General features: G+C 35.9%; 4 protein-coding genes and 1 non-coding gene across 11 annotated transcripts; 4 read left to right on the top strand and 1 right to left on the bottom strand.

The window, feature by feature from the left end:
* Positions 1 to 325: 325 nt before the first annotated feature.
* On the top strand, positions 326 to 44,436 carry KEA2 (K+ efflux antiporter 2). Of its 2 annotated transcripts, XR_015176945.1 has the most exons (22): positions 326 to 1,902; positions 2,552 to 3,060; positions 4,134 to 4,305; positions 5,515 to 5,609; positions 9,685 to 9,817; positions 9,949 to 10,008; positions 10,113 to 10,232; positions 11,489 to 11,557; positions 12,923 to 12,988; positions 16,039 to 16,128; positions 22,248 to 22,352; positions 22,426 to 22,554; positions 22,965 to 23,174; positions 32,008 to 32,157; positions 40,309 to 40,362; positions 40,492 to 40,550; positions 41,838 to 41,904; positions 41,992 to 42,168; positions 42,416 to 42,472; positions 43,395 to 43,469; positions 43,849 to 43,952; positions 44,123 to 44,436. XR_015176945.1 is itself a non-coding variant. In XM_086436884.1 (21 exons), the coding sequence occupies exons 1-21, from the start codon at positions 739 to 741 to the stop codon at positions 44,243 to 44,245; spliced, it is 3,684 nt and encodes a 1,227-aa protein (XP_086293010.1). In that variant the 5' UTR covers positions 327 to 738; the 3' UTR covers positions 44,246 to 44,436. The 2 variants fall into 2 exon arrangements, 1 of the variants encoding a protein (XP_086293010.1); XM_086436884.1 differs by lacking the exon at positions 43,849 to 43,952 and having other exon boundaries at positions 327 to 1,902.
* A 1,076-nt stretch (positions 44,437 to 45,512) lies between these two features.
* On the bottom strand, positions 45,513 to 45,673 carry LOC147408042 (U1 spliceosomal RNA). Its single transcript, XR_015177149.1, has one exon. It is a non-coding gene; the product is annotated as a U1 spliceosomal RNA (small nuclear RNA).
* A 4,823-nt stretch (positions 45,674 to 50,496) lies between these two features.
* LOC147408041 (Nucleic acid-binding, OB-fold-like protein) lies at positions 50,497 to 61,461 on the top strand. Of its 4 annotated transcripts, none has more exons than XM_086436882.1 (14): positions 50,498 to 50,857; positions 51,827 to 52,471; positions 52,570 to 52,697; positions 52,782 to 52,896; positions 53,050 to 53,148; positions 53,577 to 53,876; positions 53,960 to 54,067; positions 57,240 to 57,311; positions 57,393 to 57,479; positions 58,156 to 58,227; positions 58,332 to 58,421; positions 58,995 to 59,102; positions 60,536 to 60,604; positions 61,079 to 61,461. In XM_086436882.1, exons 1-14 carry the CDS (start codon positions 50,648 to 50,650, stop codon positions 61,151 to 61,153), a joined length of 2,178 nt encoding a protein of 725 aa, XP_086293008.1. In that variant the 5' UTR covers positions 50,498 to 50,647; the 3' UTR covers positions 61,154 to 61,461. The 4 variants fall into 4 exon arrangements, 3 of the variants coding, with proteins under 3 accessions (XP_086293008.1, XP_086293009.1, XP_086293007.1); XM_086436883.1 differs by having other exon boundaries at positions 51,827 to 52,484; positions 52,643 to 52,697; XM_086436881.1 differs by having other exon boundaries at positions 51,827 to 52,484; positions 52,562 to 52,697.
* Positions 61,462 to 62,563: 1,102 nt separating this feature from the next.
* On the top strand, positions 62,564 to 80,593 carry LOC147408040 (N-terminal nucleophile aminohydrolases (Ntn hydrolases) superfamily protein). The gene is made up of 11 exons (XM_086436880.1): positions 62,564 to 62,847; positions 62,959 to 63,009; positions 63,506 to 63,626; positions 63,761 to 63,845; positions 65,904 to 65,985; positions 67,182 to 67,320; positions 75,820 to 75,986; positions 77,455 to 77,618; positions 78,477 to 78,600; positions 78,679 to 78,783; positions 80,041 to 80,593. Exons 1-11 carry the CDS (start codon positions 62,704 to 62,706, stop codon positions 80,131 to 80,133), a joined length of 1,275 nt encoding a protein of 424 aa, XP_086293006.1. The 5' UTR covers positions 62,564 to 62,703; the 3' UTR covers positions 80,134 to 80,593.
* Positions 80,594 to 86,602: 6,009 nt separating this feature from the next.
* LOC147408039 (uncharacterized) lies at positions 86,603 to 108,925 on the top strand. 3 transcript variants are annotated; one of them, XM_086436879.1, is made up of 9 exons: positions 86,603 to 86,692; positions 94,959 to 95,010; positions 95,240 to 95,354; positions 95,581 to 95,790; positions 99,661 to 100,256; positions 103,905 to 104,097; positions 105,916 to 105,980; positions 107,461 to 107,671; positions 108,385 to 108,925. In XM_086436879.1, exons 4-9 carry the CDS (start codon positions 95,626 to 95,628, stop codon positions 108,745 to 108,747), a joined length of 1,593 nt encoding a protein of 530 aa, XP_086293005.1. In that variant the 5' UTR covers positions 86,603 to 86,692; positions 94,959 to 95,010; positions 95,240 to 95,354; positions 95,581 to 95,625; the 3' UTR covers positions 108,748 to 108,925. The 3 variants fall into 3 exon arrangements, with proteins under 3 accessions (XP_086293005.1, XP_086293004.1, XP_086293003.1); XM_086436878.1 differs by lacking the exon at positions 86,603 to 86,692 and having other exon boundaries at positions 94,861 to 95,010; positions 95,586 to 95,790; XM_086436877.1 differs by lacking the exon at positions 86,603 to 86,692 and having other exon boundaries at positions 94,861 to 95,010.
* Positions 108,926 to 109,437: the final 512 nt, after the last annotated feature.

Below are 109,437 nucleotides of genomic sequence, written 5' to 3'. Positions count from 1 at the left end.
TCTTTCATGCAATCAAACAAACCCTTAGGCTTTTTCTATCCAAAATCTTGTCTTGCTCTTCAGGTTGAAGAAGAGGTTAAAATATTTGAATATTAGGTTGGAGATGAAAACAAATGTATCTAATGTGATGATGGAATCAAGTGGTAGAAGATGAGGAAATATAGGTCATTTTACGTTAGTTTCTCACAAAAGACCAAGGTCAAGGGATATTTCATCAGTTTCAAAACACGGGGTATCTCAGATATTTTCACCAAACCCGAAAGGTACGTGTCCAAACCTCCCCTCTTACTCTCGGACACGTGAGAGCAATTATAAAACTAGAAATCATTTCTGTTGATATTACTGGTTCGTATTTCCAGATTTCCTCCATTTTTTTTTAGCCCTAATTCTCTAAAACTCCGCCATGGATTTCTGCAACTCTGAGCTTCAAGTTCTCTTCGCTTGATATCTCAGTAGTACTCTTATCTCTACTCTCTGGCACAAATTTCATCCTCACTTTCTGTTATTGTTAACTCTACAGTAGCAATAACGAACTCAATTACTGCCAGAAGCACTCAGATTCGACTCAATCATCATCGATTTCTTTTTTCTTCACGTTCTTTGATTCAAGATTTCGAGTTGAATTCTTGTTTTAGAAATTTGGAATGTTTGAACCGTGAAATTTTTTATGGGAGTAGTAATTTTTCGTTTGATTTTGGTGATAAACAGATCATCACTTTGGATTGATTGAGTGGAAATATGGATTCTGCTTGCAGTTTACGACATCCGAATGTGTTTTATGGTGGTGACAGAAACAGTTCTAGGAGATTGGATTTTTTAAAATTGCAGCCAAGAATCAGATTTAGAGTCGTGGGTTATGGTTGTCTTGGTGATCGAAAGCTTTTCTCGAAATCATGTTTATCTAAAAGGAAGAAGAGCGGTCCTTCGGTTAGTGGTTTTGTTAATTTGAGTGGAGATTTTGATAGATTTTTATGGACAACAGCACCTCTGGGAAGACCTTTGAATGGAAATTTCGGTAATTCTGCCAATGTTCGGAGCAAATTATTGCGGATTCAGTGTCAAAGCAGTGATTCTTTAGCGTACATTGATGGTAACGGTCGAAATATCGAAATTATTGGAAGTCCCAATGGAGAGAATTCGTCCGCGGAAGGTCTAGAGGTTGAATCAATTTCTGATGCAGAGTCGAATACTTCGATAGAGGTTGAAGGCGTTAGCCCTAATGTGGAGGATTTAAGGGAATTGCTTCAGAAAGCTCAAAGGGAATTAGAAGTTGCTCAGCTCAACAGTACTATGTTTGAGGAGAAAGCTCAGAAGATATCAGAAGCTGCAATTGCTCTTAAAGACGAAGCAACGAATGCTTGGAACGATGTCAACACAACCCTCAGTACCGTACAAGAAATTATTAATGAAGAAACTATTGCAAAAGAAGCCGTTGGGAAGGCGACCATGGCCCTTTCGATGGCTGAAGCAAGGCTCCAGTTGGCCCTAGAATCTTTATCTCCAGGAGTTTCTACAGATAGCAACACAGAAAGTGAGGGATTGAATGATGAAGCGAGTTCATTGAGGGAAGAAGAGGAGGCCCTTTTAATGGCTCAGGATGAGATTAAGGACAGTAGACATAATTTGACGAATTGTGTGGTGGAGTTGACACGATTACAGGGCAAAAAAGAGGAGATGCAGAAGGAAGTAGATAGGTTGTGTGAGGTTGCAGAGAAAGCACAAATGAATGCCTTGAAAGCGGAAGAAGATGTTGCAAATATAATGCTTCTTGCAGAGCAAGCTGTTGCTTTTGAACTCGAAGCTATGCAACGTGTCAACGATGCAGAAATTGCTTTACAAAGAGCCGATAAATTTCTCTCCAATTCCAATGTTGATATGTTGGTTTCTGCAAAATACCCACAGGTACCTTCTTGAAGCAACTTTCTTTCAGGATTTTGTTTTTAGATGCCCATCCTTGATTAAAGCAATTCCAATGGAACCCTTAAAAAACAGCCACAAAAAGGTGCCAGATAATCATCTTTACTACCCACTAACAAAAAAATCCCCACTGAACTCCATTGTACATGTTAAATATTGGTTGAGTTGGAAAATAGATGTGGAGGAGAAGGTGAATTGTCAGTAACAATTAACAAGTTCTTTAAAGTTTGACAGACTAAAGGGTGGGTTTGGCGTAAAAAATGAATTAACGTTAGTGAGTCTGACACAAGTAGAACTCCAACATGACTAGCTAAATTGTCAGTAACAATTGACAAGTTCTTTAAAGTTTGACAGACTAAAGGGTGGGTTTGGCGTAAAAAATGAATTAACGTTAGTGAGTCTGACACAAGTAGAACCGCTAACTGCTCCATTGTAAATGCTCTTACATGAGGTAGTTTGTTGTACCATTTGTTGTTTCTGTACCGTTTTTGGGTTCGTATTTTTTCTTGTCGGTTCTGGTTGTACCTTGATAGGTCTCCTTGACCTCCATGAGAGTTTCAATTATCCTTATATCTTTCCTTTTCTTTATATGTATGTATTTTCGCTTATCCAAAAAAAAAAAAAAATCTCACAGGTAGTATCGTCCCAAGAACAGCTGGTGAGAGACGAGTCTCTTGGTATGGAGGAGAAGGTGAGTCAAGAAATTGCTGGTGATGTTTGTGTTGAAAGAGAAGGAGAAGGATCAACTGAGGATGCTTCATTTGGTACTGAGCTTTCATTGGATCACCAATCTGATGTAAGTGGACAGAGTTTTCATGAGTCAAATCTGTCTGTTGATTTGCTTGATAAAGAGAATGGGAAGTTGAGTGTCGATTCCGATAAAGAAACTGAAGCTGAAATGGAGAAGTCAAAGAACGCTTTTCAGTCGAAGAAGCAGGAAACCCATAAGGATTTTACTAAAGATAGTTCACCTCTCAGTGCTCCAAAACAATTGTTGAATAAATCTTCTCGATTTTTTTCTGCTTCATTCTTCACAGTAGATGGGACTGAGTTTACGCCGGCTTCAGTCTTTCAAAGAATCATTGTGAATGCAAGGAAACAATTGCCCAAGCTGGTTATTGGTGCACTACTATTAGGGACAGGGTATGCATTACCATCAACCTTGGCCTCTTCCAGCTCATTATTTCTTTCCTTTTTTATTCCCTTCTCTTTCTATCACAATCATGTAAGACTTCTGCAGTGTGGAGTTACTTTTATTTGTGTTCATAACTTTACACAAGAAACCTTCAATAACCTGTTTTCTTTTAGTCGTCAAACAAGGAAATCGTATGTTTTCCTACATGACACTTAACTGGCTTTATGTAAACAAGTTGTAATACTTGTGGACTATAAATCCCTCAAATATGACTAATTACCAAAGATGACAACAGTAATATAATGGACCAACTAACCTTCACAAACCCCCCTTCCAGTTGGAGCAATAATATCAATCATGCCTAAGTTGCGGAGAATCTCATATACTTGAGCTTTACTAACTCCTTTAGCTGAAATGTCAGCCAGTTGAAGCTTTTTGTAATCTCATATACTCGTGCTGAACAGTAAAACAATGGACAATACGATGGTGAACAATATTAATCTAATAACAAATTTAAATTTTTCTCTAACAAGATTTTGGGTTTATAGAAAGGATGGAGAAGAAGAAGAAGAATTTGCTACATGACCCCTAATTGTTTTTATTTAAATAAAATATATTACTTGTAGCCAATAATTTCCTTATAAATATAGCTAAATTGAAGACAATAGTAATTAAATGGACTAGACTGCCCTTCACTATATGAAGTTTTGTGTTGAAAATTATTCCTTTATGGTAGCTTGTTAAAAGAGTACATTTAGAAGGCCTAAGAAACACAGTTGTTTAGTTGTGCATGGGAAAGGCTTGTTCCGTAGTTAGTAAATGGTGTTTTCCTTTTGTTAAAAAGATCTCTTTTCTAGTCTAACTGTAATCAGCTGATGAAAAACCTTCATGCTATTTTATTTTCGATGTACAAAAGACTTTTTTTTTTCCGACATATGGCCTCTGCTTCTTTAGTTCTTTCATTGATTTTTTTTCTTAACTTTATTTTATTCATCCTTTTTATGTTTGTTTTAGAGCTATATTATTATGACTGGTGCAAATGTTACCTTTTTCTGAGCACAAAGGATGCAATTTATTGTAGGGTCAACTTTCTTATGAATAGAGCAGAAAGGACTAATCAGCTTCTACAACAGCCAGATGTAATTAGTACCAGTTTTGAAGAAGTATCCTCAACTGCAAGGCCTTTGGTCCAACAAATACGTAGATTCCCTAAGAGAGTGAAGAAACTAATTGAGATGCTACCTCATCAAGAGGTTCATGCCTATTTTGTTTTGGTTAACTCTGATTTTTGGTCTACATTTTTATCATTTTTTGTTAAACATTTTCTTTTTGTAGATTTTTTATTAGTACCTGCCTGTGTTTTTTCAATCGATATAAACTGATTATATATGAAGCCAAAAGAAAATGGAGAACACAAGCACCTTGGAGGTTGAGCGAACCTACCTAGGAAACCCAGTAAAAAACATTATATAAAACTGAAAATTAATCTAATCTACGTCTCTGAAATTTAAAATGAAACCTTAATCAAGCACCAATTTTTCGAAGAATATCCCGACATTCCTTGAATTTCTTGGACAAAAGGAACATCAAGGCTTTAATGTCGAGCAAAATCTTGTGGATGGCCTCTTCTTTCCTTTCGAACACCCTTGCATGTCTTTCCTTCCAAATATCCCCACAAATCACAAAAGGGAGCATTCTCCATAAGATATAGCCCCTCGAAGAGAATGTTGAATACAAGCTGTGAATACATCCATGTAGAATTGGGAAACACTCAAGCCATAAGGAATTCGAAAAAGAATGAGCACCACATGTCCTTGGCTATGGGACAATGAAGAAAAGATGGTTCACAGCTCCAGAACTCTCTTACATAGAAAGCAAAAATCATGAACTAGAAAATTCATTTTCTACAATTATCAATGGTTAAAATTTTATTTAGAGGCAGTCCATAGGAAAAACAAGACTTTAGCCCAGACCCTTGTTCTCCACGCTAAAAAAACAAATTCATGAAAACCACTGATACAGATGGGAGAAAGCTCTATAAATGATCTTAAAGAACATCTCGACATATTTGATAGAAGAGTAAAAACCACATCAACCTCCCAATCATTAATCCTTCTTATGAAATCAAAATGCCAGGAAGAATTGGCACACCATCAAATCTTGAACAAGATTTCCCATCTTGTCCAATAGGGCATAAGTTTGTAGAAAAATTGACATGAGGGCTCCCTCACCACACCATCTAACTTCCCCAAATCTCACCTGTCCCTTTTCCCAACCTTAGAATCAACCCCTTAACAAAATCTGAATGAAACTTCTATAATCCCTTCCCCAACAGCCCCTTCCCCTTTTAAACAACCTATCATTGATTCTTGGGACTGCCTGAATTTTCTTCTGCATTGTTTCTTGGAACTCTTGAGTAGTTTATTTTTTTTTATCCAACCACCATTCTACTTTCTTCTCAGATAAACGAAGAGGAGGCTTCCCTCTTTGACATGCTGTGGTTGCTGCTTGCAAGTGTCATATTTGTTCCTATATTTCAAAGAATTCCTGGAGGTAGGTCATCTTGTACATTTTAATCCGCCTTTAAACATGATGCCATTTAGTATTTTGTTCTATCTTATTTATTCTTCTTTAATGTTATAGGTGGTCAAGCAATGAATTGGATTGCATTATTCTATCTTCTCTTAGCAGCTGAATAATATTATTGTCTTTTAGATTTTATTACACTCATTTGCCATAGTCATGCCTGTTTGATTTTACCATGAATTATGCTGAAATGCTACATAGAGCTTGAAGGAGCTGCAACTGAGTTGACATGCTTCTTTCTGAATATTACTTCAGTGTTTATCTGTAGAGAACAGGAAATTTAATTTGTTTTTGTCACAAATGGCAGTCATTTTATCTGTCGTAGGTTAGACCCTATTTTTCTGGTGGGATGCTGAAATCATTAAAAAAAACACTACAGATAAGTTTGCATAATAAGCTGCAGCACAACATGTATATGCTTTCTCTCCAAATTTGCTGTTTTTTTCAACCAAAATTTTAAATTCTTTACTTTCTCTACTATTTATTCTTGTGACATGGGAGATGCTTTTAGTTATAGAGGCAGAGTCCTTTGGAATATGTTACCATTCACAGTTTGTTGCGGTGTTTAGAAAGAAAGGAACTACATAGCCTTCAATGGGAAGGAAGGTACAGTTGGTGATACAATTGTGAATGTCAAAGCATCCATGTTCCAATGGTTTAAGCTTTACAAGGTGTCAAGGGGATATTTTCGAGTACTTTTAGATGGGATTCCATGATATTTTGAGTTTGTGTTCCTAAGTTGTCTTTGGAAAGCCTATCGTCGGCTTACAAGGCAGTTGACATGTTTCTTGTGTTGTCTGCTGTATGGGTTGTTTCTCTTTTAAATAGTCTCCTTGACCATCAATAGAGTCTCCCTTCTTACTTGTATTTACCACCCTTTTTCTTTATGAAATCTTTCTATCTATGAAAAGAAAAAAATTGGGATAAGGCTTTGATGATGATCATGATTTGTCCTTATAAGACAAGTGTAATGATGTGACTTTATAAGCCAGTGCAGCTCCTTTTATAAATTATGGTTACCATACTTTAATGGATTCTACTATTGAATTTTGGAAAAATGAATCGACTCTTTATCTTCAAGACGTTCTTAACTGATTCTATTATATTAGAATATTAGTCATGTTGTAATTTATTAAGGTGTATCAAGATGCACCACATCATGTTGATGTAGTTGGGGTAGTTATTGGACCACCTGTACCCATCTTCTCCATTTAATAACAAACACATAGAAGAGATCGATTGATCTGGGTTATCTACTTCATTTCAAAGACTCCATTTCACTATATTATTCTGTTGAATTGATAGTCTCTCACATGGTATCAGAGCCATAGCCGGTTTCGATCTTGCAATCTGCCTGGCCATGATTCTCCCTTCTCCATTTATCTTTAAGCCTTACTCCCATCTCAATTTCCATTCTCAAACTCGTTCTATCATTTATTTTTATTTTGTTCTCAACCTTCCATTATTGTGACCCCCCATCCATAACTTTCTCATCTCCATTTTATCTACCTTTATTCTTCAAGAAAAAAATTCACAACCACAAGTTTTCTAAGTACAAGCAGTGTTACCAACAATAACACATAGTGATTCTTGTACCCTACCCAATGCATCTTGATCCTCTTCCTCTTATTGTTCTTGGTTGTGTCAACATGTGCACTAAATCGTCCCACCACCATCAGTTTTTTCATGTGGGCATTTCACCAAGCATGTCATATGCATGGTCGAATGACCCATCTCAAACACCTTTTTTTTTTTCATTCCCTTTGTTTCTCTACTGAGGTTCGAGTCCAGAACCATCTCCATGAAAAAGGGTGGAAAACTACCAGAAGAAAGACATAAAGATAACTGTATCCACTGAAGTTATTGTTATTATCACTTACCATTGTTGTTACCATTTCTCGTCGTTTTTACCACCAACTAGCATCCCCTGATCTGTTTTCGCACTTAGATATAAAGTTTCTGGTCATTCACCAATGTTTGTTGCTACTGTCATCATCCATCATGGTCATATCATCCATATCTTTCTCAAGCAACTATCAATCAAGGCACACAATTGGTAACCAGATTCATCAACAAATCAGTGGTGATCTCCAACGAGCACAATCGATGTTTTTGGGCAATAATCGAGTCAAGAAAACGAAGTAATTGATATTATGTCATCAACGTTCCTTCTTCAAAGGAACATGCAATTGCGGGAGGGGTTATAATTTTAGTTATGTTGCAATTTATTAAGGTGTATCAAAATGCACTGAATCATGTTAGGTAAGATTAGATTATGTAGTTAAGATGGTTAGGTTGCATTGTGAAGTGCCAATTTAGCTAAGTGGTGCGACGTGTGGAGTGTTGGTCCCACCTCTTAGGTTCAAACCCCCTTGAACTCAACTTCATTTGCTAAACCTACAAAAAAAAAAAAGTTAGGTTGTATTGTTTTTAGGTGTATCGAGATGCACCAAATCATGTTGATGTAGTTAGGGTAGTTATGTAACCATATATACCACCTCTATTTAATAAGAAACTAACACCTGAGATTGGGTTATCCATTGCGTTTCAAAAACTCCATTTCACTCTATTATTTCTGTTGAATATATAGTCTCTCACAATGTCATTCTCCCAAGCCAAGTTTTTTTCTTGAACATCCCTTCTTCTTGCGTCATCCTTGTTTAATGGCAGTGACTATTGAAAATCTTTTGTCATCAAATGATCTCTTGTCAAATATTATCGAAATTGGTTGTAGAGATTTAAATATCAAGTCTTCAGAGATTTTAACTTGGGGCCTCATGGTCCCTATCCACATGCAGAGTTACACAGCCTTATTGAAGGTCAAGGCCTTTGAAACCTCCAATGCTGGTTGCCAAGCCTTGGATAGAAACAATCTAGGATGGCAAAGCACACACATTTAGAGGCTACATGTGTCCTTAGTATGCAAGGTTATCCCATGCCTTAGCCAAATTCAAGGTATTTGGACCTATCTTAGTGTGCAGGTATGGAACCTTCTCTCCGGTTGCCAATCCGAATTCCATTGGAGTTGTAATATTTGTAGCCGGGGTGGTCCTTATTCAATTAGATGTGAAGAATGCATTTCTTTGCAATGATTTGGTAGAAATTTACATGGAGCAACCACCTGGGTTTGTTGCTTAGAGGGAGTCACAAAAAGTGTGTAAACTTCACAAGACAATCTATGGCTTGAAACAATTACCTAGGGCTTGGTTTGATAAATTTAGTCAATTTGATACTGCATATATGGCCTTTTTCAAAGGAAAACAGACTAATCATCAGAAATTAGTAGGTGTAGGTTGGTTTTGAACCCAGGCTGTGCTATCAGTAATTATAAACCTTACCAACTTAGCAAGTTGGCACCTTCATCTTAATATACAAATATCTACAACATTAGAAATTCCATCGCATTTGACTTGATCTAAATACCAGACACTTAGTTGTCAGGGAGAACTTAATCTTGGTATGGAACTATTAGATGGGATACTTGTATCCGTGTCCTAGATTTTTTGGAAATGAAGAGCCATATCTTACAATGTCTCTGGGCATCATAGCAAGTAAGCTGGAAACTAAGCCAATCTTCCAATCATTCAGATTCCTCCTAAAGCCAATATTCCATGTTCAGTCATTCCAAATCCATATCATGAACTCCTGAACTGGAAATTCCATGTACTTTTGTTCTGAGACAATAGATGGTTGTCATCATATCATAGTTCTTTTCAATCCTGTCTTAGTTTCTTTTATGATCATTAACATGGACTTAGTTAAATTAATGAGTTTCCTGAACTGCTTGATTCATCTAAAAGATTATCCCATCAACTGATTTTTGGGTAGGGATTTGTGTCATGCTTTGTTGATTTGTTACTAACATTGTTGTTTCTGGTTTTGCCAACAAAATGTTCATCGCTAGTTTCCTCCACGCTAGAGACATTATCTGCATGTGTTGGGTCCTTTATATCCCTTCTAAAGTTTTATATGCCCTGTTTTTGTTAAATTGTGTAAGTGTGAGTGTGTGACTGGTGTCTCTTCTAATTGCTGCAATGTTTAGGTAGTCCTGTACTAGGGTACTTGGCTGCTGGTATCTTGATTGGGCCCTACGGTCTCTCAATCATTCGTCACGTACATGGAACAAAGGCGATTGCTGAATTTGGAGTTGTTTTCTTGTTATTCAATATTGGTCTTGAGGTGGTTTCCTTGATATCTCTTAATCAGTTTCAGTTTGGTCTTTTTCCAGTTTACAATTGCTTAATAGCTTTTTGTTCCATTGCATTCTTTCATAAAGAGTTGAGAAGAAAATTTTGATCTGCATTTTGCAGCTCTCTGTGGAAAGGTTGAGCTCCATGAAGAAGTATGTTTTTGGATTGGGCTCCGCTCAGGTAATTAGCAGGCTTCGTATAAATGTGCTACGTCCTAATCTCCAAACTATTTTTGCATGTATTTGAATTATAGTTTATTAATTAAGTGTGCATGACTAATGCAGGTTTTAGTTACTGCAGTGGTGATTGGCTTAGTTGCTCATTTTGTCTCTGGACTACCTGGTCCTGCAGCAATAGTCGTTGGGAATGGCCTTGCATTATCTTCAACAGCTGTTGTCCTGCAGGCAAGAATCGTTTGGATTTTTTTAACTCTATTTTAAACAAATTGTGCCGTTGGCTATTTTATTATCATGGTGGTTCTTATTTTAATAGCTACAGTATTTTTTTAAAAAGGATTTCTCTATGTTGGTGAAGTACACATTGCGTAAGTGTCAAATTCGGTGGATTTCCTGTGGGCATTTTGACATTTTTTTATTCCAACATTTGCATGTGTCAATTCTGAGTGGACTGAGAGTCTTAATTTTTTTTAACCATGATATACATTCTTCCAATGTCTTTTTGGGAAATAACTATCTCCATCTTTTTTGAAGGAGACAGATAAAGTAAAGCTTAAATTTGATGGGGTGCCTTTGGTAATCCCTGATTAGATTGTGAGGGTATCGTCAGAAGAATTAAGATTCTTCCAATCCTTTTGGTTGGCACCTCCTTAGTTATGGGCGGATATTCAAGCGACCTTATTGCTTGGGTTTCGGGGTTACCAGAGAGGTCTTGGATATCGGCAAATATCATTAATTATATAGAAGATATTTTTGGACCTTTTATGCGTTTTTCTTAAGAGTTCAATATTGATGTTGAGCCGTTGCTCAAATATGGGTTTTCTAGGTAAATGCTATTATGAGCAGTAACATGAATGTTGGAAAGACAATATCCTAGAGAAGAAGTTCCACATACAGGGTTTTATACATTTTAGCCAGAGGAAGGACACTGTGTTGGAGGGTGGTAGGACAGACTGGGGGATATTCCCTTCTGGAGGTTGACTTTTGTACAACATAGTGCAGGGGGAACGAGATCTAAAGAAGTTGTGCATTTCAGTGTTGTTTCTCAAGTAGTAGCAGATGCGAAAATGGGGGTACTTTCAATGTACAACCATTTCAAATGGATCAAGTTTTGAACATAAATGCGGTGGTAGATGACACCAAATGGCTTGAGGAGTCTTAATGGGACTTGGGGGAAAAGGAAGTTTTGCGCTGCAGAATTTGCGGCATGAAATTTGACCTAGTGGCCTAGGGCACAACTTACGTTCAAAAACTCAATGGTTCACGGGATTCTGCAATTACACCAAGTATATGTTGAAATCTAATCCCTTTAGGAACAATTATACACCAACTTTCATATTGTCTTTAGAAAAAAAGACTCAACCTTGTGGAACAGTTTACTTGAAGTGGTTGTTTACTCAAGTATGTTCTATGCTTCTAGTTGAGTTTCAGTAATCAAGAATTCTAGGTGATGGTTAATTGATTTCCCTCTTCGTCTTATGCAGGTATTGCAGGAAAGAGGTGAGAGCACATCACGCCATGGGCGCGCTACTTTTTCTGTTTTACTTTTTCAGGTATATCCTTCTATTTTTGGATGAATATTAGTTTGATAGGTTTTCCAGTAAAGAAGATTACCACGAGGATTTTTGCGGTCAAGTTAAGACTTTGTGGTTCTTTATACATTCATCTAGTTGACTGAGCATCGCATGAAATTTGTACATGTATGCACCTGCTATATGATACAGTTACCATTATGTTACTTTATACATTTAACAAGCATGCCTTGTGTATTGGAAAATGATGTCATATTGATATGCATTTCTTGCTGCCCCTTTTTACAGATATAAGATTTGTTAAAATCAAATTCAAAGAAGAGAACGAGGTTGAGAGATCTACTCAATATGGGAACCAGTGAAAGAACAATAACACAGAAAGAACAAACAGGAAGAAAATTCCAAATAACTAACGTGCTTTCCACACTCACTAGGTGGCATCTGAACGTAAAACCTAAAAAAAATGAAGCCCTTGAAATCCTTAAAAAGTTTCACTAGAAGAAGATGAAGCATAAAATGTTGATAGTAATCTCATGGATCGAGTGCTCCTTCCGTCTAAAACATGACTAGTTCTCTCCTTCCAGATGCCCAAACAAACAACAAAATGGGTCAAACTCCATTTTGCTGGAAACAAAGCTAGAAAAAGACTTGATCTGAAGTAAGAATTCTATCTGTGGCAGATGCCCTGATGAAAAAGACTTTGGATGGTACTAGGGAGCTTCTGATAGCTAAAGCTAGAAAATCGATGGGTAGCACATAAGCTAGGGCTTGTTAAGATGATTTGATTAAGAAAGATCCAGCACAGCTCCTCTCCCAAACTTGATGATCTTCATCCAAAAAATAAAAGTGGGGATGCCATGTATTTAATAAACAAGACTTGCTAGCGAATCAACTTCCCAATTATTGAAGTTCTTCCAGAATCCAAATTCTCCTAGAACTGAATGTTCTTTTTACCTACTTTGATAGCTATCCTCTCGCAAAACTTAGGAAGACTTTGAGAGCACATTTCCACACATCACACCCACATGATGATCCCATTGTGCCACTTTCCCACCCCAAATTCCCAGGCCCATATTTAGTTAGGATAAGTATCTTCCAAAGACTTATGATCTACACTAAACCTCCACAACCAGGCAAAGCTTAGTTCATCATCTTGGTAATTCGACTACCTAATTCATCACCTTTTTATTTGTGTGCATCAAAATCATTTCCTTAATATTTATTATTTAAGCTTTTCTATTGCACTTTGTATCATTTGTGAAGGTAGTTATTAGGAACTATAATTCTATGAAATTTGTACAAGGGATGGTTCTTACTTTGTGTTGTTGTTTTCTTTTTACCCTTGAACCTAATGGGTATTTTTTATTCATCTTCTTTTCTTTCCAGGACTTGGCTGTTGTGGTTTTGCTAATATTGATTCCTCTGATTTCTCCAAATTCTTCCAAAGGAGGGGTAACTTTATTTTTCCCCTTAAATTACTTCTGTTATGCATTTTGTTGTCAATCAATTGATTACTCTCAATGTCATGTTTTGAGTACATGTTTTAATGCTTTCAGATATATTACAAAATCAAAACTATATGAATACTGAATGGTATGCAAGAGCTTAAACAGGTTGATAATTTTTTTACTGGTAGACATCTGTAGTGTGAGTCAATTGGTGAAAATTGATGGGAAATTTTCGTTCTGGCAACTTACATTATTATTATTTTGGCGATGTAAAGGCATCCATGTTACCTTATCTCCCATAGTTGGGCTAGTGTTCTTGGACTAGACCTTTTGCTTTTGCTAGCGATGTAGTGGAACACCATCAGTTCTGGGGTAGCAAAGGTTTAGGATAATATGCCATAGAGTGGGATATACTGATTCCTGACACTTCAAAGTGAATTCTTCATATATATATATATATATTTGATTGACTTCTAAATCTATTCTATTTATCAAAATAATCAATTCTAAATCTATTCCAGTTGTCATGCTGGAGATTCACAATCAGTTCAGCTCCAATTCTTCATTACAAATAGCAGTGGACATAAATCTTTTTGTTAATTCATTTGCTAAATGCTTTTGTAGAATGTCCACTATTTGTTTTATGTCTTCTATGTGATAATGTTCAATTATCGTAAGAGATTCTCAACTTTTATTGATGATGTTATGTTTTCTGAACCATTTGAGGGAATGATAGGTCGCAGGAAATTGCATTTCAATGCTATTTCTTTGTTCTTTTTCTTTAGTTTTGCTAATTTATCATGAAAAGTATAAATAAAAGGTACTGATGTACAGTAACCCTAGACCTGTTTTGATTTCCCGCAAAATTTAATATCCTTCTGCATGTGGAAAAGGAATTAAAAAAGAAAAGAAAAAAAAATAAAAATTTGTAGGTGCTTCTTTGGGAGTAAAACTTCCATTCATCCATATTTAAAGAAAAAATGTCTTGTTTTTCCATCCCATTTCCAAAATAATAAATCCTATATTAACATTTTGAACAAGCACGAATTCATTATCCTTAGGATAACTTTCTTCTTGAGCGTCATTGATGTTTTCATATGATATCCCCACTCCCTCTCAATTTGTAACCCAATGCTCAATTCAGTTGGTTCTGTTGGGCTGGCTATATGCATATGGTATTAACGATTTCCACAAAAGGTGGTGAGATGATGTCTTGTGTAGTTATGTATGCAAGACCCCCGACACAAAATAGATGCATCTCAAGTTCCCTATAAGATAGTTTCTCAATATCTTTCAAATTTCATTAAAATGTCATGTAATGATTCTTCAATACCTACTATGGTATCTTCTCAGATAATCAGATTGTAAATTTTTTATTTGGAACACTGAAGCTCATGATGTTTGCCCCAGTCCTAGTCAGAGAGAAAACATGCAGCTACACAAGGGATGAACTGTCAACATGCCAACAATCAATATAATTCTTTTCAAAATTAATTTTTCTGTTCATTCACTAGATAAAGCTCAATCATTTGATGCAGTTTTAATTACGGACTTCTCTGGACGGCGAACTTGTAACTGTACTAGAGAGAGATTGAAAGTGATATTAGACAATGAAATATCTCATGTGACATCTCTTTCAAGCCAAGATAGGTCTTTGAATCATGTTCAAGTATTGTGCAAGTTCAGCTGAAACATCTCGTTCTACAGATAGCATTTGCATGGTGTTGTGCAAGAATCCTAATTTAAGCATAAAAAATAGGTTTGAACCTTTTTATGGTATATGCTTTTTCATAGTACATAAAAGTTAACCAACAACTTATAGCTTAATTAAGCATTGAAATTATTTAAGCTTAATGGGACAGTGAAACAAAATGATATTTTGAACCTTGTTTAGAGAATTGGATGTTTTCCATGAGAAAAGGATACCAACTTGTTGACACCATGTGGTTGTGATATTTGCAACTTACTTTTGACCCTCCATTTTGTTGATTTGAGCTGGCCAAAAGCTTTTTTTTCCTTGATAGAGCAAAGAGCCTTGGGAATAGATCCTAAAGAGGGGATTCGTTGCACCAACTATATTCCCAAAAAAGCACTTTCGAACCATTTCCGACCTTAAAGTGGATGTGCTCCTAAACTCCTTGGTCAAGTTCTAGATCCCTTTCCAAAAACTACAACCATACGAAAACACTCCCAACCCATAGGATCCTCCTTGTATTTTTCTTTGATGACTCTCCACCAGAGACTGTCGCGATCTACCCCAAAACTCCAGAGCCATTTTCCCAATAAAGCTTGGTTGAACTACTTAAACTTCCTTAACCCCAACCCACATCCTTTTTTTGGACGTCAAACAAACTTCCAATTTACCATATGAAACTTGCGGTTGCCTAAACCGTCATTCCATAAAAGGTCTCTGATTAACTTCTCAAGCCGGAGTTCGACCTCCTTGGGTAAAGAGAATGAAGAGAGGAAATGAATGGGAATACTCGAGAGGGTACTCTTGATTAGCATCAATTTGCCTCCTTTTGGAAGATATCTTTACACGACCGCACCTACTCCTAACCCGATCTACCACCGGCTCCCAAATGCAAGAAACATATTTTCATTGCAATCATGGGTCTCTTCTATTTTTGGAGTAAAATATTTAAGGAGTTTTCAGTTTCTTTGAAGATTTTGTGGGGAGGTGGAAGTCCGTTTGCAGCATTTCCCAGAATAGTGCTTGTCGTGGTCTGGTCTTTCTTGGGTTGGTCATCTCAATTCTCAACCCTTTATTAGTGAAATATTACTTATCAAAAAATTACCTGCTTGGTTTTTTATGTAATGTAATTAGGTCTCGGGTGCAGCTTTTTTAGTTATTCATAAAGCAGGACATGTTTGTGGATGAACTTTAAAATCGTCAAATTCAAGTATGTTCTTGTAAATGATATTGATTAGAATAGTTCCTTTGTAGAAAGCATGAATCAGATATTTGTAGACACAGCATGGATTTAAGCATTACTGCTACTACCACCGTCATTGCTATTTATATTTCTCTGGTTAACTGTGTGCTGTGTCCAGATTGGTTTTCAAGCCATAGCTGAAGCTCTTGGACTGGCCGCTGTCAAGGCTATAGTTGCTATTGTTGCTATAATTGCTGGAGGGCGCCTGGTAATATCTTCATATTTATAAGATATAGTTTTATTGCATTAGAAGTGATAGAACCAATGTGTCGATGATTCTGGGCAATTGTTATTTATAAGTCACTTACATCATCTTACTTAGACCGGTGAGGAAGCTAACAGCTCTATCATGCATCTTAGGGTTTGTACTTGATTATACTATCTATAATAATTGATCTGTTGGAGTGTTAGTTGGTGTCCACTACGTGGAACTATCATTTTGCATCTTCTCTTAAATTATGTATTTTTAAATCAATATTTAGTTATTTTTAGACCCAGATGAATCATGATCTAATACATCTGGTAATTATTACAAACCTTAATTCCATAGTTAAATGGAAGTAAATTAAAAAAGAGAGAAACTTGATATCTGATTAATTAGCCCTAATTAGGCTTTAAAGGTTACATAATCTAAAATAGATGAAAAGACCAAAAAGGACACTACTACTTATTTTAACACTCCCCCTCAAGTTGGTGCGTGGATATCAACGACGCCCAACTTGGACAAGATACCTTCAAAGGTGATTTTACTAACACCTTTAGTAAGCACATCAGCAAGTTGTTGAGAGGTAGGAACAAAGGGAGTACAAATTTGTCCAGAAACAATCTTTTCTCTAATGAAATGACGATCAACTTCGATATGCTTAGTTCTGTCATGCTGAACCGGATTTGCCGCTATATTAATAGCTGATTTATTATCACAATATAGTAAAAAAGGGACTGGTACAGGAAGACACAGGTCATCTAATAAGATCTTGAGCCACAACAACTCACACACTCCAAGTGCCATAGCCCTGTATTCTGACTCAGCACTCGACCGAGAAACCACATCCTGCTTCTTACTGCGCCAAGTTACCAAGTTACCACCTACTTTGGTACAGTACCCAGAAGTAGAACGTCTATCAGTCATTGAACCAGCATAATCTGCATCTGTCCATGCCTCAACACGAAAATGACCATGATTACTGAATAAAATACCTCGACCAGGACATCCCTTAAGATATCTAAGGATACGATAGACTGCAGTAAGATGAGATGTCCGAGGCGAGTGCATAAACTGACTTACAACGCTAACAGCATACGCAATGTCTGGGCGAGTCATAGACAAATAGATCAATTTTCCCACAAGTCGTTGATACTGCCCAATATCCGACACACACTCCCCCTCAGAATCAGCCAACCTGTGATTCTGCTCAATAGGAGTATCAACGGGACGAGAACCAAGCTGCCCCGAGGCACTGAGTAAATCAAGGACATATTTTCGCTGAGAGATAAATATACCGGACTGAGACCGCGCAACCTCAATACCCAGAAAATAACGAAGATACCCAAGGTCCTTAATCTCAAATTGACGGCTTAAGTAAGTTTTTACCTCAGAAATGCCATGATCATCATCTCCAGTAATAACAATATCATCAACATAAACAATCAGAGCGACAGTTTTACCCTGAGAGTGACGTAAGAAAAGGGTGTGATCAGCAGAACTCTGATGGAAACCAAATTGATGCATTGCCTTAGTAAAGCGTTCAGACCATGCGCGGGGAGACTGCTTCAATCCATAAAGAGAACGACGAAGACGACAAACATGTGTAGGAGAAGCAGAGGTAAGAAACCCAGGAGGTTGGACCATATAAACCTCTTCCTGAAGATCACCATTGAGAAACGCATTCTTGACATCTAACTGGTAGAGAGGCCAGCCTCGTATAGCGGCAATAGAAAGAAGAACGCGAATGGTGGTCATTTTGGCAACCGGAGCAAAGGTCTCTTGATAATCAATCCCATAAGTTTGAGCATAACCTTTGGCCACCAAACGGGCCTTATACCGAGCAATAGTACCATCCGGATTATGCTTAAGGGTGAAAACCCAGCGACATCCTACAGCCTTCCTTCCAGGCGGGAGAGGAACAAGTTCCCAAGTCTGAGTCTTTTCAAGAGCATTCAACTCATCAATCATAGCAGTTCGCCACTCAGGATGGGCAATAGCATCTGCAACAGTTGTAGGAAGAGAAACAGCGGAAACAGAGGCAAGAAAACTCCGATAGGAGGGTGAGAGTGCAGAATCAGATATAAAATGAGAAATAGGATAAGTACAAGTACGCTTACCCTTACGAGTGGCAATAGGACGATCATCACCGGAAAGAGAAGGAAGCGGATCTGAAGGCAAGGAGGCGAGCTGGTCTGACATAGAAGTGATGGTAGTATCACGTGGACGCCGAGAGTAAACCTGCAGAGGAGGGGGTGACAAAAGGACAGGAGGTGAAGATGGAGGAACTGGTAAAGGAAGAGGAAAGGAACCAGGGAGGGGATCATCCGGGGAGTCTAAGGGAAACCACTCAGAGTGAGTGCTAACGGACCCATTATAATATGGGGTATGCTCGAAGAAGGAAACATCGCGAGAAATGAAACGCCGTCGAGAGGGAGGATGGTAACACCGGTAGCCTTTCTGGGTAGAGGAATAACCCAAAAAAATACATTTTACAGCCTTAGGGTCAAGTTTAGTACGAGATTGGTCAAGAATTTGAACAAAACATACGCACCCAAACACACGCGGAGAAAGAGGAAACAGGGGACGATCTTGACAAAGCTGAGAAAGGGGCGTGCAAACTGAAGAACCCGAGAGGGGGTTCGATTAATAAGATAAACAGCAGTAAGAACTGCATCGGCCCAATAAGACTGTGGCACGTTCATACCCATAGAGATGGCACGAGCTAACTCTAGAATATGACGATTTTTTCTCTCTGAACGACCATTCTGTTGAGGGGTCTTAACATTGGACATTTGATGCTCAATGCCAGAATCTAAGCAAAGTTTTAAGACTTCACTATAGGTGTACTCAGTACCATGATCAGAACGAAAGGTCTTGATGGTACGACCAAACTGGGTACGAATCATAGCAAGAAACTGTTTAAAAATCCCAAAAACCTCACTCTTGTGTTTCATAAGATAGACCCAAGTGGTACGACTATGGTCATCAATGAATAAGACAAAATAACGAAAACCTAGAGTGGATGGGACTGGGGAAGGACCCCACACATCAGAATGAATTAGGTCAAATATAGCAGGTGCAGTAGTATTCATACTAACAGGATAAGAAGAACGCACATGTTTAGCTAATTGACAAGTTTCACAAGAAAAATCAAGTAAATGGGTATTATTAAATAAAGTAGGGAACATGTGTTTCAAATATCCAAACGAAATGTGGCCTAAGCGTAAGTGCCAACGCATTACAAGAGCCTTATTAGATTGACTACTACTACTAATCTGGGAAACAGAATGAGTGCTAGGTAACTCGGGTACGTCCAACAAATATAGTCCATTCACTTCACGTCCAGTGCCAATCGTCCTGCTCGACCCCAGATCCTAAAGACACAATGAGAGGGATAAAAAATTACACTGCAATTCAAATTTTTTGTAATGCTACTAACAGATATAAGGTTAGTAGTGAGTTGAGGAACATGCAGTGTATTAGTCAAGGATAAAGAAGATGTAATAGGAACATGACCTTGACCAGCTATAGAAGACAATGAACCATCAGCAAGGCGAACCTTGCGATGACCAGAACAAATACTATAAGTATTAAATAGAGAGGACGTACCGGTCATGTTATCGGAGGCACCAGAATCAATGATCCATGGTGAGGAAATGGTGGAAACACTGTGTGCGGATGCAAAGTTACCTGAGTGAGCGAATGTAGAGACCGGCTGAGATGAGGTCTCCATCTGATTGAAGAATTTCCTGAACTTGTCAAGCTCAGCCTGGGAAAGAGATACCAAGTCTGATGAGGATGTACTAGCTGAGGGAGGTGCTGAATCAGTAGTCGACTGAGAAACTGCATGAGCTGAAGGTCGTTGAGACTGTTGACGTTGCTGATTTGGACGACCATGAAGTGCATAACATCGAGCCTTCACATGACCCAACTTACCACAATGATCACACTTATGTCGCTGACGGGTAGGCATAGACCCACTAGAGGATTGCGGTGAAGATAAACGAGTAAGCATAACAGAGTGATCTCCCGCAGAATGAGGTAAGACAGCAGCGCGACGACTCTCATCAGCCAAGACATACGAATATGCGGTCTGTAGGGATGGAAATGGGTCCATACCCAATAAATGAACTCTCGCATACTCAAACTCATCCCGGAGACCAGCTAGAAACTGAAAAACCCGATTCTTATCTAGAATCGACGAATATAATGTCTCATCAAGAGGGTCCTTCCAGGCATAGGACGAGGAATAGAAAGTCAACTCTTCCCACCGAGCACGTAGCTGTGATATATAGGTGGTAACTGAAGAGTCTCCTTGTGAAAGACGAGAAATCTCACGCTCCAAGTTGAAAATTCTGATGTTGTTCTGACGTTGCGAGTAAATGCTCTTTGCGGAATCCCATATCTGTTTTGCTGTCGGGAAAACATAAAACCAGCCGCAATGTGTGGTTGCATAGAAGTGACTAGCCAAGAACGGACCATAGAATCATTAGCAAACCAATGTGAGTAAGAACTATCTGTCTGTGCAGGTTGTTTGTCCGCTCCTGTAAGGTAGCCAATCTTCCCTTTTCCACCAATGAACATTTCAACTGACCGTGCCCAAAGAAGATAATTCGGACCATTTAATTTAACTGTAGTAATTTGTATACCGGGAAAGTCGGTCAGATGAGAAGGAGGACCACTCGATCCATTACTATTACCAGTGATCGAAGAAGAAGATATCTCAGAGGCCATCAAAGAATCCGAGTACTGTGGTTGGATGAGAGTTCAAGTAAGATAATGACGCGACTCCCTAGAATAAAGTGATCGCAGCACCCTAAAGGTGACAATACACGATCGAAAAAGAAGTGAAAGCTGATTAAACACTACTGTAGGTTATCCGAATAGTCATTCTCGCAAGTGTAGAAACTAAAGGAGTAATATTGCTGTTAGAACAGCCCCAAAATAACACTGTGTTGTACTCACAGACCTCCGTAGGTCTTTAAAAACAGCTGCTGCTGCCCTTATAAAACTCTTACTGTGATCGAAAACATAAATAACAGCCACCTGCTCTGGTCTCAAGGCTCATAACAGAGGTTATAGTTTCGTACCCAACAAAACACACACTTACTGGTAAAAAACAGCAGCCTGCTGTGATCGCAGGGTTTAACACACACTTACCAGCGTCGTACAAGAGTCGCCTGCTCAAAGGGTATCACCTACTGTGATCACAAGACCTGAACGAAGCTATCTTGGGTGTCGCAAGACTCACAAACATCTACTGTGGGTGTCGTAAGATCTGAACGAAGCTGTGTTGGGTGTCGCAAGACTCACAGACATCTACTGTGAGTGTCGTAAGGCCTAAACGAGGTTGTTTTGTGTGTCGCAAGACTCATATACATCTACTGCTGTGAGTACAGCATCACTGCTGTGAAGAAATCCAAATCGCAGGCTGTAAACAGTCTTAACTCCCTATCGCATGATGCGATTAGGGTGTGTATACACAGAGGACCCCCGTAGGGGTGATAAGAATTGAAAAACGAGAGAGAGAGTGCTGATTTTAGGGAAGAGTTTGTTGTCGGAGTTTGTCGCAGAAGAGGAAGAAGTGGAAGATCGATGGAGGCTCTGATACCAAATTAAAAAAGAGAGAAACTTGATATCTGATTAATTAGCCCTAATTAGGCTTTAAAGGTTACATAATCTAAAATAGATGAAAAGACCAAAAAGGACACTACTACTTATTTTAACAAAGTAGCAATCAACATACAATTAAAAATTGGTTTTGGTACTGCAAAAATAATTCTACTATTCGATATAACATTTTCGTTGTTGTACTGTTATTTTTATAAATAAATAAATAAATAAAACATGCAAAGACAAAAGAGTGAGACTCATGTTTGGGTTGTGTCCATAAGTTACAACCATGCACAGCTCAGTACTTTTAAGATTTCAAGGCTGGACCAAAATTCCTTTTGCTTCTGAACATAGATGAAACGTATATTTTCATGGGAAAGTATAGAAAAACGTACCATGTTTGGGGTGTTTTAACTTTATATATGGACTTAGATTTGCTAGTTTTAATGTTGTTCAATGAGTGTACAGTTTGTCTTTTCAATAACTTCTTCTGTCTTGCTAACTTTCAGTTGCTTCGGCCAATTTATAAGCAAATTGCGGAGAATCAAAATGCAGAGATATTTTCTGCAAATACGCTTCTTGTAATTCTGGGGACTAGTCTCCTTACAGCTAGGGTATGTGGATCTGTGCCATCAATCCTTCCTGTATTTTGTCTTATATGTAATTTGATGACTTTTTCTGGAACAGGCTGGCCTTTCTATGGCGCTGGGAGCATTTTTGGCCGGCTTGCTTCTAGCAGAAACGGAATTCTCCTTACAGGTTGAATCAGACATTGCTCCATATCGTGGTCTTCTCTTGGGTCTCTTTTTCATGACGGTATGCACTCTAGATTAGTATTTCTATAGGATTGTTTATCTGTTTATATGGTTTTGTGCACATGTTTTTAGATCGAAGACTTTCTGATTTATTGCGCATGGACAAAGATAATCCGCCTGCTACTCCATTCTGAATCTGGACATGGATTCCTGCCTCTCACTGTTTTTCATTCTCCAACTATTTAAGCAATATTTTCCTTACATTTGCTTCTTTCGCATTTCCTTTATGTATTTGCATTAATTTTAACTTTGTTAACCTATTTTTTCATTGCTTTTCTGAAGTTCATTCCATTGTAGATGGTTTTACCATCTTAATTATGAATTCTAATAACTGATATTTATATTATAATCATATGAGCGACAGCCCTCACTTGAATACTTAATTGATATTTTTTATGTCTGCTATTTCAGGTCGGAATGTCTATCGATCCAAAACTTCTTGTGTCAAACTTTCCAGTTATTCTGGGATCATTGGGACTCTTGATTGGTGGCAAGGTTTTATTAGTCGCTTTTGTTGGTAGACTTTTTGGTATTTCAATAATAGCTGCGATAAGAGTTGGCCTTCTTCTTGCACCTGGTGGAGAATTCGCATTCGTAGCTTTCGGAGAGGCTGTTAATCAGGTTTGCCCTCCTATGAAATAAATATTTTGTTTGAAAGCATTATTCATTATTTTTTCTTTTAAATTCTACTTAAACTAAGCATATTTTTGGATAATATCGTCGATGTAAGAAATAACCTGAATGCATAAATGCTTGCTAGTATTGGGAATATTAGAATTGTTAGTTCTAATTTTACTAATGTTAGGTTATTTCTTTTTATTTCTTTGTTTATTTCTTTGTAAGGGCATTTATGACTATTCCTTTATTATTGATTATAAATATATGCCAAGCTCTTATTATGAGTAAGGTTTTTCTCTTCTAAAATTCTTCTGCTAGCAACCCCCCCAAATACACACACACACACACACACACACACACACACACACACACACCTCTTTCCCTCTCTCTCTCATGTATTTCCAGCAACTTATTTAGTTACATGGTTAATGTTATGTACTTCTGTGAACCAAATTTACTTTTCACTAATACTGAGGCCCTTCTTGGTATGAAGCAAATCATTTGCAAATGATTTGTTGGAATCTAATTTACTGATGCTTGGTTACATTCTGAATTTTTTTGCATTGCAAACTATTTCCATGAACCTCTGAAGCCCTTCATAAATTTCAGCAAATAGTTTGCAGCCCAAAAAGTGCTGCAAATCATTTTCAGTGCAAATCTTTTGCATTTGCAAATGATTTGCATGGTACCAAGCAGGGCCTGAATTCATAAAACTACTAATACACGTATTCATGTTTTACTGCATGTTTCAATACCTGAGTACATCCATGCATGATATTATGTTGCATGCAGAAATATTACTGCATGTTTCAATACCTGAAAACATCCATGCATAGATATTATTTTTTATACAGAAATATATTAAAATCATTTACATCATTAGTACGTCTTCAAAATAATTAAGTGGGTACAAGTTCATGAAATATATTCAATCAAAAAAAGAATTCTATCCTGTCATCGAACATAATCAAAGATAGGTCTCTTGGGATAGAGGAATCATGCTGCTATATTGATTGCAAACTTGGAGAGAAAATCTGCTGCTGTATTGGTTTCTTTTTCCAATGGTGTTGGAAGCAACTATGGTTGAAAAGATGAACTTCAGACCAAACAGAGAAAATAACCCAAGTGAGCTTCCATGGAATTTCACTCTTTCTCAAACTTATGTTTATTGGCAGCATCTAATTAGAAGAGACTATCACATTACTAGTAGATTTGGTGATGGAAGATCGAAGAGTCATGAGGATTTCCTGCAATTGTAATTCATCTGTCCTGAAGATTGCAAATGTGGGATTCACAGAATAACTCCTTACCATGAGAATCTTGACTGACGAAACCCATGCCCCTTTTTTCATAATGAGTTTCTGAAGTTGCTTTGCAAGGGATGATAATGTTCCATTCATGAGCAATTTGGAGATTGATTGGAGATAGCTTTTCAGTTAATTTGGTGTTGGTAAAGCAGAAGGTGACGGTATGGATAACATCTTGGAAAATCAGGTTTCTGGGATGGTTAGTGCTCTAAAAAATTCTTGAATTTCTCACACCAGATTTAGTAGGATGAAGGCAACTTGATCATTGCACAAATAAAGCCTTTTGGAACGCTCAACAGGGATATGAAAATATGATCCATGTCTTCACTGTCTGACCAGCATAGAACGCATCTAGATGTTAGCTGGAATTTCTCTTGGTCAGGTTTCGCACCATGAGGAGCTTATCATTAAGAGCAAGCCAAGTATATATTGATTGACAATGCGCAGCGGAATAGTGCCATAAAATGTCAGACCATTTTCTTCTAGGCAGCTGATGATGGCAAGCATACTAAGCAGATTTCAGTGTGAATCCACCATTGGGTGTAAGAATCAGGGTGTGATTCTTGTCTGTATCCTTCTTTGAGGACTCCTTGTCCTCTTTCAATAAAATTTTACTTATATATATATATGATAAGAGTTGAGTTCGAATTCAATTCCTAGCCTCATTTGTTTGGGAGGTAGAAGGAGGATGTAAACACCATTGATTTGAGTGGACCATGTCCTTAACAAGTGAATTGCATTTCGACAGCTATTAAATTGACAAGGGAATTCAATTCCCAAATTGAGAGACAAGGCGGACCCCCGCCCCGGCCCCCCCCCCCCAAACCTCTTTTTCTAGCAATCTGAAAGAATGTTGCTGAAAAATCTCTAAGGCTTATTTTAGGAAAAAAGGATATTCTTGATTATTCTTTATCTCTCTTAACTTTCTAGAATATTCTTGTAATCTTCTACAATAGGATAGTCTTCTAGAATATTCTTGTAATCTTCTACAATAAGATAGTTTTCTAGAATATTCTTGTAATAGGATAGTTGGTCTATAAATACCCTATTAGGATATTTGTAATGAGTATGCAAGAATTGTCAATAAATTCAATTTTCTACATGGTTTCAGAGCCTTAGGCTCATATCCTGGGAATCGATTTTTTTCTTTTTTTTTTCTTTTTTTTTTCCGTCTTGTTCGTTGTTCATCTGTTTTTACCCTTCCTTTATTTTTCCCTTGTGATCTTTGCTGAATTCACGATGTCAGAAGAGTCAGGAGCCACCAATCAGTCTGAGATGGTGACGATCAATCAGGCTGTAGGGGAGTTGCAGAATATTCAGGCTGCTTACAGACTTAATGGTAAAAATTACCTAAAATGGTCAAAGCTGGTTCGAACTTTTCTCAAAGGCAAGGGAAAACTCAGTCATCTCCTTGGTACCGGACCCGATAAAAATGATCTTGTATTCGCTGCTTGGGATGAAGCGGACTCCATGGTCATGGCCTGGCTTTGGAATGCAATGGTGCCAGAAATCAGTGACACTTGTATGTTCCTCACCACAGCTAAGGACATATGGGAGACAGTTCGACAGACATACTCAAAAGTAAACGATTCAGCCCAGATTTATGATATTAAAACCAAACTTATTGATACAAAACAAGGTAATTGTTCAATTACAGAGTATTCTAATCTGTTGAAAAACATGTAGCAAGAGATGGATCATTATAGGTGTATTGTGATGAAAGATAGTGAAGATGCTGCCATTCTCAAAAAATTTATTGAGAATGATAGAACATATGACTTCTTGGCGGGTTTCAATCCCGAGTTTGATCAAGTGAGAGTGCAGATCTTTGGAAAGGAAGAATTACCATCTCTAAATGAGACAATTGCTATTGTTCGTGCTGAGGAAAGCCGAAGGGGAGTCATGCTTGTTCCACACGCATCGCTGGAAGCCTCGGCATTAACTACAATAAGTCCTAGAGAGCTAACTTCCTCAGAGAAGGCTCTTGTTGTAAACTCAGAAGGCAAACGGCAAGATCAAAGAAATGGTAATAAGGCCAATCTCATCTGCAACTATTGCAAGAAGACAGGATACTTGAAGGAGCAGTGTTGGAAACTTCATGGGAGACCACAAAACTTTTCTGGTCGAAATGGGGGAGGATCAAGAAACTAGCAGCAGAATTGGCAACAAAAGGGATATGCTAATCTGGCACAAACTGGCAGTGATGGCTCGGGTGCTCAAGAGAATTCTAATAGCAAGGAGATCAACAAAGAAGACATTGAACGGCTAAGATCACTTCTCAACTCCTTGGAGAAACCATCGGGTATGTGTTCATTTGCACATTCAGGTATGATTTCTTCTTCTCATGCCTTTAGTGTCTCGGATAGTAACCATTTCGACTCTTGGATCATTGATTCAGGAGCAACTGACCACATGACTCATTGCTCCTTTATATTCTCCACATATAGTCCATGTTCTAGTAACAGAAAAATTACATTAGCCGATGGGTCATTTGCTACTGTAGCAGGTCAAGGAAATATTCACATAAGTCCTTCATTAATTTTGAAAAATGTTTTGCATGTTCCAAAACTTACTATAAATCTAGTCTCTGTCCAAAATCTCAGAAAGGATTTGAATTGTAGCTCGACCTTTTCATCCACCTCTTGTATTTTTCAGGACCGAGTTACGGGGATGACGATTGGGCATGCTAAGGAAAGCAGTGGCCTCTATTATCTTGATGTGCAGAATAAAAATAAGAGTTATAGGATTGACAATCCATCTTCCTTATTGTCAGATACAAGATCTCCAATAAAAGACCAGATTTGGCTTTATCACCTTCAGTTTGGACATCCTTCCTTTAGGACTTTGAGTGTCATGTTTCCTTCCTTATTTAAGAATGTTGATATTCGTGAATTTCATTGTGACGTTTGTGAGTTTGCCAAACACAAACGAGTTTCTTTTCCTTTGAGTAATAAAAAATCCTCATTTCCTTTTCAAATAATCCATAGTGACATTTGGGGACCGTCAAGAATTTCAAATATTTCAGGGGCTAAATGGTTTGTCACGTTTATTGACGACTGTACTCGTGTCACATGGGTTTTTTTGCTAAAACAAAAATCTGATGTTTGCACGGTTCTCCCTATCTTTCATGACATGGTCAAAAATCAGTTTGGGGTTAAAATAAAAAAAATAAGATCTGACAATGCAAGAGAATATTTTAATCAAGTATTATCTCCATATTTTCAAAAAGAGGGGATAATACATGAATCCTCTTGCATAGATACACCCCAGCAGAATGGAGTGGCAGAAAGGAAAAATGGCCATCTCTTGTCAACAACTCGTGCACTGTTATTCCAACGGAATGTCCCCAAATACTTATGGGGTGAAGCAGTTCTCACATCAGCCCACTTAATAAACCGTACTCCATCTTGAGTTCTTGATTTTAAAAGTCCCTGGGAGGTTTTTTCCAAATTTTTTCTTGATTTTGCATCTCACAATCAATTGTCATCTCGAGTTTTTGGATGTGTCTCGTTTGTTCATATTCATTCTCATGGTCGTAGTAAACTTGATCCTCGAGCTCTTAGGTGTGTCTTCATGGGGTATTCCTCAACTCAAAAGGGTTATAAATGTTATCATCCACCATCTCGCAAAATCTTTGTGTCCGCCGATGTAACTTTTGTTGAAAGTGAAAGCTTTTTCCAACCTTCTCTTCAAGGGGAGACACTTAATAGTGAAGATAAGGATCAAGGGGATCATGGACTTTCTAATGGACTTTCCTGCTCAAGCTAGCCAACCACCAACCCAAAACACTCCATCATTTCCCTTGCCTGAAACTGAACCACCAAAACAACTTGAACAAGAAGAAGTTGAGCCATCAAAACAACCCGAAGCTGGACAGCTTGAACCTATAACCCCAGGACATACTTGCATTGAATCAGTTGTCACGAAACCATTGCAAGTTTACTCAAGGAAGAGAGGTTCCACTGCTAAGCCGAAGCTAACTCAAGCGTCTGAACCAGCTCTCGGAAATGAGGTAAATACTGATATCCCTGTCATCAACTTGTCTTATGAAGTTTTTGAAAAAAATGATCTTGACTTACCCATTGCAGTTAGAAAAGGTACCCGAAATTGTACAAAATATCCATTGTCTCATTTTGTATCATTTGAAAAAGTGTCACCATCACACAAAAGTTTTCTCACCCATCTAAACTTCACAACCATACCACAAACACTATTCGAGGCCCTAAGCAAAGAAGAATGGAGACATGCTATGAAAGTGGAAATGGATGCACTCACGAAGAACAAAACCTGGGAGTTGGTAGAGCTGCCCAAAGGAAAGAAACCTGTTAGATGCAAATGGGTATTTTCTCTAAAGTATAAAGCTGATGGATTACTTGAATGATACAAGGCCAGGTTAGTTGCAAAGGGTTATACACAGACCTATGGAGTGGACTATGAAGAAACATTTGCACCGGTGGCTAAGATGAACACAGTAAGGATTTTGTTGTCATTGGCAGCCAACTTAGATTGGAGTTTACACCAATTCGACGTGAAAAATGCCTTTCTTCACGGAGACCTAGAGGAAGAAATTTATATGGTGAGGCCTCCAGGATTTGATGACAATTCAGGAGATAAGAAGGTATGCAGGTTGAAGAAAGCATTGTATGGGTTGAAACAATCTCCACGAGCATGGTTTGGAAGGTTTGCAAAGACAATGTTAGGAATGTGCTACAAACAAAGTCAAGGTGATCACATTCTATTCGTAAAACACTCGGCCTTTGGGGGAGTAACTGCACTACTGGTATATGTGGACGATATTATTGTCACTGGTAATAATGCGAAGGAAGAAGGAGCACTCAAGAAACGTCTTGCAGAAGAGTTTGAAATAAAGGACCTAGGCAAGTTGAAGTATTTCCTAGGTATAGAGGTTGCTCGTTCAAAGGAATGAATATTTGTCTCACAACATAAGTATGTGCTAGATCTTCTCAAGGAAACTGGAAAAATAGGTTGCAGACCCATGGAGACACCGATAGAAGCAAATCATAGGCTAAGTGAAGCTCCAGAAGATGAGATTGTAGACAAAGGGATGTATCAACGATTGGTTGGAAGACTGATTTATCTCTCTCATACTAGGCCTGACATAGTATATTCTGTTAGTGTGGTTAGCCAATTTATGCACAATCCTAAGAGTATACACCTGCAAGCCGTATACCGCATCCTCCAATACTTAAAAGGTAGTCCAGGTAAGGGAATTTTATTTAAAAAGGGAGCAAACTTGCGTTTGGAAGCATACACAGACTCAGATTATGCAGGGTCCGTGATGGATAGAAGATCGACGTCCGGTTATTGTACATTTCTAGGAGGAAATCTAGTTACATGGAGAAGTAAAAAGCAACCGGTTATAGTAAGATCAAGTGCAGAGGCAGAGTTTTGGGCAATGGCACAAGGAATTTTTGAACTTCTGTGGATCAAAATAATTCTGGAAGATCTTAGAATCACCTGGGACAGTCCAATGAGGTTGTATTGTGATAACAAGTCAGCCATCAATATTGCTCATAATCCAATGCAACATGATCGTACAAAACATGTGGAAGTGGATCGACATTTCATAAAGGAAAAACTAGACAGTGGTTTAATTTGCACCCCATACGTTTCAACAGAAGGGCAACTTGCAGATGTTCTAACGAAAGGATTACCTGGAACCACATTTCAAAAGGTCATTGGCAAGCTAGGAATGGAAAGCATATATTCACCAACTTGATGAGGAGTGCTGAAAAATCTCCAAGGCTTATTTTAGGAAAATAGGATATTCTTGATCTCTCTTAACTTTCTAGAATATTCTTGTAATCTTCTACAATAGGATAATCTTCTAGAATATTCTTGTAATTTTCTACAATAAAATAGTTTTCTAGAATATTCTTGTAATAGGATAGTTGGTCTATAAATACCCTATTAGGGTATTTGTAATGAGTATCCAAGAATTGTCAATAAATTCAATTTTCTACAAATGTATGTAATCCATGATAAATCTTATATGCTTAGATGCCTGTTGACAGGCTTTGAGAATCCCTTTCCAAGCCCCATGAACAATCATTAGGAGACAAACAAGACTATATATTTCCATTACTGGTGTATCTTTTACGGATCTGTTTGCACCACTAGTCAGTATTAGAGGCCAGGTTCTAGAGTATTTTCGTTAGATCCGCTGTTTTCAACTCCTTTATCTTCTGCAAGCCAAGGGCTCATTCATCAAGAGGATGAAAAATTTTGGTCCAACTAACTAGGTGTAAAGAATGAGATAGGAAAAGACTTTCCCAAGTAAAACGAGCTAAATGGGATTCAATTTGCTAGATCATCATTTTGGGAAGAAAGAATGAAGGCACTCCAATAAATTTGGTTCAAAACAGATTTGATGAGTTCTAACTTACCAGCGTATGACAGAAAAATAGATCTCCAGGCTTTACGCTTTCTTTGGATGCAATCAAGGAGGGATTGACATAGGGAGAAGGTCATTTTGGTCAAGAACAAGGGGTAGGATGGGAAGAGTACCCACCGAGAATTAAGGTAAAAAAGGATGTTTAACTGAATTCCACGAGCATAGCTGAAGACAATAACACTTTCATTGGTTGGTTGAAGACCAAATATGACATAGATTTCATCAGAGTTCCCTCAGGTTGTGGGCAGATTCTATAATCTCTAGAAAAGAGAAGGAATCTTATGTCTCAAAAATGCATCTTGCTTAGTAAGGAGCAAATGCCAGTATTGTGGCTGTTCTTATGCTGTTATTAGGAGATCAAATGCTCCTGTTTTTTCTGATCTTTCGGGGTAGATTTTTCCTTAGTCGAGTCAGATCCACACCGCAGGCTAATCTCTCATTTTTTGGAGCTTGACTTCTGCTCACTGCCCCTATGTGCAAAATATCCACACGACAGATTCATAAGTCACATCCACTTTGTTACAGCAATATTTTGAGGCCAGAAGCCAAGTGTAATTTTCTGATTAACTCGTAGGCAAGCAGGATATTATCTGAAATCTTTCCCCTTCAAGAAGCATTGGTTGTGGCTGATGATGGATGGAAGGCATAAAGCTAATTGGTTCTTCATCATCTTTAATTAGCATTAGGAATTTTCGGCACCAAAGTGATATTGGTGGAATTTAGGGCCTGAAGCATTTTTCCTTTGAAATACAAAATCTGAATTGCTGTGGTTACCTCACCACTAATCAGCTCCCAAAAGGTCTTAAAAAAATTCAGCACTGATTAGAAGCAGGGGCCTTGCATTTTGGAGAAGAAAAAATTGCTTGTCTGATTTATTCACTTCTGAATGGGGACTGGAAGAATTATGATTCTATGGCCATATTTTATTCCTAGTTTTTTGTCATGACACATGTTGATTTTCCTGCATTATTAGGTACATTGTAAAAGAGAACACATTAACTATCAGTTCAGACTGATATCCTGATTATAGATCCATGTTCAATAACCTTACTTGTTATTTGAGTATCTTACGCTGAATGTACTGAGTAACTTCAATGCATCCCTTTGGCTGTAGGGAATAATGTCTCCTCAACTCTCATCATTGCTCTTTTTGTTGGTTGGGATATCTATGGCCCTTACACCATATTTAGCAGCTGGAGGTCAATTAATTGCATCACGGTTCGAGCAGAATGATATGCGAAGCTTATTGCCAGTTGAGAGTGAGGTACCTAGCTATAAATATTGTACTTTTTACTTGCAAAGGTTATCATTTCATTTTCTAGGAGCAAAGTTGCTTGTCACTCAGGCATTGGCACTGGTAGTTGTTCATGAAGTACCATTCATATTTGACTCACTTAAATTGATGATGAAATCTCACTACAAGTACAAGAAATATTTTTCAGTGTATAACTATGGATTATCAGCTGCAAGTCACAGCAAATCTACATAAGTCCAGCTAACTTATTCATATTCTTGGTTAGGAAGATGATTGTATATTTATTAGTTATGCTACTAAGTGACATATCAGGCCCTAAAGATGCAAAGGAAATTTGGATCATTTAGCTATTCCTCCTAATATCACGGAGGCTTTAACAAGGGAGATTAGGCTTGTTTATCTCTCTTTTTATATAAGTAAATGCAAATTATTTTAAGAGTAGTCGAGATGACCAACAACACTAAACAAGGAGACCCATACAAGAAACCCATTATACACTCACGTCAATCTACAAACACATTCCCCCTCCCCACAAAAAAAAAAAATTCTCAAAGAACACTCCTTTAAACTCATCAAAGACCTTACACCTACAAAACATAAAATCTTTTACAAAAAATTATTGATTCCACCGAAGACTCTTTTCCTTTGAACACGCAACGAGTTCTTTCTTTCCAAATGCCCTAGCACACGGCAAAAAGAAGACGTGACCATAGCATGAAGGAGGAGTCCGAAGATGTTATTTCAGATGTGGGCATCATGGGGTGTTGTCTTTCAGTCCTCCAAGAGACTGCTTTGCACCTTTTCCCTTTTGCCATTTGTTGGGGAATTTGGAAAGGAAATTGTCGGACAATTGATAGTATGATGAAGTCAGTTCAAGATTGAATTTTTTTTCTCGATATGTTAAGAATTTGATTATAACCAAAAGAAAAGTACGGTCAAGGGGACCAGCCCACAAACAAGCAATACCAAAGGGGTTACACCAGTGATAAACTACAAGCCTGGTCCCATCTCACCAGGAAATCTTCAAAAAGAACACCCCCCCCCTAATCCCCTTAAATTCTTTAAAGACTTTCCCCATACAAATAACAAGCTTAGAATAGAGCTAATTAGTTATTGGACCGACTGCTCCTTGTTTGCGAAGATTCGTCTATTTCTTTCTTTCAAAATGATCCAATAGTTGGGTGGTGCTCCATAAGAGTCGCTTGGCCTTTACAAACGATGAACCCCATTGGGGCGGCCAAAGAAGAAACAAAACCCTCACTGAGTCTGGCATGCACCCATTGATACCTAAATAGAAAGGATATGGGACTAGATACCCTGGCCAGGTTGCAGTGGATAAGGATATGATCCACTGATTCGGGAGTTTGTTCCTTTGGAATAAGGATTTTCGGGAGTTTAATAGTGTTTTCTTTGATGATTTTATAGATCGTTGGGAGTGGGTTTGTAGTCTAAATGTGGTATAGTTGTTTGTTCTATGGGTGTTTATAGGTGTTTCTATGTTCTCTTTAATTGTATTCCTTTTTAGTCATTTGGCTATTTTAGTGGAATCTTTTTATACTTATCCCAAAATAAAAATAAAAAAAGAAAGGGGCTCAAAGCACTTGTCCATGTGGATTAGTCAACTTCTCTTAATGTGACTTGCTCTTGGTCTTCTAATAACCCTCATCATTTCTTCTATTTCCCAATAATTGATATTTCTTTTCAAATCTAGATTCCAAGGACATTAACCCTCAAATGTAACTGTTATTGATATGTATAGGATGTGTGGTGGCAAACTAGTCTTTTCCAGTTCCACACGTCCTACTTAGTGTAGCTCTAATTCTCTAATATAAATATAAGAGAGGAGGCTCATAAAATATAATTTTTTCTATTAAGTCTCTCTCAATGCTTCTCCTCTAAATCTTTCTTTCTCTTCTAAACAATAACATGGTATCAGAGCAAGGTTTAGATCTTGAAGTTTGAGAACCTACAATTCTCTTCTTATTTCCCTTTCTTCTTCTTTGATCTACTTGGTATTAAAATCTTAGGCTTTTAATTACAACCTAGGGTTTTAATCTTCTAGTTGGTGAATACTCACAATATGTGAGTATGTTTGAAGTTAGTGTTTTGTTGTTTGGTGGTGTATTTTTTTCCTAGGAGGTTCAGATCTACTTTCCGAATATCCGCGGTTTATCAAAAAAAGGGGCCTTTAGTCATCTGTGATTTGATCTGTAAGTACATAAATCATATTCGATCAAATCTTGTTATTGTGATCTGGTTTGTGAATCAGATCTGTTATATATTTATATATAAAAAAAGATCTGATTGGTATTTCAGATCTGATTTAGTTGGTGCGATCTGTTTACTATGAAGTGATTTCTGATGGAGATGAAGTCCAATGTTCTATTTCCTCCTGAGTTAGTTAATCTTCAGATGACCTCGATTAAATTAAATGGAGATAATTTTATCCCTTGGTCGAAATCTGTTGAGGTGTTCCTTACTGCCAAGGAAAGTTGAAGTATCTGAAAGACGATCCTCTTAAGACTGACGATCCTCACTACTCTGAGTAGGTTTGGGAAAATGCTCAGATTATGACGTGGTTGTGGAATTATATGGATTCCACCATTGGTGTCAACTTGATGTTTCTATCTTCTGCCAAGGAGGTTTGGATTCAGGTTGGCAAGATGTATTCCGGAGCGAATAATATTTCTTGGATTTATCAGTTGGTTAAAGAATTTTTTTCCGTTCAGTAAGGTGACCAAAGTTTACCAACATATTACTCTCGCCTTCAAAATATACAGAACGTGATCAATGTATATCAACCCTTTACTACTGATTTGGCCGTACTACGTCGACAATGGTAAGAGATGGATGTTGGTCGTTTTTTTTCTGGTTTAAAATCGGAGTATAATTCTGTTAAGTCTCAGATTTTGACCAGTAAAGAATTCTCTTCACTTACTGAAGTTTTTTCGCCTTCAAAGAGCTTCTGTTGGTAGTTCTAGTGCTACATCATTGGTGTTTGAATTTGACCGATCCGCATTGATTGTTTTTGGAAGTACAGATCGTGGTCGTGGTCATAGTATTGGCCGTGGTGGTGGTGGTCGTGGTAACCGTGGTGGAGGCCGTGGAGGGAGTCGTGATTCTAGTGGGGGTCATGGTCGTGATGCACACAGGAAGCATACCCATTGTGGACTTGATGGTCACTCTGTAGATTTCTGTTGGGATTTACATGGTCACTCCACAAGCTGGGTCAATCAGGTTATTTCTAGTGACAGTAATGGTGGTGGTTCTGTTAATCCTTTTCATTAGGTGGCTTCCTATGCAGATATGGTTACTATCTCTCGTGATGAGTATTCCAAGTTACTTAATCCTCCTCAGCCTGGTGCCTCGTCTTCCAACACTGCGACTCTAGCTCACTCAGGTATATCCTGTCTTGCTTCATTTTCATTCCCTTAGGTCATTGATTCAGGGGCGTTAAATCACAAGACTAGGTCATCAGGTGTGTTTTCATCCATTTAACATTCTTCCTCTTTGTTTCAGTTTGTCACCCTTGCTGATGGTACTATTTTTAGGGTTTCTGGCATTGGACCTGTCGTTCCCTATTCTACTTTTTCTTTATCTTATGTACTATATGTCCCTAAATTTCCTTTCAATTTAATGTCCATCAGTAAGTTAACCTAGTCTCTTCATTGTTATGTGATGTTTTACCCCTCATATTGTGTTTTTCAAAATCTAAAAACGAAAAAGACGATTGGTGGGGGATATGAGTCTGGAGGTTTCTACTATTTGGATGGTAGAGGTTCACCTACTCTTCGTGCCACAATCACTCCACAACAATGGCATTGTCGACTTGGTCATCCTTCACTCCGTTCTTTAAAAAAAATGATTCCCACTTTGGGCCAATTTCTATTTTAAATTGTGAGTCATGTTAGTTAGCTAAACATCATTGTATTTCTTATCCGTCTAGGTCTGTTATTAGAGTATTGAGTCAGTTTAATCTAGTTCATTCTAATATTTGGGGTCCTTATAGGATTGTTTCCCGTTGTGAGTTTCATTATTTTGTTACTTTTGTAGATGATTTTTCAAGAATGACATGGCTTTATTTAATGAAAATTCGTTCTTAGTTATTTTCTATTGTTAAATTACTTCATATTGAAATTCAAACTCAGTTTGGTGTGCAAATCAAGTTGTTTTGTAGTGATAATGCTAAAGAATATGATTCTGGACCTTTGAATGACTATCTTTCATCCTTTGGTATTATTCATCAAATTTCTTGTACACTCACTCCTCAACAAAATGGTGTTGTTGAACGTAAAAATCAGCACCTTCTTGAAGTTGCACGTTCTCTGATGTTTCAGATGCAAGTTCCCAAACCTTACTGGGGGGATGCGATTCTTACAACATGTTATTTGATTAATCGTATGCCTATGTCTGTTCTTGATGGTTAGTCTCCTCATTCTATTATGTTTCTTTCGAGTCCTTTATTTTTCTTACCTCTATGGACCTTTGGTTGTGTCTTGTTTGTTCATCAATCGTCTCCTGATTTTGATAAGTTTGATCCACGTTCGGTGAAGTATGTATTTATGGGTTACTCTCATCGTTATTATGATCCTTCGGCCTGTCGTGTTTATGTCAGTGCAGATGTTAGATTTTTTTATTCTGTATCATATTTTACAGATCCAGTACAATATGATGATCTTTTGTTTGCTCTTCTTCTTCCTGTGGCTGATTTATCTCCCATTGTTCCATTTTCACTCGCTTATGTTCGCCGAAAGCAACTGACAACTTTAGATCCTCATCCTCTTCTAGATGCAGACACCTTACCATCATCCTCAAAGTCTGTAGATCAAGTATCTAGTACTTCTGATTTTGATCTTTTTATCGCACAAAGGAAAGGTACTTGTCATTGTACTAAGCACCCCATTTCTAAGTTTGTTTCTTTATCTCTTCTGTCTGCTTCGTATCGTGGTTTCGTTTCTGCTCTTTCTTCTGTGTCTATTCCTAGTAGTGTACATGATGCTTTGTCTCAGTCAGGTTGGAAATAAGCCATGGAGGTTGAGTTTTGGATGCTCTTCATCACAATGGTACTTGGGAGTTAGTGTCCTTAACTGCTGGTATACATACTGTTGGTTGTCGTTGGGTGTATGTGGTGAAGTATTTGTTGGATGGGTTTGTTGAACGATTGAAGGCCCGCCTCGTGATCAAAGGCTATACTCAGACTTATGATGTGGACTACTCAGAAACTTTTTCTCCTATGACAAAAATGACTTATGTTCATATTGTCATCTCCTTTGCTACCCACTTTCAGTGACCCTATGTCAGCTGGATGTTAAGAATGTATTTTTGAATGGTGATTTGGAGGAGGACGTGTACATGGAGCAACCTCCTGGTTTTGTTGCTCAGGAGGAGTCTAACATGGTGTGTAAGTTGAAAAAGACCATTTATGCCTAAAACAGTCTCCACAAGCTTGGTTTGGGAGATTCAGTGAGGTAGTAGTTCAATTTGGGTTGAAACAATGTCGGACAAATCGTTATGTGTTTGTTCGCTTCAGTTCTTCAGGGAATATCATTTTGGTAGTTTACGTTGATGATATAGTCATCACAGATGATGACACTAATGGAATAGAGGAGTTGAAAGCCTTCTTCCAGACACAGTTTCGGATAAAAGATCTTGGCAAATTGCGTTATTTCTTAAGGATAGAAGTTGTGAGATCCAAGAAAGGTATTAACCTGGTTCAAAAAAAGTATGTTCTTGATTTGCTTTATTAGACAGGTATGTTGGAAAGTAAACTTATGGACACTCCAATGGACCCTAATTCAAAGTTGATAGTAGATAGTGGAGAATTGTTTGATGATCCAGGAAAATATAGAAGACTAGTTGGTAAACTCAATTATTTGACTATCACTCGTCCATATATTTCTTTTGCAGTAAGTGTAGTGAGTCAGTTTAAAGAAACGCCAAGGGTTCCACATTGGGAAGCTATTGTTCGGATCCTTTGATTTCTTAAACAATTTCCAGGACGTGGTTTGTGGTATCTAAAGATCATTTGGACTTAGAGGGGTATTGTGATGTTGACTGGGCAGGTTCTCGATCTAATAGGAGGTCTACATCTGGGTATTGCAGTTTCTTGGGAGGAAACTTGGTTTTCTGGAGAAGTAAGAAGCAAAATGTTGTTGCAAGGTCTAGTGCAGAGGCAGAATATTAAGCAATGACTCTTATGACATGTGAACTGCATGAGTTAAGAATTTTCTCTGAGAATTGGGTGTTAAGATAGTTATTCCTATGCGTTTGTATTGTGATAATCAAGCTACAATTCATATTACTTCCAATCTAGTGTTTCATGAGTGAACAAAGCATATTGAGACAGGTTGTCACTTTATCAGAGACAAGGTTTTATGTGGGGAAATTAGTACACTGTTCATGAAGTATGAAGATCAGTTGGCAGATATGTTCACTAAGGCACTTAACTATCGTCGCCTCAATCTTATTTGTTCCAAGTTGGATTTACTTGATATTTATGCTCCAACTTGAGGGGGAGTGTTATTTTTTGTTTCTTTTATTTTCGTTTCTGTAGTTTCTTTAGTTTATTTCCTTTAGTTTTTTGTTCTAAGTTGGACTTTCCAACTTGAGGGGGACTGTTCTTGGTATGTATATGACGTGTAGGGGCAAATTGTTCTTTTCCAATTCCACTCGTTTCACTTAGTGTAGCCCTAATTCACTTACATACATATAAGAGAGGAGGCTCATAGAAAATGATTTTTTCTATGGAGTCTCTCTCAATGCTTCTCCCTAAATCTCTCTTTCTCTTCTAAACAATAACAGTAACCCTGCAACCCCCACACCAAATATCCTAATTAGACCTGCAAATAGTTTGAAAACCCCTCCACACACCAAGTTGCACAAAGCAGAAACTCCATATGACATTTGTGAGGAATTCCTTACTTGCATTATTTCATGTGTGAGAAGTGCTTCAAGCTGAAACTAGTCCTATCTCCATGCATACATACCTATGACCAATCTGCCATGTGATATTTGTGAATCTTGTCCATACCTTTCTGAAGAAAATTACCAGCTTCTCCAACCTTTTTTAGCCATACTAATCAGAATGGAAAATAAGGATAAACAGTAAATTCGAAGCAAGTATTCGAAACAAGCATAGTGTATTCTTAATCAGAATTAATTTCTCTCATTTTAACAAGTTCACTTTTTAACCCAAAAAAAGTTAAATATTTTTTTTCGATGGCATGAATCTCAAAGTGCTCCACAACAGGATCCCTGACATCTAATAAGGAAATGTTTTCAGGGGCGGGGGAGCATTGCTGATACTTTTGGATCTAAATTTGAAGCCCAAGGGGTAGGCCCAAATAGTAAAAAGGAAACTTCTCTGCTTTACATACCATAGAAGCCCAACAAATCCTTCAAATTTGGAACATCTCCCACTCCAAGTGCCTCACTTTAGCTAAGTTTACTTGAAACCATAAGATACACTCAGAGCACATAAAAATATTCCAAAATCTAAGTTGCCTCCTTTTGCCAACCCGCCACCTTCTGTCTTCCTCCGCAGTCTACTAAGAGGTCCTAAAATAGCTGGTTGGAATTGGATACTCATTAACAAAAATAGAGAAAGAAGCTTTGGGAACACAAATTTCTATTTACATATAAAAAAAAGGAGATGATGGATCCCCTTGTCTCTCACAAATTTCCATGCCCTCCACTCTTGACCAAATACCAATCTGTCCAATGTATAGTTTGGCAATTCGATAAAATTTGGTATTACTTATTGCCGCATATTACATGCTGCATAATCATCTCTTTATTATTTTCCATGAAGAAACTGGTAGGTATTCCCAAGTACTAGCACAATTATGTATCTCAAGTGACATATAATGTTGTGATCATATCCTACCAAGTCACAGTTAATATATTTTTCTTCTTCACTGTTACTTCCATTGATAATTTGCTTGAGCTTGACGCTGTTGTGCATATAGTTAGTTCTTCACGTTTTACAATTCTATTGTATTGTCATTTGATGATTGGGTTCTTCTTTCTCAACCATTGATAGTTATATTCTAATTCATACATTAAATTGTATGCCCTTTAGAAAAGTTGATATTGCTATTAACCTAAAGTATCTACTGATTATTTTAGTATTGATTAATGTTGGTATGATTCTATGTTTAGACAGATGACTTACAAGATCATATTATCATTTGCGGATTTGGACGTGTTGGCCAGGTATTCCAACAATCATTAGAACTCTTGCAACAAATTAGTCTAGAATCATTTCAAGGCTGTTAAGTCTTTTCATTTTGGGGATATATTTGTTTGTACTTGAGTGTGATACAAATATGTATGTTTTCCCAGATCATTGCACAACTTCTTTCTGAACGATTAATTCCATTTGTTGCACTTGATGTGAGGAGGTAAGTTTGTCTTCTGACTTGCTTTACAACTCGACAATTCTTTCAAGGATAAATTTGGAATTTGGGTCTTTTGAAATCCTTGCAGGATAGAAGTTAAATCAATGGATAGATTAATTAGAGTTATTTTAATATATTATATGTTTGCATCCTTCTCAATAATCAAAATAGACGTATGATTAGATTTTATTGATTGTCGTGCTTAATTTGTTATTACTTTATGATACATTTTATTACTTAATACTAAAAGTTTGATTATAATATGTGCCACATATGAATACCCACATTATTGATTTATTGTAAGATGAACTGCACAAAAATGAAATGCCATTGGGTGTGTCACTTTGTCCACGTGATCAAATTGATTAGGATTTCTTCAAGAGCACTTACACAGCTCAATCAATGTAGAAACTACTAAAGGACTTGAATGGTTCAAATGAAGTAACATCAACCATAGTCTGGTTATTGATCATTATAATAAGTAAATTGTACAATTCTATTGTGTGGTCAATTTTTCACTGATTGAATTTGAACAGGATTTTCTCAAGAACATATACTGAATACACAACATTGATGTTATTGTTATAAACAACAATTATACACTTCATTATTACCTAATTAAGATCTGTTTGATCCTGCGCCCATTATCAATAACAAGCTATTAAATTTCAATGTCTATGTTGATCATCTTGGAAATGGAAATATTTCCCAACCAATGTAGAAATTAATACAATTTTAAGGAAATGATGGAAATGTTATGAAAGAATGATGCTGAAGTGACCTCAGGCTGGAACCTCACATCGCACTTCGTTATGAAATGATAGAAAATGTAGGGAATGATAAAACATACATGAAAGCACACTTATAAGTCATCAAACTAAATAAACAGTTATATAAATTATAGAAATGAAAATTGGTAACATTTTGCTACATTGGCATGAGTACCTAAGAGTTTGACATCTCAAACAACTATATGCTTCTCGGAAATGAGATAATAATATCCCATAACTACAAATACTTTAACATGTACCACTTTTTAAAATGAACAAACTATTATGTACTACATCATCACATTATATAATCTATAAAAAAAAATAAGTCTTTTCTTGTCGATCGCTTCCAGTCTTAAGTAGATAAAAGTCCATCTGGTCGCTTAGTATATCACAATTTTATAATTTGGTTCCTCAGATGGCTCATCAAACACGAAGGAATTTGACATTTTTGTTGTTGTTGTAATAATTCGAAGTACATTGGCACTTATCCTGTAGCACTTTCTGTTTTATATTTCAGTGACAGAGTGGCAATTGGTCGTGCACTTGACCTTCCTGTATATTTTGGAGATGCAGGGAGTCGAGAGGTAAAGAAAAAAAAATGTACTTAAAACTTAAATATCTTTTCATCGAGATGCTTTTGCTGACAAGTTTCTTGTATACCTCATCCTTAGATCCTTCATAAAGTCGGTGCTGAAAGAGCTTGTGCTGCTGCAATAACTTTGGATACTCCAGGTGCAAATTATAGAACTGTTTGGGCTCTGAACAAGTATTTTCCCAATGTGAAGACATTTGTTCGTGCTCACGATGTTGATCATGGTCTCAATTTGGAGAAGGCGGGTGCAACAGCGGTATTTACTCTTATACACTTCAACCAAAAGACTGGAAATAATTAGTTCTAGGAGCACAGTTTTCTCGCTTCATTCTTCTATAATTTCATCATCATTGAAGCCTTATCCCCAAATTTTGGGGTTGGTTTTATTCACCTAGAATTTGGATCTGCAAAAATGAATACTTATTAGAAATGGTTAATATAAATTAATTTTACCTTCTCTTTGATAAATGTGATTTCTAATTGGTCTGTTTGAAAAACTTCAGGTTGTCCCAGAGACCTTGGAACCAAGTCTACAGTTAGCAGCAGCTGTTCTTGCACAGGTAAGCAAAATTATGGTCACTTTATCAATGCTTTTTATTTTGCTTCCACAGTTTTATGAAAGTGATAGAGAGGCTGGTTTTGGCCTACACTTATATAATTATTGTAGGAGAAAATGGCTAATGTCTAGGATTATTGATTCACAATTCATTAAGCGTAATCTCTTTTAGCTTTATTGGTTTGGCTATCTTAACTTTATAACTGAACAGTATCCATGCATCAGTTTATAGAAGGATAAATGAACTTGAGTGTCTTTCTTTCTTGTTTACGTGATGCCAAAACATGGGCCTTACTAGTGAAAGTGCGTAAGAGTTTCTGCTGCCTTTCATTCTTGGTTCACAGTAAAACTTCCCAGCATGAGGTTCGTATCTGAAAAGATGAATTTTTTTGATTAGTGGGTAAGCATGGTTACTGTCCTATAAACGTCCCACGCTGTATCGACTCACAAAATTTGGCAAAATTTTCAGAAAATTCGACAAAAAAAAAAAAAAAGAACTCCACATAAGAGACCAGCTGATCAAATCGGTGAATCCACGAACTAATCGAGGGAGGTTGAAGTTGATGTGGTTTTAGGGAGAAACCCAAAGTCATTTGTATAATTGCCCAAAATTTTCCCAGATTTATCCAAATTAAACCGAACTGATCCCCGACTGAATAACTGCTGAATCCAAACTTGGTTACTATGTTTGCATGGTTATGGAGATTTACATGCTTACAAGGTGAAAAAGAATGTGACCCACGCAAAATAAATTTGTGAATTGGTAATAATCTCAAACTTTTGGTTTTTATTCTGCCATCCCAGATAATGAAGGTGTTGTTATCCAACTCCTTAACTTGATACTTATACAGCAGCCTACCCATGACGTTGGGCAAGCATTGTTTTTCTTTCTTTCATGTTCATAGCTTTACTTGTTTCCCTTTCAGGCCAAGCTACCCACATCAGAAATCGCAGCAACAATCAATGAGTTCAGAAGTCGCCACCTATCTGAGCTTACTGAGGTATTCAGTAGTAAAATCGGGCAGTTTGTTTCCGTTAATATTTTTAATTAGAGAGTTTATAATTCCACAACAACTTTTATTATAATACATCAATGAGTTTCCAACAGATGAACCATTTTTTTCATTTTTCATCATCGCACTCCATTCTTTCTCAGTCAGGATAACTTCTAGAGAGTTGCTATTGCCACACCAATTTTTACTAATGCCTCACCAACTGTGTGCAATTCTTTGGTAATTTATATAGGAATTGGTATGACATTAGTAAAAGTTGGTGTGGCAATAGTAGCTCTCTTACTTTTATTATAACGCACCAATGAGTTTCAAATGAATGAACCATAATTATTTTTCCTCATCGCACCCCATTCTTTATCTTTCTCAGTCAGGATTTCACCTCAACTAGAACCAGATAGATGGGGGGATAGCAGAGGGAGAGGGGGGAGTTAAGAGGGAAAGACTTAATTGGTGCCTTATAATAAAAAGTTGGTATGGAATTATAAGCTCTCCTTATTTATTGGTCATATTTTCTCGTCTTTAGTAAGAAACAATGAACCAAATGCCTGCCTACCTGAGTTAAAGAGATTGATAATGGATGCTGAGTTGATACATGTTGACACAGATTCTATTGGCTCATCGGAATTGTTTATTCTGTGCAGCTTTGTGAAGCTACTGGAAGCTCTCTTGGTTATGGATTTTCGCGGGTGATGTCTAAGCCCAAGATCCCAACCTCAGATTCTTCAGATGAGAATGAAATCACTGAAGGAACACTGGCAATATGAACCAAAAATCGAAAACATGTTATGAATGCAGAATAGATTGAGAAAAAGAGAACAGAATTTGTATATCGGGTTATTTTTCCTTTTGTTACAAGTTGTATAGCAATATTTTTGGGGGAAAAAAACTGCAAAATCCATGCCTGCGTGGATTCTGGCCTTTTTTTTTTATAATAATAATAATAATAATTGATTAATTTTGATCCGACTTTTCCTAGAATTTGTTAGTTTCTATTCCATTTTTCTTATTTTTACCATCAGCAACCATTTTTACCAAACAAGTTGTCGTGCAGAAGAAAAGCATGGAAGACAGCTCGCATCTTACATACTTTGTCAGAAACATATTCAACAACCACAAAACCAGTAGAATTTTTTTTCAACTTTTGAAGCATTGATCATCATAGTATTTAACAAAACCTTATCCCAAAAATTTGGATCTCCCACTCTTCTTGTTCCTACATTTTCAGGGATTTGGCCATATTGCTTATTGAAATTGATTTCAAATTTCTGAATAGTATTTCGTTGGACTGGTCATGTTTGTTGTGTTAAGCATAAAAAATCACTTTAGCACCCAAAAAAAAATGCTTTTCAAAAAGTGCAACAAAAGTGGTCTATTTAGTTTGGATATTAGTCGATTTCTGCTTTTTCTTTAGGAGATTAACTTTTTATAATTGAAACCAAACATAAATCGGATTGTGGGGTTGGGGTTATCAGCAAGAATCGGATTCTAGAATGACATATAAAAACTTTCAATTTCATGTAACATTGGAATATTGGTTGCACCTTCGTGCAAATGGCTTTTAGATTATTAAACTAAATTAAAATTATGAAAATTTTGATCATTATTATAATATCTAAAAAATATTTTGGAAGGTATCTTGTCATCAAATTTAGAGGCATAATCATCCAAAAAACTATAATTTTTTTCCTAAACGCTGAAACTTGATCTCAATGGCTTTTCTTTCTTCGGTCCATTTTCAAGCCCTCATTATGAACCTATTGTTCAAGCCAACCAAAAGTGCAAAAATATTACAAAAAGCTTTACTATAGAAAATTTGCAGCACAGGATTAGCACTTTCAAAAGATAAAATAACATCGTAGACATTGTTACAATGTGCCAAGATTTTTCCTTCATCATATTTTTCTGCCTTCAATGACACTCACCCACTTATTTTGTTTATTTTTAATTGTGATATAATAAGTAAAAATTAGGGTGCAAATAGCAACCCTTATTAAACAAAAACAGCTTTTAAGCTTTAATATTAGAGAATTGTTAGGGGCCGCGCGAACGCGTACCCCAGCTGGCACAAATTATGACGTAGACTCCACCACTTGGGTAGATCTTAGGCGAGCACCCCTCCTGAGTGCAATGGAGGTTGCTAACCTAGGCCATGGACCTTTTTGATCATCCATTGACCCCGTCCAGGTAAGTATGTTTCAACGTAACCCATTCACCTCTTTATATACTTTATCATCAACTCTACTATTATCATTTGTGTCCGATGTGGGACTAAACACTTTTGGGTTCTTTCCAAACCTATCTTTATATACGTCCAAGACCAAACTAACAAGAACTTAGCAATACACGGACATTCATGTCTTTCTACCTATATATATATATATATAGGGAAATGTTCAGCACCCTAAGTTTTACCACACACTTTAACAAACGTTTTTTGTCCTACATGGGTTAGAAGTTTTGGAATGAGCTGATTTTTGGTGAGGATGATCTCTATGATTAGAAGATCATCCTCCCCAAAAATCAGCCCATTCCGAAATGTTTAGCCCCATGTTTACACGTTGAAAAATCGTGGACCGTCCATTTTTTGTAAATCAATTTTGATGGGGTTAGAAGTTTTGGAATGAGCTGATTTTTGGTGAGGATGATCTCCTCACCATAGAGATCATCCTCACCAAAAATCAGCTCATTCCGAAACTTCTAACCCATGTAAGACAAAACGCGTTTGTTAAAGTGTGTGGTAAAACTAAGGGTGGCGAACGGGACCCATATATATATATATATATATATGGTAAAACTTGTTGAGATGACTCAACTCAATTTGATTTCAAGATGACTTGTTCCTGCAACGTATTTTGGACCTATGTTACCTCGTTCTCTGTTCAAATTGAACCTGGTTAGGTTAGGGTTGATAGAGATAATTCATTTCTTGGATCACTAGTCTTGTTCACCTGGTTCTCTGTTCAAATTGAACCTGATTAGGTTAGGGTTGATAGAAATAATTCATTTCTTGGATCACTAGTCTTGTTCCTTGCATGTATAATTCAAGTCATGAATGCAATTATAATGTTAGAAAATGTAGCAATTGAGATTCAAGAAACAAATAATGTTAGAAGATATCTGTAAGTTAAAAAAAAAAAAAAACTACAGACATATAATTTAACCAATGAGTCTTCGGCGTAGTAGCTAAAGCCTCCCTCAAAAAGGGAGAGGTCTTGGGTACCACCTCGTTGGCCACTCACATGGGATTTATTTCGGTTTACTTGGTATGTGTGGTTTATTTGCATGTACCCGATGGATTTATGCGAGATATGATGTTCTAAGAGGCTAGATGCCTCAACCCTGCTAGTCAAGCTGGACACCCTCACTATGAAAAGAAAAATCAAGAAATACAACTCACGGATAGGATTATAATGTCAAAAAAAGGGAGAGGACTTTGTACAAACCACCTTGTTGACCACTCATAGGATTTATCTCAGCTTACTTGAAATGTGTGATTTGTTTGCATGTATCCGAGTATCTCTATTAAAGTCTTCACCCTTAATGGTCGGGGGGACACCTCTCCGTCATAAAATAAAATCAAAAAATATATTGTATATTTAATAGTTAACCCATCGAACTCTAATCATAAAATTCAGCAAATCAGAATGGTTGGATCCGTAATTAGTTCATTGAATTCCCCGAATACAGTACAAACCATATTGCAAACTAATTCGGTCTGATAAGCACTAATTTGATAACATAGGTTTAAACTAACTTGTCGAGTCAACTCCCCAACTCAATCAAGAGTCAAGACACCTCCTAGTTTATGCAATAACATTTCTTCTAAAAAAATAAATATTAATTATTTACATTGTTCTTAGAGACCGACTAGCCTTAATAAGTTGGTAAGAATTTCACCTCACTAAGTGTCCTATTTTAAGATATATCTCAAATGTTAGATTTTATGTTTACACAGTTAGGATCATGTTTTTTTTTTTTTTTTTGTCATCAAAATCCCAACTCATATAAAAATAGTAATTACGTGGTCAAAGCCTTGGTCTCCTCCCACCGATTGGGAGCTTATGGTTTCATGTTCTATTTCACTCTTCAATGGGGGTTCTTTTCACCCTTCCCTCACGGTATTATTTCGATATCAATCACCCATGAGTATTTAGCCTTGGAAGGTGGTCCTTGTTGATTCATACAAGATTCCACGTGCCCCATGCTACTCGGAGCAGAGCGTAAGCTCGTAATGCTTTCTATATAAGAAAATGAGAAGAGCTCATACATAACCCTAACCACGATTTCTTCCCAACTTCTTTCTTCTTTCTTCTTTCTTCTTTCTTCTTTCTTCTTTCTTTTCTAATGTACACCCAACTCGTCTAATGATCTATTTAAGCTAATAATAAAAATTACATATTGCCCAAGTTTGACCATATCTTTACTCTTATAATACATTTTAGTTTTCCTAAATTACCTACATAATATAATTAATCTTATTAATTATTATAATACACTAATAAAATTGCAACTGCACGTCTCCTACAATGAGTACAATTGCATGGGAAAGACTATTAAAATTTGGTTTTCCTAAAATGATCTCATAATACATTAATCTTAATAACTAGTAGGGTCTATTTCGTCAAAATCAAGAAAATTACAAATCCACTATCTCTAGAGTTAAGCATCATTCATTCATACATTCATTCTTATTATTGTTATTTGCATTTATAAGGGTTTCATGATATAAGAAGTAATACTTATAGAATATGCGGAGCACATCCATTTTAAACATCATTTGAAAAATATTTGATCTTGCCATGTCAATAGTTCAGCACCGACATGGCCTTAGCTATGTCAATAAGGTCCTATCTACATGGATAAAGTCATGGCATCACTAGATTATTGACATGGCAAGAACTTTGTCAACATTGGTCCTTCAACACAAATAAAATGGGGAAAAAATGATTTTTTTGTGTGGACAGATACTTGTTGACATGGTTTTGTCTATGTCGATATGGAAAAATCCACTCTTTTTCAACAAAAATAAATCAAATGGTAAAAAACCTACCTCCATTGGTGTAATCTTCCATAATCTTAATATTGGAAGTCTTAAAGATGACGAAACAATCGAAAAAATGAACTATGAATTGCTCATTTTGTCTCCTATACACGACCAACGAATGAAAAAGGGGTGAAATAAGATTTCGATAGAAATCAACCTCCATTGTTGTAATACATCAAAATATGAATTTTAAAGCCTTTTGAAATTCTAGAATCAATAGAAATGGGGGAATATAGAGGACTTCACTTCATCTTCATGTATGGCACGAAGAGAAGTTAGGGTTTTGAGTTTGAAAATGTTAGTTGTAATGATAAGTGCAACTACTAAAACTCGTGGGACTCAAATATCATTTCTTCAAAGGGGTGCACTTACGTCAAAAAGTATGTGCAAATAGAGAGCCCCAATTTTAAACTATAAAAAAACCTTGATAATACATGTGCATTTGCACATGCCACCTATTAGCATACATAAATAGACTAGAGTTCACCCATGCCTATGGCACGGGCATCCTCTCTCGGTTTAAAAAGGTAAGAGCGAAAAAAATAAAGTTAGAGGGGTATTATTATAAAATTTGATAATATAACATGATGGAAAGAGTATTATTAAAAAAAATTGAGATTTTATGGATAAAAAATGAAAAATAATAAAGTGGATGAAAGGGTAAAAGAAAAAATATAATAAAAATAGAGGAGGAGCATCCTCTTTCGGGTTAAGGGGTAAAAGTGAACAAAAATAAAATTGACGGGTATTATTAAAAAAAAATTGAGATTAAATAGGTAAAAGATTAAAAAAAAAAAAAAAAAACAATAAAATAGATGAAAGTGATAAAAAAAAAAAAAGGAAATGTAGTAAAATTAAAAGAGGTGAAGAATAATAATAATAAAAAAAAAAGTAGATCCCACTAACTATAGATTGATGGAAGGTTTGTCTTAGTTGGATTTGTCTCCCACAATACTTTAGTTGATTGGACATTTGTTTCACACAACTATTCTAACTCAATTGTGTTTTATTTTATAAATACTAAAATCAATTTTTTTTAACATTATAGTTATATACTTGTGACATGTATAAGGATTATACATGCACAAGTTTCTTCCCTCTAATTACAATAGTGATGTTTTTACCACCCTAGTGGTGGAGCAATAGCTCAAAACTAGGTGTGTTCTCTAAGTTCATGAGATCAAAGTCTTCCCATTCGCGCGAACCCCTTCCAACATGATACCGCATAGGATTGCAACTCGGCTAGGTTAGGGATCAACCTGAACCCAACCCATACTTGACAGACACCAATTTGTACCTCTACCCAACCAGACCTCGAACATGATATGCCCAACTCAAGTGAGGTTGGTTGAATTGTTCGAATTAGTCGGGTTAATTCATTTTATATTAATACTAGATAATTTAATAATAATAAGTGACTATAGCAAGATAAGTAGTATGTAAAATAACTTAAAATTTACATATATAAAATTATAAACAAATTTAAATAATGACAAGATAATCATCAACTCAAGTAACTATCTTTATTTACATTAAGTAGTAATTTAAAAAAAAAAAAAAAGTTGTAATACAATCATTCCAAGGCAATATGGAAGTTCATAAACAACAGCATTAATAACAAAGCAATTGTTTAAATAATGAAAATAGTCACACAATAGGTTGAGATATAGATCGTGAACACGAAAGAAATCAAGATATAATTTAAAAAAAAAAAAAATTATAATCATATTAAGTTCGGATTCGGGCCAATCAGATTGTCAAATACCTTATGCCAGAATCCAGCCCAATTTAAGTCGGACATATATGTTTTTTTTGGGCCGAACCCAAGTTAACTAGGCCCATACCTGACTCAAGGTCGGGTTCAACCCAGCAGATTCGGGTTTGGCCCGCCCAAGTTACAACCCAAATACCACACATGGCCCGATTGAAAACCAGGGGTTTAATAACGTATTAAAATGGGATAACCGAGAAGCCTTTCTCACTCTCACAGCCTCTCTTTATTTCCGTGGGTTTGTCTGTGTTTTTATCTTCATTTTACTTCGTCTTGAATTTCTCTCTTTTTTTTTTCTTCCACACTGAAAGTGTTCTGAGAACTTCAAATTTTCGATTCTGGTTTTAAGAGATGGAGGGTTTCAGTCTCAGAACCAGTTGTGTCGATAGATTCCTTCTCCCAAGAAGAATAAGTAGAACAACTAACACTTCTTTATCTCCTAATAATCTCAATTTTCGGGTTTTTGCTTCTAAAGATGATTCTAAACTCGACCATTGGGATCAAATGGAGCTCAAGTTTGGCCAAATGATTGGAGAAGATCCCAAACTAACCCTAGCGAAGGTAAAACCTTCTAACAATCTCATTTATTATTTTATCTTTGTTTGTTTGTTTCATAAATTGTGGTTTTTTTTTTTTTGTTTTTTTTGGTTTTTGTATCAGATAATTGGTCGAAAATCAAACCCAGATTTATTATCCTATCTTGAAATTGATGATGATGTTGGAATAATTAACTACTAACGCTTATATTTAATTTGTAATTTAATATTTTTTTTCCTTGTTTCATCAGGTTTGGATGTTTTATTGCTTTTTGTTTCACATAATGGGTTGAAAATCGAACTCAGATTTATCCTATTTAGAAATTGAGAAAAATTTTAGAAGAAAAAGTTGGATTAGACGATAATGGAGTAATTAACTAGTTAACACTTTCACTTATGTTTTAATTTTATCTGTTTCTGTTTCACCATGTACGTGTTTTTTTTTTTAAATTGTTTTTTGGTATCAGATAATGGGTCGAAAATCAATCACAGATTTATCCTAACTAGAAGCAGAGAAATCCTTTAGGAAGAAAAAAGTGGATTAGGTGATGATGCAGGTGCCAGCTAGCTTAGTTGGTGTATAATCTATGGGTGATGATACCATAGGCCTGGGGTCAAATTCCGCCAGTACTGAGTTACTGATCTCATTGAAAAAGACTTAACGATTGGGAAAAAAAGATGAAGATGATGGAATATTTAAGTACTAACAATCTCATTTATATTTATTTTTTAATTTATATCTTTATTTCTTTGTTTCGTAAAATGTGGACTTTTTTTATCGTTTTTATACCTGATGGCTGATAATGGGTTGAAAATCAAACCCAGATTTTGTTTTGGTAGGAAAATCCTTTTAAAAAGAGAAGAGGTGGATTAGATGATGCCAGAATGCTTAACCTACTAACACTCATTTTTTTTTTTTGCTTTTTTGTTATTTTGTTATCGTTCTTTATTTGTTTTATAAAGTGTGGATGTTTTTGATTGGTTTCTATATCAGATAATGGGTCGAAAATCAAATCCAGACGTATCCTATCTAGAAATTGAGAAATCTTTTATAAAGAAAAAAGGTAAATTAGATGATGATGATGATGGTGGAATAGTGAACGTTCCGTTTGAGGAAGAAGACGGGCGGCCCTCATCCAATTCCTTGAATTTGATACGTCCTGTTCCTACAAAGAAAGGAATCAAGTTCAAACTTGACAACAAGCCGATTCCATTGGAGAAGAAATCGAGTGCATCCATTAAAAGGGTGGCTGATAGTCCTACCAAAGGCAGCAATGCTCCTAAAGTTATATTGCGAAAGCCTTCGACCTTTCAAGAAGATCCTATTGAGGCAGAGAAGCTGAAAATCAAACCAAATTTGATGTTGAAAATGAGGAGGGAAGAATCTAAGGAGAATTTTAGCGATATCACCTTGTTGAAAAAGCCCGAAACAGTAAGGCTCGTGGTTGATCCCAATCAAGACAAGATAACTTCGGGTGATTCTATTGATTCCGGTTCTGGTTCGGTATTGTCTGCTGGATTGGAGACAAGCTATGAAGCAAAACCCACCGATGATTTGGGCAGTTCAGCTGGGAATGATTTTGATGGGCCTCCAGAGTCTAGTAGTGAGTCATTTTCGAAAGTATCTGAACAAGAAGATGTAAGCAAAATAGGTAATGATTGGATTGCCTAATTAACAATTTTCTGTACTCTCGTTGTAGAAGTTAATATTGCACTTGATTTTTTCAAGGATTACAGCCACTTGAGCAAAGTGAATTTGGGTTTAGTGCAAAGGAATCTGACAAAATTCAATCTTTGGGTACAAATTCAGCCGTCTCTACCAGCAATTTTTCTACGCAGGCTGCACTACAAGGGAAACCGAAGATGTAAGTGAAGCTGACTTCTTTTGTACTTCATTTTGTATTTCTAAGTTTCTATGTTAGTTGTTTATGAGCTTGTCTGCATTATAGGTTAGACCCATCTACAAAAGAAAGATCTCCTGTTAAAGTGGAGACGGTCCGTGTGAGTAACAATAGCGATAACGATCATGCTGAAATTGAGCATTTTATGGCTGCACCTCTACAGGTGTGTAACCCTCACTTGTTTGATTCTTTTATGTGTTCCAACTCATAGGCTAAATATATTGTTAGTAAGCCATTCCCATATATGATATTTAGGTTTATCACATAATATAGTGAATTTAACTTGAATTGGTACATCTGATTGGCACTCTGGTAGGAACGGGAAGAGGCTGATTGGATAAGGGCAGAAAATTTGCTTAAGACAGGAGGAAGGGAAGAAGTGGAGTTGATCAGTTGCAGCGCCAGAGGTTTTGTTGTACGTATACTTCAAGTGATTTTGCTCATGGTTTAAGCTATGTGTCGATCCTCCCTCCCAATCCAACTCAAGATCGGCACCTAGCAAGCTCAAACACTTGGGTAACTCAAGGATCAGCTTGTACTTGGCCTTGACTAGGTCTGGCTTAGTTTAAATCGGGCTTGATTCAGATGTACATTGTCTTTGAACTCGTTAATAATATTGGGACAGGTCTGTACTCGGCTCGAGTCACCCTAATTCTGCCTAAACTGAAACTTGACTTGGCCTTTGTGATCACTTGGGATTGGTAGCAAATGAGTTTGGATCACAATCTCTTAAACCATGACTGTGGCTATTTGTTTTTGTTTTGCTCCATCTCCTGCAATTAATGATTTTGTTTCTTCTATTGTATGGTACTTATAAGAGTTTTCTTTTTTATACCTTTCTAGGCATCTTTTGGCTCTTTGATTGGTTTCTTACCATACCGAAACCTCGGTGCCAAGTGGAAATTCTTAGCTTTTGAATCGTGGTTGAGAAAGAAAGGCTTAGATCCTTCCAAGTACAAGCAAAATATAAGCATTACTGGAGGTTATGAAGCTCAGAACAAAAGTCTTTCTCCAGATATGAATCTAAATCCAACAATGGATCAGAAAATTGAGGGGAAACTGTCACCAGACATGACACTGGAAGATCTTCTTGAGATATATGACCAAGAAAAGCTAAAATTCTTGTCATCCTTTGTTGGTCAGGTTTGAAGATCTTGATATGATGTCAAAGTCTTGGTAGTTTTGATTTGGAATCTTAGCCACACTCTAATCTTTCCATTTTGCAGAGAATCAAAGTGAATTTGGTATTAGCTGATAGAAACACTAGAAAGCTGATGTTCTCTGGGAGGCCGAAAGAAAAAGAAGAGACAGTCGAGAAAAAGAGAAGTCTAATGGTAAGTGGCTCTATTCTCCTTTACTATATCTTTGATGCACATTGTAGGTGTCCTAATTTAGAGCTTGAAAACAATTGTTAGTTATAAGTCAGCTGTTTCCTCGTTTTTGAAGGTGGAGTTGCCTCGCTAAACTAAATTGAATGTAAGAGGGACAAAACAAGTATTTTAAGGTTCTTAAGGATAGTTTGGAAAATTAGTGGAACTTGAATGTATTGGGGCTTTTTATTTATTTATTTTTGCTTAATATAATTTTTCGCATTTGTAAAATGGGTACTTATGATCTTTTTAGGGCAACCCAAAGGTGAGGATTGACCCATGGTTTCATACTTTTCTGTAAATATCCCCTTTTTGGATAATTTTCATCTTTGTAAAACAAAGTCTTGAAGATTCATCTCTGATAGTGTCTACAAATAGGGGTGCAATTGACGTGGGTTGTGGGGTGGGGGAGCTTTAAGGGTCAGTGTGCCCCGCCCAAACCCAACCTAGCCCGAGGATGGCCTTGAGAGGCTACAACCTAAGCCCAACCCAAGGTGCTTAGCACTCAGTCCAAGCTCAATTTGAGTTGTGTCGGTGCTGGTTGGGTTGGGAAAGATAGCAAGAAAAGCGATAGATAGAAAAGAGGGAAAGAAGAAGGGAGGAGAGAGATTGTTTACAGTTTGATTGTGTAGTGTGCAATGTACTAACACATTTGTGTAACAATCCCAACCCTCTATTGGTAAAACAAAGATCGGGCTGGAGTCGAGTTGATTAGGAGGTTGTGACCTTAGTCCAAGCACATCCCTAATTTTTGACAATGCTCAACTTTGTATGCCTAAACCCAACTATAACTCTGAAACTGTCTGCCCAAACTCAACACGAAATTGGGTTGAGCTTGGTCCCATATTTGCTAGTCAGGTCAGCCCAAATTCAACCCAAGATCTGGTTGTGCCTGCCCAAGTTGCACCCCTATTTACTAGTCAGTTGTGATGTCCCTAGAGCTCGAAGGTCCATCCATGCTTTTAGCACCCCACCCTTTAGCTGCATTTTTGTGGAATGTCCACCACTTGTTTCCTTCGGGTTTTTGTTGTATGCATTCTTGCTACCAATAGTCGTTCAGGGTTTAGAAGTCAAGGGTGGAAGCTAATATGGGGGTTGTGCGTGTTGCGGGACTAAACCTTACACGTTAAGGCACAAAATAATGAAGGCCATGCCCCATTGACTTCCATGCCCCCAAAGCACACTTCTATTTCGAAAGGATTTGCAACCTGTCAAGCCCTAGAGAAGTTCTCTGCTTTGCATTAAATCAAACCACATGTTCCACCTCTTGTATGGGCTCTGTCCATGCCATCGAAATGCATTATTGCCATCACTTCTTGCATTTTATCATTTGATCTCCATTTTTATATCCAATTTTACTCCATCTGCACTAATTTCCTCATTTTTGGATGGATTTTCTTGTTGCACAAGTTGCACTAACCATGGCAACTATTTTATGTGGTTATAAATTGGGTAAATTTGTATTACCCCCCTGTGAAATAAGCGAAATTAGGGTCACCCCCCACGAAATGCAAGATGAGGTCTGCCCCCTTGGACTTTCATTGACCCAATCAAGTTGTTATCTAAAACATTTCTCCATTAACGGAGACTGTTAAAAGTCCAAAATACCCTCAAATATTTGAAATGACATAAATACCCTTACTTGAGGGTTAGATCGATCGATTATGTCATTCATCTTCTTCACTTTTTTCACTATTGAAACGAAAGGACGATGTAACCCTAACTCCTTTGAAGTTTTTCTCTTCGATATCAACCATGAATGGGTCTATTCTAAGCATGTTTTCATCGTTTTCAACTCGAAAGTAACCCAATGCTTCAAATCTTCACATGCAAAACACTTTTTGAACAAAACAAATTCTGGTTAAATTAAGAAGAAATATAAATTAGTAAAAAAAAAAAAAAAACAAACAAACTTCTTTAAATATATTTGTTAGTGTTACCCGTCCTCGCACGCATAACAAAAAGGCTATTTCTTTCATTTTTTCAAACAAAATGAAGCTAATGAGCTCAAAAATGTCAAAATAACCACCTGAGCTTTCTCACCTCCGCCCCAAATGAAAACATGATTTGTTAATAGTAAACCCTCTTCTTAAATTGTGGAGCTTCCAAACAAAGAGGGCAAACCTTTTCTTGGTATCGAACTCACCGAACCAATGGATTAAGTATGGTTAGATGATGGAAAACCCTAGTTCATCTTTCTTCTCCCTCCTCTTAAAGAAGATGGACTTAGGGTTTTGGATTCAATCCAACAGTCTACAAATGTTCAATCCAATGGTAGAGATAATTCCTTTAAAAAAAAGAAGTGTAGTGAATGTCATTTTCGTAAAATAACAACTACAAGGGTGTTTTGTGGGTGGGTGGGTGGGGGGGGGGGGGGTTAACTCATGTTTTGCCTATTTCGCAAGGGGGTCTTACTAAAATACCCTTATAAATTTGACTTGCTTAATCGTCAATTTTCGTGGAAACATCATCCTTATTTTTGCAAGTGATGAATGGATCCAAGAGAATATATACACATAGAGTCATGATTTAATAACTCCCCTTCTGACAAACTCTCCCCACGTGATTGTGCACAGAACCGTAGTTTTATCTTTGGGATACACAACCACACACCTCCATAAATATGTGCAGTTGTGTATCCCAAGGAAAAAATATGGTTCGATGCACAACCACGTGGGGAGAGATTGGGGGGAAGTTTGTCAGAGGGGGGAGTCAATTTATCATCATTCATACACATATGGTTGGTGCACATGATTAATTTAAATATTTGTAACTAAATTGGAGCTAAATTGTTTCTAGATATTTTTAGTATGGACTCCTCAGTATCTTCAAGGTCTGCCCCCAAGGAATATCCCAAACAAAAGAAGGAGAACTCGAACTCTACTTGAAGTTGCAAGTTTAACAAGACTTCTTTTGCTAAAGCTTTGGAATTATCCTTATAATAATAATAAAAAAATCAAAGAAATGTTGGCATGTTTTATATAATACATTTAATTTTTTTAACGATTGAACTACATATTTCCCTTCTAATTCCTGGTTCTAATTGTTGATGTGATTTACGTATACAGGCTTTTAGCTTTTACGAGGTTCCTAATTGTTGATGCTACAAATTATGGGCTTTGAATTGTTGATGCAGGCTAAGCTTAGTGTTGGGGATGTAGTTAAATGTTGCATCAAGAAAATCACTTACTTTGGCATATTTGTTGAGGTATATTAAATGTTTTTCTGCTTATATTTCTCATGAAACTGGTTTATTATTGTAATGTATAACCCAGATAAGTTCATGAAGGTTGAAGGAGTGCCTGCTTTGATTCACCAGTCGGAAGTATCATGGGATGCTACCTTGGATCCCTCGTCATCTTTTAGAATCGGCCAGGTATTTGATATTTATGCTCTGATCTATGTTTTGAAATTGCCTATTTTAGTTTTAGATATTTAAGTTTGGTGGAATGCATGAGAGACATCGTTTTGGCAAATCTAGGAAGCGTAAAAGCTAGAGTTTTGTTTCTATCATGGGAAGTTTGCTCTACTAATTATTTATCGGGTATGTTAGAAATACCTCTCCCTGTTAAATTGGTGATATTAGGTTTACCTCCCTTGACCATAAGTCACCGTTGCATTTTCTTGATGATTTAAGGGTGAAAGTTTAATTGTTTTCAAAATTCTCTTCAAATACTTAAATTACTAAATCAAAATTTAACTGTTAAGAAAAAGTAACATGCACAAGGGGATTAATCTAATACCACCAATTTAACAAGCCGGTGTTTCTAAAATACCCTTATTTGGGTGTTGCATTGTTCATACTGGTTTTGTTTCATAATCAATCATTCTTGCATGGTTTCTGTTACCTTTATTCCCAAGCTCACTATCCTCTATTCCAAAACTCTTCTGAAGGGAATCTACTTTTTCAGAGAAATAGATATTTTGTCATTTAGTGCTTGTGAAAAAGTAAATTGGGAGCTAAATGACAAAAAGTTCTTTCATAGAGTGAAAACTTCTTGTGAATATTCAATTTTCTTTCTGAATCCTTAAAACAATTGTTGTGGTTTCAGATTATTGAGGCAAAAGTTCACCAATTGGATTTTGGACTCGAGCGCATCACATTGTCATTGAAGGAAATAACGGTAAACATTATCCGAATCCTCTTTTTCCTTTTGATTTGGTCCTTTTATAAACTATGATAGTTGTTAAAGATTATACTTGTTCCTCTTTTTTATTTTCATGGCAGCCAGATCCGCTGATTGAGGCCTTAGAGTCTGTGGTTGGCGACCGTAATTCTTTGGATGGGAGTCTTGAAGTGGTGCAAACAGATGTAGAGGTTCTTGATTCCACACCTTTAATATGACCTTGTTTTATTTCCTTTGATATTGTTGATGTGATTTAGTTGTTTTTAAGAGTTTCTTTCTCTTTTGCCTTCTTCCCCCCTCCTTTTTCTTCACCATCAAGAATGCGGGGATGGCAATCATCTTGAAACTATGTGGTTTAGGGTTTCATCTTAATTTCCCTTACATGACTGATAACTTTTCTTGATGTGCTTTGTCATTTCAAGAATGTGGTCATATTTGTTGCATTAGTTGCAATCTTAACTTCTTCAATTTTCTATATTTTTTATAGAAAAAAAATAGTCTGATTATTATATCAGTCTAAATATCATTTGGTTTTAACAAAGAAGCAATTTCTGCTTGGGGAAACTCAAGTGGAGGTGAAGCTGAATTGGAATAATTGGTTTAACAATTAAGATTGGGTGTTCTATCTCCATGAAGGTATCCTTGTTAAATATATACATAAATATCCGCAATAAATTATATTTGAACCTTCTAATTATTTGAATGCTTCATGTACATGATGTTAGCACTGCTGACTGACAGTGTTTAAAATATAAATTGGGCAGTGGGCTGATGTGGAATCGCTTATTAAGGAACTGCAGCAGATTGAAGGTGTCCAATCTGTTTCGAAAGGCCGATTTTTCTTGAGCCCTGGTTTAGCTCCCACTTTCCAGGTATATGCAACTTTACAACAATACTTGAAAAAACTTGGACTTGAGGGGGATTCTATGGGGGATCAAGTCCAAGCTGACTCAAAACTCATCAAGTCTTTTAAAAAAAATCATTTTCTATTCCACCTTTTTGAGTTCCCCAAATACTTAGAAAAATTTTATAGTATCATTTTTTCCTACTACTTGATAGACTTTTCTTGGGATGTACATAAGAATGGTCTAAAGTAATGTTTTTAAAGGTGCATCTCAAGGTGAGGCTCCTTAAACACACTCTGAGGTACAAGTAAGAAATGTAAATCCATTTGAGAAATACACCTCAGACCAAGAAGCACTCAAAAAGCACATGCACAATGTGAGGTGTGACTATGCATGTACGCCTTTTGCTCAAGTTGTATGCCCCACGTTGGTTTTGTTATTATTATTATGTTCTTTTCCTGTTATTCAAATGATATATCAACTGTATTTATTATTTTCTTCCTCTCTTTTTTTTTTTTTTCCCTTTGTGTCTTCTATTTCTTTGTTGCTACAAAAAGCATATGCCTCAATGTGAAGTGTGGCTAAGGCGTGTACGCCTTTTCCCATGTCATATGCCTCACATTAAATTGTCTCCATCTTTCTTCTGCTTAATCTTTGTTTTTCTCTTCTATTTATTTGTTGCTACTTGTATGCAACATGATTGGAACATTTAGAAATAAATTTGAATATAAATGGTAACGCATGAGAAAAAAATTGTTGAATTTATTTGATTTATAAACAAATTATGTTGCATACAAGCAATATTGAAAAAAATAATATTTATCTATATTTTTCAATGAGTCGTGCTGGAGTGCCTTCAAGCTGGAACCTCATATCGCACTTCTTGACGTGAAAGTGGATAGGAACCATAGTTGCTTTTTCACTCGTATCGCGATGAAAAGCATCTATGGTTCCATGCATTTGCACGTTAAGAAGTGCGATATGAGGTTCCAGCTTGAGGTCACTTCAGCATTATTCTTTTTCAATTATATAAAATAGTTTTGTATTGTAGAAACTTTCAATTATCCAAATATAAAATATTCCTTTCTTCTTGAAGTATAAAATAGAAATAGTTAATATATATTTTTATGGAGGAGATTAAACTTGGAATTTAATTTTATCTGGATTTGAAATTTGAAATTTGGAAATATGTAATGGATACCTTAATTTTTTTTTCAAAGTTAATTATTTATATGAGTTATATTATTCATTTAAAAATTCTGCCACGAGATGTTGGCCAATGTAAAAAAAAGAAGCACTCTTGCCGTATCATCCCCGCCCCTAACCACCAAAAAAGAGAATGGAAAAAGGATGTTTGTAAGATTTTGTTGAGCTTGTTGGTTTCCCTACATTTTACTTTGTAGCTTTTAAGATCATGCCAAGCTTTTCTATATCTAATTTCAAGTTTTTCTTTCGTGCAGGTTTATATGGCATCCATGTTTGAAAACCAGTACAAGTTACTTGCTCGATCTGGAAACAAAGTACAAGAGGTATGAAATTCAGAGTGCTTTACCAAACCTACCAGATAATTGAAACATCCGGTTCTATCGCCATTAAACCAAGAAACATCAGATTGTAGCTGCAGGTGCTTATATTTGGTTTAGACTGATCACAACCCTCCCACAAACATTGCCTTGACCCTTAAACTAAAGACTAATGATAAAGCGATGCGGCAAAACATACGCGGCTGACATGGCAAGGGTACAGAACCATTGATCTTTTTCCTTGTGCATCTCAAAGAAAAAGATCTATGGTTCTGTGCTCTTGCTAATCAAATGGGCGGCTACCCCCCTGAACTGGTAGTAAGGCTCGGGTGGAATCTATGAAATGCACCTACCCTTCAAGACTGTATGACTCTAGATGTGATAGGAAGGGTGGGCCTTGTGCTTCAGACGGACACTTTTAAGTAACACGGCACCATTTAGAAAATAGACTACTGAGAGATTGTGGTGTGTCTTGTGCAGGTGATAGTGCTAGCTTCTTTGGATAAGGAAAAGATGAAAGCTGCAATTCTGACATGCACAAATAGGGTGGAATGAACAGTTTCATTCTTTGTTGTAAATTCTCTTTACCCATCGGTCGATCCCACATTAGATAACAAGGAAAGAAAATTTCTATTACCCAGCTTTTTGTGTGGTGTTCATGGTTATTATTTTTTCTTGTTTTCGCTACATTTTTGTTTTTTTTGTTTTTTGTTTTTTATAGTTTCTTGTTACATGTGGTGTATAGGATTCTAATGAGAAACTGATCCAATACGAATCCAATTTGTTAAACTTGTAGGATCAATTTTGGATTAATCATCTCTGTTATGATAATATGTTTGAAGTATATGAATGTTGTGTATTCATATTTTATATCTTACGAGAAGGTGGGCACATGTATCAAAGGGCTCATTTGTAATTTAAAATATTGATGAAGGGATTTTGAAGATTACATGGTAAAAAAAGAGGATATTTTGTAATTTTAAAAATTAGGCAATTACACAGGGATGGGTTGCAATTTTTTTTTTTTTTTCCTTTTACCATAATCATCCTGATTATATTAAATTTAAAAGTAAAAGTGGGGGCATCTATGCCCACTCAAACTTGGTGTCGTATTACTTCTACTCTAACTTCTCCCATTATATTAGTAAAGATTTAGATATGTGAATTGGGTTGGATATGGAGTTCAGGGCCTATTCAAAAATTAGTCGCGATAATATGACATCTCCTCTGACACATGCCCTCATCATAAAATTGTTGATAATTTACCTCGGGATACATAAGAAAAAGATTTGTGCTATGTGTATCCCGATGAAAATGATCTACGATTCTGTGATGGGGGTGTGTGTTAGAGAGCCAAAGAGGTGGGGGAGGGGAGGCAGCATTAGAAAATCATTAAACTTTGAAAATATTAATTTTTCAGATTGGATCCGGAACAATACATATCATACCAGGTAGAGTCTGGACAATGACAGATCCAAGACTAGATCGGCTTTGGTCTAATTAATTTATGGAGTCGTGCTACAGTGACCTTAGTTTGGAAGCTTCAATGGTTCCCATGCACCTTCACGTCAAGTAGTGCAATATGAGGTTCCAGCCTAAGGTCACAGAGGGTATTTACTGCGATTCTCACAAGTATGACGTGGGATGTGCAAATAGATGTGTTTCCTCGTGATACGAGTAAAAGTCATCTATGGTTATTTATGCATCTCCACGTCATATTTGTGAGAAATCACACAAGTAAATCCTGTGTCACCCCAACAAGATTCTTATTCTAAGGAAAATGCTGGAATGATACAGGGTATTTACTGCGATTCTCACAAGTCTGACTTGGGATGTGCAAATAACCATAGACGTGTTTTCTTGTGATACGAGTAAAAATCATCTACGGTTACGTATCCATCTCCACGTCAGATTTGTGAGAATCACAGTAAATCCTGTGTTAAATAAAAGCTGGTGTGGTAATAAAGGCTTGTATCAAACTCTTCCCGCTGGAGCGAGTGATTTCGACGATGACGATGAAGCGGGACAACTAGGGATCCTAAAATAACAAAATCAAAAGCGCGGTTATTTGTCTCTTCTCCACAAATTTTAAGAAATTAGGAAAAATGGAGGAAGAAGGAGATGACGAAAACCCTAGATTCTTCGTGGCGGTTCATGTGGGAGCAGGTTTTCACGCTCCTTCGAACGAAAAAACTCTCATGTTAGCCATGAGACGAGCTTGTCGTGCTGCAGCTTTAATTCTTCGAAAGGTGTAACTCTTTATTTGTGTCATTTTTGTTATTAAAATAAATTATTATTTGATCAAAAAGTTGATTTGGATTTCTGAATCAGTTGTAATCGTTTCGTTTGATGGTTCACAGGGATCTGGTGGATGTATTGATGCTGTTTCAGCGGCTATTCAAGTGTTGGAGGTATGTTCGCTAGGGTTTAAGCTTGTAGTAAATTTAATTTACTTACAAATAAAATTAGATGAACTAAAGAAGAAATTCGAAATTCAAACTATTTCCCTCAATTGAAAGTTTGAAACACCAATCCCATTACCATAAATCAAAATTTTTTTTTTTTTGGTGGTGGTGTTGTTCTAGGTCAAAAAGGGCTTAGGATCTGTTTGGATCCAATTTTTTGTGACCAAGAAAAGAATTAAGATATTTTTGCAAAAAAAAAAAAAACGTTTTTTTAATTGTTTTGAAAATAATTTTAACAGAACAAATCTGTTTTACTTCTTTCTGTTTTAGGATGATCCAAGTACCAATGCAGGGCAAGGGTCGAAATTGACAGAAAGAAAGAACGAAAAAGAACTTTTTATGATGCAAAAATGGCGAGCAAACCAAACAGACTCCCCCATAAGAATAATAAAAAATAAAAAATAATAATTTAATGAATATGTTTTTCTTATTTCTCTATTAGGATGATCCAAGCACAAATGCAGGGCGAGGTTCAAATTTGACAGAAGAGGGACATGTAGAATGTGATGCTAGTATTATTGACAGTGATTCTGGTGCATTTGGAGCTGTTGGAGCAGTGCCCGGTATTTATTGCTAGAATTCTATATTACCCATTTTTCAGGACAGAGTAGAATGGCTTCTTCGTGATATGAGATTTTGGTCCCTTTGCTTCTTTCTCCAAAGTTACTTATTATCTGTTCCATTCATTGTAGATCAGGTGTGCGGAATGCCATCAAAATTGCTACGTGCTTGGCTAAGGAACAAATGAGAGGACCTTCTTTGCTAGGTCGAATACCTCCATTGTAATGATCACTTTGTCTTTGTAATCTTAAAACTATATAAGATAGCCCCTTTTATCTTGACGTATCTTTCGTTTTTATTTTCTGTTGTACCACAAGTTAATATTTGTACAACCGTGCTACCATTTTGAAATTTCTAGAGATCGTCGTGCTAGACACCTTAATACTTAGAAACCGTGCCACATGTCAAGGTAATACCTAAATGTGAGACAAATTGTGAGGAGACAAATGAATTCCCAGTTACAATAATGATAACCTTTTGAGTGTGTGTTTGGTTGCTCTACTTATATATAAAGTACCTGCTCCTATTCATGAGAAAGATCTCTTGGTATATGTTATTTGCAGATGTAATGTTAACTGATGATACCAAAGAGGGAGGCACTGCAAAACTAGAATTCTGGAGAGCTACTTTGGAGTCCAAGAGCTATAAAATAAGTAAAATCAAGATAGTTATGCGGAGTGTAGCTCTAGTAATGACACCCACAAAAGGAAAGGAAAACAAAATTGATGGGGAGTAAATACCATGAAGAACCCATTTTTGTTATCTTGGTTCTATTATGCATAAGTATGGAGAGATTGATGAGGATGTTGGTCACATAGGTAGAGTTGGATGGTTAAAGTAGATGTATACTTCTTAATGCTATGTGATGGATGCATCCTAGTAAAAATAATATGTTTTTCTTTTTTTCTAATAAGTTTAAGTGTGAAGTTGGAGTTTTGATCCCAAGTTTGTGGTAACTTTCCCAGCTCATTGAGGTGGCACCTTCAAAATTAAAAGGAAGTTTGTAGGAGATGACAATAATAATTATTGTGATATGGAGATGAATGTTAGGCAACCAAGAAACATGTTTATAGATTGAGTGTAGTAGAGATGAACTTGCTAAGATGGATGAGTGGAAAATTAAGAAAGATAAAATTAGAATGTACATTTCTCCAATTGGTTATAATTAAAGGAAAGTCAATTGAGATGATTTGGTAAATGAAGTCAATTACAACTCTAATTAGAATTATTGTTCTAGTTGTTTTAGAATTATTGTTCTAATTGAAGGTTCTAATAGAGTGTGACAGAGACCAAATAACATGGATTGAGATATTGAAAGTGGATATGAACCCATTTGGATTACTGTAGGGCATTTTATAGAATTGAATGGAAGAGAAATATTTGTTCAATCACATTTTTGTCATAAGGCTTTGATAATGATGATTTGGTTTTGTCAATGATGTGTAGTTCCATAAAATTCCTCACACCTCAAGAAGTGGACGTAACATGACATTTTTTGCTTATGCCTACACTAGATTTTATGGAATTATTGTTCCATATACATTTAAGCAAGTGCCTGGGTGAAATCGTTGTTTCCATGAAAATTATTTTATTTTATTTTTTAAAGAATTGTCGAGAGAATTTTGAAGATTAAAGCAAGTATTAGTTTGTGGTCCAAACTTCATGAGGAGTTCAAAGGAGCATTTTTTGAAGAAATTGTTTTAGAGCCCTTGATTTCCTAATTTTGGGTCTGCTTGATTGCTCGTAGGTTGGGTGGGGGTGTTTTTCTTTGGTTGTCTTGTTTCTTTCTTTGGGGCATCTTTATTGGTATTTCTCCTTGACTTGCTCTTGAGATGACCTCTAATTTTGTTTTCTTTTTTTGGCTTTGATTAAATTGTTTATCTATTGGGGAAAAAAAAGTGTGGTTTTTATAGGATGCCATAATTCCCTTGATTGTGCATATGAAAACTCCATTATCGTATAAAGTTTTCAAATTGACATCTAGATGTTTTCTTTCTGTTCTTTTTTTTTTTTTTTCTTTTTTCCCTTTTGACTTTTGAGTTAATATCATCCAAGTATCAGTAATTATTTTTGAATGATTAACTGGGTTATGGTAAGACCTACATCCATTTTTAGTATTGAATAGCTTGTTTATCCATATGATTCCCTCACTTCTCCAATTCATTAATTGCTTAAAACATTTATTTTTCTGATGACTTGTAATTATATATTTTCTTATTTACTCATCATATATGATTCACTCCGTCTTTTCATTGATTCCACATACCTGTCTTTTCCAGCTTCTTGGTTGGTGAAGGCGCACGAGAGTGGGCAAAATCTAAGGGTATCCTTTTTCCAGAGACGAAAAATGAGGCTAATGAGGTATAACAACCTTTTTTTTTCTCTTTTTGATAAAATTTCAACTTAACAAAAAAAAAAAAAAGGTATAACAATTTCAGAAACAAATAAGGATATTTTGGTCATTTTCTGTCTTGCGAGCAGTAAAAGTATGTCATTAGTTGGTATCTCCAAAATTCACCAAACGTCTAAATTACCAAAAAAGACTGGCAAAATATGGACTGACGCATCATCTGAGGCATTATATTATTTTCCTTAATGTAACAAGTTTGATGTACTTCCCAGGAAATGATCTGTGGTACACTTAGTTAGATATGCTGACCCTGTGACATTTGAATTATCTTGTTAAGCTTACAAAAGAAAATGTTTTGAGTAATTTATAGACATTATACTTAAGTATGAATCAATCATCAAAAGTTATTTTTAGAGCCTCAATCCTGACTTGATTAGGTGGGTCAAAAGTATGTATCGATGTAGAAAACTTGGCTTCCATCAAAGATTTGGTAGGTGACAGAGCTCCAGACCCATAGCTTCATGATGATGATGGCCTTGTGTGGGCCTGATTAAGCTCAAATTTTGAACACTAGTTGAAGATTCTCCAAGCTTCCACATATCAACAAATCAACCTCATCCAACGGTCAGATATTAGTATTAAAATGAACTGTTGTATGTAAAGAAAAAAAAATCAAACAAAATATGAAATGTAGTTGTAGTTTTCTGTATTGCATTTGCATCAGTCTCTTCCTTTTTTTTGTTGTTATAACATCTCTGTATTCATCAAAAACAGAATATGTGCACAATAACAACAACAAAGTCTTATCCCAAAGATTTGGGGTCAGCTAAAAAATTATTCCTCCATTTCACCTTGTCCAAAGCCAAGCCTTCCGTCATTGGAGATTTGTGTGATACAAAATCTTGATTTGTAATTGTATAAGATTCACACATAAATCATAGGTTTTTTATCGATTTTGAGATTATACTTAAATTTTTTGGGTTAAGTTTTTGAGTTGAAACCATAGATTCAATCTCTTAGGATTTTAACATTGGGTATGTCTTCTTATTTTTCTACACTATCACCGTTGGCCACCAGTTTTGATTATTCTGATTAAAGAAAATGATAATTCTAAATGATGATCTGTTTATATATTTTGGTCAAAACATTTCTTTCCTTGTGTGTTAGAGGGGTCCACTTACTATTTTTCATGTATATTTGGAAAAAGTGGTTGATTACAGCGAGGGCAAAAGCACAATGGCTGAAATACAAGACGATGCTTGACATTGCCAAAACAAGGAGTGAGTCAGCTGCTTTCAAACTCCCTTCAAGTTCCCAGAAGACCTTTGTGTTGGAACCAGTAGCAGGTATAGTATTCCCTTTAAAATATTGTATCATATGGATATTTAGTCAGACCTTCACATATTGGATGGGTAGAATTTCATTTACTAGACTGACAATAAATTTGGCACTTAATTTCTATAGTACTTTTTAGAGGTAGTGAAATAAATGTATATCAATAGAAAGGAAGCACATAAGAAGAAATAAATAATAAATAAATCACAAATTAAAAATGAGGGAAAGGTATTTGTGCTATTGATGTGGTTGTAAATGTTTCTTGAACAAAATGATCTTGAATTGTGTTTCACGAATGTTACCCTCCCATTCCAATTTCCAAGTTTTTGGCATGAAATGACATGACATGTCGCAAATGACTTAATGTTAAAAGAATGGATCTAGAAATTCAGTAATGTGTATGATTTTTGTTGCAATATTGGAATTTTCAGAGGTTGCCATGCTGGACACATGTGAGTATATTACACTTGGCACTCATGCCATGTGCCAAGGTAACATCACGTTTCATGCTTTTGATGTCTTGATTAAATTGCATGTTGTTGCCAGGTGAGAGCTTTCCAGACATTGGATTTTGAGCCCCTGGTCCCTAGTTTCTTCTGACAACTTAAGTAGGATTTTGACAAACACAGTTTCTTTTTTATTGTGTGTGTGTGTGTGTGTTGGGGGGGGGGGGGGGGGTTCACTAGTTTTCTTGTTTTTGAGTGTGAAGAAGGTGATTTGTGGTAAGAAAATCCTCAAGATAAACTCTAAAATGGAAGAGAAAAATGAGTGATGGTTGAAGAACGCCATATGCATTAGAATCATTGAGAGAAATTACTTTTTTTTGTGTGGAGTTGATCCATAATTTTGGTCCTCAAAGAAAGCTCCCAGATGTGAGATATTTTGATGGAGTGTATGAAAGCAACCAAGGATAAGGTGGTTTGGAGAAAAGTGGTGGGGTTTGACAAGATCAAAATAGCTAAAAAATGCAGAAATGAGGAAAGAAGATACCTTAGAATCCCAGAGGATGCACTGTGGCTGGAGCATACTATTGATTATTCTGAAGGGTAGAGACATAGTAGACTATTAGTGGAAGAGGATGGAGAAAACGCCAAAGGAGCTTGGATATAATGGGTTTTTTTTTCAACTATACCACAACACTGACACCAACAGATTCTTGAGAGGAAGGCGCTCGAGCATGTTCTGTGTACAAATGGGAATAAATCAGTGAGAACAAATATATTGGGAGGGATGGAAAATAAATGTGGATGCTGGAAAAGGGCATCCTATTATCATCTGAAAAAACATTATGGGATGACGTGGAAAAAACATTAATGCCTTAGTAAGCTCCACGAGATGGATCTGATTAGTAGTGATGGCAGTGAAGTGGAGCTTTTGTAGCAGTAATATGTAGTTTTTGGCTGCTTCTGTGTGTTCGGTTCCATTATAATATGTGGTTAGCTTGTTGATTGCTAATAGTCTACCTTCTATCCAGTATGGTGGCCTACTTGGGTCAAAATTGGAGGGTTTTTGTTTCATCTTTAGCATCCATCAATTTTTAGGAAAATTGGATAATTTTTTGGGGGTATAGTAGGAATGAACCATAGCTTAAGAAGGTGTGAGCTAGCTTTGTTGGTAAAGTCTATGAGTGATGGTACCATGGACTTGGGTTCATTTCTTGCCATCACACCAATTTATCAATATCATTAAAAAAACAGGTTTTCTGAAAAAGAAATTGAGAAGAAAGAAGTGGTACAGCCTTAGAGCTGTGAAGATTAAGGTAAGTTGTCTTCTGGAATTATTAGGCTGCATTAGAATCATAGATGGTATTGCTGCACGTGGTTTAGCTGGCATAAAGGCAATTATCAGTTGGATGAGAGGAAAATATGATGGAAGTCCAAAACTGTGTGAGGCCTTGAATGGCTCTAAGATAACCAATCCGGTAGCTAGGGTGCTCACTGAATAAGTTGTTTGTCTGGCTAGCTTGTTTACAACACAGATATACTATGCCTTGAATGATAATATCATGATGTTGGCTGATCGTAATAATAAGCGAGTTCATAAGGATACGTCTTCAATAAAAGCCCAAGAAATATATGCACCATTTTGAGCACTGTAACTATGGGCATATCATCAATTCCCAAAGTTAGCACAAAGGTATGCACAAAGGAAAGAAGCTTGTGAGATATTTCAGCAATGTTGCTATTGGAAATAATCTAGTTGTTATTTTAGCAATAGCTTTTATTTATTTCTTATATGTAAGGATAGTTTTTTTCTTTTGACTCTTTTATTAATATAAATTCCTATCAAGTTCTCAGATTGAGATTTGACAATTATTCTTCTTGGTATCAGAGTCAAGGAATTTCTCCCTCTCTCCTTGGTTCCTCTCCTTCTCCTCTTTATTCACTAAATCCTAAATTAGAGCAACCTCATTCGATCTTTTCCCCTTTGGGAATCTTCTAATTTTCTTTTTTCCCTTTATCGCATGTTGTGATAGGGATTTAATCACATGCTGCGATAATCTTTCTGCGTTGTGTTTCTACCTTACATTAGGGTTTGTTCATCCAAATTAAAAAAAATTCTGCCCTACGATAACAGTGGTGGCTGTTTTTGGGGGTATGCGACAGCAACTATTAGCATCTTTCCTGCCCAACGACAGCAGCAATTGCTGTTTTTTGGTGCTGCGACAACAACAGTTACCAACCTTTATGTTTTTGGTGCTACGACAACCTCTATTAGCATCGTTTCTACCTTACGACAACAGCAGTTGCTGTTCTTGGTGCTGCAACAGCCTCTATTAGCATCATTTTTTGCCCTACGACAGCAGCAGTGGCTGCTTAGGTGTATGCGACAGTAACTAGGCTAGTGCTTGGTGCTCTACGATAGCAGCAATGGCTGTTTTGGTGCTGCTGACAACAATCAGTGGCAGTTTGGTGCCCTACGACAGCAGCAGTGACTGTTTTGGTGCTGCTGACAGCGATCAGTAGCAGTTTGGTGTCCTACGATAGCAGTAGTGGCTGTTTTTTGTGTTGCCGACATCAATCAATAGCAATTTTTCTGCCTTGTGACAGTAGCAGTGGCTATATACGACAGTAACATAGGTTGTTCTTATTGCTGCCCTTCGACGATACTACTACTAGAGATCTCCCTTCGATCCAAAGTTTTGTTTATAGTGCGCAATGACGATAACTCACGAGACTAAGGCTTCCAACACAACCCTTGGGGCAAATTCCTCAGTCCAGCATATAACCAATGCCCTATTAGATGGTCGGAATATCTAGCCCTATCAGATGGTCGGAATATCTAGTCCTGATCTTGGTCTGTGCGACTTTATTTGGGTAGTAGACGTAAATCTGAATGACTTTTGGGTACCGTCATTAAACCACCCCTTACTGATCCCAAATTTGAACAATAGGAGATCAATAACTGCACTATTCTTAGACGGCTATTTAACTCAATGGAGCAATGGATGTGTACTATGTTTATGTATCATGAAACCATTCCATCTTTGTGGTCAGCCCTCACTCAAACATATGCTCATGCTAAGAATGACTTGACGATCTATGAGCTTTATCGAGATATTGCCCAGACTACTTAAGGAACACAGAGTGTAGTTGATTATTTTGAGTTTCTTCAGTCCCGTTGGGAGGAACTCTATCATTATAAGTCTATGGTTGAGTTATATGCAGAAGCAACCGGATTTGTTGTTAAGAGGATTGCTCGACAGCAGACATATCAGTTTCTCATGAGATTACACCTTGAGTTTGAGGCTCTTTGGACCCAGATCCTTAATACCACTCCTTTACCTCCTTTATTCGTCGTATTGTTCATTCTCAGACTTAGGTTCTTGTAATTCTTTCTGCTCTAGCTACAGATCATATTGTTTTAGCAGCCAACTTGAATTTTCCCAGCACTTGTACCCTGGGATCTGGGAATCGTGATCGTGGTAAAGGAAGTGACCTTACTTGCAGTCATTGTGAGAAGGTGGGTCATGAGAAGGTTTGCTGCTTTCAACTCTATTGCCATCTATTGTGATCTCCCGCCATTCCATCCTTGGGACAGTCTGCTCCTCGTGCCGCTACAGTGGAGTCATTATCTATTCATCTCACTTATCCTCCGTCTTCACTTGACACTATTGATTTGCAATAGCTATAGACTCAGATTGCCATTATTGGTCGAGATCAGATTCATACTCACTCATTCATCTTCGATTGTGGCCTCAATTACTACGCCTCTAGGTACATCCTCTGTTTTTTATGTTACTCAGTCTGACTTTACTCCTCTAACATGGGTTATTGATTCTGGTGCCTCTGATCACATGACCAATGAGTCTTGTTATTTTACTTCTACTTTTTTTATTACCCATAGGGCGGTTCGCTCTGGGATTTACCTAGATTTTGTGCTTTATGTCCCTCACCTATCTCTTAATCTTTTGTCTGTGAATAGTATTATTAAATCTCAAAATTGCTCAATTACCTTTTTTCCTACCTATTGTATTTTTTTGGACTTAACTTCAAGGAGGATTTTTGGCAAGGGGTATGAGAGGGATGGGCTATACTTATTTGGATCTCACCTTACTGCTATTCTGGCTTCTGTGTTTCCGTCCTTTAGGAGCCACACGTTTTCATCTTAGACTCTAGATTTATGGCATACTCGCTTAGGACATGCTAATTTTCAGCACTTATGTTCTTTATTTCCTTCTTTAAAAATTATTTGTAGTGGACACAAATTTCAGTACTCTGTGTGAAATTTCTAAACACACACACTTCTTATATTCATCGTATGAATCAAGTTAATGCAATATTTGATTTAGTTCATTCTGATGTGTGGGGGCCTTTTCCTATTACTGTTTTTAATGGTTATAGATATTATGTTACATTTATAGATGATTATTCTTATTGCACTTGGGTTTATCTAATGTGTTCTTGTTCTAAGGTGCTCCCTATTTTTGTTAACTTTCTTAAAATGATTTAGACTCAGTACAATATCACTGTTAAATATCCTTTAGGTCTGATAATGAGAGGGAATATATATCTGATGGGATTCGCTCTCATTTTTATGAGTATGGTATGCTTTACCAGTTGACTTGTCTTTATACTCCTGAGCAGAATGAGGTGGTGAAAAGCAAGAATCGCCATCTCATGAATATTGTCTACTGTCTTCTTTGCTCAATGCATGTTCTTAGGCATATTAGAATATGGTAGTCCTCACTGTAACTTTTCTTTTTAACCGCGTTCCGAGTCGCACCTTGGAGGGACAAGTGCCTTTTCATGTCCTTCAACCTGATAGTATTCACTTTCCCATTACACTTTGAGTCTTTGGGTGCACGTACTTTATTTAAGACAAGACTCCCCATCGCACAAAATTGGATTACAAAGCTATTTGATGCGTTTTCTTGGGTTACTTCTATGTTAAAGGGGTATCGATGTTATGATCCTGTGTCATACACTCTTGATGTTACTTTCTTTGAAAATGTTTCATACTTCCATCCCCCACATCTACTTTGCAGAACTCTCTTACTTTACAAGAATCGTCTCCTATAGTGTTGTCGTCTCCAGTCTTTTCTCCATCTTCGTCGACGCTTAAGGTCTACACTCGTCGCTCCTCTACACCCTTGCCAACCTTCTCCTTAGATTCAGGTATATCATCTCCTACCTCTACACATACATGTTCTTATCCATTCTATTTCTAACTCTCACTTACCTATCGCTCTTCGCAAAGGTAAGTGAGAGTGTTATTAATCATCTTATTGCCCAGTTTATTTTCTATCAGGATCTTTCTTCCTTTTTATCAGGCTTACTTGGCAATCATTGATTCTATTCGAGTTCATCAGTTTGTATCAAAGGCTTTGCGAGAGCCTCATTTGACTAAAACTGTGACTGTTAAGATAGATGTTTTATAGAACAATAATACCTGGGAGTTAGTTACTCTCCCATTTGGGAACAAACCATTGGTTGTAAATGGGTCTTCATTGTGAAATATCTTGTTGATGGCACTGTTAATCGGTATAAGGCACGCTTAGTTACTAAAGGGTTTACACAGACTCTAGGAAAAGATTCTGGTGCCACTTTTGCCCCTGTTGCCAAACTTTCCACTCTTTGAATTCTTTTCTCTTTAGCTGCGTGTAACTCTTGGCCACTTTACCAATTTGTTGTGAAGAACGTCTTTCTAAATGATGATTTGATTGAGGTTATTTATATGGACCCTCCTCCTGGGTTTCATTTTCAGAGGGAATATTCTAGGAATGTTGCCTTCTTATCTATGTATGGCCTGAAGCAATCCCCGCGAGCCTAATTTCAACGGTTTTCTGAAGTTATTTTATCTATGGAATTTTTCAAATGCCACTCTAATCATACTTGCTTTGTTCGTCGAGGAGTGGATAGTCGTTACACCATTGTCTTGGTTTATGTGGATGACATTATTGTGACTAGAGATGATGCACAGTGGATTGACAGAATTGAGGTGCTATTGGATTGTGTTTTTGAGGTTAAGTACTTGGGTGACTTAAGTACTTCTTGGAATAACAGTGGTCCATTCTCGTCGTGGTATTTCACTATCTCAGCGTAAATACACGTTGGATCTTCTTCAAGACACTGAGATGCTTGGTTGCCATCCTGCTTCCTCCCTTATTGATCAAAATCATCGTCTTTATGCCGACTCTGGTAATTCTTTATCGGATCCTTCTTCTTATCAGAGACTTGTAGGTCGTTTGCTTTATCTGACTAACACTAGATCGGACTTGTCCTTTGCAGTTAGTGTGGTCAGTCAGTTCATGCATATTCTGCATACTTCTTATCTTGAAGTCGTTTATTGTATTTTTTGCTACTTGAAGTCGCGTCTTGGTCTTGGGCTTTTCTACTTTTCTACTGCTCGGCCGCATTTATCTTGTTTTACAGATGCTGATTATGTTGATTTTCTCAAAGATAGGAGATCTACCTCTGGTTTATGTACTTTTTATGGTAATAACCTTATCTCATGGAAAAGTAAGAAACAGAATGTGGTTTCTCGTTTTTTTGCTAAAACTGACTATCGTGCTATGGCTCTTGGCACATATTAGCTAATTTGACTTCGATCTTTACTGACAGAGTTGGGATTTCCTGTTTCTGGTTCTTCTATTTTTTTCTGCGACAACAAGTCTGCTATCATGCTTGTTTCTGATTTAGTTTTTCATGAAAGAATTAAGCATATAGATGATATTCACTTTCTCGATAAGAGTTCGATCTGGTGATATTCAGACAGTATTCGTACCTTCTTCAGAGCAATTTTCCGACATGGTTATGAAGTCTGTTGGTCCTTCTATCACTAATTCTCACATTGTCAAGCTGTGTTTAGTTGATATATGTGCCCCAACTTGAGGGGTAGTATTGGAAATAATCTAGTTGTTATTTTAGTCCTAGTTAATTTAGCAATAGCTTTTATTTATTTCTTATATATAAGGGTAATTTTCTCTTTTGACTCTTTTACTATTATAAATTCCTACCAAGCTCTCAAATTGAGATTTGACAATTATTTTTCTCAAATTCTTCTATTGCTATGGGGTGGAGAAGCCCACGATGACGACAACTGTACAACTACTGAGAATCTTGTGTTCACAATACAGGCCAACATGGAGGCCATATATCTATTTACCATGCCGTGTCATATATTTGGGGTTCCAGTGAAATCATCTAGCTATGTGATGTTAGGAAATTTTTAGAACTTGAGATGTCTAGGAATACTCCAACAGGATTCTCTTTTTGGTTGAGGACAAAATTGAGCAGAAGATTGTGAAGTGGCATAGTCTCCTTGACATCAGGGGTACCTTAGATGCAGCTGGAGTCCAGCATCGAGATCCAATTGGGCCTTAGCAAAGAAAAAGATAAGATGTGTTTGTTTTCTTGAAATGGGGTTGGCATAATAGGTTTGGGTTCGTACATTGAACCTAGTAAGTAGGGTTGGTGTAGGTGGGATGGTCTAAACAAGGTTATGACTTCTAACAGTAATCAATCAAGGGCTGCCAACTGTTGGGGTTCAACAAAGATAGATGGAGCTAGAAGGTTTAGGTTGGGAGTTGGGACAAAGCAAAGAGATGTGAAGTTGAAATGGTATCTGAGGCGTCTGATGCAAAACTTGGCAAGTTTAGCTGTAAAAGAGATAGGTGTCAGCAAGGGCTTGGGCCGAGAAAAGTTGAGCCCTTGCTAGCCCTAAAGAGTCAAATTGGTGCGCTATCCCAGTCCTCGGCCCAAGCCCACCCATTGACAGCCAAATAAACTACCACCAACGAAGAAAATTAAGCTTGTGTCGCAGAATCAGTATGTCCGTATTTGAACTGAGCATATACCTTATCTGTATCGGGCATTGCTTCATATTGAATTACTTACCTTGATCCCTTGTTGTTAGTTTCTTAATTGTTTACTCTTTAACATGCCTATGTACGCTGCATTAATATTGTTGGTTGGTTTGCTTTCAACCTTCTCTTGGTAGATGAATACCATATTGGCTTAATTATAACAGTACCTTATTTCACCGTGACATTTGTATTTCTGTTCCAGAAGTAAAATCTCAACCATGTGATAAGGGCACATCCGGTGGGAGCGATCTACCATTTGTGCTGGATGCTTCTGAAGAGGATTGCATTATGGATACCGTGGGAGTTATTTGTGTTGACACGAATGGACACATAGCGTCGGGAGCTTCAAGTGGTGGTATTGTGTTGAAGGTGATGGATGCTTCTTTTTTTATGTACACTCCCGAATGTCTTCCATTAACTCTTTAAATTGGCTTGCTATTTTCTCGCTGCTCCTACCTGGACTTATGTGTGCCTGCATATACGGCATTGCAGTTTGTGTTTCTTCATATTTTATATTCTTCTGCTTGTGGAACGAACTGTAAATTAAAAAGGAAAAAAGCTCATTTACCTTTTTTGTGCTTTGATATTATTTTCCAATGTTATATTTTTTACTCAAGTGCCTTAATAAAGAGAACTTCTATTGCCATACCAAGTTGTACTTATAACACAGCAATATTCTTACTCAATTCCCTATTTTTACAACCACACCTCCATTTCTTTTCCTTCCACTCTCAAAAGATGAGGACCAAACCCCATTTCCCTTTATATTCTTCTCTAAGAAGATAATCTGACCGAACCCCATTTCTTCTTTTCCAAAGAACTTGTTAGAGAGAGGCAGCCATCAAAGCATCAATGATATGCAAACTCGCCTCCAACGCCATTACCCTCACTCATGAGACTGCCCAAGGCTTCGTGAAAAGTGAATACCAATTTTTCCTTCAAATGGAAGATAGAATCGCTCTCACTGCCTCCTTCTTTGCTATCCCCTTTTCTCCCACAACATCTTCCTCCCTTTTGCTCCATTAGAGATTTCTTCTTTTTTGGGTTTTCTTAGACGGTTTTATGAGATATAGTAGGTGGCTCTTGGTATGTTACACGTAAAAGTTGGTGGGGGTAATAAACATTCTCTAATAAAACTGATATAACTGTTTGGATTAGATCTAATAATGAAAGTCCATCGCATCAAGAGAACAAGACCCTCAATGTTTGTCTAGACTCCAAGCATCAAGGCTTGGGATCCTACAAATTTTGGGTTTCTCCAACTTTGGTTCAAGCAAATATTGTTTCTTATCATCTTTTTGTGTATAAATATTAAGCTCGTCGTTGACACATAGGCTGAAGCAGTAACAAGTTGAGTACTGCAGTCCATTGCAAATGTATATATTTGTCTGATATCTGTGTACCAATTCTAAACTTCTAGATTATGATCTTTTCCTCTTATTTATCTTGGTTCTATCTCCTTGTCACTTAAGTATGCAATGTTGGAATGATCAAGTTGAATAGATCCTCTAATTATTTACATTGTTAACCATTTAATTAGATTATAACACAACCTATCAAAATAATTAGACTGTTACACAGCAAATTTAGTCTCCTTCCAGCATTTTCAAAACTAATTTAGCAACATTCACTAATCCCCTCGGTACTTAACTTGCCATCAATTTGCTTAACCTCAAAATGAATGGTTATATCTCTAATTTAGGAGGCATTTAAATTTGGCTAAGAATCTCAACCCAATGGTTATGATATAGGAATGACCACATTGAGAACGCCTTTATCTTTGTAAATCAATAAACTTCCTAAATATGAAAAAATAACTTTTAATTATTTCTTACAGGTTAGTGGGCGTGTTGGATTAGCAGCAATGTATGGCTCAGGTTGCTGGGCTTCCTCAAAGGGTCCTTTTGGGGCTCCTTTCATAGCCGGTTGCTGTGTAACCGGTGCTGGAGAATACTTAATGAAAGGATTTGCAGCACGTGAGTGTTGCATCTCATCATCACTGTATGCAACCTTTCTCTCAAATCTTTATTTCTTTTGGTGAGTAAATTTTTTTGTTAAGAGGAGAAAATATATGTGTATAGGGAGATCAGAAGGCTCACATTTTTCCATTCAATTGGGTATCAGAACTGAAAACACCTCCAACAAAGATGTAAACAAGTAGTGCTTTAAGAATCATATTGTATTCTGATAGAATTATGGAAAATTGGAGGTACTGGATTGTCCTGGCTAATTGTGTTCAGTAGTATTTTGAAAACTGAAAAGATGCAATGTGAAGAACAAGCACCATAGTACATACATATATAAGAACAGATGAGATTTAACAAGCTGCACTATTGGGATATCTAATTTATGGTCATCATGAAATTATCAGGAAAAAGTGATGGAACAATGATTGAGAGGAAAAAAAAATAGAGATATGTCATATCATAGAATCAATTTGGTTTTATGTTAGGAAGGTCAACCGTGAAAGCAATCTTTTGACTCATGATGGAAACTAAGAGGATCCAGGTGATCTAAGTTCTTCAATGCTTTTGGAGTATTATTCTTTGACGATTTTGTTTTTTGTTGGGTATTAATGCTCTATCAGGATTGATAATAGAATTGTAGTAATGTCTTAGGGCCCAACGACACTGGACATTTAAAAAGTTATGCTTGTGGGGCTCATTGCTCACGCTTTGGGTCATTGTAGCATCCCTCCCTGAACCTCTCCATCTTTAACAACACAATCATAGTCATCACTAGGGGGCTGGGATTACTTTGCGTCTCTTGAATGAATTCATGCTAAACATATAGAAAGCTGTGTGTCAAACCTCAAATTATCTGAGAACACATCTAACTCAATCATCTTTGTTTCTGTAGATCACAGGCAGGTCCATCCTCCGCTTGCTCGAAAGTGCTACGCTCTATTGTTCAGGAAAGCAGTCAACAAAGTGCAGATAGAAGTGCTGGAATTTTATTTGTTCAGGCTGACACTCATGATTCGGTGAGCTCCGTCGACAAGGCCCCTTAGTATTTTATTTTGTTCAACAAGTCCCTTACTTGCATGAAATGTCTGTATTAGGTCCAGGGAAACTCATCAAAGCTGAAAGCAGTAGAGATTGCTGCTGCCTACTCTTCCCTATCTTTTGGAATTGGTTATTATGGAAGCTCTATGGATCAACCCAAGGTATCACAATTTATTATAGTTGCAAATTCCACTGCCTGGCAATTTTTCTAAAGGTTTGAGAGTTGAGCTATTTTAGAAAGGGTAATTTTGACATTAGCCTCCAGGTTTTGATATAAATTGGAGATATCCTCCTGAGTTTTCAAACTGATGACATAACCTTCCTCGACCGTGGTCTTCTGTTAAATAGTAGTGAAAAATGATTGAAGATGAGGGTATTTCAATTAGTTTCTATTAGGTATTTACGGAAGACCATGGTCAAGGTTGGAGTGTCATCGGTTCGAGAAAATGGGGCATCTTAAATTACCCTAAAACCCAGATGAGTATGTCAAAATTATCCTTATATGAGTAAATTTTTCTGAGTCCTGACGTAAGACTTGGTCAAATAGTCGATTTGTGATCATGTGCCTACTATTTTTATCTCTGATCCAATCAGATCCTTCTCCTTTTGATCTAATTATTTGGAGGCGTGATCGGATACTCCATTTACAAGCTATGAACTCAATTCTGCCCCCATCCACTAGCTGCAGTATCACTTATCTTGTATAGGTGTTAATTGGGTGGGCCTTTGAAAGAACTTTCCATAGTTTATGGGTGCAACATCAACTAATTCACTCATGATTAAGTTACAACCTAAGATCTATGATCATATATTATATTAACTGTTCGTATTTCATTCATTCCATCGGTGTGCTCTCAGGTAGGCCTGTAATTGTGATCCATTTGCCAGAACTTAGGGTTCTTTCTGTGGTAGGTTGGTCGCCCTGTAGCCACTCCACAGAAAAGTGGGATCACAACCAGCTTTAAGAGGATGGAAAGATCACTCCTAAATGAAGACACGATCTTTATATACGATACCACCAAATGTGCATCAGCCTACTTTAGCTAGGAGCCTCTTTTCCATATCTGAGCTATACACTTCTATGGGAATAACATAAGGAAAAAAAAAGACAAAAAACAAAGAGGGAATGAAAATGTCGATATTATTCAAGGTTAACATCAAGACTTAGTTAATGTCAAGACTTGGTTGGGTTTAATTTACATCGATAACTTATTTAGGATTTGAGAAATTTTAAACACTTGAAAGAAAAAAGTAAGTTGAGCTTTTTGAGTCGCATTTGGAGTTTCGTACTTGTGTAGTTTGTGATGTGACATATTACCTTCCCAAACTCTGACTCAAGCTTTGTTTATTGCTTACGATATACAAATGCAGTAACCTAAATATATTCAAATCTTCACGCCTTTTCCTTTTTCTTGTAGGTCAAAATTCTGAGAGCTACAAAATTGCAAAGCTCCTCAGTTGTCAACCAATTTGCTGCAAGAATTGTTCTTACTGACACAAAAGTGTTGTGAAAGGTGCGACTTTTAAGAAGTAATTATAGAAAATGTGTCTTTCTCTGGGAAGGTGCCATTCTACATCGAAAGTAATCATTTTCTACTGGAGCAAATCCTTCAATGAATTTAAGGACAATTTTTTTGAATGAGATCTTGTTTGTAAGAACTCCGGAGGGGCTTCTTGGGTCACGTCCCCCACTTTTCTCATTAGAGAAGGGGACGAGCCCACCAAAAGATAAAAAATACATAGGAAAAGCATATACACCGTAGAGAGGGAAGAATGAAAATTCTTTCATGTGTTTTTCACCAGTTGTAACATTTACTTGTTTTTTCCCCCATTGAACCTAGGAGAATATCATTATACTTTTTTCCTCTGTCTTAGGTTAGATCTTTTGCTTCTATACTCATAAAGGAAAAACTTCATGAAATTAATTTGATGTCTTGTTCTTCAATATAGTGTTCTTTTGGTTTCTCTCTTTATGCTGGTGCTGGTACTGGTACTGGTACAAGCCTATAACATTTGTTTAAATGGGTTGGAAACCAGATGTTAACTGTCAACATATTTAGTTTCCCTGCTATTCCTTATATTTGTACTTAAATTAAGATTTTAGGTGTTTTACTTTATTATTGTATTTTTAGATTTAGTACAAGTCCCCAAAAGCAGTTGCCAAAGTCTGGCAATTATTACCCCACCCAAGTGTTTGGACCTCACTAGCAAAAGCTGGTCCTCTAAAAGTTCTCTCTACAAAGACTTAACGGGGAATGCTAACAGCCAACGCTTAGTAGGACCCATCACTCTTGATTATTCATGAAATGCCCTTCTCAGGTACTTATTACTTTGACTTTTTTAACAAAAGGCAGGTTTTCATTGCAACGGTATTTTTGTAAATATTAATATATATATATATATATATATAGGATTAATATAGGATTAGGATCCGTATACACATAAAGTTACAACGTGTTTTGTCTTATATGGGTAAAAATGTTTGGAATGGGCTGATTTTTTGTAAGGATGATCTCTATGGTGAGATCATCCTTGCCAAAAATCAGCCCATTATGAAACTTCTAGCCCCATGTTTACAAGTTGAAAAATTTTAGACCGTCCAATTTTTGTAAATCACTTTTGATGGGGTTAAAAGTTTTGGAATGGGATGATTTTTTGCAAGGATGATCCCCTCACCACAGAGATCATCCTCACAAAAAATCAGCCCATTTCAAACCTTTTTAACCATATAAGATAAAAACGTTGTAGCTTTATGAGTAGCTTTATGTGTCTACGGAACCCCACCCATATATATATATATGAGTAGCGTTCAATGGCCAACAGTTTGGCAAACACATTTTTCAAAACATGGGTTAGAGGTCTTGGAATGGGCTGATTTTTGGTGAGGATGATCTCTATGGTGAGGAGATCATCATCACCAAAAATCAGCCCATTCCAAAACTTCTAACCTCATCAAAAATGGTTTACAAAAAATGGACGGTTCACGATTTTTCAACTTGTAAAATGGGGCTAGAAGTTTTGGAATGAGCTGATTTTTGGTGAGGATGATCTCCTCACCGTAGAGATCATCCTCACCAAAAATCAGCCCATTCCAAGACCTCTAACCATGTTTTGAAAAAGTGTTTGCCAAACTGTTGGCCACGGATAGGGACCCTATATATATATATAGAGGGTGGCGTTCAAGGGCCAACTTTTTGGCAAAACATTTTTCAAAACATGAGTTAGAAGTTTTGGAATGGGCTGATTTTTGGTGAGGATGATCTCTACGGTGAGGAGATCATCCTCATCAAAAATCAGCCCATTTCAAAACTTCTAACCCCATCAAAAATAGTTTACAAAAAATGGACGGTCCACGATTTTTCAACTTGTAAACATGGGTAAGAAGTTTTGGAATGGGTTGATTTTAGGTGAGGATGATCTCCTCACCATAGAGATCATCCTCACCAAAAATCAGCCCATTCCAAAACTTTTAACTCATGTTTTGCCAAAAAGTTGGCCTTGAACGTGACCCATATATATATATATATATATATATATATATAAATCAGAGAACTTATAAAAATATTGTGTTGCATGTATACTCTTGCCCTTTAGTCTTGGCTTTCCGCTTTTGGTACTAATGAGCTAGCTTCCTTCTACTGGCACTACTGTCATTAATTAGCTTTCCTGCCTTGCTTTCGGCTCTCACGTTGATAAATACCTCTTCCTCTTTGCTTGGCTTTACCTGCTCTTATTACTAGCTCTGTTAGACTAATAGCATGAATGCGCTTATTTCCAAGCCTGTCTGCTGCTACCTCTGCCCTTTCTAGTGATGGTAAACTGGCTATGCCTTGACTACTGGTGCATCCGGCTCTCGATCTAGAGCTACTGGTTCAACAACTGCTATTGGTGGTTGTAAACTAAGGGCCAAGATAATAAATTCTCTTAAAAGGGTATTTTTGAAAAATTAAATAACAAGGAGCTTGCGGAGGACCAGTTTCAATACAAGGTAAAAAATGGTTAGAAAATAACTATGGGAGAAAGTAGGGTTAGACCCATAATGTAGTTGGTTTGATACATTGCAAATTAACTTTGAGGTGGGTTTAAGGGGAGAAAGTATTATTTAAAAAGTAGGGGGTGCAACTTGGTCTATTTCGAAGAGAGAACCAAACTTAGGGCTTGGGGCTGATTTGGTTGGATTTGATTCAAATTGCAATTCGGTTTTGGGTTAAGAAAAAGGAGAATCAATTGGTTTGATTCTTGGTTCAACACTTTATTAGAATTGAATTGAACCAAGAATCTAACCCTTAATGACTTATCGCTTTTTAGAAGTTAGGACGTAAATTAATGACTTTTTTATGGATAGATTAACAATTTATTGTATAAAATTTCATGTTTCACTATTTATTTATTTAGCTATCTATTTTTTTTTTTATTAAAAATATGTTGCTTCCAAGTAGGTTATTCAATATTGGCAATCCAATTGATTGGAGCTAAGCTGACCTTAGTTTGGTTCCATTGGAAATTTAGTTCGGTTTTGATTCTTAATTAGTTGCTCTAACATCCCCAAAAAATCTTTGATGTTAATTGCATCATGTTTAGGGGTGTCAATGGGTACTCATTTAATTGGAATCGAAATTGGAACCTCTGTTCTAGTTCCTTTTTTATTAGAATCAATTAGAATTGAGGGCTAAAATGGAACCAAACCAAAAAGAATTGGAGCTGTTAGGTTTTATCCGAAGGATACCTAGGTTCTGTTTTTTTTGTCAATTACATATACATATATATATATATATATATATATATATATATATATATATATATATATATATTAATATTATAGATGATCTTAGGTTTTTTTAAATTAACATTATTTATATAAAAGTTCTTTAATTTTTACATTGGAGCTTAAAATGGATCTCTTCTAAAAGTTTATTACTTGTAAAGAAAATAAAATCTAATTTTTAAAATTAAAATTATTTGAAAGGACAAATGTCCAAATGTCTTACAATGATTTGAATTATTTTTCATCTCAAATGATTTTTGAGAATCAGGTACCCTCATTTCTCAGTGGTTCCAATTCTAGTTCTAGTTCCAGTTCTAATTCCAGTTATTTTAGAAATGAAACTAACAAGAACCAAAATCAAAGAAATATAAGAGTATTATTGGAGTGACTTTACAGGACATTGCATTCCACACTGAACTGGCGTGGAGGTGTGCAAAGAACCATAGATGCTTTTCACTTGTATCTCGAGGAAAAGCATCTATGGTTCTATGCACACCTCCACGATCATTGTCGAATGCAATATTGTTGCAAGTCATATCTCAAGGAAAAGCATCTATGGTTCTATGCACACCTCTACAATCATTGTCGAATGCAGTATTGTTGGAAGTCACTTAAGCATTTTCCAAAATATAATGGCTCTAGGCCTAAATACCTTAGGAACCAGAATTGACACCCCTAATCATGTTCGACAACCGAACTTTTATCATGTTACAATCAACCATAACCATATAATGAACTGTTTGTCACAAAAATTCAATTCCTTGAAATGAAATCTTCGGAATGTTTAATTACTACGTAAATGTTTTACACAACTAATAATACTAGACAGACCATGCTGATATTTTTGACATAAATGTTTGAGAATGAGCCAGAGTTGGATGGTTCAAAATGTTGCCTATGTAACCAATCAAGTGTAGTGAATTTGGGGATCCCTCTTCAATACGATTATCACGAAAATAGCAAATAAAATCAAGAAACAAATCAAAGAACATAAAGAATTATGTGATGTCTACGTCTATGAACAGATTTAATCTTTTTCACTAAAAAATCAAATGAGAACAATACAATAAATAATCACTAAAGATTTTAATCCCAAGCCTTGAAACCTATGTACACCCCCTCTTCAAATTAGTCAAACTAATATAATTACAAAAACAAAACTTGATTGCTATGCTCAAAATTTGATACATAACTATCCTATATTTGACAAAGAAACACAATTTCCTTAGGTATTGAGATTTCAAATCTTAGCAAGAGTAGTTGAGTTGCAATCCAACACCATAGCGATCAAGATTTCATAGAAAAATACAAATCCAAAAAATTAAAAATTAAAATTATACTTGATCTAATGTTTTGAAAATAAATGATTAATAAGCTTCGATCGAACTCTCAAATTTAAAATTAAAATTTAACAGTAAATTTAATTCTTTCAAGTTTTATCTTTTAAGAATTTTGTAGTCGACATCCACGTGGCATCGCATCATATTTTCGATGCCACAAGAAGGTAAGCTCAATGATCCCATTTTAGTAAGGCTAGACTTACTCTTTGAAAGAAATCTAAATGAAAAAAATTAATGGTGCAGAAAGTAAACCCTTTGGCTTTTGCCCGTTTGGGAAGGAATCTCTTTTTCCGTATTTCATGGTTGGGGTCAAATCATCACTTTGTCGGCAGCGTCCAAGGTGGGATCTCTCTTGTGCTTCTCAATTCCCAAGGAAACCTAACCACCGAATAGGGCACACTTATTTATTGCAATGTTATTACCTGAATTCTCTTTTACTTATCAACAGAGGTAAGGAAGCGTTGCAAGGCCTTAAAAAGGGTCCAATATTATGTCAAATATTTTTTAAAATAGGGATTAAAATTTTTGAGATGGACTAATGTTTTATGAGGATGATCTCTATCCTCATAAAAAATCAGTTTATTCCAAAACTTCTAATCCTAATTTAACAATTGAAAAATCTTGAATCGTTTGATTTTTGTAAATCATTTTTTATGGAGTTAAAATTTTAAAATCAGTTAATCATAATTATAAACAACAACTGAAATTATTTGAATGAATGTTATAATGTTGAGGTTATAGTTTGAGCCAAACCATTGTAATGTTTGAAGAATCTGCTCTAATCTTTAATTATGGTGTGATAAATAATTTAAGAAAACAAGGTGTAATAAGTAAAAGTTGGGGTGTCAATTGCAATTCTCTAAAATATTTACTTTCTTTTAAGAATTGTGGTAATCTAACTATCACACGTGGCAAACTCAATCGACTAACTTGATGTGACAAGTTCAGCAACTGTAGATCTACGCTCTTTGAGATGCACAACTGCACTTCTCCATAAAAATGTGTATCTCAAGGGAATTGTGTATCCCGATAAGCATAGTTCAATGGTTTTCAAATTTATCATGTCAAATAGTCGATTGAGTATGCCACATGGGGTAGTCAGATTATCACGACTCTTCTTTTAAATTATCATATTTTAAATTGTAAAAAAAAAAAAAAAATTATTTCTAAACATGATCACTCCCGCTCTACACTTTGTGACTAAGCTCCTAATACAACCTCAATCCTGGATTTTAATGTTTTGTGACATAACCAATTCTAATCATATTTAGGTCCAAACGGATCCTTAGTTAAAATGAAATTAAATATCCCCACATAAGTCAGAGAGTGACACGAGATGGGACATGGATCCCACATGAAGGGCAAAAGTCGTGAGTGGTAATCTACCAACCAGACAGAAAAAACAAAAAAGCTTCTAGAAAATATTTTGATTTGTAGTCCAATTTTCCACATATACAGATGGGGATCAACGGATGACTACACAACAATAAAAAATTTATTTTCCCAGGAATTAAAATTATAATAAAGAAAAGACTTTGCAAACCGTATATAGTGTCGATTAATTACCTTTTTTTTTTCCTCGATCTCAATTCCATGGACCGGACTACACACTTTGATCGAAACCCTATCAAAGTCGTAAGATTCTCTCTCTGTAAGTTTCTCTCACCATATCTGTTTTACAATTTCTTTGTTATTTGATTTTAGGAGCAATTTCAATGAAGTTAGGCCCAGAAGCAACTAATCTTTAAGAAAAAGTTTGTGTTGGGAAAAGGCTTTGTTTGTTTCTATAAAAATTTGATAAACAAAAAAATGAAGAATCACACTTAAAAGTAATTAGTTTCTTTCTCTTTTTTAGTGAAATTCGATCGATTAGAACATAAATGAGCTACTTTTGGCGTAATTTCTGAAATTCTTCTCATCGATCCAAACTAAGACCAAGAAGACAAAGTGTGTAGTTTATCTAAGGTGATCTCTCTCTCTCTCTCTCTCTCATTTTTTTTTTTTTGTTTTGTTGCAATTTGGTATAAATTAAGCCCAAAATATTTTAGTAAAACGTGTTTTTAAAGGAAGTGGGGCAGAGGGCTTTCGATCGAGCATAGTTTAAATCTGCAAGTTTGTTTAGTGTTTAGTAGATCAAATCGAAAGGAATAGAGGAATCTCATAGTATTAGATATAACATGAAGAGATTTATGAGCATTTTCAAGCACGGATCTAGAATTTATAGGCATTTTTCAGAGCTAATTTGGCGGCCATTAAAGAAATTCTACAAAATCAACTTTTTTTTTTTTTTTTTTGTTACATATTTTATTATTTCATAAAATATTCATTCAACATATAAGATTTAATTGTTTATAATCAAAGCATATATCTTACGAATTAAATATCATGTTCATACTCTTAGATAATAAAATTTGGTACCTTACACCATTGAAATTAATAATCAATGTGACCAGAATCTGTGTAAAGTATGAATCCTCTCTTGTGAGTAATTGCTTCTTTGATGACTAGAATCACGTTCTGCTCTCTCTCTATTCCTTGGATCAGCCAATGTTTTTCTTTCGTGACGGATTTAGAGCAAAAACCTTATAAAATAGATCCAACGATTTAACCTTTTTGAACTATCTAATAGGGGGGTGCCGATCCATGCTTGTATGGATGGGAGTTGAAGACTTAGGCGGTGTTTGTTTGCGCTATTTTTCAGTGCTTATTGCTGAAAAAAATTAAATTCAGCACTTTTGTCAAAATAGCGCGTTTGTTTACTCATGCTTATTGCTGAAAATAAGTGAAAAAAATTCAGCACTATTTTGATGCTGAAAAAAAGTGCTGAAGCGGTAAGCACTTCGCTTTTTTCAATACGGACAAGTATGCCCTTTGTTTTTTTGAACATGGACAAGTATGCCCTTATTCCTAAAAGGATATTACCTCTTATATCCCATGGTAAGTATATAAACACCCCACAAATTAATAAACCCACACCATAGCTAAATTATTTTGTCTTATATGGGTTAAAAGTTTTGGAATGAGTTGATTTTTGGTGAGGATGATCTCTACAATGAGGAGATCATCTTCACAAAAAATCAGCACATCTTGAAACTTCTAACCCTATCAAAACAAGTTCAAGAACCGTAAATTGTCCCTTTTTAAAAATAAAAAAAAACTATTTTTAACAAGTTAGAAGTTTCAAAATAGACTGATTTTTGGTGAGGATGATCTCTAGACCATATAGACCATCCTCACTAAAAATTTGCTCATTCCAAAAACTTTAACCCATATAAAACAAAACAAAAAATGGTTATAATGTGGATTGTCCTTATTAATTCATAGGGTGCTTTTATAATTACACATCCTTTATTTCCATCGAAAATTATTCATCCAAATTAAGTTCTTTTAAAGTTGATTTCAAATTTTAGTGACTTGTATGACATTATTATTTTTAATTTGAAATTTGTGGGTTTTTATAAATAGAAATTATTATTTATAAATTGAAGATTATTTGAGTATTATTTATTATTTAAAAATAAATTGTATTTTAGTTTTATAAGAAATGATATATTTTATTGTGTTTGATAATAAATAAGCATTTGAAACATGTAAATAATGTATAATATGATTGTAAGGGCAACAAAAACAATTTATCAGTTTCAGCAATGTGTAACAAACAACTTTTTCAGCACTTAAATTCAGCGCTTATAAGTTTTAGCGCTTAATGCTATTCAGCACTTATTTTTTTCAGTTTAACAAACAACACCTTAGAGTTCATCCTTTAACAGGATTCCTTACTATCTAGATTTTTAATTAAAAGATAATGAGGATTCTTTCTAAATCCAATGTTTTTGAGAGTTTCTATAATTATTGAAAATTTTAATTTAGAATCCAATTTAATTGAAATACATAAAATTTGTATGCCGATCGAGTCATCCTAAATGTGGTCTAACATTTTTTATCTTCACTCTCTTAATTGTAGACTTCATTTATTTTCTCTCTATCAACTCTGTAAGTCTCTGTAAACCCTCAAATGCAGTCTCTAAAAATCAAATTGAATTAGTGGTATGACTTGATTTGTTCATTTATTGTATCACTGTATTTTCATGAATTTTATATATTTTATAAAAATAAATAACAAGTTAAGGGTAGAATATGAGATATTTTATTTACAACACATTGTCCTTTTGAAATTATATAATTGTTTAACTATAGATTAGTGTGTTATATGTAAAAATTGATGTGTTAATAGAATCTCTAAAAATGTATATATATATATATATATATATATTTTGTAATTGTAACTGGGTCCAATTAAATTAAACCATGGTCCGACCTCCCTTGGTTCAATTTTTAAAGCATGGTTCAAATCAACACGAACATGCTTTACTTAGGGTTGGTAACAAGTCAGGTAAGACTTGTACCGACTCCATACCTAAATCGAAACATACACACCCATATCTAATTTTTTACTTGAATTTTATGATAATACCTAAATCCAAAATTTTACCCAAATTTTAGATGGATAATCATACCTAATTTATTAATTTATTCTTGGGTCACCCAAAATTTTCTCTCTCGTCTTAATTTTTTTTTACTAATGATAAATATTATATAATAAAAAATTAACTTTTTTACTTATATTTATATATTGAATTTGAAATTATAATTTTATTGTCAAATAAACGAGTAATCGGGTAAGATATGAAATATATTCATATTCGACCCTACAAAATTGTTGGATAATGGGTATCGGGTAATATTATCCAAATTCTTAATTGAATAGAAAAATCTTACTCATATTCAATTTATTCGAGTCGAATGAGTCGGGTAGATTGGCATTATCTGACCCATTGACCCATTGCCAGCTCTTGCTCCGCTAAAGAAATTGGTTTTTGTCATTTTAGTTTATCCGAATTGATTTTTTGCTCACAAAATTTTACTTAAAGTGCTCATACTCTTGTGCATGCCACGTCAAGAATTTCAAGGGTAGTTCTGTAAATAAGGGATACGTTCCATACACGCGATTTCATGTGATTGGTGGATCACGGATTTCTATGAGCAAAAACTTTTTCAGTTTGTATTCATACGCGCCGCGTTTCGGTTTCAGTAATAACTTCTAGGAAATTTATATTCAACGAACGTCTGAGATAGAAAGATACAGTACGAATCTGTATGTCTCATTTGAGAAATACTGAAGTAACATTAACATTGACAGTGTTTCACACATTGCTGACGTGGATATTTGTATATAATCATAGAAACTCTTTCATCGAGATACGAATGAGAAATTCTATTTCTATGCACACTAATGTGTGAAACAATGTGAATTTCAATGTTACTCGTGTACGACTCGTCTGGTTTCTCTTCCCAATTTAGCGGTGACAGTCTGAAAAAGAACAAAAACATGTTTCGGTTGATGGAACAAATTTAGTTATCTTCGTTTCTAACTAACAATTAGATAAGTGAATATCTGAGATATCCCATCTTTTAAAACTTATGGCATAACTCCTTGAGGTCTACTCTTAAGACCAACAAACACTAAATTACTTAAATGCCCTCTTCTTGATCTTTGATGGAAAAAAGTGGATCCTTTTTCTCTGGAACATCATCATTTCGTTGTTTCCTTCTTTACTCAAAATCTTTTTTTTTTCTGCTAATTAAATAAATAATAATTATAAAAAAATATATTTATAATTTACAACAACCCTTCAAAGTTTCAAAATTTTATATTGTTCTTGAGATTTGAAGGTAAGAGAGAGAGAGAGAGAGAGAATTTTAAGGGTATCGAATTTTAGAGGAGAGTTATTGTTCAAATCTTTGCTTAAAAGGACATAAAACAATCACTTTTTTTTATGGTACAAGAGTAAAAATAATGTACCATATGGCACTTTATGGTTGTGGACTCATTACATTCGTCTATGATTTGGCTTGGTCCTTTAATTCAGATTTTCTATTCTCATTTAGTTAGTGGCCCGTATTTTTTCTACTTTAATTTTATAAAATAATGATTGCAAATGATGTTTGACATTGAAAAATATTACTTGAGAATCCTTGAAAAGTTAGTACTAATCCCAAGAAAACTTCTGTATTTCCTCCTATCTTAACCCTATGCTTAATGCTATTTTCAAGCATTATAAGTGGTTAGAAAAATCATTTTGAGTTTTGAAGGTGATTGTATGAGTGTTGATATCAAAGACTTCGATTCAGAGGCCTGTCCCCTTATCTCAATTAGTGGACTTTTAATATGAGATTTTCTTTCTAAACATCCAAAATTATGGATGGTTATTTAATGATGCAATTGCTCATTAATTTTTAACTAAATGTCTACTTACTTAACAAAAGTTTTAAAGAATCAAAAAATTCCCTACTCACTATTTTTTAACAGTCTTGTTAACATGTGACTTAAGGGCACACGTTAAAGTACAATAAATACACTTTGAAAAATTGTATTTTATATCAAAAATGATTTTGTAAAAAAAATTATTTTTTATCAAAATACCCTCAAATCCCAAATTTCAAAGTGTATTTATTGCACTTTAACATGAGTCCCAAGGGCACATGTTAACAAAAATCCCTTTTTAACTTACCTAAGGTTTTTTAGTGACGATTGTTAACATGTCAGTTAAAGGCACAGGTTAAAGAGCATTAAATATACTTTGTCTCTAAATATTAGACGTCACTTTTGATAAAAATAAAAAAATTTCAAGATGTATTTAATACACCTTAATTTGTGTCCTTAGGGCACATGTCAACGAAACCCTTAATAAAAAGGGAAAACAAAATATTTAATGGTGAAAGTACAAGCCTTTATACCTTTAAGATGGTTTAGATTGTAAGAGTCATCGTAAAGTGAAATCGTCTATTGTCAGCAGTGTAGAAGTGTTATCTTTCACATGCTTCTCGAAATTTCAGTAAGCAAGGAAACATAATTACCTAACCACCAACTACTAAGGCAATCCGGATATTTTAATTAATCAGCATTTTAATACCAAAATTTAAAATAATTTCCTTCTACCATCCTTCATTCAAGTTTATAGAACACAAAATGTTAAAGTGAAGAAATAAAATCAAAATAATAACTAAAAAGGTGTTACCACCTTCACCACGAGACCCAATCTCACAACTAGGGTTGTCAATAGATCATATCAGATCCAAATCCAATCCTTCTAACAAGGATTGATATGAAAAAAATTTTATTCATAGTTTATCGAATCAGTTTTGGATCAATTGAATTTTTTTCATATATCTATATATATATCATGGGTATCCCCACCATTCGGTGGGACTAATCCCACAGTCACACACACCACCCCCTACGTGCAACATGTTGAGTCAAGGTTCAACATAATCCTGGACAGTGACCCCAAGAAATTCATAGTTTCATGAGGTTTTGAACACTTGACCTAAACTTTTCTAAGGAGCTTATCAAGGCTTGACTTGCTACTAGGCCAACCATTTGCGGTTGATCAATTGAGTCTTGATGTTAGGGGTACCAACCCCTTCGCAAACCCTCATTCTTACACTTTGTGAGTTATTCCTTCCTCAATCTCCCATTTCCAAAATAATGAAACTTGATCCCAAAATGTTGAAAACCCACTTTCAATGAAGAATCGTTATTGATCATATTAAGTTCTTTTTTATTTTTTAAATCAATATTTTTTATGACCTTAAAAATATTATAATAGTGATACTTGTTGCAACATGAATACATCAATAACGTAATAGCACAAAAACTAAAATGTTGTTATAAGTAATATAATATATATATATATATATATATATATGGGAGCGGTTCAGCAGCCCTAAAGTTTGCCAAACATTTTTCAAAACATGGGTTAGAAGTTTTGGAATGAGCTGATTTTTTGTGAGGATGATCTCTATGACGAGAGATCATCTTCTCCAAAAATCAGCTCATTTTGAAATTTCTAACCCCAGTTTACAAATTAAAAAATTGTGTACTGTCCAATTTTTATAAATCACTTTTGATGGGTTTAGAAGTTTTGGAATTGGCTTATTTTTTGTGAGGATGATCTTCTCATCATAGAGATTATCCTCATAAAAAATCAGCTCATTCCAAAAGTTCTAACCTATGTTTTGAAAAATGTTTGGCAAACTTTAGGGCTACTGAATCGCTCCCTATATATATATAGGAATAGGATTCGTATACACATAAAGCTACAACGTGTTTTGTCTTATATGGGCAAAAATGTTTGGAATGAGCTGATTTTTTGTGAGGATGATCTCTATGGTGAGGAGATCATCATTGCCAAAAACCAGCCCATTATAAAACTTCTAACCCCATATTTACAAGTTAAAATTTTTTTGACTGTCCAATTTTGTACATCAATTTTGATGGGATTAGAAGTTTTGGAATAAGATGATTTTTTTGCAAGGATGATCCCCTCACCATAGAGATCTTCCTCACAAAAAATCAGCATATTTCGAATCTTTTTAACCATATAAGACAAAAACGTTGTAGCTTTATGAGTAGCTTTATGTGTCTACGGAACCCGACCCATAAAGCTACAATGTTTTTGTCTTATATGGGAAAAATGGTTCGGAATGGGCTGATTTTTTGTGAGGATGATCTCTATGGTGAGGGGATCATCCTTGCAAAAAATCATCTCATTCCAAAACTTCTAACCCCATCAAAATTGATGTACAAAAATTGGATAGTCAAAAAATACTTGACCTACTCTTTGCTAAGGAGCTTGTTAAGGCTCGGCTTCCCACTAGGCCAATCACTTGGGGTTGATCAATTGAGTCTTTACGTTAGGGGTACCAATCCCATTGTAAACCCTCATTCTTATACTTTGTGAGTTATTCCTTCCTCAATCTCCCATTTCCAAAATAATGGAACTTGGTCCCAAAATGTTGAAAACCCACTTTCAATGAAGAATCTTTATTGATCATATTTAGTTCTTTTTTATTTTTTAAATCAATATTTTTTATGACCTTAAAAATATTAAAATAGTAATACTTGTTGCAACAAGAATACATCAACAATGTAATAGCACAAAAACTAAAATGTTGTTATAAGTAATTTAAAATATATTAGAGCAATCAAATATATATATATATATATGGGGACGGTTTAGCAGCCCTAAAGTTTGCCAAGTTTGGTGTCAAACATTTTTCAAAATATGGGTTAGAATCTTTGGAATGAGCTGATTTTTTGTGAGGATGATCTCTATGATGAGGAGATCATCTTCACCAAAAATCAGCCTATTCCAAAACTTCTAACCCTATCAAAAGTGATTTACAAAAATTGGACGGTCCATAGTTCTTCAACTTGTAAACTAGGGTTAGAAGTTTCAAAATGAGCAGATTTTTGGTGACGATGATCTCTTTACCGTAGAGATCATCCTCACAAAAAATCAGCCTATTCCAAAACTTCTAACCCCATCAAAAGTGATTTACAAAAAATGTTTGGCACCAAACTTGGCAAACTTTAAGGCAGCCGAACCGCTCCCTATATATATAAAGATATTAGAAATCTACAAAATCTCTCTTACTTTATCAAGTTTGTTACTTGAGCAAACCTTACTTTATGAAGTAGCATAGCATGACTAGATTAATAAGATATCAAATCTTATTAAAAGTCATTGGGCCCATATAGATTATCAAATTAGCAAATCCTAAATCATTGCCTTCTAGATTTTATGAAAAAAGTCAGATTTGAAAGAAAAAAAATAATTTCTTTTTGAATTTGATCGCAAGTGTTGAAAATGGATGGCTAACGAATTCTTAAAATTAAAATTAAATGATAAAAATTAATTTTTTTTCTTATTTTTTATTTAAATTTTTTCAAATTTTATCTTTTATAACTACGTGGCATCAGATCATGAAGTGAGGTTTAGTGGGTAACAAACTTCATAAAATTAGGTCCCCTTGGAGTTGTCACTCGAAGGGAGTTTTTTAATAAAAATGCAAGTCAGGCCTACAGGGCAAATCTCTCATTAAAAAAAGAAAAATAAAAAATGGATCCCATATGAAGGGACAAAAGTCGTGAGTGACCTACCCACTAGGAAGTAAAAGAAAGAGGACAGATCGATTCACGTTTTCTAGAAAATATTTTGCTATTTAGTCCAATTTTCCATATACACAGGTGTCAGTCAACGGATGGCTATACGAGAATATAATAATTACCATTATACTTTTTGTAAACGGTGTAGCGTTGTTGACTAATTACCATTATTTTTTTTTTGTTTCTCAAACTCAATTCCATGGACCTGAAATTCCAAAGAAGAAGAGCTCACTTAGATCAAACAACATCAAGTTCTGAAGATTCTTTCTCTGTAAGTCTCTCTCTCTCTTTCTCTCCCTTACAATTTTTTTTTTTTTTTTGTTCTTTGATTTTAGGTGGAATTTGGATAGAGTTAGACACAAAAACAACTGAGATCTTTCAGAAAAAAAAAAGTGTGTTTGTTCAAGGGAATAGAGAAAAAGCCTTCATTTGGATTAAAATTTGAGAAACCAAAAAGGAGAATCACACTTAAAAAGTAACTCGTTTCTTTCTTTTGCTAGTGAAATTCGATCGATTAGAGCATAAATGAGCTATTTTTGACGCAATTTATGAAATTAATCTCATCTATCCAAGGATCAAGCAGACAAAGTGTGTAGCAGTATCAGTTTATCTAAGGTGATCTCTCTCTCTCTCATTTATTCTTTGATTTTAGGTGTTATTTGAACAGAATAGCCAAAAATCAACTAATCTTTTTAAAAAAATTTAAAAAAAAAGTGTGTTTTTAAAGGAAAAAAAAAAAAGGTCTTACTTTTGGATAAAAATTGAGAAACAAAAAGGGAAAAAAAAAGTCCACATAAAATGAAGTTCGATCTCTCGGAGGTTAAAACTTAATATTTGGCAGATCAGATCAAAAGGAACAGAAGAGTTTCAGAGTACGAGAGATAACATGCAGAGATTTCTGAGCATTTTCTCGCACGGATCTGGAATTTATAGGCATTTTTCAGAGACAATTTGGCGGCCATTAAAGAAAGCTCCTGCAAAATCAACTACTCTTTTCTTCCTCTTCATTCTCTTCATCGCTGCCTTTATTTATTCTCTCTCCATCGATTCTGTAAGTCTCTCTTACTCTCTCAACTATCAAACTGCTCTAACCGGGTCTGTTGAGTTAATGAACCATTGATTTTTCATGAATTATAAAAATAAATAAATAAATAATGTATAATAATAATTTAGGGAGAAAAATATATGTTTGTCCAACCAACTATAAACTTTAACCTACCCAAATTTTAGAAATTTTCGGTCCGGTTTGGTACTTTGGTTTTTTAACCTACAACGCCGGTTCAAGAAATTGTTTTTTTTTCTTTAGTTCGTCCTGACAGGCGGCGTGCGTTTCGTTCTTCAAGAATTTCTTTTTGGAAATTTTAACATACAACGATGTTGGACGGTAGAAAACACATTTTGGTTGCTGGGACAATTTTGATATTTTCGTTTTCAACTATAACCAATTCGATAAGTGAACATAGATACTTTTAAGATGAACCCCTCCATATTTTGGTGAATATTTGAGATACCCCTTTCTTTTGAAACTGTTAATATCACTTTTTGATTTCCATCTTCTTAAAAGATTAATAATAGGATAAAAAAACATTTTTCTCACTAACTTGGTAAGATTTTAAATTTAAATAAGAGTTATTTTGAATATATGGATTATCACATTGGCGATTCAACACCACAGCCCCTCTAGACTTTATGTTAAAACTCATATAAAAAAAACCAATTGTTTCATCTGTGAATTTTTTATTGTTTTTCAAGGTATATATATCCTTCTACAATCTTGTAGCATTGGATCATGTTTGTAGATGCAACAAGGTGAGGTGGAGGACCTTAATAAGATTTTCTTACTTAGTTAGTAAACCTAATCTTACTGAATACCAAATTGATTACTAATGTGGGTCCTCTCGTAAAAGCACATGTTAAGATGCATTTAAAACACCTTGGAAAGAAACATTAATGGTAATTTTAGTTGAAAAAGCTTTAATGTAACAACTTAAAACACAAGTTTACATCACTCATTTAAGCTTCTTCAACTTCTATTCAAATACATCCTTTTACATACCCCTCAATGTTTTGGTATATATTTGAGATATACCTATCTTTTGTGAATTAATGACATAACTCCTTGACCTCAGTCTACTTTGAAAGATCAATGTAAATTACTTAAAATTTATTCATCTTTAATTTCAAGTAAAAAATCTTTTATTTTTCTCTTGAAAATCTGTCGTCTTCAAGCTTTTCAACTTGTAGGATAACTTAGTTTTATCCTATTGAATCACTTGTTGACGGTTCTTGATTATTTCTACCCTAAAATTCATTTTCTTCTACTTAACCTTGGGTCTTGGACTGAAACTAAAATGGGAAGAAAACAAAGAGATTGAAGATGAGGGTATCAAAGTTATTTGATGTTGATCTCTCACGGAAGACTGAGGTCAATATATGTCACCAATTTGAAACTTTGCCGTGTCTCAAACATTCACCAAAACATGAAAGGAGGTATATGTAAAGAGTCGTGCTAGAGTTACACTAAAAGTAACATCGTTTCACACATTGGTGTGCAGATAATCATAGATGCTTATCACTCGTATCTCGACAAAAGCATTTTTGATTCTGAACACATCCACGTAAACAATGTCAATGTTACTTCACCATTTTCCATATGTAAATTGGAGGTATATGTGAGCCGCGTATCCAATCGAGTGCATTGATCTCGACTCTTGTGTAAATGACCTTTTCAAAATGGTCCCGTCTGTCTTTGTACTACCATCTCTTCTGAGGTTGGACCCTAGAAGAAGTCCTTTATGTTGGTCCAATGAAAGAAGGCTGGTCTTTTTCAAATAATTGATACTTTTGACATGAGAATCATATACCATTAAAATAGGGAGAGATTTACAGGGGCTGACCTTTCTGTTGTAATTTTATTACAAAAGCTCCCTCATTTTATCAAGTTTAACATACCTTACTTTATGAATCAGACTATCATGACTAACTTAGTAAGATTTCAAATCTTACTAAAGTTTGTTCGGCCTATAGGAATTATCATATAAGCAATCTAACATCACAGCATTCTAGATTTCATGTAAAAACATATATTCAAAATACAAACCCTTTTTGAGCTTGATTGTAGAATTTGAAAATGAATGGCTATCGAACTCTCAAATTTTAAATAAAATTCGACGATGCAAATTAATTTTTGTTTTCAAATTTTGTATTTATTTAAAAGTTCTTAAAAATTTATCTTTTATAACCCTTTGGCATCAAATCATGTTTTTGGATGCCAAAATTTGATGTGATTAGGACCCACAACAAACAATATCAAGTAACAAATTAATTACATAAATTTGTATTTTATGACATGGATCCCCACTTGAGGGTTTGGTAGGTAACAAACTTGGTAAGTAATGTTTGATGGGTAACAAAGTTCGAGTAAAATTCCCTTCCGGTTGTAACAACTCTAAAAGAGCTTTTTTTAATAAAAATGCAACAGTTAGGTTTGCTCTTAAATAAGCCAAACGTCCTAGGAGTGGTACGTAGTACATTTTTGGGCCCACTGATAGTACGAACTTTTGTCTCACGCTTTCTGTTGCCTACCCATCAAAATTGGCTTGCTTAACAAGGGTGGTTGTTGGGTTTGAAAACTGGGTTTCATTAACATGTGCCCTTAAAAGATTACTCATTTATGAACTTAGGACCCTTGAAAACTTAATCCTTTGCCAAATGAATTATTACTCATTTATCAGATGTACAGCTCAAATCTTTTCTTAAAAGGCATAAAAAGTCTCTCTTGTTTATTTGGGACTGGAGCAATAATCATGTACCACATGCCACTTTATGGTGGTGGACTCACTTCGTTCCTCCATGATTTGGAGTCCTCACAGTTGTCATTTAATTTCTATTTTGTTTTTCTCTCTTGTAGCTAGTGTCCTCTGTTTTTTCTATTTACTTTTATAAAATAGTAATAATCTCAAATGATTTTTGACATTGGAAGGTATTCTTAAAGATTACTCAAGAAAATAAATATTTGAAAAGTTAATACTGATCCCTAGGAAACTTATGCATTTCTTATTATCTCAACGATATGATGAATACGAATTTATTGTTAAGAAATTTCTGAAGTAAGCTGATGAACCAATGGCATGACACCATGTGTATTGAAAAAGTACAAAAATTCCTTATTGGTACTCCCTAAATTATTAAATCAAAATTTGGGAGAAAAAAAAAATTCAAAATTTCACTATTAAATAATTATGAAAAAGCAAACTTGACTTGCAGTCAAGCAGGATAAATCTAATCTTGCATTTTGCAAGGGCGTAAACATAATATCACCAATTTAATAGGGGGTGTTTTTACAATACGTTTTGTTTTGTTTTTTTTTTTTTTTTTTTAGGTCGTGACAATATGAACCCCCCACCCCACGAAAAACATCCCCATCACATAACCATAGATTATTTGCCTCGGGATATGCAGAATCACAAATCTTTTTCTTATGTATCTGAAGGCAAATGATCTATGATTCTGTGATAGGGGCTTTTGTGATAGGGGAGCATCATATTATCACGTTTTTTTTTTTCCCCTAAATATCCCTAATTTTCAAGTGTAATGATTTTGTAACTCAACTGACGTGTACCCTCCAAGAACCGTGGAGGGAAAAATCTACGGTACTTGCATCTGCCACGTCAGTGCGTTTTTGAGTTACACTGGCAGGTTGAGTTACAAAATCAACACTCAATTTTCAAAGAGCCAAATACACTCTTCTCAATATATTTAAACTTACTATGTGTTTAAATGGTGACTGTGATCGAAGAATGACACAATCACAATTTTAAAGATTTAGACGTAACTTTTGATTGAATATCTTTTTCGATATTATCATATTTGGATTTTATTTTATTCATTAATTTAATTAGTTCTCTTTCTACATTTGCAGTACTCCATATTGACAGCCACAAGTGGTTCTACTCCCACTCAAACAATACTAATATCTCCCTCTAAGCACCCTCACAAGATTCCAAAACAAACCAAAAGGCTCCCAAAGAGACTCGAATTCCCACTCAATTGCTCATTAGGAAACCTAACACGTACCTGCCCAGGAAGTTATCCAGTAACTTCTGAAACCAACGAAGATGATGATAGTAGTAAGGTCTGCCCTGATTATTTCCGTTGGATTCACGAAGATCTACGTCCCTGGAAGGATACGGGAATCTCGAGGGACATGGTGGAGAGTGCACAAAGGACAGCTACTTTTAGATTGGTGATCGTGAAGGGGAAAGCTTACATAGTGAAATATAAGAAGGCATTTCAGACAAGAGACGTGTTTACGTTGTGGGGGATTCTACAGCTACTTAGGAGGTATCCGGGGAGGATTCCTGACTTGGACTTGATGTTTGACTGCGTTGACTGGCCAGTTGTCATAAAGAAGAATTATGTGGGACCCAATGCCACGGCCCCACCACCTTTGTTTCGCTATTGTGGAGATGATTGGTCGTTGGATATCGTCTTTCCTGATTGGTCCTTCTGGGGTTGGTATAGCTCTCTTTCTTGCTTTTATCACATGAGCTTTTTAAACTTATTACAGCTAGGGCTATCAATGGGGTGGGCTTTGGTTTGGCCTGGCATGGACTCTTTCGGATATAGTGCAAGTATGCCCATTTAGGTATTAGGCCAAGTCAGAACTGATTCATGTGAAGGACTGGTTTGGGGCTTCTATTATAGGCCCATTAGATAACCTAGCCTGGTTTGATAATTTACATTCTATATGTTTTTGTGCTGATCCAGCCCATATACATGCAGATTGGACTTGGACATGGATAATTCATTAATTGGCCCAGCCCAACCATTATATGGGTTGGGTTAGGACTAATGCTTTTAGACCTGTTTAGGACTGGCCCATTTAAGACCCAAACGTGACCTGGACCAGCCAATTAACAGGCTTAAACCACGTTTGAGCCTCTCCATCAAATGAATAGTTGAGATGGGATAATACTCGTTTTAAGTTTTTGTAGAAAACCCTTTTCACCAAAAAATTTAGAATGCTAACATCCAATACTTCACGGTCATATTAACTACTTCCACAATCTTAGGATTTTCATAAGACTAATGATAAACTAACTCAAAAAAAATCCACTCAAAATTCACACGCTGACGTGGATGTGCGTACGGAACCATAGAATTTTTTCCTTGTTTATTTTTGAGGAAAAAGATCTATGATTCTGTGCACATGCTACGTCAGTGAGTGAATTTCAAGTGGTTTTTTCCTAATAAGTTTATTGCAACTCTTTTCATAATTTATGATCATTAAATATATTTATTACTTTTTCTCATTGTGAAATAACTTAAAAAAGAAAATATTATTTATAAAAATATTTGTGTTCAATGTAAAAAAAAATCACCTTTTTTTTTCTGTACTAAAACATAAAATGATAAATAATTTTTTTTCGGCATTTTTTGAAACATCCAAGATTGAGGAGGTTGCTAATGTTTTCCCCTCTCCAAAAAAGTATGTTACAGTCCGTGGTATGGCCATTATTTTTGCGTTAATGCTGAAGTGACCTCAAGATTGTACCTCATAACACACATCTTTGACATGAAACAGTGAAAGTGTCTAGGAACCAAAGATGTTTTTCATCAAGATACTAGTCAAAAGCATCTATGTGTTTTTTTATTTTTTTTTTGGAAGGTAATGGGAGGTATTTAGTGGACCCCCAGCCGACAAAAGAAAGTTACAATCTCACATAGGATTTGCCGACGGCATCCTCATTTACAATGGAACTCAGCTGAGTTGGAAACTCAGAAGGATACAAAGTTGAACTTTGAAAGGATCTATACCACGACGCCAAAAAATCTGCAGCCTTATTTGTTTCTCTATAGATAAACGAGAATCTGACCTTTTGAAATAACCTTTAGAGCTCCTTGATAGAGTTGATCATCCTCCTTGCATACCAAGGCATAACAGCTTGACCCGAGATAAATTGGACAGCAATCTTAGAATTAGAATATACACACAGCTTGTTAACTTGTAAAGAGATAGCCAACTTCAACCCTTCTTTAATAGCCCGGAATTCATACATTAGAACATTGTCTCCCATAATACAGCTGGCATGAGCTGCTAGAGGTGATCCTTGATCATCCCTTATAATGGCCCCTTGGCCCCCATGGAGTCCTCTAAGAGATCCATCCGTATTAAGAGCGTACCATCCCCAAGGAGGTTTTTTCCACTGGCACCTAAATATACTCCTTGTGGTAGAATGTCACATTAATCGCCCAAGAATAAAAAAATTGTCTATAATAAGGCATGTCTTCAACTTTTAGCCTTAAGTAAGAGAATTTCAATCGAACATCATTAGTGATTAGTCTTTCAATCTGAGAAGCTAACAAGTATTCATTCTGAAAAATTCTCTGGCATCTTTCTGTCCATACATGGTAGATGAAAGCACAAAAGCTGCTTCTTTTGACCTCAGTGGCCGGGTCATTACTTTTCCAATTTGTTGTGATCTACTCGATTTCGGATTCCCATGAGGAAAGCGCTCTCGTAGTAAGGGATCTTTTGAGAACATTGATACATATCTGTTTGGTGAAGGGACATGAGCAGAAAAGATGGTCTCTATTTTCTTCATTTGCGCGACAAAACACACAACAAGCCTGATTAAGCTTACCTCTCCTGACTAACCAATCTTGGGTTTTAAGGCTGCCACTAAAGCATATTCAGGAGATAAACCAATGCTTAGGGACCACTTTGTTGCTCCACACAATCTTAGCCCAGTCCTTATTGGTAGCTTCTGGACAAAGAAAAGAATAAGCCGAAGAGGTGGTGAAAGTCCCAGTGGAATTAGCAGTCCACACAACCCTATCTTCTTCAGTCTCCACTCTCTCCATCTGAGCAATCTCCTGCCAAACTGAGTTTAGAGCCTCTACTCCTGATAGGGGCATCACCCATTCTCCATTCCTAATAAGAGCTCTCACCTTAGCCTTTGCATTAATCCTTGAGTAATGAGTTAGCTTTATTGGGAAGTTGTCGAACAAGATCCCATTCGAGGTCCATGGGTCATGCCATAGATTTGTATTAGCCTCATTTCCTATAACATATTTGAAGGCATTTAGCATCTCCTTCCTAGTTTTAAGAAGTTTTCTCCATACCCAAGAAGCTCTTGTAGTTGGTGTGGAAGTCCATAAGTACTTCCCTTTAAGCTTGTTTGCATGCACCCATTGCACCCATAGGTTCTCTTTGTCCGCCGCTAGGGTCCATAGATGCCTTGAGGTCGCAGCTCTATTCCAAGTTTCCAAATTTCTGACTCCCAGACCCCCATTTTCCTTTGGCTTACAAATTTTGTTCCAGCTAATCGCATGATGTTTAGCTCTTGCGGTTGTACCAACCCACAAAAATCTTGCACATACTTGGTTGATGATTTTCTTCGGCCATAGAAAGTTGGAAGCCCTAAAAATGCTCATGCTACTAAAAGTGGTTATGATCAGCTCCAATCTGCCTGCATAAGAAAGCAAATTACCTTTCCAAGAGCAAATTTTAAGATTAATTTTATCGATTAAAGGCTCACAATCGCGAACATTAAGCTTTGAAGGGATGAGAGGGATTCCTAGGTATTTAATAGTAAGGCTTCCTTCTCTCCATCCCATCTTAATTGAGATAGCTTCTTTAAGAGAATGGGGCACATTCGAGAAGAACAATTTGCTCTTAGTTTCATTTGCTTGAAGGCCAGCAAACTCCATGAAAAAGTCCAACGTATCGTTGAGGGCAATCGCTGAATTGATATTACCTTTGAAGAACACAAACAAGTTGTCAGCGAAGCATAAATGAGAGATAGAAGGATTCTTGCATCTACTATGAAGGCTGAATTGACCAGATTGAACCTTTTTTTTCCAGTTTAGCATAAAAGACTTCCATAATCATAACAAAAATATAAGGAGAGATGGGGTCTTCCTGTTTGATACCCCTTTTTCCCTTCAAAGTACCCCTGAAGGCTCCCATTAACCGATATGGAATACCTAGTGGTAGATATACTTTCACGTTAGGATGTGCGATATGAGGTACAATTCTTATTTTTGTTCCATTAGCATTGTATTAAACTAAATATATATGTAAGAGCTCCCATTAGTCTTTAATTAGTTTTCAAGTCTATTGTGAAAGTTGATATATATAGATGAAAAAAAAAATGGCAGGGCTGAGATTAATATAAAGCCATGGGATTCATTGTTGGAGGAACTAAAAGAAGGGAACAAGAAGAGAAAATGGATGGAAAGGGAACCCTATGCTTACTGGAAAGGGAACCCATATGTAGCTGCAACGAGGCAGGATCTTCTCAAATGCAATGTCTCTCATGAACAAGATTGGAACGCTCGCCTTTATGCTCAGGTATTAATATTATATTAGCTGACAAGTGACAACCACCTCTACTTACTACTTACTTTCTTGTGCTTATTAACTTTGAATATTGTAGAATCTCAAGTCAAATAGACATAAATAACCATTTGTACTTTAAAACTTCCTAGTCTCAAAAAATAAATAGGGTAATTTTAGGGATGCATACATTTTGGGTGAACCAAACCAAAATTTTGGTGTTTTGGGTTTGATTCGGGTACAAGTATAACTATTGAATCTTAAAATCGAATTGCAAGACCCAAAATTCAACCTCTAAATAATATCTCCTTCAACCTTCAAATCTCATGAACAAGATAGGATTTTTATGGAGGTTGATGACGATGGGTTCTTGGGAATCGTTCCTTGCAAGGGGTTGAAGATAATTGGTTTCTGAAAAAGAAAAAAAAAAGAGTCATGGGTTTTGGCAAAGGGTTTGAAGATGTGTCAAGGGGGATGCATCATCAAACGGGGAGACATTAGGGCTACAACCTGGGTGGATTGGAGGTTAGACTCAAGTTCAACTCAAGTGGCAGAATCCTCAACCTGAGCATTAGGCCTAAGCTTATTAACTCAAGTGCAACCTGAACTTGAGCTTCTAAACTAGGATTGAGCATGGGGTTAGCCTGAGTTAGGTAGTTTTTAGCGGATTGGACTCATCGAATAAACCTAATTTTGTTTTGATTAGCAAAGAAATTTTATATCTTAAATAAAAAATTTATATCTTAAATAAGAAATTATTATAAAAAAAAACGTTAAAGATATATAATTAAATAATAAAAAATTATATATTATTTTATAGCCTTGAGTTCGGGTTGAGTTGGTTGCCCAAACCTTCAACCCGAATTAAGGTTGGGTTAAGTTATTCTTATCCATGCTGAACTCATGTTCTACATAACTCGGTCCGAGCACACCCATCAATCGGGTTGAACTTGTGCTAGCCTTCCCTAGGGGACATCTATAACTTCTAGCAAAGTCTAATGATTTTCGAACGCCCCTCTCTGAAATACACCCCATCACAGAACCGTAGATCATTTGCCCCAAGATACGTATAATCATAAATCTTCATCTTGTGTATCCCGAGGCCAACAATCTATGGTTATGTGATGGGCGTATGTCAGAGAGGGGCTTCATATTATCACGACTCTTTAGCAAAACCCATAGAGTATCTCAAAGTTTCCCAAATAAATGTTAACACTGGTCACTAGGGCTGTAAATAGATCAGTTGTGGATTGCATTGGTATTAAATTAGTTCCGACCCACTAAATAATTTATTAGACCCATACCCAGTCTGGACCTGATCAGATATATCATTTTAAGATAGGGACCCAATAATCCCAAGGGGTTGGCTCAATTGCAATTTCGGATCGATAAGCGGTTAATGCCTGTAGATTGTCAGTTTGATACCCAATATGAGCATTAATTCCTCAGAGGCCACCCGCAAAGGCTCACCCTCACTTGCCTGGTGCGTGTGATGTGTGGGCATTGCATGTGCCCCATGACTAGTTCTTGGACAAGACCGTGGTCTATGGACTGGGCAAAACCCAAACACAGTCCAATCTGAAAATAAATAATTTATAGGTACTAATCAAATGTAATTCTATTTGATACGCTACTCCAATAATTTATCAAATTGGATCTTTATTGGAACCCAAATCATTGAACTGGAATTCCAGACCCAAAGCTATTTAATAGGGGATTGGATCAGGTTTTGGATCGTATCTGATCATCGACAGTCCTAATGGTCATTACCCGAGATCATCTTTTTATAGAAATTTATTATAAATGAATGATTTAAATATGTACCATTTGCAGGATTGGCGCGGGGAATCTGAAAAAGGTTTCAAGGAATCAAATTTAGCAGATCAATGCATTCACAGGTCAAAATACAAATTCTTATCTGTTTTTTAACTTCATTTTATCATTCAATTCTTTCTTCGAGTTCTTTTTATATTTGCCACAACCAACTTTATTTTTTATAAATCATCAATTAATGAAGGAGGTCTGCTCATCAAACCATTTTTTTTTTTTGGGGGGGGGGGGGGGGATATTTACCAAAAAAGTGATCAACTTTTGACGAATATATGATTCTGGCTCACTGTTCATTTTAATTACCAAAACATGAACTATAACAAATTCCAAGGTTTTAAAGTGATTATTTTGCAGGTTTAAAGTGACAATTTCAGACTTTTAAAGTGATTAATTGGAAATAGTCACTTTAAAACCTCCGAATTTGTTCCCGTTCAAGTTTTGATAATTAAAATGAATAGTGAGTGGAAATCATAATTTCTTCAAATTCAACTCACGAAATGGTAATTCACCCTTTTTTTTATAATCAGATATCTAAATGGGGTCCATATCTGGGCTTTGCCCAGTCTATAGACCACGGTCTTGTCCGAGGACTAGTCCTGGGGCACATGCAACGCCCTCACATCACGCGCACTAGGTAAGTGAGGGTCTCCCTAGTGTTAGCCCTTGAGGAATTAATGCTCATACTGGGTATCGAACTCATAACCTTTGGGCATTAACCACTTATCGGGCCAAAATTGCCATTGAGCCAATCCTAGTGTTGTTCTCATCACACCTAGAGAACCTAATTTCATTATGAGAGATTTACCCGATAGACCCAACTGTTGCATTTTTATTATAAAAACTCCCTTGTAGTTCTGACTACTCCAAGGGAACATTACTTTATGAAGTTTGTTACCGAGAAAACCCTGGAGTGGGGTCCACGTCATAAAATTTAAATTTATGTCGTTAATTTGCTATTTAACATACCTTGTAGTGGATTTTTACCGAATCAATTTATGGCATCCAAAAACATGTTCTGATGTTAGGGGTTTATAAAGGACAAAATTCTATGAACTTAAAATTAAATTGAAAAAAATGAGTTATTTTCACCGTTGAATTTTAGTTTTAAATTTGGGAGTTGGGTAACCACTCATTTCAACACCTACTATCAAGCTCAAAAAGTTTTTTTTTTTTTTTTTTAAATATATTTTGAATCTAAGTTTTTCCATGAAAACTACAAGTCTGTGTTGTTGGATTGTTAGTTTAATAATTCATGTGGGCCCAAATACCCTCAGTAAGATTTGAGATCTTATTAAGTTAGCCATGGTAGCATGATTCATAGAGTAAGGTTTGCTCGAGTTACAAATTAGTTTAAGGGAGTTTTTGTAATAAAATTGCAACAGATAGGACTGCCCGGTAAATCTCTCTTTCATTATTAGGTGTGTTATTAAAAGAAGTTGGTGTGACAATATAAGTCCTCTTTTCATAAGATTTGTATATTTCCTGGGTTTTTTTTTTTCCTAGTAACTCCTCATTTTTTTTTTTTTTTATGTGTGTACGTTCATACAGATATAAAATTTATATCGAAGGATCGGCTTGGTCTGTTAGTGAGAAATACATTCTAGCTTGCAATTCTCCCACTTTAATAGTAAAGCCTCGATACTACGATTTCTTCACAAGAAGTCTAGTACCTGTGCAACATTACTGGCCTATAAAGGACAATGACAAGTGTAGATCGATCAAGTTCGCCGTTGATTGGGGCAACAGTCACAAAAAAAAGGTTCGAGACTTCATGTTTTTCTCACTCACACAATCTCTAAATCTTGAGAACTTATATTAGCCCAACAATCTTTTATGATAAGATACCAACTCTTTATTATAGCACACTAACATAGAGAACTTATTTGTTCCCTTTTTGTGAAAAAATAAAAATAGTAAAAAGACAAAATTGCACAAAACACAAGGAATTACATGGTTCAGCAATGTGCCTACGTCCACGGAACAAGAATAAGAACAAGAACAATCACTTATTTTCACATATATTTTATAGTCTTAAAGATCTCTATTTATAAAATAAAGAGTTACTAAAACATGTAAATCTCTCTCAAAAATAGAAAATCCTTAAGAAAATATTACACGCCCCTTAAAAAATTCGGACCAGGCACTTCCCCCTACACCCTCACAGCTCTTCATAGCAAAACAAAATACAAGACATTTACACAACACTTTCTCTCTCCCTTGTGGATTCACTCTCTCTATATCTCTTTCTCTCTCTCCCTCAAGAGTCTGGAGTCTAGAGTTGAGAGTCATAAATAAGTGGTTGCAAAGATGAATCCCCCCCCCCCAGTCATACACTTGAAAACTATTTAATTTTATGGTTAGTGTGCTATAATAAAAAGTTGGTGTGGTAATAAAAGCTCTCTAAATCGCTACCTATTTAATTCTAAAAGTCGTTTAACCGATTTTAATTTAAATCTCCATTTATTTGATCAGGCGCAAGAAATTGGAAATGCGGCGAGTACCTTCATTCAAGAGGATCTAAGAATGGAGTATGTTTATGACTACATGTTTCATCTATTAAATGAATATGCTAAGTTGTTGAGATACAAACCCACTAGACCAAGAAAATCCATTGAATTGTGTTCAGAGGCCATGGCTTGCCCTTCAGATGGAGTAGTGAAGAAGTTCATGATGGAATCCATGGTGAAGTCTCCTAGTGATAAAAATCCATGCTCCATGCTTCCTCCCTTTGAAGCTCCAAATCTTCAATCTTTTCTTAGGAGGAAAGACAATTTGATTAAACAAGTGGAAATCTGGGAGAAGAAATCATGGGAGAATCAAACCACCCATATCTAGAGATCCCATTCTCATATGTTCACCTCTCCTTCATTTTTTTTTCTTTTTTTGGTAAATTAATAGTGTTTAGTAATGTTGGTTTAGGCAATTTTTAAATAAATGAATGATAATTTATGTATTGGCCATGTAGAGAAATTGTAATAAAAAAAATAAATTAAATATATATTTTTTTCTTTTTTTTATTATAAATAAGTTGGTTTTGAACCCATGACCTTAATGCATTCTAATATATCAACTAACAGAGGATATATAATATAACATGGGTCTTGTTTGGATTTGTTTTGGATTTTATGCTTTTAAGAATAGTAGAAACTAACATGGTTTTAAAACTCCGTTCGCATCTCGTCTCGTTCATGCCAAATGCCGAGTCGTCTTGGAAAAGTTTTTTGACTTGTTTGAGATGTCTTATTCAAAAATTTGAAAAATGAACATAGGATTTTAAATCTTGTTTGAAAAATTAACTTGTCTGTCCATCGTTCGTGACTGATACCGAGATGACTCAAGCGATATGTCTCGGTCTTGGACTAGTTTTGAAACCATGGAAACTAAGCATTTAGTCACATTCGAATGGATTCTGCTCGCAATATTGAATTTGATTTAAAGATTATTTTCAGTTGATTTTTGGTGGAGTAGGTAATGTTCTTGAATGATCCTGATTATATCAAATTTAGAGAGCAACTATTGGCACCA

Source organism: Akebia trifoliata, chromosome 3, assembly GCF_017979445.1.
Source record: "Akebia trifoliata isolate Shusen 1 chromosome 3, ASM1797944v1, whole genome shotgun sequence".
NCBI classification, from domain to species: Eukaryota; Viridiplantae; Streptophyta; class Magnoliopsida; order Ranunculales; family Lardizabalaceae; genus Akebia; species Akebia trifoliata.
This window is presented reverse-complemented; position numbering and strand designations above follow the sequence as displayed.

What these genes read in the sequence shown, in the direction of transcription:
- LOC147408041 (XM_086436881.1), top strand. Translation starts at nt 50,648, where the DNA reads ATGGAGGGTTTCAGTCTCAGAACCAGTTGTGTCGATAGATTCCTTCTC. An exon ending in ACTTTGGCATATTTGTTGAG is followed by an intron (nt 57,312 to 57,392) that starts GTATATTAAATG and finishes AAGTTCATGAAG; the next exon opens with GTTGAAGGAGTGCCTGCTTT. An exon ending in GTTTAGCTCCCACTTTCCAG is followed by an intron (nt 59,103 to 60,535) that starts GTATATGCAACT and finishes TCTTTCGTGCAG; the next exon opens with GTTTATATGGCATCCATGTT.
- LOC147408040 (XM_086436880.1), top strand. Translation starts at nt 62,704, where the DNA reads ATGGAGGAAGAAGGAGATGACGAAAACCCTAGATTCTTCGTGGCGGTT. An exon ending in CGAAAAATGAGGCTAATGAG is followed by an intron (nt 65,986 to 67,181) that starts GTATAACAACCT and finishes ATTTGGAAAAAG; the next exon opens with TGGTTGATTACAGCGAGGGC. An exon ending in AGGCTGACACTCATGATTCG is followed by an intron (nt 78,601 to 78,678) that starts GTGAGCTCCGTC and finishes TGTCTGTATTAG; the next exon opens with GTCCAGGGAAACTCATCAAA.
- LOC147408039 (XM_086436879.1), top strand. Translation starts at nt 95,626, where the DNA reads ATGCAGAGATTTCTGAGCATTTTCTCGCACGGATCTGGAATTTATAGG. An exon ending in ATTCTCTCTCCATCGATTCT is followed by an intron (nt 95,791 to 99,660) that starts GTAAGTCTCTCT and finishes CTACATTTGCAG; the next exon opens with TACTCCATATTGACAGCCAC. An exon ending in GCAACAGTCACAAAAAAAAG is followed by an intron (nt 107,672 to 108,384) that starts GTTCGAGACTTC and finishes TTATTTGATCAG; the next exon opens with GCGCAAGAAATTGGAAATGC.
- KEA2 (XM_086436884.1), top strand. Translation starts at nt 739, where the DNA reads ATGGATTCTGCTTGCAGTTTACGACATCCGAATGTGTTTTATGGTGGT. An exon ending in TAATTGCTGGAGGGCGCCTG is followed by an intron (nt 16,129 to 22,247) that starts GTAATATCTTCA and finishes GCTAACTTTCAG; the next exon opens with TTGCTTCGGCCAATTTATAA. An exon ending in CTAGTCTCCTTACAGCTAGG is followed by an intron (nt 22,353 to 22,425) that starts GTATGTGGATCT and finishes TTTCTGGAACAG; the next exon opens with GCTGGCCTTTCTATGGCGCT.